At 35.1% G+C, this 121,896-nt stretch overlaps 2 protein-coding genes across 4 annotated transcripts; one reads left to right on the plus strand and one right to left on the minus strand.

Moving 5' to 3' along the window:
* Positions 1-4,786: 4,786 nt before the first annotated feature.
* Positions 4,787-13,226, plus strand: LOC132556632 (sodium-dependent neutral amino acid transporter B(0)AT3-like). Its single transcript, XM_060221067.1, has 10 exons — positions 4,787-5,207; positions 6,965-7,272; positions 7,943-8,104; positions 8,437-8,547; positions 8,873-9,074; positions 10,684-10,892; positions 11,139-11,340; positions 11,876-12,035; positions 12,481-12,643; positions 12,987-13,226. The coding sequence occupies exons 1-10, from the start codon at positions 4,787-4,789 to the stop codon at positions 13,224-13,226; spliced, it is 2,178 nt and encodes a 725-aa protein (XP_060077050.1).
* Positions 13,227-17,501: 4,275 nt separating this feature from the next.
* LOC132556579 (TOX high mobility group box family member 4-like) lies at positions 17,502-119,906 on the minus strand. Of its 3 annotated transcripts, none has more exons than XM_060220994.1 (11): positions 119,866-119,906; positions 102,659-102,700; positions 53,464-53,547; positions 38,723-39,202; positions 38,196-38,353; positions 31,221-31,356; positions 27,531-27,611; positions 22,545-22,628; positions 21,961-22,197; positions 21,242-21,372; positions 17,502-20,518 (listed from the first exon to the last, which is right to left on the minus strand). In XM_060220994.1, exons 3-11 carry the CDS (start codon positions 53,506-53,508, stop codon positions 20,458-20,460), a joined length of 1,413 nt encoding a protein of 470 aa, XP_060076977.1. In that variant the 5' UTR covers positions 53,509-53,547; positions 102,659-102,700; positions 119,866-119,906; the 3' UTR covers positions 17,502-20,457. The 3 variants fall into 3 exon arrangements, with proteins under 3 accessions (XP_060076977.1, XP_060076978.1, XP_060076979.1); XM_060220995.1 differs by having other exon boundaries at positions 102,659-102,695; positions 119,866-119,888; XM_060220996.1 differs by lacking the exon at positions 22,545-22,628.
* Between the last annotated feature and the right edge of the window lie 1,990 nt (positions 119,907-121,896).

Below are 121,896 nucleotides of genomic sequence, written 5' to 3' on the forward strand. Positions count from 1 at the left end.
AAGGGGTGATATGGGGTGATATGATAGGTGTGTAAGTGTTGATATGATGGGTGTATAAGGAATGATATGATAGGTGTATAATTGGTGATATGATGGGTGTATGAGGAGTGATATGACAAGTGTATAATTGGTGATATTATAGGTGTATAATTGGTGATATGATACGTGTATAATTGGTGATATGATAGGTGTATAAGGGGTGATATGATGGGTGTATAAGGGGTGTATAGGGGTGATATGTGTGTATAAGGGGTGATATGATAAGTGTATAAGGGTTGATATGATTGGTGTATAAGGGGTGATATGATAGGTGTATAAGGGGTGATATGACAGGTGTATAAGGGGTGATATGATTGGTGTATACAGGGTGATATGATAGGTGTATAAGGGGTGATATGATAGGTGTATAAGGGGTGATATGATAAGTGTATAAGGGGTGATATGATAGGTGTATAAGTGTTGATATGATGGGTGTGATATGACAGGTGTATAAGGGGTGATATGATAGGTGTATAAGGGGTGATATGATACGTGTATAATTGGTGATATGATAGGTGTATAAGGGGTGATATGATACGTGTGTAAGGTGTGATAAGATTGGTGTATAATGGTTGATATGATAAGTGAGTAAGGGGTGATATGATACGTGTATAAGGGGTGATATGATAGTTGTATAAGGGGTGATATGATTGGTGTATAAGGGGTGATATGATAGGTGTATAAGAGTTGATATGATGGGTGTATAAGAGGTGATATGATAGGTGTATAAGGGTTGGTATGATGGGTGTATAAGGGGTGATATGATAGGTGTATAAGGGTTGGTATGATGGGTGTATAAGGGGTGATATGATAGGTGTATAAGAGGTGATATGGGGTGATATGATGGGTGTATAAGGGGTGATATGATAGGTGTATAAGGGTTGGTATGATGGGTGTATAAGGGGTGATATGATTGGTGTATAAGGGGTGATATGGTAGGTGTATAAGGGGTGATATGGGGTGATATAATGGGTGTATAAGAGGTGATATGATGGGTGTATAAGGGGTGATATGACAGGTGTATAATTGTTGATATGATAGGTGTATAAGGGGTGATATGATAGGTGTATAAGGGTTGATATGGGGTGATATGATAGGTGTATAAGGGGTGATATGATGGGTGTATAAGGGGTGATATGATAGGTGTATAAGGGGTGATATGATGGGTGTATAAGGGGTGATATGATGGGTGTATAAGGGGTGATATGATAGGTGTGTAAGGGTTGATATGATACGTGTATAAGGGGGATATGATACGTGTATAAGGGGTGATATGATACGTGTGTAAGGGGTGATATGATTGGTGTATAAGGGTTGATATGACAGGTGTATAATTGTTGATATGATGGGTGTATAAGGGGTGATATGATAGGTGTATAAGAGTTGATATGATGGGTGTATAAGAGTTGATATGATAGGTGTATAAGGGTTGGTATGATGGGTGTATAAGGGGTGATATGATAGGTGTATAAGGGGTGATATGATAGGTGTATAAGGGGTGATATGATGGGTGTATAAGGGGTGATATGATAGGTGTATAAGGGGTGATATGATAGGTGTATAAGGGGTGATATGATAGGTGTATAAGGGGTGATATGATAGGTGTATAAGGGTTGATATGATAAGTGTATAAGGGGTGATATGATACGTGTATAAGGGGTGATATGACAGGTGTATAAGGGGTGATATGATGGGTGTATAAGGGGTGATATGATAGGTGTATAAGGGGTGATATGATAGGTGTATAAGGGGTGATATGGGGTGATATGATGGGTGTATAAGGGGTGATATGATAGGTGTATAAGGGGTGATATGATGGGTGTATAAGGGGTGGTATGATAAGTGTATAAGGGGTGATATGACAGGTGTATAAGGGGTGATATGATGGGTGTATAAAGGGTGATATGATAAGTGTATAAGGGGTGATATGACAGGTGTATAAGGGGTGATATGATGGTTGTATAAGGGGTGATATGATAAGTGTATAAGGGATGATATGATGGGTGTATAAGGGGTGATATGATAGGTGTATAAGGGGTGATATGATAAGTGTATAAGGGGTGATATGATGGGTGTATAAGGGGTGATATGATAGGTGTGTAATGGATGGTATGACTGATGTATAATGGTGATATGATGTGATAAGTGAATGATGTCTAAAATGTACAATAGAAAGACTGGCGGGGACTGTTTAGTTTTCTTCTCGTGTCTTGTGATTGGTCAGAGCTGTAGTTATATAGAATGAAAGCTGGATGATCTCCAGAATGTTCCAAATGACTCTGGTAGTCAGAAACTTCAGCAAATTGTTAAGAAATATCTACATATACTAGTCTGATATTGTTTTAATTTATCTAGTACGGAGTGACGGGCCTCCCGGTGTATGTGTGGTTGTGCTTGGTTATGTAAGCTTCCTTGTGATGGTACGGAACTAATTCGTCTTTACGGTGTTATCACTCTGAAGTATACCGCCCAAATGCACCAAGTAAACACCCACCCCGGTCACAGTTGATTGACTACAGGCATATCAGTCAATGTACGTGCACAGCACACGCACTAGTGCGGAATGGGAGCGAGGAGTGGTAACGTCACGGTCAAAGGAACGAGCTGAAAGAGTTGCTCACAGGGGTGAACCTTGAAGTAAATGTGGTGTCGAAAGAAACATCATATGAGAATTAGTTGTTTAGACGACAAATGAAAAAAAAATTAAAAGATCCTAAATTTAGTTCCCGTTTCTGCATAAGTAATGATGGCAGTAGGTACAGTTATCCGCCCTAGCTGCAGGGCGTCGTGAATGTTTAACCTACGAATGCACAGGAGCTTTATCATTCTGGGTTTTGATATTAAGTTATTACATGACATCAATATAAGTCTACAGAAGTCTCGTTCTTAAATTCCACATATTGTGTGTCATATGGATTGCTATACCCTAACTCCTTTATGTCGTACTTCGCCGTGTTAATTAGTATGAACAGGGACCTGGTATGAATCATGTCACATTTGCGCGTAATTAAAGTAATTAAATTTCGGGAATTACAGCTCTTAATCACTCACGTCTCCCATTAAGTGTTGTTTTTACTATTTTCCTAAAAAAACTCAAACAAAATTGTTTGCAACTGACATAAAAATCTACAGATGATTTTCATGTTAACTTTATTATGGTCTTAAACATGTTATTTAATGAGGACTTGTCAAAACCATCTCAGGTAAGTACATTAAAGCTAGTCATTCAGTTTTAAATGTACATGTATCACCTCATGTTTGTTTTCCTACGCATAGTAATTACGGAAAAAATAATAAAACACGTGAGTGTAATGTAGGCATGCGTCATGATTGAAGTAGACCCAGGGTACCCGAGGTCGTCTTGTGACCAAATACAGTAAAAGGTGAGTATTGCCGTGGTAAATATAGATTACCTGGGATAGCTTCAGGTGAATCACCTTGGCATAATGAGACGTAGCCATGCGTAAGAAAACGTCACAACCCAGACGATTTGAATGGGGAGCTTTAACCGTGAACAGCTGATCGACTACAGCTAGAACACCTGGAACTTACTGGAAACCAAAATTGTGAGTATAATTGTTCTTAATTTCTCATTTTGTGATCGAGTTAACAACAAATAATACGCATATCTGTAAGAGACACGAGGAAAACAATTCGACATATTGATTAATTAACAGAGACCGTAGTCGGTGATGTGGGCTGTGTGACTTCAGTCTGTGTGATGAATATTCGTTTCTTGGTATATAATATTTCCATTTTGGTTTCATTTAGTTTACAATTTCCTTGTATCATGTTTATATCATCTGTTGTCGTACTTTTACATAAACTACTACACAGTTGTTTTTTTCGCTATAAATACAGAATGTATCGAAGCCCCACAGAGAGAGTGTACATCCGGGTATCTGTGGAACAATGATTTTCATTGACCGGTTACTGTAATGCTTTTTACATAGAGCGAGTGATGTCTGTCACCTTGTCTTACCTGTATTCACTATAACATGACACCTGCTTTTTTGACATTGGGATTTACCAAGGACATTATATCCGAGTCCTCAGTTTGTCTTCAAGGAGAGTGATAGATAGGAGAACATAGCAAATAACGTGAGGGTGTATGGCCAGGAAATAATTAATGAAATTAATTAAATATTTTGAAACTTATTCCAGAAAGTAAAATGAAGACACGGCGAAGACATTATAGCTTGGAAACGTCTACCATGTTTTTATAAGTTAGGATTTAATCATACATATATATATATACGACAAACTAAATTCAGAACTTGCTTGTCACACAATGTTTGTTACCTACTGTTACTGTTATCTGAAATTTAAACAAAACTTGTGGTTATACTGGAATTTAGTTTAGGATGTTAAATGATTATACACCCAATTCATGATCTGTACATTAAGTATGTCACCTTCATTACGATCAGCAGCAAAAGAAAATATAGTAAGACAAAACAGTTCCTTAAAAATGTCTGTAAATGGTAAAATAAACGGCAACCTTCCACAGGATACTACGACTTTTACATCCAGTATTCATGACCTCTGGACTGTAAATGTTGAAATTCCAAATTTAGTCACCATACAATTGTAAATAAGATATGGGATAACTGTTTCCCTACTGGTAAGGTTAACAACGTTATCACAAACGATATATACAGAAATATGCCTTTAAGTTTGAACCGTGTCTTACTCGATATACGCTTATAAACAATAATTTGCTTTCATTGCAGTAAGACCAGTAAGGATGGGGTCCCGAACCAAAGGGGATAAATATGTTCCGTCCAAGGAAGGGAAACATGCCTACGTCAATAAAGGAATGGATACACCCAGCGTGTACACGATCGAGAGTTCCCAACAGTACGGGGGATCACGTGATACAATTCCTACCCCTGGACGAAGGGGCTCCTTCTCATCCGCCATGGAATCTAGTTGGGATGGGTCAAAACTGTCACTCCCTTCCCTTCCTCAGTCTTCGGGTAAACCAAGTGTGGCGGCCTCCACAGCTGAATTATTAGATGGAAGTGGGAACTCCTCCCAGGGAGAGAACTCGGGGGAGAGGGAGACGTGGGACAATAAAGCACAGTATATCCTTGCGGTTGTAGGATACGCCGTAGGACTTGGGAATGTGTGGAGATTCCCCTACCTGGCCCAGAAAAATGGCGGAGGTAAGGTCAAACTTTTGACTGAGTTAATGGAGGGTGTATGGGGGATTATAACGAAGTCACTGTAGTTATCTTATATACCACGGAATCACCGTGATTCACCTGTACACCTGCCTATTACCGTAGTCACCGTGATTCACCTGTACACCTGCCTATTACCGTAGTCACAGTGATTCACCTGTACACCTTCCTATTACTGTAGTCACCGTGATTCACCTGTACACCTTCCTATTACCGTAGTCACCGTAATTCACCTGTACGCCTGCCTATTACCGTAGTCACCGTGAATCACCTGTACACCTTCCTATTACTGTAGTCACCGTGATTCACCTGTACACCTGCCTGTTACTGTAGTCACAACGATTCACCTGTACACCTGCCTATTACTGTAGTCACAGCGATTCACCTGTACACCTGCCTGTTACCGTAGTAACCGTGATTCACCTGTACACCCGCCTATTACTGTAGTCACAGCGATTCACCTGTACACCTGCCTGTTACTGTAGTAACGGTGATTCACCTGTACACCCGCCTATTACTGTAGTCACAGCGATTCACCTGTACACCTGCCTATTACTGTAGTCACAGCGATTCACCTGTACATCTGCCTAATACTGTAGTCTTCGCGATTCACCTGTACACCTGCCTATTACTGTAGTCACCGTGATTCACCTGTACACCTGCCTGTTAGACCTGCCTATTACTGTAGTCACCGTGATTCACCTGTACACCTGCCTTTACTATAGTCTGTTTGATAGCATGTTGCAGTCTTGCTACATATGAATAATTGATATTTATATTTCACAACTGGATGGCTTAAAAAAGCAATGTAGCGTGCATTCGAACACAGATAGGTCATACGCTATGAGTAGGACGATTAAGGACATAACCCCGGGGTTTTCCACAATTCGTCACTGTATCCTGGTTTCTGTCATAAAACCACATAATTTCCTTTTAAGTCTGTATGTATCGTAATTCAAATGTCCTCCCGATATGTATACATACTTTAAATGACAGTTGTGAAGTAACTAAAAAAACTCGGTTGGCACCATACATACCTAGGACCATTTCAGAGAAATGTTAAGGAGGCGTATCATTTCAACACACCAGTCCCTAATATTGACCGAACTTGAGTTACTGCTATGTAACCAAATTGAAAATTAATTCTTATTATCACCAAAGTTAATTTTGTAAATGTTATAAGATCTTGGCAAGTCATTCGATTACAGTTTTAGATATTGGTGATGTCCTTAGATCACAAGAAATCGATTGACCACGTCCATCGTATATACCTATCGGAGATAGAAAGGACACGACACTGCTTCTCAGCCTCTGGTATTTAAATGTCCCAGTTGATTTGATATCCGAGGTCTTGCAGTTCTTACTATCACGATATCCGTACAAGATATCAGAAGCCCGACAGATAACTCGAAAAAGAGGATATCGAAATATGGGAAACATGTTATTTCCTTGTGTCATATGAAGTTGGATGTGCATGATGCTCAATAGTTTGTTTGTTGGTTCCGTTGTTGTATACATTGTTCTCTTTTGGGAACGTGGCATTACTTGGCGAGTGTCGTCGATGAAGTAGAAAAAAGCTTGGCCCTGTTTATAGTGCCTTCATGCATGTTTGGTGGATGTTTTTTTTTGCATTGTATTTCCCTATTTATTGACTGATTAAATGAAATCTTCATATTATTCCATTTTTTAATGTTTCAATCATGATGAGTGTTTTATACACCAGTGTGTTTATCTTACAGGTGCCTTTCTGATTCCATATACTATCATGTTAGCGATAGAGGGAATCCCAATTTTCTACCTCGAGCTGGTGGTAGGTCAACGCCTGCGCAAAGGTGCGATTGGCGCATGGAACCAAGTGTGTCCATACCTAGGAGGCATTGGGATTGCCAGCTGTTTTGTGTCGTTCTGGGTAGCTCTGTACTATAATACTATCATCGCATGGTGCATTTACTATCTGGTACAAAGCTTCCGGGACCCGTTACCATGGGCACATTGTCCAGAAGTTCAAGACGCAGTCCTTGGGAGTAAAGCTGTAACGGAGTGTGCGGTAAGCGACAAGAAAACAGAACAAGGACTGCATTTAAAAATTTACATTATATAATTTATTACAGAAGCTCGAACTATGAAAGGTTTATTGCGTGCTATGATTATAAAATGAAACAAAAATATTAAAAACGAACAGTTGTTTAAGTGATGGATTTATCTTATTTAGGATTTTAAAAAGAATGTATGTTTTCTAGTATTAGTTTAGATGAATTAAAAAATACATTTATTTAGTATTATTTTGATAAATAAAAGAATATATTTATATTATTTTAGATAAATAAAAGAATATATTTAAAATAAATAAAAGAAAATATTTATTTAGTATTATTTTAGATAAATAAAAAGAAAATATTTATTTAGTATTATTTTAGATAAATAAAAGAATATATTTATTTAGTATTATTTTAGATAAAAAAAATATATTTATTTAGTATTATTTTAGATAAATAAAAGAATATATTTATTTAGTATTATTTTAGAAAATATTTATTTTAAATAAAAGAATCTATTTATTTAGTATTATTTTAGATAAATAAAAAGAAAATATTTATTTAGTATTATTTTAGGTAAATTAAAAGAAAATATTTATTTTGTATTATTTTTTAAAACTGTATTTTAACAAATTACTACGGACATGTGTTGATATTGTGTCACTTGATCTTCTGCTATAGAATAGCGATCCTCGGTCGTATTTTTGGTATCGCGGAGCCCTGAATATTTCGCCTTCAGTGGAGGAGGGTGGCGATCTCAACTGGTGGATACTGGTCAGTTTGATGGTGTCGTGGCTCATTGTATTTCTCTGCATGGTCAAGGGCATTGCATCTTCGGGAAAGGTGAGCAACTTTGTCATTGAGAACCTTAACAGAACCTTGACCGTGGGAAATTACCGGGTATTATATTAGAATCTCTGACGTTCCTTCAATACAATAACGGTGAGACTACAGAATTAACACACTATCCGCCTTTTATACAATATGCAAATGAGTAAATAATACCCTGTGTAGAATGAATTAACTGTGAGTGAATTGCAAGATTGCTTTCAATCGACAACACGTCTAGGTGTAAATCACAGGTGTTTTAATCTGAGAAGGATTAGACTTCTAGCCATTACGTAAATAATCCAGTTTATATTCTTTACCTCTGTGTGACCTTCATCTGTTTTCAGGTTGTGTATGTGACCGCCACCTTCCCGTACCTGGTATTGGTCATATTCTTTTTCCGTGGGGTAACGTTAGAGGGCTTCTACCATGGTCTCGAACATTTCTTCGTCCCTGACGTAAGTTTCAGATATCACCAATAGTTGTTACTAAATAAATGGATTAATGGAGATTACATCCTTGTTTCTAACTCGACCGATATTAACTACAAACTTGAATATATCTCTTTCTGCTATAAGTAAGCAGGCGCGTCACTGACTTGAACTTAAATGCTAAATAAAGGGGCACCAGTAATGAAGCAACCTACCTTTGCCGATAATCTAGCGAGAAAGTTTATCCTTTTACAAATATATAATGCCATATTTAAGATATTATAATATATATATTTGAGGATCATGATATTGAAAAACATGTGTCAGACATATGCTTTAAAATCTTCAACAGTTCAGTCGCCTTGGGGATCCACAAGTCTGGTTGGAGGCTGCCACTCAGATTTTCTTCTCGCTCGGACTCGCGTTTGGAGGTTTGATCGCCTTTTCATCTTACATGCCCGTTCGGAACAACTGTTATCGGGACGCACTTCTCGTATCCATTGTCAACTGTGGGACCTCAGTGTTCGCCGGAATCGTCATCTTCTCGATCCTGGGTAAGGTCCGAACTGTGTACAAAACATGAGCATGGTATCATTATGGTGGTGTCAGTGTCACTCTAGTTAGATCACCAACTGTAAACAGGGTCACAATGTCACTCTAGTTAGATCACCAACTATATACAGGGTCACAATGTCACTCTAGTTAGATCACCAACTGTATACAGGGTCACAATGTCACTCTAGTTAGATCACCAACTGTAAACAGAGTCACAATGTCACTATAGTTAGATCACCAACTGTAAACAGGGTCACAATGTCCCTATAGTTAGATCACCAACTGTATACAGAGTCACAATGTCACTATAGTTAGATCACCAACTGTAAACAGGGTCACAATGTCACTCTAGTTAGATCACCAACTGTAAACAGAGTCACAATGTCACTATAGTTAGATCACCAACTGTATACAGGGTCACAATGTCACTATAGTTAGATCACCAACTGTAAACAGGGTCACAATGTCACTATAGTTAGACCACCAACTGTAAACAGGGTCACACTGTCACTGTAGTTAGATCACCAACTGTAAACAGGGTCACAATGTCACTATAGTTAGATCACCAACTGTATACAGAGTCACAATGTCACTGTAGTTAGATCACCAACTGTAAACAGGGTCACAATGTCACTGTAGTTAGATCACCAACTGTAAACAGGGTCACAATGTCACTATAGTTAGATCACCAACTGTAAACAGGGTCACAATGTCACTATAGTTAGATCACCAACTGTAAACAGGGTCACAATGTCTCTCAAGTTAGACCACCAACTATACACAAAGTCACAATGTCACTCAGTGACCAGAACTTGGTGAGGGGTTATGATGGTGTCATTATCATTCTGGTGTTAGATCAACTATGAACGGGGATAATGTGTTGGACATTATCAATGAACCAATGTCTAATTGAAAGGTTCGTTGAGGATACGTAAATAAATCGGTTACTTTCTGCAACATAAGCGTCACCGTTGATGTTTCATTGAATGAATATATCTTAGTTAAAGTATAACATAACTCTGTCAGTGATACAATAACATTTTAAAGATCAGGGCCCAGTTTCATGAATCTTCCTTAAGTTAACGAGAACTCTCATAGAAAAGAATTATTCAGCTTTCTGAAGTTTTTCCATTAACTTCCGCAATGTTTTATTCTAAGGAGGTCATAGTTTCCTTAACTTAAGGAAGATTCGTGTAACTGGCGCCAGTCCATGTAACACAAAAAAGAAGGAATAGCTAACAAGTGTAATATATAACAGAAATGTCATTATTTCTGGCACCAATACCGGCTGGCGCTATCTGTTACGGATCAAAAGATCGGGGACATATTGTTTTTGTGTTGTCTGTTTGCACCGTGCGAGGTATGGCTTTCATATTTGGCACGCGTGGGCCTTGTGACACGACCTTTCTGGTGGTACAAAAACAGTTTGACCATGTGACCTTGACCGTGATCTTTGACCTATATTTGAAAGTAAAAAAAAATATTTACTAAAAGGAAGACAGGTGTTTCACAGAGTGTGCCTTATACAGTGAAATTTCAATGTCCCATTTCAGAACTTTGTTACAAGCGGTGACATAGTGTTTCATAAACACATCTTGTTGGTTTTAGGTTTTAAAGCGACTAAAGCATACGACAGTTGTGTGGACACCAGAAACACGGAACTGTTGCAGCTATTCAACACCACATCCATCCACCCTCCACCAGCCGGAACTACCATCAATGTGACCAAATTTGATCCCGTGCTCAAGCTGTGGGGCACTGTGCAGACCAGCATGCCAGACATTACTTCCTGTGATTTCAAATCTGAAATAGAAAAGGTAAGACAGCTGTGCTGTATTGTTATATCATGTAGTCTGTAGAATTATTAAAAAATAGTTTGGGAGTGTTGGCAGAAACGAAAAAACATTGAAGGAAAAGGTAAGTACACAATTAGAGGAGAATTCTAGTAATATTGTTTTTCATTCTTCAAGTAAAATCAAGATTGATCCGACCATGATAACATGGAATGCTTTAGAAATAACGTCCATGATGTTCCATCACAAATCCCTGTTCTTCTCTTTCAGTCGGGATCAGGAACAGGGCTTGCTTTTATTGCATTCACGGAGGCCGTGACGCAGTTTCCGGCTGCGCAGTTTTGGGCCGTTCTGTTTTTCCTGATGTTGCTCACACTTGGATTAGACAGCATGTTCGGTACATTAGAGGGAGTCATCACCTCGATCGTTGACATGAATCTGATCACAAATCTACGAAAAGACTTCTTGGCCGGTATGTAATAGACTCGTTACTGTTTATAACCACGACAACCACACAAAGCTGACGTCACTCGTCATACAAGATACGTCACTAAAGTTTCGTAAACGGAAGTGTATACTTACCATAAAAGGAACTGTGTACTTACCATAAACGGAAGTGTAAACTTACCATAAACGGAAGTGTATACTTACCATAAACGGAAGTGTAAATTTACCATAAATGGAATTTTATACTTACCACAAACGGAAGTGTATACTTACCACAAACGGAAGTGTAAACTTGCCATAAACGGAAGTTTATGCTTGCTATAAACTGAAAGGTATTTTAATTATGAACTGAAGTGTAAACTTACTATGATCTTAGATCTTGAAGTGTATACTTACTAAGTGTATACTTCTATATGAATATTTGACCGCGACTATTGTACCCATTAAAGATAAGGCTTGCATCAATACAACGTTACACATGACATCTGTTAATGGTGCCGATTGGTATATATTGATATCCACGACATCTAATTACATGCCTCTGTGCTCTTCTGTTTCAGCCTTGATATGTCTGGTGTCCTTTATAATGTCCTTCTGCTTCGCTAACCAGTCAGGACCATATATATTTACCCTGTTTGACGAGTACAGTGGGAACATTCCTCTTCTGGTCATCGCTCTATCTGAGGTCATCGCTATCGCTTATATCTATGGACTCAAAAGGTGACTGAATTATAATTCGTTTTCTTAAAACTTTAAATTTATTTGTGACTTATTCAGTAATAAATAAAAAAAACCGAACAAAAACAAACAAAACAGAATCTTGATTATCTTCTCTGTTGAGAAAGCTTTGTCAACCCTTGTCACTACTACCAGTTTCTGATGTGTTCGCTTTAGGAAGATTTAATTGGTCTGGAACAGTTGCAATATGTTTGTATGCAAATCAGATATCTTCGAAACACAATAATTTCCAGACTGTTCACTTATTTTCTAGTCTCTTTATAGTCAATTTTCATTATTTTCGAAACTTTTCTATCAGAATGCAGCAAAGCCTTGAAGTGATAATGACTGCACTTACCAGTCACTAAATGGATAGATATATATTTCAGCATTAATCTACATTTGAGAGTTATTTCTGACTTATTTATGCATTTTTTTCAATCCAAAGATTTGGAGACGACATACAGCTGATGACGGGCCAAAGACCTAACTGGTACTGGTTGGTGATGTGGAAATACGTGTCGCCCGCCGCCATGTGTATAATACTGATCGCCAGCGTCGTCAAGATGGCCGTCTCTGGTACTTCGTATGACGCCTGGTCGGCTGTCGAGGTAAGTCCGCCTTTATCATTTTGAAAAGACAAAATACAATTTGATGGGGCGTTGTGGGAAAACATCTGTCTGACATCAATAGTTATTTTAGGCCACATCATCCACAAGTTCGAGAAAGTGTTTTTTTTTTTCATTTTACCCCTCCCCCCATTTGATTAATAAAACATTTTAGAAATATTAAATTGCGTATAATACATTGAGCTTAATTTGGTGAATACCAATGTTTCAATATAGCATGAAATGACAAAAAGTAATTTTTTCTCTTTGAAGTTAAACTTTCTATCGATTACATCATATTTCCATGATTTCAGTATGATGACAATACTGACCTCTAACCTTTCAGGCGGACACCGTAAAACAACAGTGGCCAGGCTGGTGCAAATTCCTTGCCGCGTTTCTGATATTAACCTCCTTACTTTGGATACCGATAGTCGGTATTTTGAAATATTTCAATATAGTCAAATGGAAGCCAGAAGAACCTGCAGATTTTCCAGAGGACGAATTAATCCAAGAGAGAAATATAAAACCGTATATACCTACAGCAAGGGAACGGAAACTGTTTTACTGGAGGGAGACATTATGATGTTAGCTTTACATAGCACTTACAATACTCAGGACACCCTGGTTTAAAACAGTAGCGTCGACATTAGTACTGTACTATACTCAAGAAATCCCGGTCTCAAAACAATAGCGTCGACTTTAGCACTTATGATAATCTAGAAATCCCGGTCTCTAAACTGTAGTACTTACAATATTGCAGAAATCCCGGTCTCAAAACAATAGCGTCGACTTTAGTATGGTGCAATACTGCTGAAATCCCGGTCTCAATACAATGGCGTCGACTGTTGTACTTTCAATACTCAAGATATCCCGGTCTTAAAACAATAGTGTTGATTTTAGTATGGTACAATACTCAAGAAATCCCAGTCTCTATACAATGACGTCAACCGTAGTTCTTATGATAATCTAGAAATCCCGGTCTCTTAACTGTAGCGTCAACTGTAGTATTTGCTATACTGCAGAAATCCCGGTGTCTTAACTGTAGCGTCAACTGTAGTATTTACTATACTGCAGAAATCCCGGTCTCAAAACAATAGCGTCAACTGTAGTACTTACTATACTGCAGAAATCCCGGTCTCTTAACTTTTGCGTCATCTGTAGTACTTACTATACTGCAGAAATCCCGGTCTCTAAACTGTAGCGTCAACTGTAGTATTTACTATACTGCAAAAATTCCGGTCTCTAAACATTAACGTCAACTGTAGTACTTACTATACTGCAGAAATCCCGGTCTCTTTAACTGTAGCGTCAACTGTAGTACTTACTATACTGCAGAAATCCCGGTCTCAAAACAATAGCGTCAACTGTAGTACTTACTATACTGCAGAAATCCCGGTCTCTTAACTTTTGCGTCATCTGTAGTCTTAACTGTAGCGTCAACTGTAGTATTTACTATACTGCAAAAATTCCGGTCTCTAAACATTAACGTCAACTGTAGTACTTACTATACTGCAGAAATCCCGGTCTCTTTAACTGTAGCGTCAACTGTAGTACTTACTATACTGCAGAAATCCCGGTCTCAAAACAATAGCGTCAACTGTAGTACTTATGATAATCTAGAAATTCCGGTCTCTAAACTGTAGCGCCAACTATTATTCTTACCATGCTGCAGAATATTTCTCCAGAAACTCTTGTAGCGTCAATTGTTAAATGAACCTACATTATCTAGCGTCTACTATAGTACTTACAATACCCCAGAAATACCAATCTCAGAATTATTATTGAGTTTTAAGTTTTCTTTTGGGTTCAGTTTATGAAATCTGTCGATAAGGAATGGGTTTGGTTGTAAAGCTGGGTCGAAGATGTAGGGAAAATAGGTGCAATTAAGTCAATGAGAACCCAATTAACAACGAACCGTTAGTATCATATTCAACATACACCTTTGTTAGTGTTGAAGTCTTACACATTTGTATTATTTTATCCTGTTTATACATTTTTATAATACTTTAAAAATGACCAAATCACTCTCTCTACTGATGGAAATAGTACCAAGTAACTTACTGATTCAGCATGAGAATGAAAGATATTATATTTTAAAATCATGTTCTTATAAATAATTTCTAAGATGTTACAAGAGATTTTAAAAAGAAATAAAGATTTTGTAATAAAGAATTTGTTCATATTTATTACCTTGGCTACAAACTGGGATCATCTCTTGGGATGCTGTTTATAGAAATACTGTAAGGCCACAATAATCGTATTCTGACAAAGGCACTGTTATAGACTTCTGAAACAGTATAGGAACTCCGCGGCCAAGATGGCCAACATGGGCCTAAAATGGCAAGAACTATAATGTGTTGACACAAATGAAGATTTTAGAAGTAGGAGAAAAAAACAAAACAAAAAACTAAAAGAAAAGAAAAAAAACCAACAAAAAACAACAACAAAAAGTTGTAATACTTCGCTTAAAGAAAGCTTCTGGTGCACGCGCATATTTCAGTACTGTTCAACTATTGAAGTTCATAGAATACTAATGATTCTACTTGATTTTGACATCTGTGATTATAGACTCCAGCATTTCAAATGCGCGCACAGATATGTCTTTCCGTTTCCAACGCAATGCTTTCAAGGATTCAAACTCGTAGACTACTGGATCACATGGGTGGAGTAAACTGTGGTACGTAAGGATTCCAACAATTTAAAAAAGAAATGGCAATTTGAAATCCCAATTGAATTCCGAATATCTTTTTATGTTTTTCTCTCCGCTATCTGAAGAGAAAAATATGTCTTCATGGAGACGTAAAAAAATTGTGGCCAACCAACTAAGCTACTTGTACTTCATAATACAATAGACAACGAACGTCCAACAACATCTATGACAGTCTTCTCTGATTTACGGAATGTCCCCTGCACCTCAAAGCAATTATACAATCCACATCATGAACATGGACGTAACTTGGAATTTGGTGTTTTTGAAGAATTAACCTTTAGCATTAAAGTTCATGTTCCATATCTGGATTACAACGTACGACAGCCGAAGCAAAATAGAACAATCAAATAGATTATGTATGTCACACTTTCAGCAGATGATGCTGTCTTCATTGATCTCTAAGGACGGAATATAAATATAATTGCTTCGATTTCTTGTTAAAACTTCAACAATAGTGGCAGTTTTAATTGTGGTCGGGTAACGGTTAACGGGAGGTAACTCGTTAAATGACATTTCCCTCAGCAGTCAAAGACAAAAAACAACAAAAACGTGTATAAATTGTCTTTTGTTTCCTTTTTTTGTGAACAGCACATTAAGTTTATACGTAAATATGGGTAAGTTATCAGTCAGAAGATTAAATACGTTGGCAACATGTGTTGTTCTTACTATTAATACGAGACCCCATTGGTCCATGTCTCTCACCTCTCACTTTCTATAAATCTTACAGGAAGGCAGGTGTTATCACAGCAGCAATACAAAGTACGAGATTCAGGGTTGTTGGGTTAAGGTCACTATAACTATTTTTTATAAAATATATGAATTATGAGAATGTAATAGCTTGTGGGAGGATGGAAGGGTACATGTATTGCTTCAGCAATACTCAGTATACTGTTTTGTTGTATTTTTACATGTCTGATCCGTTTGACCATTGTTAAGGTGAGCTATTTATAAACTATCAAAAAGTATCTTGACAATTCTATGAATAATGTACTTAAATCACTCCTGATTTACATGAAGCTTGCCTTCATGTGAGGGACTAAGCACACAGTATTCTTGAGACTACCTCATGGATTAACTTCAAACTAAAGAAGACTGTTATTAAACATGAAAGCATTTCCATGATGATAATCATCAGACTCTCCATGAAGGAGTTATAGCCCTTGAAACATAAGGCTGAGCAAATTTTATTATTAAAGTAAATTAGACAAGTTTGATAGCAATTATCACCCGACTCTTTATTAACAGTTATGGCCCTTTCTGTATTGACAGTAGAGTGGCGCTTTATAATTACTTATGAACATATATATATATCAAACTTGTTGGAGAGGTTCATTACCTTGAAACTTTAACAAGTTCTATACTCACAATGATCTTGCCATATTTGTATTGTAATTTTAGGCGCTGTTGCCCTTTATAGATTCTGGTAAATTGTCTAACTGTACCCAATAATTTAAGTAACATTGACTTATCACCCAAAACACATACAAGCTGAATATCCATTAGAATACCACCATTGTATCTAAAATTGTGTCCCATGATCAGTAATTAGTAATCACTAATTAGGATGTGATGACAGTTAATGCATGTCTGAATAATCATTTACTGATCATCCTCAAATTTGGTGATGTCTAGATTAAATGTAATTACACCCTTACACCTTTTGATATGCCAACCATTAATGGAGTTATTCCCCATGGTTCCATTAGAGCAATATCATCATTGTACGATATACCATACAACCATGGACTTAAATATATAATATACAAGTCCGTGATACAACTATTCATTCATGGAAGTGTCGGAAATTTCTCCTTTTAATGAAAATTCTCTCTCGAAAACAATTGTTTCAAATATTTAATGTACTATGAATTGCTTTTTTACAAACAACGGACCACACACAGTCGGGGACTTCTAGCAAAGATGACTGATGATTCTACGCGAAAATCAAAGGTCAGTGTAAATGATATCCAAAAATTTCATTTCAATAATATAGATCCACACAGTCACTTCATTAACATTTAGGGGTCAGCAATCAAAGTCAATCACTGAAACTCGATTGTCAATAGAAGCCTTTCCTGGAGGTTCTTCTAGGTGTTCACTTCAACAAAGTGTGAATCTTACAGCATCAACTCAACAACAAATGTCTTGTAGCATTTTTTTTTTATTTCGATAGATTGAAATTGGGTGAATTATCAACAAAATATCAAACCCTAGTATTGTTTTCATTGGGTACAGAACATTGAAACAAAGGCACAATGTATCAACACAAGGAACACAAAAAGCAGTTGCTATAGCAACCTGGTTGTTGTTGATCTGTCTCCGTGCCTACAAGACAGCTCACAACAATAACAGTTACTGAAAGTTTGCCAGCTTCAAAAACAATAACTATAATGATGTTAACAAAAAGTGTTTCCATTTCAAACTTTGTATAATACTATCCTCCAGTACAGAATGTATGTCTTACACCAATACAACTACAGGAAATAAAATGTCGGAGCAAATCTTCATCCTTACTCTAATGTCTCGTCTAGGTGATATAATGATCACTGTGAAGTGTAAAATCTGGACTAGACAATCAGATTAAAACATTTCATTAGTGATTCAACAGTAAACATACTCCAATACAGAAAGTCTTCCATTGTCTACCTGTACAACATCTTAATACCAGGGGTCCTAAAAACCTAACATTCTGGTGATTCTCAATGAAGTAGTTACAGAAAAGACAAAATTTTGATCGTCATCATACAAATTGCTGTACCAGAGGGATCAATATTTATAGAATTATCATCAAATTGTGACAGAGCCATCCAACATGACAATGTACAGGTGTGATCAGGGACGTATAATACAGATAGATTAGAAATTGCCTATAACTATTTGTTATGCTGTAGCAAAGAAATTTATGTTAACTAGCATTGCTGTTTTTATGAACCTTTTGTCTCCAAAAGTTTACAACTAATCTTTCCAAATTAAACATTACTAAAAAAAGCTTAATAATTTTCAAATTGATTGTGCAAACTTTTGTGATAAATGATTTCTGTTGACTTTCGATATTCAAAAAAAAATTGCTTTAAGCTATTTACAACTGAAATACCATCCTATATTGTATACCACTTTCTGTCTGAAATATGGAGACAATCATCTTTAAATCGATGGCAATTAAAAACAAAGTAATTTTCTGAATAACTCATGTAACTTGTGATAAGTAACTTTATCTATTAGTATATTTTTGTTATGAAACTGAGATTCGCTTCTCATTGGTCATCAACAAAATGGTTCTGGTCTACTGGTCATCCCATAATTAGTGCCACACTAATTACATCATAGTGGCACAGGTAAAAAACATTAGATACAGTGTAATACCAGTAAGAAGAGTGAACTTCAAAGCGTTACAGCTCAGTGAACACAAAAGCTAATGCTAGAGAAGTCCCCACTAGACTTTTTGTTCCTCTGTATTATATGTCCCTGTGGAGTGATCAATAGTCGTGTTTTTTATCATTGTGTAATTAAATATTAATAATAACAATCATCTACCCTACACATGGAAAATAAAGTATCAGTTTACTTCCTTGTCATCAAATATCACCGAGAAACACATCTGTACAGAAATTAAACAAAGAAATGTCAATATGCTCATGTTTGTTCTTTTTACAGAAATGTGAAACAAATTATTTTGTTTTAATTGTATTCACATTCATCAACGTCGTTTTACTAAAACTTCATTTTCAAAGAAAATATTCCTGAAAATATCTAAAAATATGTTCTGATTTAAATAGACACTAGAATACATAACGGATATTCTTCAGGTCTCCGTCAATTAAGATCGTAATTAAATGATGTAAATGAACAGTTCAATTAAATAGCTTCATACATGGTCATTATCATTTAATAGCTGTTAAATATCACAAATCCTCTCTAATTGGGAAAAAAAACAGGAATGTGAATTTATAACATACATCACTGAATACAAATGCCGACACATACATGTATTAAGAGCATTGAAATATATCAGACAGTTATATATTGAGCAAATAGATAAAATAAAGACTCCGCATCGACTATACTAACACATTTTGTAGGAATTATTCCCCTTTTATTAGTACATTAAATATGAACACATGGAAGTTTGATGTATCCGCTTATAATTACAAGGAAAATGAAGAAAAGCTGTGAATTCAATGATATAAAAATACTGGAACTTAACACTTCGAGGCAGGGGAAAAACCTGACAAAATTTGGTGAAAATATGATGCATAACTATGACAAACAAAAGGTTAATTGAATGGCGCAAACAAAATTGAAATGGCAGAAAAAGAAATCCATCAATTTGTACTGACTGTCATGATTCATACCTAACCCTAGAGGTCCCCTCACAAAATCAATAAAGTAATACCACACCATTGTAGCCCATCAATGTGACGGCTCCGTTGGGCTGCAGGGAATACTTCTGCCCCAATAACACTAATCAGTTTCAAATAAAAAATCTAAATAGCATATTCATATGTCCATCACATAATACACACAAGTTTTTCTTCCAGTCCTTACACCATCAGTGTTCCGTCAAATATTTGACAACAATTTTACTGGAGTCTACATATATCACACGTTGTATCAAATCAATGATATTTTAGTGTCATTTTGTCATTTTCTGTATGTATCTGACTCCAAATGACTATAATTTTCACTTGACATTAAATTTCATACATACACACATACATATATATAAATACAATGTTTACAATGTTTACATTGAATTCTTCTTCCACATTAAAATCATTAATCCATATCTTCATCAATTAAGTCAGAAATGTCTCAAAATGATTCCAGTCTTGTTTACTTTACCACAAGTCTTTAACAAACAACACCTGTAACAAGAATACACACATTATGTCTTGGAAATGGGTTCAGATTCTCCCATATCATGTTGGACAAATCATGACCATTGCTTGGTGTCCATCCGTCCGAACACAGTATTCTGCGTATCCCTCCTCAAAACTGACAGGATAATGTACCTTCTGACTCTAGAAATCATCACAAAAATAACTTAATGGCAGCTACAGGCTCCATGTTATCAGGAAACTTTGTGCTGTGGTCTGTCAAATACCTATTTGATCGGCAAAGAATTTGATCCTTGTCTAGACGCAGCCCAAGCAGTGAACACATCCCTAAAAATATCAACAGAAATTCATTGTTATTTACCCAACATTTACAATAACAAATTAATTAAACAGTGCAAAATTACTTTTTACACTTCTCATATGCTAAAAACAAATGGTTGAGAAAGTGTGTTACTTCAGAAAACTTTAATGTTGCCATATTTGAAAAGGGTGTAACTACAAGCAAATCATTGAAACAAATTAATATATGAAAGATTCACATTAAAAAAACACTCTCATGTAATGACATGTCTGATCAAATTAGTGATGAGAAAAAGCAGAATTAATAAGAAAACTAGAAAATGTCTGTAAGACATGAATGCCCCCCCCCCCCCCCCCCCCCCCCATGTGAAATAATAGTGAAAGGTCCGAATGAAGTTGTTAGGTGGTATATACTAATTTGGGACGGGACGGGACGGGACGGACGGACGGACGGACATGGGCAACGCTATAAAAAAGAGAGATATAACTTATAGATGAAAGGAAGAATATACAGGTAAGAAGTGATGATTTACAGGTAAGAAAGGGATATCCAGATGAAAGAAAGTGATGTAAAAGTGAAAGTAGAGGATACTGATAGTATGAAGGAATATACAGATGAAATGAGAAGACATATAAGAGAAAATAGACAGATGATAGGACAGTTTATACAGGTGAGAGGATGTGATATATAGGTTAGGGGAAGGGATATACAGGTGAGAGGAGGGGACAATCTGATATGATCATATGTACCTGCAATGACTGACCACACACTCATTACTGCAGTACTCATTGTCCCAGCCAGGGTTGTCCAATGTGGTGTTAGTACAGCCGTTCCTGATGCACCACTTCGATGAGTAGGGCATAGCTGGGTTACATCCATCCTGTCACAACAAATTTACAATCATAAACTTCAAGAAATGTCACACCACACCCACATCTTTAACAACAGAATAGAAGTTCTTATAACACAACTAGTAGATTTAAGTGTGATTTTTAATGTCTACACAATCATCTTCATCAGACATATCACCAGTGTGAAACGTGCTAGCACTGATGTATGTCTATGACCAAGTCAAATACAAAGTGTAGCAGAATTAACAACAGTAAAATGTTATCATCTTGTGTACTGTTTTCTATAAACATCTCTTCACACTATTTTCTACCTAGGTGTACATATGATTACAGTACAACCGATAAAGGAATGATTCCTAACTATCTTGTACACTTTGTATGACAGTGCTAGTACCCTTCACAATGATCATTTGTCTGATGAAGGTGATTCATGATTCTGTGACCTTACAACCAGAAGAAAGTGTTCCAAAATACATTCTAAAAATCATCAAGCAATAGTGAGGTTGTTCAACTCTAAACTTTGTTTTAAACTTTTCAAAAAGTATAACGGGACTTTGATCTCCAACTTGAAAGAGTAAATTAAAGCTCTACAGTAGGAGGACTAAGGAACCACTAACCATCAAGTCCATGCTTGGTGGTCCAGGTGCTATATCCTGGATGCTGCGGTACTGGGGTGGGCTGGTGTATCCAGTCTGGTATGGTGGACTGGTGGTCATGTGACCCATCACTTCCTGTGGGGGTGACATGCTGTTTTGTGGCGAGGTGGCTATGGACTGGGGGTGTTGTAAGTGTGAGCGTGCTCCACGAGTAGGCAGGGCCACCACACTGAGGCCAGTTCCTTCATCAGTACCACTCTGTAAGTGATAAAAACATCAGCATGATAAATACTGTACACAATATCTATGCCATCTGTACACCTCTAGTAAAATATCTGTGCTCAAGTCCACATACATTATCTCATTCATACACATTTTCTTATGTAAATATTTCCTATCATACTCCTCTACAGTCCCCGCTCTATGTAATACACACTTATTGTCATCCAACCACAAACTGTTGCCTCCACAAGTATACACCACCTATACTGATTTCATTCCATCCTAACATCCTGATAAGGTACTCAAACTTTAATTTGTAATTGGTCAGAATTCAAATCGTGCACCAATCAGACTACTCTCGATACGTTCGTGCCTTATGGTACCTGGATGTTGGAGCGTAGCTGTTGGCGACCACTCCGTGTTGTTATTGGTTTTACAGACAACTTACTCCCCTCATCCAGGGCAGCCTACAAGTAAACATATCACACTGTACTTTGTACAGTTATCACAAAAATTAACTCACCATTTAGTTTCAACACAGAAACCATACAGGATAACTGACATTGACTTTCTGTATAGAAACCATCTCTAAGGATGACTGACCAATAATTTCTGCATAGAAACCAAATGTAAGGATGACTGACCTTTAGTTTCTGTATAGAAGTTTATGTTAGAATGACTGACCATATCGAAGAATATCTGACAGTTTCTGTACAGAAACCATATGTAAGGATGACTGACCAATAATTTCTGCATAGAAACCAAATGTAAGGATGACTGACCTTTGGTTTCTGTATAGAAGTTTATGTTAGAATGACTGACATTTCCGTAGAGAAATCACAGTTTCTGTACAGAAACCATATGTAAGGATGACTGACCAATAATTTCTGCATAGAAACCAAATGTAAGGATGACTGACCTTTGGTTTCTGTATAGAAACCATGTTCAGATGACTGACATTTTGTTTCCGTAAAGAAATCATATGTTAGAATGACTGAACAATAATGTGAGGATGACCAACATTTAATTTCTTGTATAGAAACAATACTTAAAGATGAATGACCATTAATTTCTGTATGGAAACCATATGTAAGGATGGCTGCCCTTTGGTTCCTTACAGAAATCTTAAACCCAAGGACAACTAATTGGATTCTGTTGAATAAACATACAACAATGACAGCTGGCCATTAGTTTCTGAACAGTAATACAGATTTCCAACCTTGAGAGGACATCCAGATTAGATCATTTTTCTTTTAAAGGTAACCAGGTATTTTCGATATAATTACACTCAAATGTTCCAATATAAACTATGAAAATAATCAATGCTTTTCAAAAGAAAAGAATAATTATCAAATTAAACTTCTTATTGTTTTCATATACAGGTGTAAATATTCAGGGACAAAAAAGCATAATATGTGTTCTGTTTGTCTCTATATTAACAGGACAAATATGTGTACTGTTTGTCTCTATATTAACAGGACAAATATGTGTTCTGTTTGTCTCTATATTAACAGGACAAATATGTGTACTGTTTGTCTCTATATTAACAGGACAAATATGTGTTCTGTTTGTCTCTATATTAACAGGACAAATGTGTGTTCTGTTTGTCTCTATATTAACAGGACAAATATGTGTTCTGTTTGTCTCTATATTAACAGGACAAATATGTGTACTGTTTGTCTCTATATTAACAGGACAAATATGTGTTCTGTTTGTCTCTATATTAACAGGACAAATATGTGTTCTGTTTGTCTCTATATTAACAGGACAAATATGTGTTCTGTTTGTCTCTATATTAACAGGACAAATATGTGTTCTGTTTGTCTCTATATTAACAGGACAAATATGTGTACCGTTTGTCTCTATATTAACAGGACAAATATGTGTACCGTTTGTCTCTATATTAACAGGACAAATATGTGTTCTGTTTGTCTCTATATTAACAGGACAAATATGTGTACTGTTTGTCTTTATATCAACAGGACAAATATGTGTACTGTTTGTCTCTATATTAACAGGACAAATATGTGTTCTGTTTGTCTCTATATTAACAGGACAAAATGTGTATGTTTGTCTCTATATTCTCTGTTTGTCTCTATATTAACAGGACAAATATGTGTTCTGTTTGTCTCTATATTATGTGTAACAGGACCTGTTTGTCTCTATATTAACAGGACAAATATGTGTTCTGTTTGTCTCTATATTAACAGGACAAATAAGTGTTCTGTTTGTCTCTATATTAACAGGACAAATATGTGTACTGTTTGTCTCTATATTAACAGGACAAATATGTGTTCTGTTTGTCTCTATATTAACAGGACAAATATGTGTTCTGTTTGTCTCTATATTTGTCTCTATGTCAATAGAACAAATATATGTGATATTAACAGGACAATTATGTGTGATGTCTGTCTCTATGTCAATAGAACAAATATATGTGATATTAACAGGACAATTATGTGTGATGTCTGTCTCTATGTCAATAGAACAAATATATGTGATATTAACAGGACAATTATGTGTGATGTCTGTCTCTATGTCAATAGAACAAATATATGTGATATTAACAGGACAATTATGTGTGATGTCTGTCTCTATGTCAATAGAACAAATATATGTGATATTAACAGGACAATTATGTGTGATGTCTGTCTCTATGTCAATAGAACAAATATGTGTGATGTCTGTCTCTATGTCAACAGGACAAATGTGTGTGATATTGACAGAACAAATATGTGTGATGTTTGTCTCTATGTCAATAGAACAAATATGTGTGATGTCTCTAACCTAGCAAGCCTTTTGTCAGTAGCAGCACCCTAGTTCATTAATGTAAATGAGTTTGTTGGTATGTTAAAAGAATTATATATTAGCACAGTATTAGAGTTACATGTAGTATTAAACAAATATCAAACATGTAACAAACTAGTAACAGAAGCCCTTCCATTTCATAACATGCTAGTCGTAAATTTTGTCCTGCACCTGCCCGAGTTGTACAATACCGTATGCAGATGTCCATTTATTACCGACATAAATATTCAATTTCAGCAGTTATCTAATAGCTCTCAAACAAAAACAGGACTTAATTTGGAAGTATAGAACAATAGACCAAGCAACTAAACACAAATAAATAAAAGTAGACAGGTAAAACCAGAGACCAAGTAGGAGATACCTAGTTTTTACTGAATTTTTTTTGCAATTGGACCAATGGGAATGCATGTATTTATACTTTAGTCTTCCTTAGCAACAGACTGGAGGTTGTATATCCTCCGCACACAATAAAGAAATATCAGCCATGTTTTTTTCCAGTAATCCTTATTTGGTGGATGCTACAGGTATAAAGTCAGGGACATCATTAAATTACGCCTTACAAACTACAATAATGAAATCCAGACCCTGATAAAGTATAGGGTTGGTCTACATTGTCAATAATCAGACAGTTAGCACTACACACAAGACAAAGGGTGAGTGTGACCTGGCTGGCCAGCACCTGTCCCCCACATGACCGTAAATCACACAGTACCAACACTAATAGCCCATCATCTCTTTAACAAAGAACTGTCAGACAACTTGATACCTTTCATACCATTCAGCTCTAATAAATGCTCCCCTTAGCAATGTCTTAGAATATTTTAACTGATCATTATTTCCATAACTAGGTAAAGATTTCCTAATTTACATTCTAACGAAATATTAAACAGAAAGTGTAAAGCGTGTTGTGTTCTATATTAAAAACTGTCATCAGGGCAAACAGAAAACGAATAGTCTTCTCCATAACAGACCATTTTTTAAAATCTAAATTTAACAGTAAAATTTTGAAGCAGTAAATTCACAAAGATATCCTTGTCATATATACAATGCCTCGAAAACAAAATTGAAGCATTATTTTGACTTGTTGGAATATAAAAAGTTCTTAAATTAGTAATTCAAAACTGCTGAGATTTAATCAAAACAACTGATACTGTAATTATAAATATTTCTAAAATTTGTTCACTTCCTTGAAGTACAAGTTAAAGTTAGGATCTATTTTCAACAAGATTTCTCGAAGGGATCTAGGCACCCACAACTGTATCTACTTTATTTTTGACCTGTATTTGCTCTGAATAACTAGGATATTTTTTTCCTATTTCTCTTCTTTCCTTCTGTTTTTACTATGAAATTTGAGAAAACCTTTCAAGAAATAGTGATAATAATCTTTCACTGACAAATAAAAGATGCCACAAAATGGACAACACAGAATAAGGCTTTGTATCAAGTGGAACCTACTGACAGAATGGTGACCTTCAAACAAACCAGTGAAAGATCCATCCAGTACTTCTCAGTTTGAATAGCCCACAATCTGATGATGATGGAGGGCTAAAAATGTTTAACAAATAATGCCAAAGGGATCTTGACACCCACCATTAAATGATCTTCACTGGTTCTATGCAAAAAGGATCTTTTCTCTACTTCCCTCTTAATCATTTGATAACAAGGGGACCCTACATATGAAATCTAAGAAAGATCTAACAAGAACTTTCTGTGAAATAGTGATAACTAACTTCAACCGTCAAAATCCAAGAATCTACTTATCAAGGTTGAGAAAATAATTTTCCAGTTCTTCTCAAGAAAAATTGATAACAATCACCATTCATCAAGATTCAAGATGGTGGCCTAATCACCATTTTTTTCCCCTAATAATATTATATAGGGACAACTTGCAGGCAAGGGAACCTATGCATTAAGTTTTAGAAATATTTTTCATGTACTTATATTGAATATTGATAAAAAATTCAAATGTCAAAATCCAAGATGGTCACCTGTTGACCATTTTGTTTCACTGATCAGTCCTTAATGTAAATGGACACATCTAGAGACCATAGAGAACATAAACATAAAGTTGGACAAATATCCCTTGGGTGTTTTTCAAAAAATAGCAATTACAAACTTCAGTTGCCAAAATCCAAGATGTCTGCCTCTCAGCAAACCTTTGTTTTGATTGGTCAGAATCAAAATTGTATGGGCACAACTATTAACTGAGTTTACATATAAAGTTTGAGTATTATCCCACTAGTACTTCTCCAAGAAATAGCCATAACTATTATTGTTTATGGATGGACAGCAAACCAGAGATGACGGATAATTTGAATAGTCTAAAAGAAGATTGTGGGTCAAAATTCAAGAAAAATGATCTTTTAGAAATTTGTGCCATGAAATTCAACAGATAAGAATGATTCTTTGTGAGAAATGTATTTTGAAGCGACAAAATTCTTCAATCTATTAAGCTTACAGACATTGTCTTGATTATACCAAAGTACAAATAGTACATGTATATCACAATGGGTAGATGTTGGTATATACAACGTGATTAACAGAGTGAGGTAGTTACTCACCTGACAAACAAGACTTGCTCTGTAGGCTGCCAGTTGCTTCAGATATTCTTTCTTTGCATTCTCTGTTTTCTTCTTGTAGTTCTAAAAAACAAATTTTAAACAAGATCTTAAGAAAAATTATTTAAAAGGACAATCACCTAAGCCCAAAAGATATTAACATCACAACAGTTTTGGTTTAAGATAAACAAATATGTGCACTGCTCAGACTGATTTTGGGTGCCATTACAGCTGGCATTATATCAGAACCAGTGATTACCTTGTTTAAACTCCATTATTTTCTCTACTTTTGAGGTTGTTATTTTCTATTTTGTGCTATTTTTGAAGATGGAATAAAATTAACATTAAAATTAAAAGAAATAGATAAATAAAATAAAAAATAGTAATGAAAACAGTCTGTTTCATGTAATCTGTGAAAAATCTTTTTTGCTTAAAAAGTGAAAATTTGAAGCATATAAGACATCAGGGTTTATTGTTATTTATATAAATATAAAACATCAAATGCAGCATCATTACATATGGAGTCGATCACGTGTGTTTACCCACATAAAATGAAGTGCTTTACAAGATGTTTGGTATACAACTTCTACTCCATGTAATAATTTCTTTTTTAAATCAACGCAATCTTGATGGTTTTATATAAAATGTTGATATCAACAAAACAACAAGAAAGATGTTGTTTTATAAGAATCATATGAATGTATTATATATTCCATTTTCAAACGACTGACAATAGGCATGGATAATAACAAACATATCAAATCATGTACTTCTTGTATGATTTTTCAATCACTATTTCAAAGACAATCAAGATAAAATCATTATTTATAAACACAATCTAATGACAAAGTTGAGACAGGTTTGGAGATGACGAGTCTGATGTTGTTTGTGGCCCCTACACTGCCACCCCATCAATCATCCTGATGGATCATGGGAAGTCAACTGACAGTTTGAATTCAATTCTCACAGCTACTTCTGTTTCCAGGAGGCAGAATAAAAGACACTTAAGTATTTTCATGGGAGTTTTTCATTATTTTAAAAGCACATTACCATTCCCTATGTAAATCATCCAACTATTCATCATTTTAGTAATCTATCAAAAAACACTGATCATTCCATATCATACACATTTACAAATATATAATGATTAAAACCTGTGCTCAATAAGTGGACAAAGAGTACTTGGAGATTGAAATCTACAAAACAATACACAAATCACATCAACATGAATATCTCTTCAAATGGCACTGCACTCAAATCAAAGTCAATAAACAAGATTTAAACTGAATGGAAGGAATGTCATTGCTATGGTAACTGTTCCTAACATCCAAGATCTTAATTTGAAATCTAGGGCCAATATTTCTAATACAAACATGACTCAGAGAGTCTGAATATGATTGAGTACATCTTTTGTATCCCTGGCCACCTGCTGCAGCTGATGCTGAGGATAAAAGACAAGTATAATGATTTCATTGTCTCCTTATCTATAGTGTTTGTACCTTCCATTGTCCTTTCAGTTTCTTTATTTGTAATCAGCCTGTTCTACACCCAGATGTTGTAGAGGTTTATCTACATCATGCTGACAATGACCTGTTAAAACCATAACCATTGTCTGGAAATCTGATAGCCACAGCCATGACAATATAGGACTTGTTAAAAAAAACCTGATAGCTGTACAGAAGATTATCACTTGAACCTGGTTGATAACCTAACTGTACAGTAGGCCATAACTAGGACCCATTTGAAGACATGTTTGAAAGCTTGATAGCCATACAGTAGGACATTGTTAGGACTTGTTTGAAGACCTGAGAGCTGTACAGTAGGACATGACTAGGACTTGTTTGAAGACCTGTTTTGAAGAACTGTTTGAATTTTGTGTATGTATGTTGTTGTTGAGTATCTAATTTCCCATTATCTTTAATGACTCTGAATACACCAATATCAAATATTACCAACTGTACAATTTTAGGATGTGAGTTTTCTACTGCAACGTGACTTGTTTTCTGGTTAAAAATAAATATTTGACCTATATATCTATGACCTTGAATCAAGATCTTAAATTTGTTCACATGTAACTAGGCGTAACTTTAGGAAACCTCTAAAAATCAACTAAACATGATTTCAATCATTTTGAAAGTCACTAAAACAAAGATTTCAATCTCATCAATTTGAAAGAGTCTTTAATAAGACAATGATTTCACTCTTATTAATTAGAAACAGTCATTAGGACTGACCAGTACAACTGAGGACAAACAGAACATGTGACCAAAGCTGCCATTATCCCAGAACCATAAACACTGGTCAGCACATTAATAATGATAGGCTGTCAATGTACTTGATAAATACACGTCAAATTGGTGGTGGCCAGAGTAACTGACCAAAATACCAACCATTAATACTTTATGTAGCATATGGGTATTTATTGAAACTGAATACCTGGTACAGTGACCAGTGGCCTGAGAGGTCATTGCAATTAACTCACCAGTGGTTTGGATTAAACCGTCATTAGTACAGTGCTGCCAAGCTAGATATCCCTTCTCTATACTAATTACTGCCATTTCTCATCCAATTATTCCTGGGACATTGAGTTGGGTGTGTGGAGATGATTAATTATATTTCTGATTAATATTACATTTTGCTTGTGTAGGTTTGACTAATTATACCCACAGTCTAAATGTAGCCAGCTAATCGTCCATTGCTCCGGTGATTATGGGTGGTAATGCACAGATCCCATTGCTACATAACAAAAACCCATTTGGAGGACAAAACTGGTATTTATCATCCAAAGATAGGCTAATAGTAATAAATATCCTGTACTTTACAACCATTTAAACATTGTACGTTTCTGAATGTTGTATGTACTTTTTAAACAATATAATGTGATTGTAGCAAGATGACGAAACCTCCAACAACATAAACTCTGTACTGACTGTAAAAAGGAAACAAGTCTGAAAAGCATATTAATTTGTAACACAGATGTAGTTGTATATCAGTGTATGTAGTTGTATATCAGTGTATGTAGTTGTATATCAGTGTATGTAGTTGTATATCAGTGTATGTAGTTGTATATCAGTGTATGTAGTTGTATATCAGTGTATGTAGTTGTATGTCAGTGTATGTAGTTGTATATCAGTGTATGTAGTTGTATATCAGTGTATGTAGTTGTGGGAGGTTTGATTCTTACAACTGATGTGAAAAGAATCAGCACACAGCCTTCCAATCAAAGTGGTGTAGATCAATCTGATTACTCTCATCAGTCTTTGACCACTATGATAAAATATCTGGCTTTATCTATAATTACAGCTACTATTGGCAGATGTGGTCAAGAGTTCAAAAGAATCCACCCATACAGAGGTTACTGGTTAGTCTTATTAAGCAATTATCCAATGCTCTCCATTCCTTAACCCAATCTCACAAATATTATTATTTCTCAGCCACAAGAAATACCATTTGTACAAGGCTCAGGGTTTGTCATCAGTTTGAAGGAGTTTTGCAGGCACTACACAAATCAAATCTGCCTTTAAAACGTGAAGGGTTTCTTAATTAATTTTTAAAATTAATCCAGACTACCAAATTACTAAAGTGGTATCTATACCCATTTGATTGTATAAAGGACTAGGTCAGGCTCTATCGATGAGAACCTATGAAATCTCTATCTCTGATGTAAAAAAGTAGAAAATCTTGTTAACTTACACTCTTGTGTTCCGGGTCAAGGCCATCCCACATGGAGGCTACGATCTTGGAGACTTCTCCAAAGCTTGCGTTAGGGTTCTGTCCCTTTATGGCTGCTTGAGTGTCACGGAAAAACAACGCATAGGCAGACACAGGTCTGGAAGTAGATGGACAGATGGTCATAGGTGTGGACAGATAAACATGGTTAATTGGACATAACAGAGAAAATAAAGAGGCTGGTTTGCCTATTTTACTATCATGATAATATGTGGTATAGAAACCATGAGAAATCAAACTGTTTATACACTTGTATAGTGTAACACGCTTCTGTGCGATACATATTTTGGCTATTGACGCAATAATAAAACTTTTCAAAGCTTTGATAGATTGGTACATCCTGTACGTAACAGACTGACAATAGACTGTATCTGTAATTGTTATTAGAAAAACTTTCAAGTGTAAAGAGTACTAAAATATAATTGCTACTTAAACAAATATGTTCATAGTGTATATTTATACAGAAAATTATTGTAAGATTCCACTCAAGCAAAAAACTGGAATATGGTAAAAGGAATGTGAAAGCCAAGAGAATTAGGCCATTGTCATAATTGACTAAAACTAATATCCTGTAAAATCTCTTTAGTGCATGAATGCGCAGCTGTTTTCCTAAGAATGTGGTTTTCTTACTGCTGGAAAAAAATTGATTTGATAACAGTCATTAGACAAGAAATAGGCAGCCTGTTTTTGCTCTCTTAAGAGATGTGTCTTCGTGCTTTCAAAAAATCAATGTCACTGCCATGGGCTGACATGCTTTTATACTGATCAGGCAATTGGACAGATAAACATCAGAAATCTGTTTCAGGTTTATTCATAATTCTGTGTTTAATGTATTGGAATCTTGTAGAAACCTGTATCAGGTTTAATATATAAGAATCTTCTACAAATGTGTCCCTGTTTTAATGTGTTAGAATCTGGCAGATATCTGTCTCTGTTTTAATGATAAGAATCTTGTAGAAATGTATCTGTTTTAATGTTTAGAATCTCTTAGAAATCTGTCTCAGGACTAATGTATTAGAATTTTGTAGAAATGTATCTGTTTTAATGTTTAGAATCTCTTAGCAATCTGTCTCAGGTCTAATGTATCTGAATCTCGTAGAAATCTGTCTCAGGTCTAATGTATCTGAATCTCGTAGAAATCTGTCTCAGGTCTAATGTATCTGAATCTCGTAGAAATCTGTCTCAGGTCTAATGTATCGTAGAAATCTGTCTCAGGTCTAATGTATCTGAATCTCGTAGAAATCTGTCTCAGGTCTAATGTATCTGAATCTCGTAGAAATCTGTCTCAGGTTAAATGTATCTGAATCTCGTAGAAATCTGTCTCAGGTCTAATGTATCTGAATCTCGTAGAAATCTGTCTCAGGTTAAATGTATTATGATTTTGTAGAAATCTGTCTCAGGTCTAATATATTAAAATCCTGTAGAAATCTGTCTCAGGTCTAATATATTAAAATCCTGTAGAAATCTGTCCCAGGTCTAATATATTAAAATCCTGTAGAAATCTGTCCCAGGTCTAATATATTAAAATCCTGTAGAAATCTGTCCCAGGTCTAATATATTAAAATCCTGTAGAAATCTGTCCCAGGTCTAATATATTAAAATCCTGTAGAAATCTGTCTCAGGTCTAATATATTAAAATCCTGTAGAAATCTGTCCCAGGTCTAATATATTAAAATCCTGTAGAAATCTGTCGCAGGTCTAATATATTAAAATCCTGTAGAAATCTGTCTCAGGTCTAATATATTAAAATCCTGTAGAAATCTGTCTCAGGTCTAATATATAAAAATCCTGTAGAAATCTGTCTCAGGTCTAATATATTAAAATCCTGTAGAAATCTGTCTCAGGTCTAATATATTAAAATCCTGTAGAAATCTGTCTCAGGTCTAATATATTAAAATCCTGTAGAAATCTGTCTCAGGTCTAATACATTAAAATCCTGTAGAAATCTGTCTCAGGTCTAATATATTAAAATCCTGTAGAAATCTGTCTCAGGTCTAATATATTAAAATCCTGTAGAAATCTGTCTCAGGTCTAATATATTAAAATCCTGTAGAAATCTGTCTCAGGTCTAATATATTAAAATCCTGTAGAAATCTGTCTCAGGCTTATTTATGATTCTATGTTTAATGAATTTAAATCTGAATAATTCCAAATTTCATTACAAGAAAATCCCAGGGTAACCTTTGGTGTAATATATTTAGTACCAATTCCTAATCTTGGTTTGCCAAGACAAACCAATTTTGTATATAATACTTCTAATATTACATTAGGAAACAAGCTTTCTTCGGGCCAGGATTAATTTAAATTAAACACAAATTAATGTAAAAAGGAAAATGTAAATTTTCATTTAAATACTACTGTTATATCAATACAGTATGAAATCAGCAAAATAAATGAATCTTTCAATGTCCTCCATATTGTCTTTTTCTTTTAAAATTGTTATGTTGACATTTAATGTAAGTTGGTTGATTTCTGTGTGATATCATTTATATTAGAAACTTCAATAATAAAGACATCTGGTGTTTTTATAGTAATATCTGTATAGTGTAGATCATGAGGTGGTGAGGTAGTTGTATTACAGATTACATTACAAGGAAGTGACAAGTTCAGTGCCTCAGCTAAAATTTCAGATATGAACCCGGATAACAAAATGACACAAATTGTGACCTTGAGATCAAATATCATTTCAAAAAAATTAAATTGGTTAAACCAAGAGTAACAGGTGGCAATGCCAGGTAAACAAATTAGTGGCGAGACTTTTAAGTGGCGACTAGAGTAGCAGGACAGTACAATGACAGTCTCGCGTACCATTGTTAACAATATCGTTACTTCTGGTCAAAATTCTGATTTAGTTTTTAATTTTCTCTCAATTTCCTTGCTATGTCAGTGAAGCGTACAGGTAATTGAGAGGCTCATTCTGTAGAGGTGATGTAAGTTACAGCTACCTGGATCGGTCACAGGTAAGTGAGCCCAGCCACAACAGGTGGAGGACAACAGGTGGGTAATGAGAACTTCCGCTTATATCTCTTACTGTGGGAACACAAACTTTACATGATATAATTTGAGTTGCACTTTCAACACTGTTAGGAGATTTTTTACTACCTCTAGTTTGTGTAATTTATCAGATTAAACGTTTTTGAATAATGTACAGAAAACAGCAATCAGTTTTCTTTATCAGTGCAATCTGATTGACAACAGGACATAAAATGTTAATTTTCAAATCATTCAAAATGGAAAATAAAGTAGAAAACTGGCAGGTTTATTACCACACCTGGTCAATTGGTAAAATTTGTCTCTCTTAGAAATCATCTTAAGTATCGTATTTTCCAGATTATAAGCTGCACCAGTATATAAACTACAGGCCAATTTTTGAATATTAGGGAAGGCCCTTGCATGCCGACTAAATTCTTACAGTCGAATATTATTTCTTCTTGTAAGTTATACGAAGCCATTCATATTGTAAACAAGCATGGCGGTCATTCTAGAATTTGACGTATAAACTGATGACCTATCGATTCCAGGCTGCAAAAGGCTATTGTGGACTTCCACTATGGCTTCAAATTAACCGCAAAAGTTCAGAAGATATTATTGTGATTCATATTAAAAGGTATTATTAAATAAAATCCACCAAATCATCCTATATGTGATTGCAGAAGACAGTTCTAGACGACGTGTTTCTGTTACAAACACGTGATGGGCAGGTACTTGTTAAAAAAAAATTCAGTACCATCTCATACTGGTATGCTTCACATTTTTTCCCCCTTTCCTATCCTGCCAATTTTTGTTTCATCCCCATATAAGCTGCATTGGTATATAAGCTACATACCTGACTTGCAAGGAACAAAGGTTCAGCTTATAATCCAGAAAATGTTGTACACGTTTTGACTGGTACATGATTGATTATACAAGAGGCCAAAAGGACCTGTATTGCTCACCATGTAAAATTTATCTCTTCAGCTATTACTTATACTACATTGTGCCCATCTACATTGAGGGAGGTTCTTTCACCCAAGAATGCTCTAGACAATATTTGGTCCAACATTAAAGGTTTACTACTAATTCTGTTTCCCTATTGGCTTATAGAGGGCAAGACTTTCTGTTTACACAAAAAATCACTCATCACATAAGAATGCTTTAAACGAAATTTGGTTGAAATCCTTTCATTCGAACAAAAGATGGACATTAAAATGTCTGATACCTATCTTTATCTTCTCAATTGGACTCCCAGTGCCTTCTGTTCCCGGAATTAAGCCAAAAGTCCTATATTTGAGACTGTTTCTACTATTTGGCACCGACCTTTTGCCCCAAAAGAGGCTAGACCCTCTGTTTCTATATACCTTTTAAATTAAGAATTCTTCAGATATTAATGCTAGATATGCCAAGATCCTACAGCAAATTAACAGTTTTTAATATTAGAAATTTTGGGATATAGTAAATTAACTGTTATTTAATGTTAGATATACTAAGATCCTACAGTCAATTAACAGTTTTTAATGTCAGAAATTTTAGGATGCTACAGTCAATTAACAGTTTTTAATGTCAGAAATTTTAGGATGCTACAGTCAATTAACAGTTTTTTAATGTCAGAAATTTTAGGATGCTACAGTCAATTAACAGTTTTTAATGTCAGAAATTTTAGGATGCTACAGTCAATTAACAGTTTTTTAATGTCAGAAATTTTAGGATGCTACAGTCAATTAACAGTTTTTAATGTCAGAAATTTTAGGATCATACAGTCAATTAACAGATTTTAATGTCACAAATTTTAGGATGCTACAGTCAATTAACAGTCTTTTAATGTCAGAAATTTTAGGATCATACAGTCAATTAACAGTTTTTTAATGTCAGAAATTTTAGGATCATACAGTCAATTAACAGTTTTTAATGTCAGAAATTTTAGGATGCTACAGTCAATTAACAGTTTTTAATGTCAGAAATTTTAGGATGCTACAGTCAATTAACAGTTTTTTAATGTCAGAAATTTTAGGATGCTACAGTCAATTAACAGTTTTTAATGTCAGAAATTTTAGGATGCTACAGTCAATTAACAGTTTTTTAATGTCAGAAATTTTAGGATGCTACAGTCAATTAGTTTTTACAGAAATTTTAGGATCATTCAATTAACAGATTTTAATGTCACAAATTTTATGCTACAGTCAATTAACAGTCTTTTAATGTCAGAAATTTTAGGATCATACAGTCAATTAACAGTTTTTTAATGTCAGAAATTTTAGGATCATACAGTCAATTAACAGTTTTTAATGTCAGAAATTTTAGGATGCTACAGTCAATTAACAGTTTTTTAATGTCAGAAATTTTAGGATGCTACAGTCAATTAACAGTTTTTTAATGTCAGAAATTTTAGGATCATACAGTCAATTAACAGTTTTTAATGTCAGAAATTTTAGGATGCTACAGTCAATTAACAGTCTTTTAATGTCAGAAATTTTAGGATCATACAGTCAATTAACAGTCTTTTAATGTCATAAATTTTAGGATCATACAGTCAATTAACAGTTTTTAATGTCAGAAATTTTAGGATCATACAGTCAATTAACAGTTTTTAATGTCAGAAATTTTAGGATCATACAGTCAATTAACAATTTTTTAATGTCAGAAATTTTAGGATGCTACAGTCAATTAACAGTTTTTTAATGTCAGAAATTTTTTAATGTCAGAAATTTTAGGATCAGAAATTTTAGGATGCTACAGTCAATTAACAGTTTTTTAATGTCAGAAATTTTAGGATGCTACAGTCAATTAACAGTTTTTAATGTCAGAAATTTTAGGATCATACAGTCAATTAACAGATTTTAATGTCACAAATTTTTTTAATAACAGTCAGAAATTTTAGGATCATACAGTCAATTAACAGTTTTTTAATGTCAGTACAGTCAATTAACAGTTTTTAATGTCAGAAATTTTAGGATGCTACAGTCAATTAACAGTTTTTAATGTCAGAAATTTTAGGATGCTACAGTCAATTAACAGTTTTTTAATGTCAGAAATTTTAGGATGCTACAGTCAATTAACAGAAATTTTTTTCAATTAACAGTTTTTTAATGTCAGAAATTTTAGGATGCTACAGTCAATTAACAGTTTTTAATGTCAGAAATTTTAGGATCATACAGTCAATTAACAGTTTTTTAATGTCAGAAATTTTAGGATCATACAGTCAATTAACAGTTTTTAATGTCAGAAATTTTAGGATGCTACAGTCAATTAACAGTCTTTTAATGTCAGAAATTTTAGGATCATACAGTCAATTAACAGTTTTTAATGTCAGAAATTTTAGGATCATACAGTCAATTAACAGTTTTTAATGTCAGAAATTTTAGGATCATACAGTCAATTAACAGTTTTTAATGTCAGAAATTTTAGGATCATACAGTCAATTAACAGTTTTTAATGTCAGAAATTTTAGGATCATACAGTCAATTAACAGTTTTTAATGTCAGAAATTTTAGGATGCTACAGTCAATTAACAGTCTTTTAATGTCAGAAATTTTAGGATCATACAGTCAATTAACAGTCTTTTAATGTCAGAAATTTTAGGATCATACAGTCAATTAACAGTTTTTAATGTCAGAAATTTTAGGATCATACAGTCAATTAACAGTTTTTAATGTCAGAAATTTTAGGATCATACAGTCAATTAACAGTTTTTAATGTCAGAAATTTTAGGATGCTACAGTCAATTAACAGTTTTTAATGTCAGAAATTTTAGGATCATACAGTCAATTAACAGTTTTTAATGTCAGAAATTTTAGGATCATACAGTCAATTAACAGTTTTTAATGTCAGAAATTTTAGGATCATACAGTCAATTAACAGTTTTTAATGTAAGAAATGATGGTAGTCTACAATTAATTAATAGTTTTTGATGTTTGAAAAGTTGGGATCCTACAGTCAATTAACAGAATGTCTTTTACTGCTTACTTCTGTGGTTCATTTGGATCCTTCTTCTTCTTCTTTTTAGGAGTTTTCTGTTTCTTCGTCGCAGGTGGGTCTTCTGGTGAAGCTGCCGCTGATCCAGTGGCAGCTGCCGCGGCAGCAGCAGCAGCCGCAGCCGCAGCCTGACGTTTCATGACAGCCAACTGTTAACACAGGTGTGAATAGGTAAATTAATTACATCTACGCACAGTTAATCATTAGAAATGTTTCCAAAGATGTGTCCACCTTAATGATAATACTTTTGTTGGATTAAAACACTGTCGCTGTTAATAACCTGTCCTGTGAGAACAAATGTGTCAGATAGCACTGACTTCAGTCCTAACACATCATCAGTTGATGGTCAAAGGGAGAAAATTAATTTTCACAAGATATCAAATATCAATAATCTAAAATGAGAAAAAAGGAGAAATATCTAATAAACTTCTAACTCTACATCATGATATTTCTTGTCAATAAGGAAAGCAGCACTGAAGCTGTGTAAAGAGTTTATTTGGTGTTTATGTAACACTGACCTGTGCTAGGGGAAGGCTGTCATCACTATCACTGCTGCTGCTCTCCCGATTTGGTGACAATGAAGTAAGACTGGCCGTGGGTGGTGACCCTTTATTAGTCACACTGTGGAACCCCAGCTGTTTCTGTACGTCCGCATGACTTATGGTGCGTAGGGGCTCGCTTGTTACTAAGTTAGTGTCCAAACTTACGGAACTATATGTGCCCATGGATGTGGCAGGGGAGTTCAGACTGTTAGTTATTGAAATGTCTGGCACATCAAAATTCTGTGGTGGAAATTTAGGCACAATTTGGTCTCCCATAGAATTTCGTGACATCTCAGAGAGATCCATGTTACCCGTTGGAGGATGAGATAAAACAGTCTGTGATGTGTAACTCGGCTGGAGATTTTCAGAACGAGATACAGAATCAGAAACTTGTGAAGGTAATGCTAATGTGTTGATATCAAAATCTTCATCACCAAAACTAGGAGTATGGAATGTCTGAAAAAATAAAATAAAAAAAGGTTTAAGGACAGTACACCTGATTATGAGCATTTTCCATCGTGGATAAAACAATAACCTGTCAATGGCCACAAGTCATGTGCAAATATAAGGTTGCAGTTCAACTAATGTGTACAAAAGTTAATGCTGACCTTGACCTTAAAGATTAATCTGGACCAATACAAAATGAAGGACTTGAAATAAGAACAGAAAGGACAAGTAATGTTAACCTGGAAATTTTGTTTCGTCAGCGTCACAGTAGAATCAATTTCTAACCTCTTTCCTGTAACTTCATACACTTTGTACACAAATATTTTTCACTCTAGTTACAAGAAATTCTACATCAAAAGTGAATAAATAACGGATCATACTGATATGCCATTTACACTTGTACTTTTTGAATTCACCTTCGGATTAAGCTCGCATCCCTGATGTACTCAATTACTGTATCATTCTGATTTACAGATATGTTCTGTGTGAATATCTTATAAATAACAGGTCCTTCAGCCTATCTATCTTTCTATCCAAGTGTGACATGAATATGAAAATAATGATTTATTAACAGGATACAGAGGCCCACAATACATAAATGCGATAAACATTCGAGTTGGCAAAGATTAATCACGCAATTATTAATGAAATAGGCTTTTACTAGCTTCTTTTTTCAAATTCCTGATCAGCCTTGGCTATTTATGGTGTAGTGAACAACGGTTCTTAGATACTTGTTAAATGAAATAAATTAAAGGACATAAGCATAACATTGTGTGATAAGGGATACAAAACCAGAGACATATGTTATATATATATACGTATATGTGTTATTTGTCTCTAATAAACATTATTGGGAAGAATTCTATCTTCTACTTGATTTTATTTCCCATTAGACAAACATATGACAACTACTAACAAGATGAAGCTGCTCTCCAGTGTGATACACAATATGTGCAGGTACAGTTGGCGATTCAGGAAAGTTTACAAATATAAACATGAAACTTGGTACAAGAATGAATTATAATCACATCAACGATAAAACATTTTCTTTTAGGCAACTGTGTCTGAATTTGTTTCATGACAACCATGGTATTTGTATAAAATGTACACACGTACGCCAAGCTATCAACCTAGCAATTGTCATAACTCAACCAATTTTCATATATAAAACATATAACCACATTAAGGACATATCTGTTGATGTCAATAACTTCAGTTTTTTCAGAAGAAATCTTGTTGAAGACACTGCCCTGAAGTGTTATACACAATGAACACATGGGGTGCTGGAGAAAGAGGAAATCTTAACTCTCCACAACTCATCCAATTTTATAAATATGAACATAAAACTTGGCACAAAAGTGTATTATATCATATCTATGATGTAGCATACGATATTGATTGTTTTAAAAGATATTTTCTGAGGATTCTTTACGACTCTTATTGTCGCTGATTGTTACTTGATGGCAGTTTTTAGATAAAGAACACCGGATAGATGTCAGTAATCCCATAATCCTGTGTGTTCTGCTACATTGTCCCATCTTGGAGAATTACCTTTAAACTAGACTAATACTTAATTGAGATTGATGCAGATCTCAAGCTGTATAGTGTCAGAAACACCCAGCCTATCCATCTTGATAAGTTTATAGTATAATACTTGCTTATCTCATAAAACTTGTATGCATGCATAACACTGTTTTGATAAATGGTCAATTTAAATACAATTATCTATTGTATATGACTGCAGCTAGATAACAAAATGATACAATGTTACCAGTAGAAAACAAAATGATACAATGTTACCAGTAGAATACAAAATGATACAATGTTACCAGTAGAAAACAAAATGATACAATGTTACCAGTAGAAATACAAAATGATACAATGTTACCAGTAGAAATACAAAATGATACAATGTTACCAGTAGGAATACAAGATGATACAATGTTACCAGTAGAAATACAAAATGATACAATGTTACCAGCAGAAATACAAAATGATACAATGTTACCAGTAGAAAACAAAATGATACAATGTTACCAGTAGGAATACAAGATGATACAATGTTACCAGTAGAAAACAAAATGATACAATGTTACCAGTAGAAATACAAAATGATACAATGTTACCAGTAGAAATACAAAATGATACAATGTTACCAGTAGAAATACAAAATGATACAATGTTACCAGTAGAAAACAAAATGATACAATGTTACCAGTAGATAACAAAATGATACAATGTTACCAGTAGAAATACAAAATGATACAATGTTACCAGTAGGAATACAAAATGATACAATGTTACCAGTAGAAATATAAAATGATACAATGTTACCAGTAGAAATATAAAATGATACAATGTTACCAGTAGAAATATAAAAAGATAAAATGTTACCAAAAAAAGAAAAAGAAAAACCGATTTTAAGAGTAGGAATACAAAATGATACAAATATGATACAAGTTGAAATAAGATATTACACACTGTTATAAACAGAAATACTAAATGAACCAACGTTACAAGCTGAAATACAAAAGGATACAATGTCATATGTAGAAATAACGATATATTGCTATGTTATAAAACAATCGTGTGGAGAAGAGAGATATATCTACATTCTACTTACCTTTAGTAACACCATCTCATACCCAACAACACAATCCACAACCAGGACTAATCACTACATAATGCACACACACAAAAACAGGATTTGCCAGACGAATGTTATTTATCACAATCAATGTCTACAGATTGAAAACATTAAGTCATATTTTCTCTGTAAAAGCAATCCACCATTTTTGTCCCGTTTGCAAATGACCCTATCCTGTGGAAGGAGAGCGAGAAGGTGGCACAAAACCACGGGATCCATCAGCTACATCAACAGCAGATCAATACAACACAATAGTCCTGTCCCTTAAACAGCTGGCAAATGGAAGAGAGCACCTCTAAATCTATAATAAACAGCATCACCTCTAATCTAATCAACACCTTTTACAAGTTTTGTTTGAAGCAGCAACAAAAATGTACTTATAAGATGCAGCTTTTATTCTACATCCACAGAAGTACCATATCATTTTTTATGGATTTTTTATCAAGAAAGCATCTGTTTGATCAGTCTTTTTTTTCATCAGTGATTTCTGTGATATGATGAAAGGCTTTTCCAAAAATTTAAATATCAGAATAAAAGCTTTTTGTAATTTGCTATTTACAAAAAAAAAATGTATATTTCCCAGTAAGTAATATTAGGGTAATTTACCAGGTGTGAACAATGCCTTCTCAAAGCATTACTGTTACATTATCATATCATAACTGTAGTTATCCTGTAATAAGTCTACAGTTCCAGCAATTGCAGGATGGACTTAATACAGATTAATAAAATAGTATTGGTTTATTGTTTAACCACAAATAGACATGAGGTTAGATAGATATCACAGAAGGTACAATATCTACAAGAAACACAATGTTGTTTATTGTTTAACCACAAATAGACATGAGGTTTGATAGATATCACAAAAGGTACAATATCTACAAGAAACACAATGTTGTTTATTGATGTTACCTCAGATAAAAACCTTGTTCAGATTAAAATTCCACTGTTTAAACTGCTCATTTAAAATCTATCAATTCAACTGTTATTATTCCAGGTATTTAGGCCAGTGGTACGATAAATTGGCTTCCCAATCATCCATTACCACAAATACATCACAATCTCCACTGTACATCATTCGGAGATGTCACAAACCTCTTATACAGAACCTATGAAGTAATGAATATTCATACAGAAATATTTGCATAATAGGTAATATGCCACGGATCTCATTTATATTAAGTAAATTATGCATATATTTTTTGACATCAGAATCACACCAGTACTAGAGGAGGAAAGGAAGTAGTTCAGATTAATCAACAATTCAAATCAAGATAACAGTTAAACCAGAATATTGGACAAACTCAGCTGTTTTCCTAAATTTTACATATTTGTAATGATGAGCTATTTCCCCTGACACAAAGATGATATCTTCCCATTCAAAGTCATGAAGTGTTGGTAACAATGAGTTCTCTCTCGATATTTTTAGTTTTGTGACAAGCTTTCTCTTTTGATACATGAAGGTTTGTGACAGTTAACACTCTGCCCTGAACCACTTAAGGTTTTTGTAAGGATTCTGACAACCAGTTATTGCCACTAACACATTAAAGTTTGCTACAACAAATCATCTCCCTTGAGTTCTCTCCCTTGATGCATAACAGTAGATGGCAATGAATTATCTCCCTTGATACATTACGATTCACAACAATGACTTATCTACCCAGATACATTAAGGTTTATGACAACGACAACAAGATCTCTCCTGATACATATTAAAGTTTATGACAGTGAATTCCTCACTGATACATTAATACTTAGGACAACAAGTCCTATGGTTGAGGACAATGACAATTACTTCTCTCTCCAGAGTTCTCTTAAGGTTTTAATCTGCTTTATGTTATAGTTTTGCTCTTTGACACAAACTAATTCATGACGATGGGCTCATTCTAAGATATTGGTTTTATTGTTATATACCAAAGCGGTTTATTTGTGGACGAAAGTCTTTGGCAGTAAAATAAAGACTGTCTTAACATCCAGACCATTATGTATTTCGGAACATCCATTTTGTCGAGGCGTATCACATGCAATATTGACCTGTGTAACCTCACACCCTGATAATTTTGGTTGCTGTAACATGTCATGCTTCCAGAAAGAATAGAAAATAAAGATTTAAACCAATGATCCAGTACACTAGCGACGTCGATACCAAGTTTCTTACCTGTCCATCACATGTTTCTGACTGAAACAGATCATCTAGAATCGTCATTTGTAACCGTATACAGAATGATTTAAAAATTTAATTAATCATACCTTTTAATATGAATCACAATAATATCATCTGAACTTTCATGATTGCTTTTGAAGCCATAGTGGAAGTAGCCATTGCATCCTGGGATTGATAAGTCATTGGGTCAAATTCTAGAACGCCATGCTTGTTTATGATAAGAATGACTTCGTGAAACTTAAAAGAAATAATATGGGACTACAAGAATTCTGTCAGCTTGCAAGTGCTTTCACTAATATTTAACAGAACAGGAACCCATAGATATTGTTAAGTAAATTGTACGTAACGTCAGGCCATATATCTGTGTACACAATCTTTCAAGGCTCCAAAGCCAAACAAATTCAATAATTGCTATTTAACGTTTTTGAAACACATCAAGAAAATAGAGGATTAATTAATGTATCATTCATTTGCAAACTTGTATCAAATGTTTTACTGATGATCTTGATAAATTGCCTTCCATTGTCTGTTATATCAATGAACTTTGGTCAACATTACGGTTACCACATCATAAGAAAGGGTGTGACTTATATCTTGATGTGTCTTATATTTTTATCAAAATGAAAAAAATTACTAAAAATTGGCCCTGCAGCTTATACTTGGGTGTGGTTTATAGCCAAGAAAATATATACTGTTTGGTGGTTAAGAAATAAACACTCTCCTATAGTAAAAGATTTACCAGATCAATCTATCACCCTGTAATCAGGGTACATCATGTTGTTTCTCTCACTGCTACCACAAATCAAAGCCTTCTATTCTCTTAATCCTGATACCAATCAGTATGCACTACCCATGTTCAATATGTAATACTCTGATATCTAACAATGTTCCCATCATTTTTACATCATAGTCTAAAAATCAATCCTACTCTGTAGTGAATTAAAGGTCCCATACATCGGCTGTGATTGTGTTTGACATCTAAACATAAGCCCAGTCATTCTGAAACGTTCAGGCACATTTTGTTTATGAGATGAATAATTCAAAGCTCAGTACTAAAAGTCGTGTTCATTAACTACTCTTTATTTTTCCATTAAAACCTGATGACATAGGATTTTTCATTTGTCAAATATGTTTGGGACTGCATCTCTCACTGAAAGGCTGAGCAAAGCCGGAGAGGTATTATCCTTCCCTCAGTGACTTTCTATGGCAGTTGTAATGGGTACTACAATGGGGTCCCATTTGATGTGGATAAAAGATTACAAGTTCCCAATAAAAGAGGGTAAAATTTTGTGCGTGTCACCTGTCGTAGGCCCCGAGGCCAGGGCTTATTCTTAACCAAGGTAGAGTTACTTCACATCATTTTATGACTTCTTTATAACCAAATCTTAGTCAAGTTAGTGGTCAGGTACCCCAGGAGGAAATTTACTTCAAAGTGAAATGGTGAATTTACACAATTTTATTTCATACCTTGAAAGAAAAGTAAAACATAAAATATTTAATCAAATGAAAATAAAACACCAAAGTAAAATAAATCACGTGTAATGTGCAACTTTAAACTTGTAAAGTCTCAGAAAAAAAATCTACAAACAGTGTTTTATGTGTTTGTGTGTAATGTGTATGTCTTTATAAGAGCTATGTAGAGTCCAGATAAAGGCCGTACTGGACTGTAATTACTGTTGTTCCTGGTGGCCTGACCCTAAAGGTCAGGTTATAGGGGATATTAAAATCTACAGACAAAGTAAATAGACAGAATTAGGTCAGTCACATCAAAACCTGCATACATTAAAAAACAATTTCTATTTTTATGAGATTTTTTAATGAGAATTATCAGTTACTTGATGTATGAAATTAAGAATGTTTCTTCAAATTTTCTTTTACTTCTTACATCGTATAAATGATTAACATTGTTATATTTTTTCAAATGTCTTCTTATTAATGAATTCCATATCTTTGAAAAGAATAATATAGATATACGTAAAGTGGAGAAACATTGAAATTAAAACAGACTAATGACCAACTTGAACTTGCAGATCTCAACTTTTCACAAGGTGCTACATGTTTATTTTTGCAAAGGCAATTTAATGACATCATAGCAGGAGTGACCTCATCAAACACATGATACAGGAAAACAAATGACCTATTTTATCGTGACCCGTTGAGACTTGGTATAGGAACTGATATTTTCTTTCTTTTCTTACTAAACTGTATCAGATGAATATTACAGATACATTTTTTCTATTCAGATTTTTAAAGTCACATTTCATTTGAACATTTTTACAATTTTAACTGAAGGCTATTGTAGTAGGTTGTAACACAGAATTAGAATATAGTATAAGGACCCATATGAGAAGCATATACATGTACATTAATTTTTTCCAGCAATGGACAACACACACATACAGAAAGCCATATTTCCTTTGTTTATTTTGATTAGAGTAAGAAAGACCTATTTGTTTTAATTCTCCATTACATATTATCCTTCAGTAAAATTCCTTTTTCTACTGCTTACATTCTGTTTTTTGGATGAGTATGAACGATGACTGTTATATTTCTATAAATATAAATTAAGTGTTTCTTTATCAATAAATTCTGTAGCATAAAGAATTCAGAAAACCAGCTTTCAGTTTTTTGGTTTTTTTAAAAAGAAATCTGTCATATTAGTGGTATTGTAGGAGATCTTAGTCAGGTTTACGTCAGAGCAGTACCTGTTGTATTGTAGGAGTTCTTAGTCAGGTTTACGTCAGAGCAGTACCTGTTGTATTGTAGGAGATCTTAGTCAGGTTTACGTCAGAGCAGTACCTGTTGTATTGTAGGAGTTCTTAGTCAGGTTTACGTCAGAGCAGTACCTGTTGTATTGTAGGAGATCTTAGTCAGGTTTACGTCAGAGCAGTACCTGTTGTATTGTAGGAGTTCTTAGTCAGGTTTACGTCAGAGCAGTACCTGTTGTATTGTAGGAGATCTTAGTCAGGTTTACGTCAGAGCAGTACCTGTTGTATTGTAGGAGTTCTTAGTCAGGTTTACGTCAGAGCAGTACCTGTTGTATTGTAGGAGATCTTAGTCAGGTTTACGTCAGAGCAGTACCTGTTGTATTGTAGGAGATCTTAGTCAGGTTTACATGAGAGCAGTACCTGTTGTATAAGTTGTAGTTGTACAAGATTTAAGTCAGGTTTACATGAGAGCAGTACCTGTTGTATTGTAAGATTTAAGTCAGGTTTACGTGAGAGCAGTACCTGTTGTATTGTATTGTACAAGATTTAAGTCAGGTTTACATGAGAGCAGTACCTGTTGTATAAGTTGTAATTTGTAAGTCAGGTTTACATGAGAGCAGTATCTGTTGTATTGTAGGAGTTTAAGTCAGGTTTACATGAGAGCAGTACCTGTTGTATAAGTTGTAATTGTACAAGATTTAAGTCAGGTTTACATGAGAGCAGTACCTGTTGTATAAGTTGTAATTGTACAAGATTTAAGTCAGGTTTACATGAGAGCAGTACCTGTTGTATAAGTTGTAATTGTACAAGATTTAAGTCAGGTTTACATGAGAGCAGTACCTGTTGTATAAGTTGTAATTGTACGAGATTTAAGTCAGGTTTACATGAGAGCAGTACCTGTTGTATAAGTTGTAATTGTACAAGATTTAAGTCAGGTTTACATGAGAGCAGTACCTGTTGTATAAGTTGTACTTGTACGACATTTAAGTCAGGTTTACATGAGAGCAGTACCTGTTGTATAAGTTGTACCTGTATAATTGTACAAGATTTAAGTCAGGTTTACATGAGAGCAGTACCTGTTGTATAAGTTGTAGTTGTACTGTTGAGATTTAAGTCAGGTTTACATGAGAGCAGTACCTGTTGTATAAGTTGTAATTGTACAAGATTTAAGTCAGGTTTACATGAGAGCAGTACCTGTTGTATAAGTTGTATTGTACGAGATTTAAGTCAGGTCAGTAGGTTTACAGTCAGGTTTACAGAGAGCAGTACCTGTTGTATAAGTTGTAGTTGTACGACATTTAAGTCAGGTTTACATGAGAGCAGTACCTGTTGTATTGTAGGAGATCTTTGTCAGGTTTACATGAGAGCAGTACCTGTTGTATAAGTTGTAGTTGTACAAGATTTAAGTCAGGTTTACATGAGAGCAGTACCTGTTGTATAAGTTGTAATTGTACGAGATTTAAGTCAGGTTTACATGAGAGCAGTACCTGTTGTATAAGTTGTACCTGTTGTATAAGTTGTAGTTGTACGAGATTTAAGTCAGGTTTACATGAGAGCAGTACCTGTTGTATAAGTTGTAGTTGTACGAGATTTAAGTCAGGTTTACATGAGAGCAGTACCTGTTGTATAAGTTGTAGTTGTACGAGATTTAAGTCAGGTTTACATGAGAGCAGTACCTGTTGTATAAGTTGTAGTTGTACGAGATTTAAGTCAGGTTTACATGAGAGCAGTACCTGTTGTATAAGTTGTAATTGTACAAGATTTAAGTCAGGTTTACATGAGAGCAGTACCTGTTGTATAAGTTGTAGTTGTACGAGATTTAAGTCAGGTTTACATGAGAGCAGTACCTGTTGTATAAGTTGTAAGTCAGGTTTTGTACTGTTGATTTAAGTCAGGTTTACATGAGAGCAGTACCTGTTGTATAAGTTGTTGTAGTCAGGTTTTGTACGAGATTTAAGTCAGGTTTACATGAGAGCAGTACCTGTTGTATAAGTTGTAGTTGTACGAGATTTAAGTCAGGTTTACATGAGAGCAGTACCTGTTGTATTGTAGGAGATCTTAGTCAGGTTTACATGAGAGCAGTATCTGTTGTATTGTAGGAGTTCTTAGTCAGGTTTACATGAGAGCAGTACCTGTTGTATAAGTTGTAGTTGTACGAGATTTAAGTCAGGTTTACATGAGAGCAGTACCTGTTGTATAAGTTGTAGTTGTACAAGATTTAAGTCAGGTTTACATGAGAGCAGTACCTGTTGTATAAGTTGTAGTTGTACGACATTTAAGTCAGGTTTACATGAGAGCAGTACCTGTTGTATAAGTTGTAGTTGTACAACATTTAAGTCAGGTTTACATGAGAGCAGTACCTGTTGTATAAGTTGTAGTTGTCAGGTTTACATGAGAGCAAGATTTAAGTCAGGTTTACATGAGAGCAGTACCTGTTGTATAAGTTGTAGTTGTACGAGATTTAAGTCAGGTTTACATGAGAGCAGTACCTGTTGTATAAGTTGTAGTTGTACGAGATTTAAGTCAGGTTTACATGAGAGCAGTACCTGTTGTATAAGTTGTAGTTGTACGAGATTTAAGTCAGGTTTACATGAGAGCAGTACCTGTTGTATAAGTTGTAGTTGTACGAGATTTAAGTCAGGTTTACATGAGAGCAGTACCTGTTGTATAAGTTGTAGTTGTACGAGATTTAAGTCAGGTTTACATGAGAGCAGTACCTGTTGTATAAGTTGTAGTTGTACGAGATTTAAGTCAGGTTTACATGAGAGCAGTATCTGTTGTACTGTAGGAGATTTAAGTCAGGTTTACATGAGAGCAGTACCTGTTGTATAAGTTGTAGTTGTAGGAGATAAGTCAGGTTTACATGAGAGCAAGATTTAGTCAGGTTTACATGAGAGCAGTCTGTTGTATAAGAGATTTAAGTCAGGTTTACATGAGAGCAGTACCTGTTGTATAGTTGTAGTCAGGAGATCTTTGTCAGGTTTACATGAGAGCAGTACCTGTTGTATAAGTTGTAGTTGTACGAGATTTAAGTCAGGTTTACATGAGAGCAGTACCTGTTGTATTGTAGGAGATCAGGTTTTAGTACCTGTTGTACTGTAGGAGATCTTAGTCAGGTTTACATGAGAGCAGTACCTGTTGTATTGTAGGAGATCTTTGTCAGGTTTACATGAGAGCAGTACCTGTTGTATAAGTTGTAGTTGTACGAGATTTAAGTCAGGTTTACATGAGAGCAGTACCTGTTGTATTGTAGGAGATCTTAGTCAGGTTTACGTCAGAGCAGTACCTGTTGTATTGTAGGAGATCTTTGTCAGGTTTACATGAGAGCAGTATCTGTTGTACTGTAGGAGATCTAAGTCAGGTTTACATGAGAGCAGTACCTGTTGTATTGTAGGAGATCTAAGTCAGGTTTACATGAGAGCAGTACCTGTTGTATTGTAGGAGATCTTTGTCAGGTTTACATGAGAGCAGTACCTGTTGTATTGTAGGAGATCTTTGTCAGGTTTACATGAGAGCAGTACCTGTTGTATTGTAGGAGATCTAAGTCAGGTTTACATGAGAGCAGTACCTGTTGTATTGTAGGAGATCTTTGTCAGGTTTACATGAGAGCAGTATCTGTTGTACTGTAGGAGATCTAAGTCAGGTTTACATGAGAGCAGTACCTGTTGTACTGTAGGAGATCTTTGTCAGGTTTACATGAGAGCAGTACCTGTTGTACTGTAGGAGATCTAAGTCAGGTTTACATGAGAGCAGTACCTGTTGTATTGTAGGAGATCTAAGTCAGGTTTACATGAGAGCAGTGTCTGTATTAAACAATTAATCACTTTTCTAAATTGTGTTTTATCATTTTACAAGTGGTCAACCAAACAACCTTGAATTCAGTATGTTGTAGGAGATGTAGATAAAGAGAAGTTATGATAAAGAAAAAGTAATAGATACCATTCTGATAAGTATAAAGAATTATAGAGAGATTTACTAAATATATAAACTTTGATGTGTGGGCAGTGATAAAACATAACAATTACAAATGTGCTATAAATCTACAATGTCACATGTTAAATCATTGACCACTTACATTATTGCTTTTTGTTATTATTATGTATCAGCATTACCCTGGAGACACATACACTCAGATAAGGCTGTCAGTAGAGTCACTTTTGCTCTGGTTCAAAAAGTCAAATTCGTTGATATATCTTATCACAGATCTGACAATACTTCTGAAGAAACAATGTCTAATTTACTGGTAATGAAATTGCTTCTTCTTCATGCAATTGATGAAACTTTACCTTTCAATAGTTAATGAAAAAACGTCCATCGTTATTTTAAGACTTTATGAAATAGCGTAATCTTAATACGGTAATGAAATAACTTACTCTTTACATATGCGATGAAATAGCTTAATTTTTATACAGTTAATGGAACAACTTAATTTTTATACAGTTAATGGAATAACTTAACATTTTTATACAGTTAATGAAAAGAAAAAGCTTATTTTTTATACAGTAAATGAAATTGCTTAATCTTCATACAGTTAATGAAATAACTTATTTTTTTTATATATTTAATGGAATAGCTTAATTTTTATACAGTTAGTACTGTTAATGAAAGAGCTTCATCCTGATAAAATAAAAGAAACAATTTCTTCTTTTTCATTTTAATATAAGTATCACTTAATGTACAGTATGGCTGTTCCTAATCACAGAAAACTTACTTAAAGGTAATCAGATTAAACAGGTAGGGATGTAAGGATCTTTCTTCACTACTCTAACACCTAATTGATATCCCAAGCCTGATATCAAGCTCTATGTTACTGTCAACAGCACCAGGCTCCTTGTACTTTAGTCCTGGTAAGTGTGTTTTATTAAAAGCAGCACTCAGATCAGGTACTATTCTAAACAAAAAATATAAACTTATACCTGATCTCAGGGGTGATTAACTCATGTTACTGATAATCGGAAGTAAAGGTTTACTGTACGTAGAACTACATTATACGTTGGAAATTCACAACAGCATTGCTATTTACACACAGACATTTTTTTCTCTGGTACCATAACATCAGTCTTAAAGGACACTGATGTGGTACCAATCGTTGGTATATTCGTCTTGGAATTTCCATGGGGAAATTGTTTGCATCAAAAGCTCAACGTCTCAGATAAAAAAGAACTTTCAGACCTCAGTTGATAAACTGTTTTACCATTATTTAGCTGTTCTTTCTGGTGGCCTGACTGGTTTTATAAACAATTTAAAAGATCTACTTATAATTCACATCTAAAACTGTGGTTAAATTAGAGTTTCCCTCCTTTATGTGTAGAATTGCCGGGAACATTGGGAAACATTTTAACCTATCCCAACAAGTACTTAGAAGTTATGACTGGATGCTACAATGTTTCAGCAGCTGTATCACCTGACATGGTGTACTTCTTCAGATTCAATTATTTACTGATCTGTTTATAGAGACAGAGACTATGTCACTTAGAAGTGAGTATCATAGCTTTTAAACATTAATGTTGAAAGAGGGGATGATCAAGTGACAAAGTTCCTTAACTCAGGGCAGTGTAAAGCTACCATGAAGGATTTTGAGGCTTTTTTCTGTATTTGAGAAATGGAAGTTAGAAAATAAGAAAGAAATACTAAAAATAAATAAAAGAAAAAAATCCACCAGTATCATAGGTAACTGTCCTGTATCACAGCTAGGTAACTGTCCTGTATCACAGCTAGGTAACTGTTCTGTATCACAGCTAGGTAACTGTTCTGTATCACAGCGAGGTAACTGTCCTGTATCACAGCTAGGTAACTGTTCTGTATCACAGCTAGGTAACTGTCCTGTATCACAGCTAGGTAACTGTTCTGTATCACAGCGAGGTAACTGTCCTGTATCACAGCTAGGTAACTGTTCTGTATCACAACTAGGTAACTTCTGTATCACAGCTAGGTAACTGTCCTGTATCACAGCTAGGTAAATGTCCTGTATCACAGCTAGGTAACTTCTGTATCACAGCTAGGTAACTTCTGTATCACAGCTAGGTAACTTCTGTATCACAGCTAGGTAACTTCTGTATCACAGCTAGGTAACTGTCCTGTATCACAGCTAGGTAAATGTCCTGTATCACAGCTAGGTAACTTCTGTATCACAGCTAGGTAACTTCTGTATCACAGCTAGGTAACTGTCCTGTATCACAGCTAGGTAACTGTCCTGTATCACAGCTAGGTAACTGTCCTGTATCACAGCTAGGTAACTGTCCTGTATCACAGCTAGGTAACTGTCTGTATCATAGCTAGGTAACTGTCCTGTATCACAGCTAGGTAACTTCTGTATCACAGCTAGGTAACTTCTGTATCACAGCTAGGTAACTGTCCTGTATCACAGCTAGGTAACTTCTGTATCACAGCTAGGTAACTTCTGTATCACAGCTAGGTAACTGTCCTGTATCACAGCTAGGTAACTTCTGTATCACAGCTAGGTAACTGTCCTGTATCACAGCTAGGTAACTGTCCTGTATCACAGCTAGGTAACTGTTCTGTATCACATGTAACTGCCCTGTGCTACAGGTTATGTTCTTTGATCTCACAAAAACACATAAACACAATGAGGTACATGAAAACAGGGAAAAAAGGTAGGAAAAAAAACTGATAGGAAACACCTTTCTATACAAGTAAGAAAGTCCTGTTCATACACTACAGAGAGACAAACAGAGCACGAGAGCTATCAAAATCAAAGAGAGATCAAGAAAGAGAGGGAAAGTGGAACACTCACCTCACTGGATAGGAAGTTGCTGTCCTGTGATCGGCTCTCTGCCATACCTGGTGAGAGGGTGGTGAATCCTGCAATCGCCGAGTTCTGAAACAAAATGGCACGATTGTAATACATGTATATAAAATCAATAAGTTTGAGGAACATACAGAAATACATAGAGTACGTTACATTGGAGGGGCTTCAGTATGGCCGGAACCTGTCCCCCGTTCTCTGATCCCCTGTCAGCTACATGTATTGGTGTCAGAGGAAACATTCTACAAAACTCCTATATATATGTAAATCTCTGATATATAAACCAGCACTTTAACACGTCAAACTCCCTTGGAGATTAAGATTTCATACCAAAATTCAAAACAATGAATAGGCAAATAGCTGCTGCTTTAAAAAGCAAATTAAACCGTTTGGCTATGGGATTTGATTTGCAATTTTCATCACAATATATGAAAATGTTTCTAGTTAAAATGAAATTGTGTACAAATGTATTTTTTTTGTTTTTTTCGTTGTTGTTTTCCTTATTTCTTTCTGTTGATTTGTTTTTCCCCAAGCTGTCTGTTTATTTGAGGAAAACTTTTTAAAGAAACACAGGAAAAATAGTGATAATTATTATGCATTTATGTAATCGAGCAGATTAACTTATAATACTTTGTCCTGACAAAATGAACATGCATTATTTTCAATACACTATTAAGTAAATTATTGATGACTTTCATCAGAAACCAATCTTAAACAGTAATTTTACATTGTGGTGTAGAGCATGTGATCTCAAACTATCATCAGCATTATGTATCGTCATAGGTGACATTATAATACCTGATCCTGTTTTGCCAATGGTTAAAATATCACTTATTTAATTCATATAAACAAAAACTGTATGACAATATCAAGATACAAAATAGAGGTGTAAAAATGACATCTTTAGTATTTATCTCTATATATCAAGAGACCAGGGTTTTGATTATCTCCTATTTTGTTCAATACAGAATAACTGTACCCAGACTGTCCTACTCATAAAATACCGAGATTGTTCAATTAATAAAAAGCTGCATCAAGAATGTCCAATTCATAAAACATTGTACCAACATTTTTCAGTTATTAAAGCACCATACAGACAGTTCAATTTTAAAACAATGTGCCCACATTGTTCAACTAACGAAACCCAGACTAATCTTTTGGTAAAACACTGTACCACGACTGTTCATTTTATAAAACACATACTTGGACTGTTCAAGTCTGAAAATGTTTCAATTAACAATACAACAGCAGACTGTTCACACTCTGATCCTATCCCTAAACACTGAAATGAGACTGTCACACAACAGGAAGTGATTTTCATTACATTATCAGAACCTGATAACGGGAATGACCTCTTACTTAATCAGGGTTAATGTTGAAGAAAAAGCTAAAGAGAATCGGATACTTTATATAATGACACTCCCAGGCAGATGGGTTAGCTCATCAGAATAGTCTGTTTTCCATCTAATAACATCACCAAATGGAAATCAATATCATGTAGTGGTAACCAAAATCTAGATACTAGTTAGGTCTGTTGTTGTTTGATTTGCTTGCTATTGTCCTATATATATAGTTGTCCCAATAAATCTCCATTAGCTTCTGTGTGCATTTTCATTCCTGTCTCCTGCCAAACATCCCTTTCTCAAGCAAATACTTCCATACCATACTCAAAATAATATTTACACAATCCTCCAAATTGGTTAAATATCATTTCAAGCAATTAAAGTCAATCAATAAACATGCTAACATTAATTCTGCGATAAGATCAATACACATTATTGATTTGAAGAGAAATCTGAACGATATCTCTTATAGGTGAATCTTTATGTATGACATATCTGTGTTATATCTGTGGCTGTGACTCAATAAATGGTTGTCGGCATGGAATCTGTGAAACAGCAGCATAAAGTGACAGTCAGTGGGGTATCTGTGATACAGTAGTGTTACAGTGGTTGTCAGTGGGGTATCTGGGATACAGTAGTGTTACAGTGGTTGTCAGTGAGGTATCTGTGATACAGTAGTGTTACAGTGGTTGTCTGTGAGGTATCAGTGATACAGTAGTGTTACAGTGGTTGTCAGTGGGGTATCTGTGATAGTGTTACAGTGGTTGTAAGTGAGGTATCTGTGATAGTGTTACAGTGGTTGTCAGTGGGGTATCTATGATACAGTAGTGTTACAGTGGTTGTCTGTGAGGTATTTGTGATACAGTAGTGTTACAGTGGTTGTCTGTGAGGTATTCCTGATACAGTAGTGTTACAGTGGTTGTCAGTGGGGTATCAGTGATACAGTAGTGTTACATTGGTTGTCAGTGAGGTATCTGTGATACAGTAGTGTTACAGTGGTTGTCAGTGAGGTATCTGTGATACAGTAGTGTTACAGTGGTTGTCAGTGAGGTATCTGTGATACAGTAGTGTTACAGTGGTTGTCAGTGAGGTATCTGATACAGTAGTGTTACAGTGGTTGTAAGTGAGGTATCTGATACAGTAGTGTTCTGGTTGTAAGTGAGGTATCTGTTACAGTGGTTGTAAGTGAGGTATCTGTGATACAGCAGTTATACAGTGACAGTGTTACAGTGAGTGGTTGTAGCAGTGGTGAGGTATCTGTGATACAGCAGTTATACAGTGACAGTTTGGGTTAGTGTTACAGTGACTGTCAGGGGGTTGGGGAAGCGGGTGAATGTAGCAGTGGTTGTAAGTGAGGTATCTGTGATACAGCAGTTATACAGTGACAGTTTAGGTTAGCGTTACAGTGACTGTCAGGGGGTTGGGGAAGCGGGTGAATGTAGCAGTGGTTGTAAGTGAGGTATCTGTGATACAGCAGTTATACAGTGACAGTTTGGGTTAGCGTTACAGTGACTGTCAAGGGGTTGGGGAAGCGGGTGAATGTAGCAGTGGTTGTAAGTGAGGTATCTGTGATACAGCAGTTATACAGTGGTTGTAAGTGAGGTATCTGTGATACAGCAGTTATACAGTGACAGTTTGGGTTAGCGTTACAGTGACTGTCAGGGGGTTGGGGAAGCGGGTGAATGTAGCAGTGGTTGTAAGTGAGGTATCTGTGATACAGCAGTTATACAGTGACAGTTTGGGTTAGCGTTACAGTGACTGTCAGGGGGTTGGGGAAGCGGGTGAATGTAGCAGTGGTTGTAAGTGAGGTATCTATGATACAGCAATGTTACAGTGGTTGTAAGTGAGGTATCTGTGATACAGCAGTTATACAGTGACAGTTTGGGTTAGCGTTACAGTGACTGTCAGGGGGTTGGGGAAGCGGGTGAATGTAGCAGTGGTTGTAAGTGAGGTATCTGTGATACAGCAGTTATACAGTGACAGTTTGGGTTAGCGTTACAGTGACTGTCAGGGGGTTGGGGAAGCGGGTGAATGTAGCAGTGGTTGTAAGTGAGGTATCTATGATACAGCAGTGTTACAGTGGTTGTAAGTGAGGTATCTGTGATACAGCAGTTATACAGTGACAGTTTGGGTTAGCGTTACAGTGACTGTCAGGGGGTTGGGGAAGCGGGTGAATGTAGCAGTGGTTGTAAGATAAAACAATTAACCATTAAATCCTAATTATAAACAAACAAACTATAAGGTAGAGACAAACATGGAATGATTTTGCGAGTCCTGTTTAGGAAATGATTCAAAATGGTGACTAATACCATCAATGAATTGGTTAATGTTTTATAAATAGTTATGGTGACCTTGACCTTAGGCTAGCAACACAACTTCATTTGGCTATGTGGTATTGTTGTAGGTGGCTTTAGTACAGAGCTTAATCAAAATACTAACTAAAATGATGTTATTAAGGTGCTAGCATTGATTCAGAACTAAATCTAACAGAACATGGACTCTATATAGTTAATACATAAAATCTTACAGTATATACATGATAAGTAATCTGTGGTCTATTTATAGTATACACATGGTAAGTAATCTGGGATCTATTTATAGTATACACATGGTAAGTAATCTGGGATCTATTTATAGTATCCTGTCTTCATGCAGTACATATGATAAGTAATCTGTGGTCTATTTATAGTATACACATGGTAAGTAATCTGGGATCTATTTATATACCCTGTCTCCTTATAGTATATAAGTAATTTGTGATCTATTTATAAACTCTGTATTTATCCTTACAACATATAATATAAGTATACACAATTTGTGATCTATTTATATACCCTGTCTCCTTACAGTATATAAGTAATTTGTGATCTATTTATATACCCTGTCTCCTTACAGTATATAAGATAAATAATATAACCTGCATACTTACAGTATATAATATAAGTAATTTGTGATCTATTTTCTTACCCTGTATACTTTCAAAATGTAATACATGATAAGAAATTTGAAATCTATTTATATACAAATCATACTACGTCTCTGTGTCAGTAAGGTTTCCTAGATATCTATGTCCACATGTATCCTTTAAACACAAATAAAACTTATATCCATGTGTCTATTTTAAACTTTTGCATAGTTACCTGTTCGGAGAAACTTGATGATTCAGGCAGGGTTTTCACCTGCATTGTGTCCAGTTGATGGTGTTAATGACTGTAGGTGATAACAATTTCTACATGTGATTTCTCACTCATCACTAGAACCAATTAACATAAAAAAGCAGCTGTTTAAGGTCAACACCAGCTGTAAAGCTACTCCTTGTAGTTAAAGGATCAGGTATTAATATTTCAAGTAGTTCTTGAAAAACAACAGAGAAATCACATTCCAAATCCTAAAATAAATCCTGATCTCAAACATAAGATAAGCATGTGGTAACAACCAAAGTGAAACAGGAGAATCAGTGAAAAGGTGTGTAAAGCACTAGTAGTGGCCACCCCACAATGAGCCACAGGTAAGATAGGTATTACCAGTGATCAGTACGACTCTGCCTCAGGCCTACACCTTGTCACCACAACAGCTGACGGCTATTGTACAGGCCTCCATCACCTGTTCTACAGGCCCCAAATAGGCACCTGTCAGCAAGTCATGTGACCAGAAACTTTATGATCATGTGATTGACTTTTTCGAAACTGATTGGTGACAGGAGGAATTTCATATGTCATAAAACTTGTCACAGCTATCATTACAGTATGTAATGGTGCAGAAAGATTAACCCCTTTCATTAACAAAAACATATCTTCATTCTGATGATTTTCTCAAGACTGACTATCGTTTTTAATGTTACAGAAATAACAGATTCCTTGACCAAATACCTACCAACTGGAACTAAAATGTAAATTTCTCCATACCTCAATACTGTTTTCACACATGCATACATTTCATATTAAAAAATAACAAAAAAAATACACAGCCATTGAGCTCCTTTGTTAAATGATCCTTGTCATGGATGGACACAAAACAAATTAATTACCCTTCCTTTGGGCACTGCTATCAAATTCAAATCTGTTTGTCAGCGTATTTGGGACATTGCACTTTTTCAGAGGGAAATATCTCTGAGTGATCAATAAGGACTCGCCATCTGGGATATCCAACGATATTGTGATCATTAATACAAACAGATTCTCGATTTATTAGATTATGTTGCCAATGACTATCTTGGTGATTAGTGAGTATGGCCTCAAAGTCATAGACCAGGCAAACATCTAACGACCCACAAACGTCCCAGACCAGGCAACAAACTAACGACCTACAAACGTCCCAGACCAGGCAACAAACTAACGACCTACAAACGTCCCAGACCAGGCAACAAACTAACGACCTACAAACGTCCCAGACCAGGCAACAAACTAACGACCTACAAACGTCCCTGACCAGTCGACAAACTAATGACCCACAAACGTCCCAGACCAGGCAATGATCTAACGACCTAAAAACGTCCCACACTATCTATGATCTAATGACTCACAAATGTCCCAGACCAGGTAACAATCTAACAACTCATAGTCCCAGACCAGCAAAACATCTCACACCCACAAATGTCCAAGTCCAGGCAACGATTTAATGACTCAAAGTCACAGACCAGAAAACGATGTAATAATTCACATTCCATGACCAGTCAATGATCTAATGACTCCAAAACGTCCCACACCAGTGCACCATATAGTATCTCACAGTCCCAGACCTGTCAACATCTGGTGGCTCATTTCCCAGATCAGGCAGTGATTTCACCCTGTGGACCTTCATCTTTTTTTTTTTTTTTTTCATAAATTTTCAACACAATTTGAATTTTGGAATTCAACAAGCATTATACTACTGTTTTAAAGAAGTTAACACACGCTGTAAAAAAAAAAAAAAAAAAAACAATACATTTTTTCTAAAATTAAATGGATGGTTGATAAAATGACTTATCACAAGAAAATTGGAAATTTGGAAATATTTGCAGGGATTTTATTTGGCAGTATTCACCTCCTTAAAAGAAATTTTAGAATTAACTGTAAATCAAAACTATGGAAAAAAATTCCCAAAGCAAATATGTATTAAAGTCCCAAACAAATAAATTAAATTCATTTTCTTGATGTTCAATAGGAATTTTTGCCCCAGATTTTTCTTAAGATTGCATTTTAATTATAAAATATGCCACACTTTTGGTCCAGTTGGTAACAATATTGCCACAAATTGAATATTGCCACATAGTCAAAATATTGGTGAAGATGCCGTCCATAGCACGAGTCAATCGTTGTTTGCAGAAATCAGCTACTAAATATGAATGAATACATTTCATATAACTTTGTGTATTAAGGTCTGTTATTGTTTCACTGAGACAACAAAGAAGATAATCTGCTTGATAGTTGTTCGCTGGGAGTCCCTTACAGGGCCATTAACAAGAACATTTATGAAAACACATGCTATCATAATAAAAATAAACCATTTCAATTTTTCATCACCTCCAATAAATTCTTATTATATTTCTAGCTTTCAAATACTTTTTCAGTTTTATGGATCAAGATAAAATCATCAGCGAAAAGAAGAAAAAAACAACCCAAAAAATGATCATGTGTTGTGAAAATTATGATCCTGACAATCCGTTTCTTTAGATTTTTTTATATTTTCCTTCAATCCCTTATGTAATCTTAAACAGAGTTAAAGCCCGGGGGTTGATTGATTACCTGTCAAAGTTATTACATCAAGAGTGGTGGAAAAATTTCTTCTTATGAACTTGTGAAATGGAACATGCTTTATAACTATGACAGCCACATTCAGCTTAGCTGGCTGTCAGTGTTATTAAATAAAGTGTTCTTGATGCTGAGAGTTCACTTATAGTGATAGTGAGCTCAGACTGATGTGATTAGGAGCCTTAAGCGATGATGATAGTAAGGTCAGCAACAGGGAGTCAGTTCAGCATCACTGATTATGACCTTAGTGTCTCTGATGATGAGCTCAATGACTGTGAGAGTAAGCTCAGTGTCAGTGATTGTGAGCTCAATGACTGTGATTGTGAGTTCAGTGACAGTAATAGTGAGCTCAATGTCAGTGATAGTAAGCTCAATGACTGTTAGAGTAAGCTCAGTGTCAGTACTAATGGGCTCAGCAACAGTGATTGTGAGTTCAGTGACAGTAATAGTGAGCTCAGTGTTCGTGATAATGAACTCAGTGACAGTTATAGTAAGCTCCTAATCAGTTATAATGAGATCAGTGACAGTGATGGTAAGCTCAGCATCAGCGATACTGACCTTTGAGCATCAGCGATAGTGATATCAACATTTGTGACCTAAGTGTTGGTGGTAGTGAGCTCAGTGTTAGTAACAGTAAAATCTGAGTGAATTATAGTGACTTCAATGACAGTGAGCACTGACCATCAATGACACTGAGCTTAATGTTGGTAATAGTGACATCAATGTCAGCAATTTTGTTGGCGAGAGTGAGCTAGCTCATTGTCTTAAATCACAAGTAAGCCCAGTGTAGGTAAGAGTAGATATGGAGTTATTACTGTGAGCTTTTGAAAGTCCAATACAATATTAATACACTTTCCTGGGGCATCTTAAATCCTATATACATGAAAATATAAAAAATATCATGTTTTCCCCAAAACTGTAAAATGTAACTCCTTCAACACATAAAATTAACCAATATATAGTTCTAGACTCTTCATTAATGATGCGACAAAGTAAATGTCGACAGTGTTCCTGACACAAGACTCTTCATTAATGATGTGACAAAGTAAATGTCGACAGTGTTCCAGACACAAGACTCTTCATTAATGATGTGACAAAGTAAATGTTGACAGTGTTCCAGAAACAAAACTCTTCATTAATGATGTGACAAAGTAAATGTCGACAGTGTTCTAAACACAAGACTCTTCATTAATGATGTGACAAAGTAAATGTCGACAGTGTTCTAGACACAAGACTCTTCATTAATGATGTGACAAAGTAAATGTCGACAGTGTTCCTGACACAAGATTCTTCATTAATGATGTGACAAAGTAAATGTTGATAGTGTTCCAGACACAAGATTCTTCATTAATGATGTGACAAAGTAAATGTCGACAGTGTTCCTGACACTGACAAAGTAAATGTCGACAGTGTTCTAGACACAAGACTCTTCATTAATGATGTGACAAAGTAAATGTTGATAGTGTTCCAGACACAAGACTCTTCATTAATGATGTGACAAAGTAAATGTCGACAGTGTTCTAGACACAAGACTCTTCATTAATGATGTGACAAAGTAAAAGTTGATAGTGTTCCAGACACAAGACTCTTCATTAATGATGTGACAAAGTAAATGTTGACAGTGTTCTAGACACAAGATTCTTCATTAATGATGTGACAAAGTAAATGTCAACAGTGTTCCAGACACAAGATTCTTCATTAATGATGGGACCAGGAAAATGTTGACAGTGTTCCAGACACAAGATCCTTCATTAATGTTTTCACAAAAGAAATGTTAATTCCGTAACTTTTACCATTTCAAAGACAATCTTTTAAAGTTTTTAATATTTGTTACTATACAATATGTGATTGTGAAGGAAAAGAATTTAGAATAATGATCTTGTAAAGAAAATGTTGATTTAGATCTAAAGCATATCAATAATTTACTTGTAAGCTAATGCTATTATTACTTAATGTTTGTCTACACGCAGACCATATTTCATCATGTCAAAGTCAGTTCTGAAGTAATTCAAAATATCATTAACTGCCTCCCGGTTATAATCAATAAACATTTATACAAATAAAAATTTTCATTTTGTTGTATCTGGGAAATAAGAAACATGATTAAAATTAAACTATATAAATCATTTTACAGTAGAAGTGACAGCGGATGTTTCTTGCTATTTATAGTGTCATTTCGGAGGATCTTAATTTCAACCTGTATTAAAAAAGAAGTATTAAAATTTGAGAAAGGCCTTACATTTACATATTTATAGAGAAAATGAACACCTCATTTAACTTGTATGTCAATTTATCATCTTACCATCGTCAGGACACCTTGTAAATCATGTGAACAGTTATATTTAGATTTCTGCAATGTCTTCATTTACTTTTTATGAATACCATAGTTAACGCACAATATATCAACTTTTCTGTATCATCACAGTCTTAGGTATTGTTATCTGAAGTTAAACTTGTTTCATTGTAGTGTTTAGAATCTTTATTGAAAATACTAAAATATATCTATTTTCATCAGTTTCGTCACAGTTTTCAGTATTTTCATCTGAAGTTAGTACGATATATTTTCTTTCTTCAGGTCCAACATAGTCTTTAGTATATTTTTATCCTACAAAATAACTGACATTTAGTATATAATACCACTAATGATGATAATTATATTTTATTAGAGAAAAAGCTAAACGTCAATAACAGGCCATTATTTATTGGGGTGAGCACAAGGTAAAAGGTCATGACTACAATCAATGTACAAATCATTTGTAATAGAAATGATTTCTGTTACCACTTCTGGACATGTTCAGATCAGGGTATAATGAAGGACATGACAGCTTTACACCAATATGATATAGAAACATCTCTCTTGTCTGTGACCACATGTACAACAGTTAACATATTAGTCACAGTGACAGCTGACCTATGACCTAACCTTGTGACCTTCAAGTTGTCATATCCACCACAATAAAATAACCATAAGTGTCCAATCAGATGAATAGCCTGTCACTAGGATTTATCAACAGACTGTCCAAGATGAAAGGCTTAGACAGACACTTGTGTAAGCATGAATGGACAGAAGCTGACCCCTGGGATCAAGGTGTGATTTCATCAATGACTACTAATCACCAAGGTCGTGTGTATAAGGACACCAAATTAAGATGATTTCTCCTAATATGATTACATACGCTGTCTTTCTTTTCTATTAAATTACAACCAATAACAGGAATACCAGGTATTACAGGTAAACAGGTTTGATAGAAAAATGGTCTTTATATTCAGGGGATGTCCTCGTAAATAAGGATAAAATGTTTACACTACTCAGGAAAGGAAAACATGGCAAGGTTCCCTGATAAGATATGAAAGAGTCACCTGTCCGAACATGTGGGTCTTTCCCTATAATTACTTTTTTCGATTAAAAAATATGTACATAATCTTATAACATGAAATAGGTCAATATTTATTTCATGTCTATGCTAGGATTCAAACCAGGGACCCCTGACTTACTAGTCTTAAGCTCAACTTACCATGCTAAAGACTAGTTCTCTCTATAGCCAAGCAGTATATTGGAAAAAAGGGAAAATAGTCTTTACTACAGGGCCCTCAATAATCCAGACACCTTCGTTCCCTGCCAAAATTGTCAGGATTATAAATTTCCCTAGTCAACCAGCCAATATAGCTGCAGTTATCTCCCTTGATTACATGACCATAATGTCATCAGTATTTTTCTGTTGATTGCTTACAGAATGTCTATATAGTATTTACTGTGAATATAGTTATCTACAAATGTCTGTAATTGTCGAGGTAATTATCATTTTCATATGTTGTTGTGTATCAATTAAAATTTCGAAAGTGAAAATTGTTATTCGTTGTACAATATTGTGCTGTACCATGAATGTCTGCTCAGTATCAACAGTGATGTTTTTCTCAAAATATTTGATAACCAATGATTTTGTAATATTTTGTGCCCTGCACATAGTGTATTTACATTTGGTTTGACACAATTTGGATTCTAATTAATTTTCTGGTGAATATGACGATTTGTTGTAGTTCAGAACTGTTCTATTTTTAATTAAGTAAATCGGTTAACCTGACTGCATGATGAACACCTATACATGTGTGCGGGAGACTCATTGATTTGAGAGTAATAAAATACTGTAATTTGAAAACTGAAAATATATGTATTCTTCTGTCAATTTCCATTGATAAGCAGCAATCGACTGACAACACAAAATCCTTGCCATGTTTTTCTATGTTAAATATACAAAAATAAAAGATGGCCCATCGTTAGTTGCGTTTCTATGATTCATATCAAGTGTAAATTACAATTTTTTCTTTAATTTCTTTCCTAAACATTCTATGTTTGAATAATGTTATATCATTGTTACTATCAATAAAATCATACAACATTATTTCAAGTGATGTTGAATGGAGTTATTTCATTACTGATGTGTCTTCACACTAATGTGAAAGAAAGGGATCATGTCAGTCTTTACCCAAGGAAACACAAGGAAATCTCCTTGGAATCTTTCTCTCCTAAAGGTGAGATGTGGAGATCTCAACCAAAGGAGAAACACTATTAAGTTGGAAAACATAAAACTTGTTGAGTGTTAACAATCTAATAATCTTTTCCACAGAGTCAAGATCTTGGACATATCTCACCAATTTGCCCACCGTTTTCCGCATCATCAATCCCCGAGTCCCTTTAAGGTTCTCTGGTGGCTCCGCGGGCGACCACTCAATCTGACGGGTCTCTGCCTGAAGGCACTATTGTGTCTTCAGCCATGGCCACTGTCTGGTCTCGGGTTTTGGAGAAGAATTCTTCTACCCGTGCTCCAGGGTTTGCGGGGTTGCAACTCAGTGTCAGTGATTTGTCTGAGTCTAAAGCCAACAACTATGCTACGAACGATGGGCAGCTAGCTTCTCCATCAGCTAGGCTGGAGTCGGGAGAGCTGGACGCCTGGCCCAGCAAGTCTGTGGACCAGGTGGTGTTCAGCTCGAAGGAATGTTGCATCTTCCTATCCAAACTATATAGGGTATCTGACTTGCCCGAGGGTTGGATATCTGAGACAGAACAGGCCGACATCCAGGAGTCACCTCTGCCCTGAACGTGGCATTGAGGGCATCGGTTGAGTGGCATGTCTCTTTGATTGCCAATGTCGTGTTGACTAGGCATTTTTCAGTTTTGAAAAACTGCCCAGATGAGGAATCCTACCTCTCCCGTTTATTGACTGCTCCCTTCTCGGGCTCTACCCTGTTTGGGGGAGCTGTTCCTTTTGTTCAGAAGGTTATGAAGGAAGACTCAGTCGCCCCTGATCTGCCGCTCACCGCCCAGCCAATTTTCTTTCCTCCTCAGTGGGATCCAGAAAAGTCTTGGGTGCTCCAGGAGGAAGTAGGGACCATGCTTGCCAAGTGCGGTCGAGGAGATTCCTATGTTGGAATGCACTCCCTGCTTCTACTCCAGAATTTTTCTGGTTCGTAAGAAGTCCGCTGCGTGGTATCCGATCATAGATCCTCCTCACTTCAAGATGGAGACTACATTGGGCATCATGGCTTCCGTGAGGGACAGAATGTGGGCAACTTCAGTAGATCTGAAGGATGCCTACTTCCACATCCCCATCAAGAATTTGGCACCTGAAGTTCCTCCGTTTTACCTGCAACAGCAAGGTCTTCCAATTCCAGGCAGTCTTAAGTGATTTGTATGGCTACTGACAACTCTACAGTTGTCGCATATCTGGAGAGACAAGGGGGCACCAGGTCTTACGTCCTGTGTGTTCTTGCCATTCGCATTCTCTGCCAGGAGATGCAGTTGACCAACATGGTCAAGCATATTTTGGGCAGGCTGAACGTGCTGGCAGACACTCTCCCCAGGTGCAACCTGCTAATGGAAAGGCAGCTGTGTCCCTTGATTTTCAAGGGAATTTTTCAGGTGTGGGACAGACTTCTCATAGATTTGTTTGCCACTTCCCTGAACAATCGGCTGCCAACCTTCGTTTCTCTTATCCCAGATCTGAAGTCTTGGGTCATTGACGACCTATCTCTGGGATGGAATGTATGCATATGCATTCTCTCCCTTCAACCCGGTGGGCAGGGTGCTACAGAGGTTCTGGGAGCAAAACTGCTCCTTACTTCAGATAGCCCCTCTGTGGCCGAGTCAACTTTGATTTCCGGAGCTCTTGTCATTTCTGGCGCAGGAGCCTCTGGCTGGTCATTGCATGGAGGCTATCTCAGAAAGTCTTGCTAAGGCAAGTTTTCCTCTAGTGGTGTCAGATCGCACAATCTATCAGAGCTTCCTTTTCTGCTGTCTACCAGCGGACTTCCCACTCTCTTTGTTTAGGGACTGCAATCTGACCACTGGTACTATAGCTGGTTATCATACCGCTATTGCCAGTATCTTTGCATTTAACGGCAGGAAGGAGATAGGTTCTGCCTCCTCTCTTTCTGCCCTAATCACAGGCATCGTTCTGGATAGACCTAGAGTTCGGCAGCTAGCCCCTCAGTGGAATCTGGCCCTGGTGCTATTTGGAGTCAGCTTCGTTAAAGTTCATTACTTTCAAGGCAGTCTTCCTTCTAGTTCTAGCCTCTGGTTGCAGAAGGAATGAAGTCCACGCTTTGTGTCACTTCCTTCTTGCCTACGATGGTCCAGAGGCTACCCTACGACGATCCCGTCTGTTTTTGCCCATCAAACAGGGACGACAAGACATCTCCTCCCTTTCGGTTTTAAGGTGGGTTTGCCAGGTCATTAAGTATGCTTACTAGTATTCTGATGATCAGGCTCGGGCGAGAGTGAAGGTGCAGGCTTATGTGGTTAGGGTACCATATGGTTAGAAACATCATACCCTTACAAAGTAGACTACCATAAGGCTAGAAACATCACACCCTTACATAGTAGACTACTATAAGGCTAGAAACATCACACCCTTACATAGTAGACTACCATACAGCTAGAAACATCACACCCTTACGCAGTAGACTACCATACGGCTAGAAACATCTCACCCGTACATAGTAGACTACCATAAGGCTAGAAACATCACACCCTTACATAGTAGACTACAATATGGCTAGAATCATCACACCCTTACATAGTAGACTACCATATGGTTAGAAACATCACACCCTTACATAGTAGACTACCATAAGGCTAGAAACATCACACCCTTACATAGTAGACTACAATATGGCTAGAAGCATCACACCCTTACATAGTAGACTACCATATGGTTAGAAACATCACACCCTTACATAGCAGACTACCATATGGCTAGAAACATCACACCCTTATATAGTAGACCACCATATGGCTAGAAACATCACATCCCTACATAGCAGACTACCATACAGCTAGAAACATCACTCCCTTAAATAGTAGACTACCGTACCGCTAGAAACATCACTCCCTTAAATAGTAGACTACCGTACCACTAGAAACATCACACCCTTACAAAGATGACTACCATATGGCTAGAAACATCACACCCTTACATAGTAAACTACCAGGACCAGCAGCTATAGTGACACCGCTATAGTGACACCACTATAGTGTAGTAACATGAGGTAGAAGTGCAATATCATGTGAGAGTTTTGAGTGGTATTTAATTCTAGAGAAAAGTAATCTTCATTAGATAAATGTGATCTGGAATCCGACAGCTTGCCATGCTTTACTATATATCTCATGCTAAACACTACATGTTCCATTACACAATCATGGCATGGGCTGTATAGAATTTCATTATCCAATGATCAGCCTTTATTTAAATATTTCTACAGAAAATGCAATTACTGAAATTCTAGCTGATACCAAATCATGGTAAATAAATGAAATTCCTGACTGTTTTGTAAAGCAGACTTTCTGTTATCTATAGAACACTTCCTAGATACCAATGCCATCACCACAAATTATAGATCAGCTGAAGAGTTATTTTTCCATCACATCCTTCTCTCTTTCTATACAACTTTATTGGTATGTACAAGATTGTTTTTAAATTTCTCATCCATGGAATTGTCCTAAATGCCTTCGATATTGTTATTTAAGTTACAATTATCTTTGTGATAAAATTGTTGTTGCCTTTTGTGTAAAGACAAAATGATACCATCATACCTCGACCCACAATGTAATCCCCTGCGGATAAAATCTTATTGTAAAACTGCCATAACAAAAGTAACATTATGATAACTTAATTAACCATGAGAAAACCCCGATTTTATATTCCATTTCCAGGAGAGGTAAATTCTTTGAAATATTAGTCTTGAATCGACTGCAAAATTCCCATGAGTATCAATAAAAAAGCCAGATCTACGCATGGTAATGGTTTATAATATTTTTTTTGTTTATCTGTTTTTATTTCAATCTGAAATAGATCTTTCATGATATATCAATATTTTGTATTTTGTATCATTTCCAATAGAAACATTAGTCGTATACAAATAAAACAGACACAAAAAGGAAATGTGATCTGCGTCGTTAATGTCACAATGATAATGGACGGTGGTAGTGTTGGAAGGCCATCCATCTCATCATCTTCTGTGTAAATACACTACACATCACAAATGACAGCCAGCAACAGTAGACTTTGATTTATTGTATATTTAACCAAATCAGCAGCAGAACAACCTTTGGGTAAACCTTCTCCAAATCTCTAGGTCTATCTTGTCCTGTTCCAGGTCAAATCATATTGCTGTTTGAAGAAGTTGCAATAAAGACAACTTCTTGCCTGATTTAATCAATTTCCTCCGATGGGTTGCCATCCTTTAAACCATGCAGTAAGATTTGGCTTCTCAGACTTGTGCTCTGTGTAAATAACTTTTCTCAGTCCTGTTCTTCAGTGTCAACTAAATTTGAAAAGAGACCACCTGTCTTCAGAGAACATTCAAAATATCATCTGCCAGAGAGAAAGTCTTTCTTAAAGAGATCATCTTACTAAAGAGAAATTGTTAACTGAGAGATCACCTGAACAAAGAAGAAGTCTTAAGAGCTCATATGACAAAGAGGAAATACTTCTTGAGAGAGTACTTGACCAAACAGAAGGTCTTTTTTTAGAGGCCACTAGTCTGTCTTGTGAGATCACCTGATCTAGATAGCCTTTAGAGATCATCTCACCAAAGTGATAACTAATCTTGAGAGACAACCTGACCTTAGATATAGCTTGCCTTGAGAGACCACCTGACCTAAGAAATTGCTTGCCTTGAGAGATCACCTGAACTTAGATATCGCTTGCCTTGAGAGACCACCTGACCTTAGATATAGCTTGCCTTGAGAGACCACCTGACCTTAGATATAGCTTGCCTTGAGAGACCACCTGACCTTAGATATAGCTTGCCTGACCAAAGATATAGCTTGCCTTGAGAGACCAACTGACCTTAGATATAGCTTGCCTTGAGAGACCACATGACCTAAGAAATTGCTTGCCTTGAGATCACCTGACCTAAGAAATTGCTTGCCTTGAGAGACCAACTGACCTAAGAAATTGCTTGCCTTGAGAGACCACCTGACCTTAGATATAGCTTGCCTTGAGATCACCTGACCTATGAAATTGCTTGCCTTGAGAGACCACCTGACCTAAGAAAAAGCTTGCCTTGAGAGACCACCTGACCTTAGATATAGCTTGCCTTGAGATCACCTGACCTAAGAAATTGCTTGCCTTGAGAGACCACCTGGCCTAAGAAATAGCTTGCCTTGAGAGACCACCTGACCTTAGATATAGCTTGCCTTGAGAGACCACCTGACCTTAGATATAGCTTGCCTTGAGAGTCCACCTGACCAAAGATATAGCTTGCCTTGAGAGACCAACTGACCTTAGATATAGCTTGCCTTGAGAGACCACATGACCTAAGAAATTGCTTGCCTTGAGATCACCTGACCTAAGAAATTGCTTCCCTTGAGAGTCCACCCTTTCATAGATTTTGAGCTTGCCTTGAGAGATCACCTGACCTTGAAATGCTAGCCTTGAGAGACCACCTGACCTTGAGAGACCACCTGACCTTAGATATAGCTTGCCTTGAGATCACCTGACCTATGAAATTGCTTGCCTTGGGAGACCACCTGACCTAAGAAAATGCTTGCCTTGAGAGACCACCTGACCTAAGAAATAGCTTGCCTTGAGAGACCACCTGAACAAAGAGGTAACCAGACATGACCTCATGAAGTACAACATGGACAATCACTGATTCACACAATCTCTTAATGGGACATCTCCAATATTGTCTATTAATGGAGATTTCTGCACTAGCCTTTTCAATCTCTTATACTCTAAAATCAAGCATGAAAATTCTGCAAAATAACAAAGAAATAATGGTCTGACACAAAATACACTTCGAATCAATCTGTTGCACCCTGTCTATATAACAATCACTAATTTTATCTCCATATCAAACACCTTCTCCTTGGACAATGAGGTCTCAAATCTAGTGGGGCCTTCTCCAATTTTTAAGTTGGAAGAATTAGATAATTCTATTATGAAATGAACAAAAATCAGATTGAAAAAATATAAAGGACACATTTAAAACTTAATCCCTCTTTTGTGCATTTCCTTTCCTTTTTTTCCCTATTTAGTATGAAACAGGTGTTTGAAGTGGGGATCATATTTCAATGCTAGCACTCAAACCTCATAGATGTCATTAATGCTGCCTAAATATTAAAACTTGCATTGTAAAGAGGAACCTGTATGAGCTGACACGCCTTACCTGGCTAGGATTGCATGTACAGGTAAAACTACAGCAGCTGTGTACAGCCCCTCCACCTGCCCTCTCAAAACCACTCCTACTTGTTTGTGTTGTGCATCGTAAGTCCTTTTATAAAGACTGAGTAAATATTGTAATTGGTAGTAACAGCTTTTTACAGCAAATACTGTACTTCCTTTTTTATTTCTTTTCTCAGGGATTTAAACACTTAATACACTGTATATACACATCATCAACATTTTTTATGTCTATTTTTATAAGTTCTAAATATAAAAGTGATCATGAGCAGGGACTGCTGGATTAACACCCCACCCCTTCCCCTAAATTAAAAATTAAATATATCAAGAGGTGTTTCCTTGATAAAAGTGTTCTGCTACCTATGCACCCATAGACAGATGCATGCACAGACATGGTAATGTCTTAACTCCAACCACCTCCTCCCTACAAATAAATACACCTTTGCATTGAGACCGGTCTAAAGACCAGCAAAATAAGAATATTGGTCAAAATGTTAAAAGTGTCCTGGGATTGCAGTCTTGTACTTGCAGGAATTCATATCAAACACTGGAATTCTTGAATCTTGGACATTACTTAAACTTGTTTTATGCTGTGACTCTCACCCTAAGATGTGAAGGTTTTGCCACGGGCAGGAATGAAAAAGATATACTGTATAATGCAATTTGCAAGTTAAGCATGGTATTCGCTAAGCAATCTCATGACAAAAAGAGTAAAAATTCAGACACAGGAGAAAAAATCCCCATTATACCATTTAAGCATCAGTTAATTTAGAATCTGGGGAATGCAGTCAAACTCAGATGTTTCAAAGTTCAAGAACTAGCAAAAAAAGAAAAGAAAAAAAATACACTGACTTTGAATCATTAGCAGTGGTTTATACTGACATTTTCATGTTCATGGCTACATTTGATGATAAAATACTTTTATCTAACAAACACAATAAATACTAAAATATAAGTTTAAATAAACAGAGGCATTTTTATATTACAACAAATCATTGTCATTAATAAAAAAAAAAAAACGAAATCAACGAGATATTGGTAAAGCTGCACACATTTTCATTTGTGCCTTCATGTCACACTGTATATATATAGAACAGATCGATTTTAAATGAAACAACACACAGCATTAAAGTGGTATTCAAGTGTTACAATAATTATTTTAAGACTGATACGTAAATGTTACAGGCACTAATGAATTTAAAGGAAAGCAAATTAATATCATAATGTATTCTGTCCAGCAACAACAGCACTACCACACATCTTAGATCATAAAAATTACAAGGTTGTTTGCCGATGTTCTGACGATGGCTAGTCTGAAACAACAGGAGAACACATGACTGACATAAACATCAACATGTTTTTTTTTTTTTACTTAATGCTTAAAACTGGAAAGTGTTCAGGATTTTCTCTGATTGTTCTCATGATTACATAAATTAGACCTTACTGTATGCTTTTACTGCACTGGCAGCAGTAAACATCGCACAAAGTCCCATTACCTTTAAATAAATGTCATGGCTTATAAGTAAGCAATTAAACTTTAATCTTTGTCAAGTCATTAATTAACCTTGTACCAAAGAGCCAATAAAAGTGCGCTATTGTAATCCCATTGTCAGGCAGTACTCTTTGTTGAAAGTGTGCAGTTTTGCTGTGGGGCGAAAACACCTTTGACTGTACAGTACAAGTAAATATCTTGTTCGAGTCATGAGGTGTCGATGACTGTGTTACCATTGCTTACGGTCCGTGGAAAGACTTTGATACATCGAAAAGTTCAATTCATAAAACTTCGATTCATAAAGGGTTAAGTTAGTAGTAATATATAGGAATAAAATTTGGGACTGAACAAAAAATTTCATACATCAAGAAATCTGAATCATCGCAGTTTGATTCATAGAAGTTTGACTGCACCACTCTAATGATGATTTTGTGGTTAGATTGATATTTCGTTTTATGATCATATGATTTGAAAAAGTAAAATTTATTAATTGGCTCTGTTTTGGTGAAAATTTTGCCTCTTTGGGGACATTTTTCCATGTTTTCCTTATATTTTTTGGATATGGAATTTGTTCATATTCAGAAGGGAAAACATATCATTTGTGAAATACTACCCTTTTCCAGAAACAGAATTTGTTTAGGTTAAGCCCTAATAAGAGGAAAGTAGCAAAAAACATATACTCTCTAGCATGGGTGGAAAAATGTAGAGGGAAAACATTTCTGTAGGATAACATTATCCATGGATACAAAAATACTTCTCTAAAAGTATGTTTAGGTATTATATAGTTAAAATTTATCCAGGATTTATTTTCACTACGTTCACTTTCAAAAAAGACTGAGAAGTTAAATACCCAGTGAACATTTCTACAGTGACTGAAAATCTCAGAAAATATGTTATGCTTTTATCTATATGGACATGGTATAGATATGTGTGACCTTTAATACTCTTGAATTAGCGCAAAACAAGGACAAATGTGAAATTTTAGCCTCGCAAAATTACACAACCATACACTAACAGGTACAAAAGTATTGATCCCCACATGATGTCACTATCATCACACACGCTTATATCTATATCAATATTTTTCAAATGTTGTGTCAAACAGTACACAAGTTCGATAGAAATGATAAATGTGATACTAACTGGCTTTAATTATAATGTAGGAGATGACACTTTGACATGACTATTTATGAAATTACGACAAATGGAGGGACATGCTTGACTTGAGATGCCAACAGATCAAGAGGACTGTAAGGTATTAAAGTCAGCCTATCACTGGCCATCGCTTTAAATGTATCTACAACTAATTACACAGAAGAATTTTAGATTTATGCTACAGATGAATTGAAAATTTCTATTACATTGTTATATATTCATGTGAAACTCATTCAAAATCCTAACCTGCATACAAATTGATATAATAATGTTGATCCTTTCCAGGGAGGATGTAGGGTCACTTTTCACCTGTGTACAGGGCATCATTATGTGCTCGGATTTATGATTTTCTATCAAATTATGAAATGTCCTATACATGTAAAGTATGAAATATGCAAATGTAACATTTATTGTGTGTCTTATTAATATACAGTCCATATTTTGAAACAATATATTTTCTTTAAGAAACCAATCTGCAGAGTGTAAACTGTTAAAATACATCACCATTATATAAAGTAACTTTTGTAGGGTTTGTAGATTTTCCAAAAATTTCTTCATCCCTTTGTCTCAATCGACATATCACTCCTTTACAGTTCAATTAACAAAAACCAAATCACTACCTATACTATTCTGAAAATGTCTTCTTCATCCATTATTCTTTTTCCATCCTCCAATCTGCTACTGTCCTTACACAAAAGCCATGCCATATTTGAAGTCCCACATCATTTATGAAATGGAACAGAGGTATAACAGTAACTTTATCTTGCTCTGATCAATAAAAAAGACAAGTGGAATCATTACCAATTTAAATTAAACTGATGGATTTTTTTCTCCATTATCAAAAAATGTCTATTAGGGATTGGAAGCTGAAGAATGAGTCATACTCGGTTAACAGTTCCATGTGAAGCATAAACGTCATCTATAAAATATTCAAAAAGCATCGATAGAGATAGAAAGCAAGCTTTCATATAGCATCACGTTACCAACATTAAACGTTCAAAGATGGTAGCTGATCACTTAAGTAAATTAAGTAGCTCCATATTTCTGATTTGTACCATTTAAATACCATCCAATCCCAGGACAGGTCACTAAATAGTTAGTGACTTATAAATATTTTAGAATTTCAGAGAGCAAGATAGAAAATGATAAATCTAGGAATGACCGACTTATCTGCATACATAATAGCTTGTGACACTCTAGACCAGAACACCATGTATATTTGATGAAGAACACTTAACTTTTACTGACTGCACTCCACAGCTATGGGTTGAATGAAACTAATTTAAAATATTCAGAGGCCATTCAGTGTAATGAGCCAAATATTTTCCTGTGAACTGAGGATATCTATATTTCATTTAAAGAAGAATAATCAATTTTTGTGGGTTTTTATTTTTGTTGATGAATATCGTCCACAAAACAATAAACAGATTTTAAAATTATATGGATTTTTAAAATTACCTGGATTTTAGGGACTTCTTAAACAAGATTTATCCACAAAATGAAGTATTAAAGAAAAGGTATATTTTTGAAAACCATGAAATTTGAGTCAAAGGAAAATGTATGCTTTCATAGTATTCCTTTTAAGCAATATACAACATAGACAATGATCCCGATCTCCACTTCAGCATGGCATCTCTGTCACTGGGTATAGTGTATATTATTTGTTCATTGTTTGGCTGGGTTTATTGCTGGTCAAGGAAGGAAATTCAACAAATTACACTAAAAAATCTTCCTATATAAACTGTAGTCAACTTTACTCTCACGACAAGAGGTAAAGCGACACCCTGGGTTAATGAAAAAAGCATCTGTATGATCCTCCTATTTCTGGATCTTATGGAAAAGATTATTTAAAATCTTAGTTAATATGACTGTTTGTAGACATGCTATTCAGGAAATAGGTCACTAGAGACTTTGTCTAAGGTGGCCTGAAAATACATGGTAACAGACAACTTTAATTGACCCAGGGTCCTTTTAATTCTGATTTTCCTACTCAGAAATTTAAAAATAAACTGGCTGCTGGCAGCAACACAATCACATGTACAGCATATTTCCATGTCAACATGATCCCAATAGTTTTATTAAACTCATTACATCAATCTAGTCTTAGCTATTTTATTGGCATTTCATTTGCCAATGTAACAGTTACTGCAATATAATTACCCTTATCACCTAGTAACCGTTACCATGGAGAACAAAATTAAAACTTCTAATACAGGACAAATTATTTATACAATCTAGAATCTAGCATCCATCTTATTATATAGAATGACACAACAGCTATTTCTATCAGTGGAAAATTCAATAATTGTATTTTTACATTACAGCTGCTCGTGTGTCGACAACCACAATATATCCATTTGTCTATAGGATAGGTAGATCTAGGGTATTGGGAATTCAGCTGAAACATTTTTAACTATAGCATTCTATAGGTGTTACTGATACCTTAGGTCTTCATTAAAAATTATTTTACAAAAAGAACACACAAGAGAATATCGCTTTTCAAAATAATCTTAGAATTATTTACAGTATAGAGCAAAATGATAATGTAAAACTGCATCACCTTCTGTCCATCTTGCACTTGTCAATGAATGACGCTATAAACTGTTGAAACCTGTCTCAGGTAAAAACCGAAATTGGTCAAAATCAGATGGAAAGGAACACTTACCACAAAAAATTTAACAAATTTTGTCATTTTCAATATTGAATTATTTCAAATGACATAAAGTACATGTGTACTTTCTGGTAGAACAGAAAATAGAACAAAATATTGATTCATTTTGATTTAGAATTATTCCATTGTTTTTTTTCTAAAGTCCTATAATGTCTAAAGGAGAAAACAATGATGGTTGAAAAAGTATCCTAAGATATTGTCGCTGATAAATGGATTTAATTATAACATAAAACATCATGTTACTCCATATCTGCCTTAATCATTAGTATATACAGGTGGTGCCAATGGTAGTAATCTTCATCTTGATCTCCACGTTGTCAACATAAGACTAGAGTTATCCTATACCTAAATCTTGAACTGAGATAGACACGCAACACCTCTATATTACTGCCTTATATGGAAACCAGGAAATACGAATACCAAACTTGTTAGGAACAAAACCTGTATCCAAGCAATGGACAAGTCTCAAGACTTGTTAAGTGAGACTGGAAAATGGGGACAAAAAATACAAAATAGAGTATTGTTGAAGGATGTACTAATCAAACAATAGTGATGGTGAAGGACATATTACGAAGGCCATGGATTAATATTTATAGAATGACCGTAGCTAAAGGCCTAAAAATCACAATTAGCCACCTAAATTGGCCATCAGTGGTTAGCACAACAATATAACTGACCTTGATGTCCAACTTTGGAAGCCAGTGGTGTGTTGCCATGGTGACCAGATCATTTGATTATTGGTAATTTCTGGATTGTATAGAAGATAACAGTACTGTACAAATGTACATGTAGTAGTATAGTGTTCCTGGTAATTAGCACCACATGTATCAGTCACATATCGTAAATCATCAATATCTTTTTGGACGGGCTTTAATTTATTTATCATTATATCATAGAGCATGTGATACTACAGTTAGTATCATTCCCTTCATAGAATGACCGCAATTAGTGAGAATAGCTATTCATATGATCAATATCATTAACTCAAGCAGTGATCAATTAAAATAAAATTTTAGATTGTCTCCCTTGGATCATAAATCAATGTCTTACACTGTTGTCTACAATGTCCATATTAGATATTTTAATTACTTTGATTTGTCATCTTCAGATGTTTATAATGCACAACACAGGCTTCATGTTTCCTGTTTGTTCAATGTCACATATTTATCTTTTTTTCTTTATCAGATAAGTCATTGATAAAATATTTAATTTGTCTATTTAAATTTTCTCAAAGACTCATTCATTGAAATTGTTGTTTGCATATGATATAATACGAGGATTGGATGATAGGAAAAGCAGAATTAATCTGAACATATTTTACATATAATACCTATCATGTGACCATCTCTTAAAAGAACTGCTTAAGAGATGCAGCATCCTGTTCACCAACAACAAATATTATTATCAAGCTGAAGCACAACTTCATCCTGTCAACCAACATCTAATGTTATTATCAAGCTGAAGCACAACTTCATCCTGTCTACAAACATCTCGTTTTATTATAAAGCTGAAGCACAACTTCATCCTGTCTACAAACATCTCGTTTTATTATCAAGCTGAAACACAACTTCATCCTGTCTACAAACATCTTGTTTTATTATAAAGCTGAAGCACAACTTCATCCTGTCTACAAACATCTTGTTTTATTATCAAGCTTGAGCACAACTTCATCCTGTCTACAAACATCTTGTTTTATTATCAAGCTTAAGCACATCTATATTCTGTCAACCAACAACAAATATTATTATCAAGCTGAAAATTTGAAGTTAGTTTAAACTGTGATTTATTCAATATATGGCAGTGAAAAATATACATTGATTAAAAAAGAGGATTCCAAAACAATTACATAACTACTTTTATCACTCTGTCTTTTTAAATTTTTTTTTAAACAGAATCACATGATTTTAATTGATTTTATTCATATCACCTGTCATTAATTTGTTACAGGAACACTGTATACAATGATTTGTTTACTACTACTACTGTAACACTCCATGATTAATGATACACATCCACAGTTGAACACATGAAATGATTTTTTAACCATAGTTAAATACTTTTTGTTCGACAACCAATAACAATAACAGAGAAGGTGAGAAAACAACTTCATATGATATACAACTGTAAACCCATATAGAGATAAAAAAAATTAACAAACATGTACCTGGGCTGGTCGGTTGGGCATTCGATTTCTAGGAAATGTTCCTTGTAGATTATCCATATTGTTTCTGAAGTGATAAACGGTATCCATGGTCATTGTCGCAGGTTGGCAGTACAGGTATGTCAGCTTCAGGTGTGATACACGTTGTATGTTACTTAGTGTACATCCAGTGTCCTATAGCAAGCGGTATTACTGGGTACACCCATCAACAGTACAACACAGTTCATTATAGGTAGTAACCATATATCTAAAACATTTGTCTCCAGTGAAGGAATCATCAATGAGGAGTAATTGGATGAATGTGATGAACCAAGTAAAACCTTTTTTTATAAAATCACATTAAATCTCAAATTGATATGATACAATTTTACAGTTGAATGGGCTTCACCGGTAAAACTAGCTGTTAAGCCAAACATCAATGTTTTAGCAGCATTTTTACATTCCATCATTGGTAAACATATCGATGAAATATTCCTTTTTTTAATCCACTGTGAATAAATATTCTCATTCGTCAAATCTTTTCACAAAAAAACCAGGATAAAATAATTGAAGAAAACTTGGGACAGTTGAACACTTATCCTTGTCAGCGAGAGAAAACACGATGTCCTTCCAGCCTCCAAAGCTTAACACAACCTTTCTCTCAACATTTCACAAAAAATATCACTGCAAGCTTCTAACAACCAACAACAACTTCGACGGGTATATATGTCAGATCTTCTTATTCACTAGTATTAAGTACTCAAGATGTCAACGACTCAACGGGTCAAAAGTCAGGTTTTCTTTTCTTAAATTTGTAAGATTTAGTTAGCTTCCACTCCACAAACAAATTTTAAGTTCAAATAAAGTATTGAAGCTAATAGGGAGCTGTTGTATTTTAATGAGGCAATGATAAAAGAGTTCTGCTTGATTCTTTGTGATAGGGCACGTGTAGGAGACAGTCCGACCCTCCTACTTTATTGTTCACGACTTGTTCAAAGAGGCTGTTCCCTTTAAACAACTGCCTCCCTGCACAGGCAGATGTACAGGGCTTTACCACCTGCCCAGAGCCACTGTAATCTCCCTAAATGACTGCAATATGGTCAAACAGTGGGAGATTCATCAAAAAAGAAATGCATTTTAAACAAACATATTGTGATAGTTCATTTAAAGGGTCAGTATACAGTAAAGGGGTAGTAAAGTGTGACGTCCAAGCTTCTCCACAACACTGATTACAAAGCGACAAGCTGACCATGACAATTTGCTGTCATTTTCTTATGGATTTAAGGGTTTTTGCTTCACTGCTCAACAGGAAATCAGTTGATTTTTTACTTAGAGCCATTTCATTAGTATATTGATGAGGTTGGTGGCTATGATAATTTGTTAAGTAGGACCACAGTGGGTTTAGATGGGTGTTATACTGAAGCAAATCAATAACATTAATCCTCTACCAAATTAACTAAACTTTCAAAATTAAATCATTATTTTACAATCAAATTTATTACTTTCTGCCAGGCATGTAAATGAAAATAATTGTTCGCCTTCAATTAATTTAAAAGATTCTAAATTTCTGTGTGTCAATCCAAAACAGTAATAGGATATCAGACTTCTGAAGTCTTCACTTATGTGTTGCTTCAAATTCCAAACATCATCTATTTAAATCTTATTAAAGTTGCGTGACATTTGTTTAAATTACAGTGAAGAAGCAGTTCAAGACCTAAACATGATCATAGAATCATTCACCATCAAAACAAACAATTGTCGATTTCAACAATACAAATAAAAACAACATATCATTAACATCACTATAATTGATTTACTTTTGTTTTTATAATGCAATTTAAAAATGAAAACATTTTGAGAATTTTTAGCATTTATTTTAATGTAAATTTTTTTTTTCTATTTTGAAATAATCATTTCCAGTCACTGCACGTGAAGAAGTCCTCTCACAGCTGCCTAGTGCAGTATCACCATTATAAACTGTTTTATTTTTTAAATTATACAATATATTCACTTGAGTGTGTCTTCAGTACATTCCTTCCCATGAGGTCTATGTCCCAATGAAATTCATATTCAATTCTAAAATATATACATGAGACCTGTGGGCCTTAACAGTCATCTGACAATAAAGACCTACATTTGTGTATGAGAAAGAGGCCCAATAGGCCAATATTGTTTAACCACTACACAGCTTATAAAGAAGACATTGTTGATTTATTAATATATTAATTGCAAACTTGACACCCTGTTCCTTATAACTGCTACTACACAAATACAATGACTCCAAACTTATATTTCAATGTATTTGAACCTAAAATCCTTAAATGCAGGTCAAAGTTAATCATAATCAAAGCCCTTTATCCAATTATGTTAAAGAACCATCACCAACAGCTTGGACCTTTCGGTTATTAGGAAGTCAATTAAGCTTTTAACACATTTGACCCCTTTGACCTTGAAAGTAAGTCAAGGTCAATCATATTGTTAGGACTGGTAAATGACAATGAAATAGTGTTTGACGTCAGTTTCACTGAACAAGCAGATAAGGTTGGGCTTATTGTCTGACATAGGTTTATTGTTGTACGTTTCTGCTATTTTCACCAATAGCAAGCTCAGTCGGTTAGTGTTGACCTATGTAACTTTTAAGGTGTTTGGCGTGACCTTCCGTTCCTATGACAGTGGTTTCTTTTAGGAATCTGAGAAATGGACTGGCCTGTGCTAACACGGTTGTGTTTCTGGATAAGACACTTTAAGCTAATTGCTCTGGATGGCATGTAATGGGCCTCTGTATGTTGTTCAGCGAGGTAGCAACCATCTATTACATGAAGACCCTGTCTTGAAATGACCCTTGCTGTTCATGAATGATAAACCAAACAAAAAATACCCCAAAGTGTCAATAAAACTACAGTACTGACCATGCCACCTACTTCATCAATCAATAGATGATACAGGTAGAGCAGCAGATATTACACATTAAGATAGCTAAATTGGATTTGTTGATCAGATCTAATTTAAGGTATTGTGTCACCTGCTTAATCAACCATGCAGTTTTCTCCAGGTACTACAGTTTAATCCCACAGACTAATCACAAAACTTTTATCTCAGCCAACAAGATTGAGTTCATAAAATTAAATGTTTTATGATACTTCATCATGATTAAGTCTTTTTATTTCCTCGGGCCAAAGGGTTGTCAGACGAATACCACTATTATTGTGTACAAACACGTTTCAGGTTTGAATTACTTACTAAAATGATCTGACAATGTGAAAACAGATAACCTAAGTGTACTCTTCTGGAGAAACTGAAAAGAAGCATAGAAGTATTTTATCATATTGTTTGTCTGCCAAACTATGAAGAATAGTATGACCTGTTGAGCCACTGGCCTTAAAAAGTACAGTGACCTTGACCTTTGATCTGAAGAACGGTGAAGCCCAAGTGACCACTTTAAATAAAGAAGGTGTTTATGAAATATCTGAAGTTGATGTGTTAATATGTTATAAAGTTATTGCTGTAAAGCTTTCTTTCATATAGTAGATACAAAGCTCTCGATATAAAGTGATCCCAAAAATATAGCTTTTTCAAATGACACAAATATTGAAGGCAAACCTGAATACAAAAATCAAATTGTTCACAAATAAACAAATATTTTGTTTACAATAAGTATAAGTTTAACCAATAGTCCAATGATTTTGATACTGACCAGACATCACAAATAATGTGAATTTCAGATGACATGATTACTGTCGTAAAACTCTGCTACTTTAACCAAATGTCAATCATTAGAATCACAGCACCACCAATAAAAAGCTGGGTCAGAACGTTTGCACTGAGTATGAGATTTATTCTCGGCTATTCCTTGGTGGGAAGATAGAGCTATATAATACTGTATGTAATAACATATTTAAATTTCACTGTTCTAATGCTTCACAAATGCTACTTTCTTACATTCATTCTTACATATCACAAACATAAAAATAACGATTTATTACCATCGTTTTTAATGTGAAAATTGAGGATTTTTTTGTTTCAATTTAACCACTTAATTGTGACATTTATCAAAAAGAAAAAAAAAATATGTGCAGATAAAGTTTGAAGCTGATACCAACACCCAACACTGGTTTCTTATTTAATTAAAAAATAATGTGGGCTACAAATACCAAACACTTGATTCTTATTTAAAAATTGGCAGAATGAGAAAAAAAATGAAGCGTATTGTCTGGACATCGGTTCCAGACCGTTATGTATTTCGGAACATCCATTTTGTCGAGGCGTATCACATGCACTATTGACCTGCATGACCTCACACCCTGATAATTTTGGTTGCTGTACCATGTCACGCTTCCAGAAAGAATAAAAAATAGTGATTTAAAACCAAGGATACCAGTCCACCACTTCAATCACCATTTATCACATCATATTATTTGAAACCCAGCATATAATTTACTTGAACAAGTTGATTGATACATTTAATTAACTGCTGTTAAACCAATTTATGAAATAGTAAATCCATTCTAATCCTACACTAATCCCCTATAAGTGATCTACAGTCACTGATATACATGTATATATATTTACAATAAGTGTCATTCTGATATTGTTAAGAATATAAGGATGTGACAGAAATGTTTGTAAGTCAGAGCAGCTAGTCTATCATGACCCAGTACAAGTCAGGTGTCTACAGGTCAGGCAACTCACCAATATAGATATATATACAAGTGTTTATAGTGTATTGGACAACATTGTAGCCTTTTCACCATGAAATTAATAAGAGGACCATTAGGCCTGTATCGCTCGCATGGCTTTGTTTGGCGGAAACAGCTGAAGGATTTTAGAAGGCTTTTAAAAGAATTTTCTCTATTTCCCATATTTGGTCTCATTCCTCCAGCCATACAGAAGAAGGATTTTAAACTAATTCTTCTATTTTCCATATAAGGCCTTGGCCTTCTGGCCCCCAGGGAACCTGAGGTCTACCATTTAAACAAAACTGATTCCCCTTTAAGCAAGTGTGCTTCTGACCAAATTGAGACAGAATCCAGGTATTCCTTCAAAGGAACAATTCTGAAGATTTTGCGCTATTTCCCCTATTGGACCCCATCCCTACTGCCCCTGAATATTGAGACCCATCATTCTTCCAAGGATGCTTGAGATTTAATTGGGACAAAATCCTAGCAATCCTACAGAAGAAGGATTTTAATGACAATCCTCTGTTTCCCAATTGGGCCTTACCTTTCTATCCCAAGGAGGGCAGACCCATTGTTTATATAAAAAAAAACTGAGTCCTTTGGGCCAAGTGGGCTTATAGAAAATAAAATTGACATATTCAATAAACTTTCCAGGCAACTTGGACACATGTTTGAAGACATTAAAATTGTGTGAAGTAAGAAGTAATAAAATACTTCAAATTTGACCTTGACTCTTAACCTTAACCTCTGGCCAGTGAACTTTTCATATGATTTCAGACAACTATGCTTCATTATAAGATACTTGAATATTTGCCACTAATATTTGGGTATAATAAATTTTCTGCTGAATGTTTCCATTTCATTTCTACATATAGAAAAGGTGACATCAGAAATGGTGATAGCAGTCTTTGAACTCTGACCATGAAAAGCAACAGTAAATGTCTGAGTGTAACCATCCAAAGAGAACTGCAAATATTTTGTAGAAACATATTTTTTATAATAGTAACAGCGACATTGACCTTTGACCTCAGGACCTAAAAATCACTCCCACTCTGACATTTCATTAAAAGAAGAATTGGGTGAAGCCTGAGGGCAATTGGCTCACAAGAACTTGATATTGTGAAAATATTGTGCTGGAACCAAAAAATGGATAGACAGACAACTTATCCATCTTTGTTGCTGGACCCTAATTACAGGTAGTTATTGTGGATTAAATACAGGTAACTGTTGTGGATATTATATTAATATTTATATTAAAACCAGACACCTATTGCTTATTTAATTTACAGGTATCTATTGTATACACAGTGAGTATTACAGTTGACAGCAGTTACACAATACAATCAATTGTAAGATGTTACATTTAGTTAGTATCAACCTCAGGTGTATATATCAATTGTGATATGACCTTATGATAATATGATAAGCAGAGTGACCACTGTGTGGCCATCAGCTGTCCATTAGTGACCATTCCTTGACAATCAACCCAGACACTAATGGCACAGTTGACCTGTGGAGTTTATTACCTTGTATGTCATGAAAAGTACACAGAAATCTGAGCCAGGAGACCACTGCATTTCTCTCACACAATAATTGGACAAAGGTCAATCCAGGTCAGGTGTTGACCAAACATTCCAAGAATTTCTCAAACAGGAAGTGCAACCACAGGTCAATGAATGTGAATGAATGTATTTGTATCAATATGGGTTAATAATTGTACTTTTATTTTTTGTAACTTTCAAAGTCTGATTATATGATTTCAAGAAAAAATGGATTTCTATACCTATCATGAATGAAAAGTTGCAGTGACATGTAATGTCACATAATGAAAAAGGTCTCCATAGTAAAACATTTGCAATAGTTCAGTTGGCTAGAGTGTTGTCAAACCTAACCTTAAGACTCTCATATGTTGTTCAATGTCATAACTGCAAGCTACAACAAGGAGACCTCAACTCAAAATGTCTCTGGATTTTCATGGGACGAATCCTACCCAGCAAACAATGCCGAGAATAATTCTGTGTATACATACACAAGGAATTTGAAATGTACTATTTCAAATTTAAAATACAGCAGTATTGTAAATATCTAATTATACTTATGCAGATAGTGTTAGCTGAATGTAACTTTGTGACTTAATAACACAGCATGCATTGCTATGATTAAACTTCACAAGTTACGACCTCGCCATGAAAACAATGAATTTCAATAACATTCAGGGAAGAAGTAAACCTAATTCAAATATACACAAATGAACTCAAAACACAATACACAAATTGTCTGAGTAATTACAGCTGATGTTAGAATTCCATATATGTCATGGTTTCGTTATTTCAATATGATGAAAAATGATGATGGTATTTGTAATTCCTAGACATACAATACATTGGCCCATTCCTATCCACCATTTATATCACATATTATATGTGCGTCACTTCTTTCAAATCAGGTCTATTCCACATAGCATGAATAATAATTCTTTCAACTGTAAATTTGGTAATTTCATTTTTATTTCAATCCAAACTTCAATATTTCAGCCTGTTCTGATCTGTCAGAAGATAATTGTATTGTCAATACCCATTTTCTTTACATCTCTGACAGCCTTTAAGCTGGCAGCATCCCGTCCACCACAATCACTGTGGAACAGTGCTGCCGTCTAAACAGAAGTGTCAGACCAGGAATTAAACGTAAACTAGTTAACAGATAATCTAAAAAATCTAAATAGAAGAACAAAGATTACAATCTAAACTAAAAGTAAAATTGATTTTGGTCTAAATATTTTATTTAATTTTTTTTTTCATCAGAATTGGAAAGTTTATATCAGAAATAGCAATTATGCACAGAAATATGTGTAGTAAATAAACCGTATAACACAAGTACTTTACACCAGTACAAAAGTATAACAAATATATTACATACCAGTACCAAAGTATAACATATTATATACCAATAACAAATTATAACACACAGTACATGTATTATACATGTAACATCAGGCTCTATGTCTGTGTGTAGACAATCTTTGAAGGCCCCAAGCGAAACAAGTTTGATATTTGCTCTTTTATGTATTTTGGGTAACCAGAATAATTAAAAAAAATACATTAACAAAAAAAAATTATAAATGCATAATTCATTTGCAAACCTTATTAAATGTTCACTGATAATCTTGATAAATTGCCTTCCGTTGTCTGTTATATAAACAAACTTTGGTCAACAAAATGGGTACCAGATTGTAAGAAATGGTGGAACTTTTTTTCCAGTATTATTTGAATCAATCTGGAAAAAATGATTAAAAAATTGACTCTGCTGTCTATATACCAACATATAACACATGAAATACAAACCAGTCCTGCTGTATAACACATGTAATACACACCAGTCCTGCTGTATAACACATGAAATACAAACCAGTCCTGCTGTATAACACATGTAATACACACCAGTCCTGCTGTATAACACATGTAATACATACCATTCCTGCTGTATAACACATGTAATACACACCAGTCCTGCTGTATAACACATGTAATACACACCATTCCTGTTGTATAATACATGTAATGCACACCATTCCTGCTGTATAACACATGTAATGCACACCATTCCTGCTGTATAACACATGTAATGCACACCATTCCTGCTGTATAACACATGTAATACACACCAGTCCTGCTGTATAACACATGTAATACACACCATTCCTGCTGTATAACACATGTAATGCACACCATTCCTGCTGTATAACACATGTAATACACACCATTCCTGCTGTATAACACATGAAATACACACCAGTCCTGCTGTATAACACATGTAATACACACCAGTCCTGCTGTATAACACATGTAATACACACCATTCCTGCTGTATAACACATGTAACACACACCATTCCTGCTGTATAACACATGAAATACATACCATTCCTGCTGTATAACACATGTAATACATACCATTCCTGCTGTATAACACATGTAATACACACCATTCCTGCTGTATAACACATGTAAACACATGTAATACATACCATTCCTGCTGTATAACACATGTAATACACACCATTCCTGCTGTATAACACATGTAATACACACCATTCCTGCTGTATAACACATGTAATGCACACCATTCCTGCTGTATAGCACATGTAATACACACCATTCCTGCTATATAACACATGTAATACACACCAGTCCTGCAGTATAACACATGTAATACACACCATTCCTGCTGTATAACACATGTAATACACACCATTCCTGCTGTATAACACATGTAATACACACCAGTCCTGCTGTATAACACATGTAATACACACCATTCCTGCTGTATCCTGCTGTATAATACATGTAATACACACCATTCCTGCTGTATAACACATGTAATACACATAAGCACACCCCTGCAATGTATAATACATGTAATACACACCAGTCTGCTGTATAACAGATGTATACACACAGTCCTGCTGTATAACAAATGTAACACACCATTCCTGCTGTATAACACATGTAATACACACCATTCCTGCTATATAACACATGTAATACACACCATTCCTGCTGTATAACACATGTAATACACATCATTCCTGCTGTATAACACATGAAATACACACCAGTCCTGCTGTATAACAGATGTAATACACACCAGTCCTGCTGTATAACAAATGTAATGCACACCATTCCTGCTGTATAACACATGTAATACACACCATTCCTGCTGTATAGCACATGTAATACACACCATTCCTGCTGTATAACACATGTAATACACACCATTCCTGCTGTATAGCACATGTAATACACACCATTCCTGCTGTATAACACATGTAATACACACCAGTCCTGCTGTATAACACATGTAATACACACCATTCCTGCTGTATAACACATGTAATACACACCATTCCTGCTGTATAACACATGTAATACACACCAGTCCTGCAGTATAATACATGTAATACACACCATTCCTGCTGTATAACACATGTAATACACATAAGCCCTGCAATATAATACATGTAATACACACCAGTCCTGCAGTATAATACATGTAGTCTTACATTATTCCATAAGTATTATACACCAGTCCTACAAATTAATCCACCAGTCCTACACAATCATATGTTTATTACACACCAGTCCTTTAGCTTAACATACCACTCCTGTAGTTAAACACAAGTATAATACACAATGCTACAGTGTAAGAAAAAAGTATTATACAACAATCCTGCAGTAAAACACTATACTACACACCAGTCTTACAGTTTAACATGTATATGGTTGTGAACTATACTGAAGCACATTTTGTAAAATTTACATCCAAATCAAAGCAGAAACATATGGTTTTTACATTAGTTTTGGTTGACAATGTTTGGTGGTAAGATCTCCAAACAGACTTGGCATACCTATAACACAGGTATTACACACCAGTCTTACAGTGTAAGACACAAGTATTACATACCAGTCTTATACAGGCATTACAGTAATACAGTATTACACATGTATAACACACCAGTTCTATAGTATTACACATGTATTACACACCAGTTCTACAGTATCACACATATATTACAACCAGTTCTACAGTATTACACACCAGTTCTACAGTATAACACCTCAGTTCTTTAGTATAACACACCAGTTCTATAGTATTACACATGTATAACACACCAGTTCTATAGTATTACACATGTATTACACACCAGTTCTACAGTATCACACATATATTACAACCAGTTCTACAGTATAACACCTCAGTTCTTTAGTATAACACACCAGTTCTATAGTATCACACATGTATAACACACCAGTTCTATAGTATATCATACCAGTTCTACAGTATCACACATATATTACAACCAGTTCTATAGTATATCATACCAGTTCTACAGTATTATACATGTATAACACACCAGTTCTACGGTATTACACACCAGTTCTATAGTATATCATACCAGTTCTACAGTATTACACATGTATTACACACCAGTTCTATAGTATTACACATGTATTACACACCAGTTCTACAGTATCATACATGTATTACACACCAGTTCTATAGTATATCATACCAGTTCTACAGTATCACACACCAGTTCTACAGTATTATACATGTATAACACACCAGTTCTACGGTATTACACACCAGTTCTATAGTATATCATACCAGTTCTACAGTATTACACATGTATAACACACCAGTTCTACAGTATTAGACATGTATTACACACCAGTTCTATAGTATTACACATGTATTACACACCAGTTCTACAGTATCATACATGTATTACACACCAGTTCTATAGTATATCATACCAGTTCTACAGTATTACACATGTATAACACACCAGTTCTACAGTATTACACATGCATTACACACCAGTTTTATAGTATTACACTGTATAACATACCGGTTCTACAGTATTACACATGTATAACATACCAGTTCTATAGTATAACACACCAGTTCTACAGTATTACACACCAGTTCTACAGTATTACACACCAGTTCTACAGTATTACACACCAGTTCTACAGTATTACACACCAGTTCTATAGTATAACACACCAGTTCTATAGTATTACATGTGTATTACACACCAGTTCTATAGTATAACACACCTGTTCTACAGTATTACACACTGATTCTATAGTATATCACACCAGTTCTACAGTATAACAAACCAGTTCTATAGTATAACACACCAGTTCTATAGTATAACACACCTGTTCTACAATATTACACACCAGTTCTATAGTATAACACACCAGTGTTCTATAGTATAACACACCTGTTCTACAGTATATCATACCAGTTCTATAGTATAACACACCAGTTCTATAGTATATCATGCCAGTTCTATAGTATTACACACCAGTTCTATAGTATATCATACCAGTTCTACAGTATTACACATGTATTACACACCAGTTCTATAATATATCATACCAGTTCTATAATATTACACACCAGTTCTATAGTATAACACACCTGTTCTACAGTATTATACACCAATTCTATAGTATATCACACCAGTTCTACAGTATTACACACCAGTTCTACAGTATTACACACCAGTTCTACAGTGTTACACACCAGTTCTACAGTATAACACACCAGTTCTATAGTATTACACACCAGTTCTATAATATAACACACCAGTTCTATAGTATAACACACCAGTTCTACAGTATAACACACCAGTTCTACAGTATTACACACCAGTTCTATAGTATAACACACCAGTTCTATAGTATAACACACCAGTTCTATGGTATAACACACCAGTTCTACAGTATTACATACCAGTTCTATAATATAACACACCAGTTCTATAGTATAACACACCAGTTCTACAGTATAACACACCAGTTCTACAGTATTACACACCTGTTCTACAGTATAACACACCAGTTCTACAGTATTACACACCAGTTCTATAGTATAACACACCAATTCAATAGTATTTCACACCAGTTCTATAGTATAACACACCTGTTCTATAGTATTATACATGTATAACACACCAGTTCTACAGTATTACACACCAGTTCTATAGTATATCATACCAGTTCTGTAATATTATACATGTATAACACACCTGTTCTACAGTATTACACACCAGTTCTATAGTATTACACATGCATTACACACAAGTAATTCAAACATTGGTTCTTTCTTACATTATAAAGATATCCAGTATCTTTTAATCCATTAAATATATTTTACTGAACATCAAAAATCTGCATTTGTTTTTAGATGGGCTCAACAAGAGGGCAATGTTTGGAACATTAAGAATCTCTGAGCAGCAGCAAAAGAATCAGGGACATTAATTTAGAGTATGCATCACCAGAACACATCAAGCTCTTCCCTATAAAACAGGGTTGTTTATCACAAGCCTGCCAGATTTGGAATGAATTACAAAGCTAATTTAGTACAGGGTGGTAATAAACACTTTGATGTATGGCTTCAAACTGGTTATAATTTTCTTATTCTGCCTGTTTTGTTTTATCAATCATTTGTCATTATATAACACTACAAGAGCTCCCAATCAATACAGCCAGGCTACATACATGTTCTACAACCACATCCACTAGTATATAAGTCAGTTCAATATTTCCCCTAATGGAACTCGCACATCTTTTCATCCTTTTTTTTTCATTGAGAATGACTTCATGATAAAATGTATATCCATGTAAGACATAGGTTTTAAAATTGTATATGACATAAAGCTTTTGTATGACAAAAAAAGACATTAAATCTGGTTATTTGAGAACCATAAACATCAGTGGTTTTCCCAGAACCTATGTTGTGTTACAAGATACATATAATACAATACCAGATATTTGAAACTCATAAAGTTGTATTGGCAGATGGTACCTGACATTTGTGATAAGAGCCTGCCTTCACGTCTTTTTATTTACAACACTGGACCGGGATAAACTAAAACACTAATGCCCTTTTTACTGTTGATGTAAAGTACGGCCTTTGATGTAAACTGTGATAAAACAAAACAGTTATAATATCCTGAAAGTATTCCTGTATTTGGCAGCAATTGTGATCTTTCTATGGTGTTTTCATCAATTTATTTAGTTTTCTGTATGATATAACAACCTGAAAACAGTTTAACACCTGCTTGCAGATTAACTGAGTTGAAAAATGGATATCATGACTACACAAAACAAATGTACAGTAAGTTGTAGATACACACCTATCAAGTTTTTATTTCATTCCCTGGAAGTAATTCAGCGTGCTTGTTACAGTTTCCAAAAAGGTCCAAGTCAAATTCCTTACTTCCTCACATAAAGTCAACATAATGGGAAAAAGTTACGAAAATCGTATTAAGATATCAAAAATTGTATTCAAATTGTACATGAATTTTGCTGATATTTTCTGACAGATGTTGGCCATGCAGTCTACCTTCTACTTCTGCTTTTTTGAACTGAACTCTGTATTCTAAAGAAATCCATAACTACCATATTGTTTGAAAATTTAAAAGAACATTGTACCAATTTTTTTGGAAAAATTGCATTGTTTGACATGAAAAGGTCACATTTTTAGTCAATTCATGCCGATATCAGATTCTATTACACAAAATAAAAGCGAGGTTTTATTGATTTTGTGTCTTCAAATGTAGATTTTAATGTATCTGTCATTGTTGTAGGAATCACGGCAGTCCTCAAATTCCTAGTGGATATTGGTTTTACCAGCCATAATGCTAATTCAGCATCTGTCACAAAGGAGAACTAAAAAAGGTTAGCTTAATAAAAACCTTAGTATGGTAAACTCAATATATAAGTTAAATGGTTTGACAATTATCCAGGGAAAGATTATCAAGTCATAAACAAAAATAAGTCACTTTGTAAAGTAAGACTCTCCAGTGCTACTTGTCACTTTTAAAGACAGATTTTGATGATTTTCAGTATCACTTTATCAATATTTAAACAAGAACTCCACATAATTATTCCTTTGTTGTTCCCAATCTGACCATGGACAGTCAGTAAAATTCATTGTGTTGAACATTGTATGAGTTTTAGTCGCTATAAATTCCAACCCCACAGAGGCCCAGGTAGAGTTGGGGTCTTGGGGAAATAATATATCAGTAGATTTGAAATCCTTCTTGGTTAACATTGCCAGCTATAATATATAAGAGGCCAAAGGGCCTTTATGGTCATGTGAGTTACAATGCTTCTTGAAACATGTCATAGAAATTATTTTGTTTAAAAAACAAAGATAACATAAATATAAACTGTGCATTAGATTGCCTGGCTAAAGCTTCTGAGTTTGAATTAAAAGAAATTACACTCCAAAATTGAACTTTCCTATATAAACTCTTTTATCCTTGAAAAGTAAAACATCTTTGACATTTTTCAGTCAGTCTGACCCATTTTTGGCCCCACCAAACACATTTGGGGGACAGCCAAGGTCATTGTGGATCTCATTTGTTATCTTATACTAATAATTCTAACCAAGTTTGAACTATTTCCAAGAGAAAATAAACAATTCATGTTCAAAAAAGTAATTTTCCCATTAGTAAACTTTAACCCCTCCCCAGGAAGAAATGTGAGACCCTGGTGTCATGAAATTTACAATTTTGGTAAAATATCTGAAAGCATTTTCATCCATGAAGAGTATTTGATTTGATTCCACAATACCAAGGATTTGAAAAGATTTTGTAAGTTCCAATCAATGTGACCCCTAGGGTTGGGGACAATATAATTTACACTTTTGGTGTGCCTTTAGCCATGAAAGTTTTTGTAAAATTTCATTGAAATTGGTGCAGGAATTTCCAGAAGTCGAAAATGTTAAACGTTTACACATAACATATGACGCATGAAACCTGACAAAAGGGGATCATAATAGGTCACTCTAAGACTTTGTCTCAGGTGACCAGACGTAAAAATTGAAAACTTTCACTCTACAGATACAAATCAGTGCTTTGAGAAATGTGAATGAACTGGTATTGGGTTACTGAACCTTTCAATGACCTTGAATGAACTAATATTGTGTTACTGAACCTTTAAATGACCTTGAATGAACTAATATTGTGTTACTGAACCTTTCAATGACCTTGAAGGAACTAGTATTGTGTTACTGAACCTTTCAATGACCTTGAATGAAATGGTATTGTGTTACTGAATCTTTCAATAACCTTGAATGAACTGGTATTGTGTTACTGAACCTTTCAATGACCTTGAATGAACTAGTATTGTGTTACTGAATCTTTAAATTTGCTGAACTATATATTTATCTTGGTGAAATGAATTTGACAACAACTACCATTGCTGCTGGACAATACATGGAACAACAACATATATCCACAGATTATTGTGTACCACAGGTTGTACTTCAAAAGATGCAAACAGGAGATGATATTGTTATAAAAAGTTCTTAAAACACAACCAGTAGAGGATTTCTTTGTTGTGACGTGAAATCTACCTGCCTACATACTTAGACATATAGCAACACAGCATACAATGAACTAGTATTGTGTTACTGAACCTTTCAATGACCTTGAATGAAATGGTATTGGGTTACCGATCCTTTAAATGACCTTGAATGAACTGGTATTGTGTTACTGAATCTTTCAATGACCTTGAATGAACTGGTATTGGGTTACCAAACCTTTCAATGACCTTGAATGAAATGGTATTGGGTTACTGAACCTTTCAATGACCTTGAATGAACTGGTATTGTGTTACTGAATCTTTCAATGACCTTTAATGAAATGGTATTAGGTTACCGAACCTTTCAATGACCTTGAATGAACTAGCATTGTGTTACCGGATCTTTCAATAACCTTGAATTAAATGGTATTGTGTTACTGAACCTTTCAATGACCTTGAATGAACTAGTATTGTGTTACTGAATCTTTAAATGACCTTGAATGAACTGGTATTGGGTTACCAAACCTTTCAATGACCTTGAATGAAATGGTATTGGGTTACTGAACCTTTCAATGACCTTGAATGAACTGGTATTGTGTTACTGAATCTTTCAATGACCTTTAATGAAATGGTATTAGGTTACCGAACCTTTCAATGACCTTGAATGAACTAGCATTGTGTTACCGGATCTTTCAATAACCTTGAATTAAATGGTATTGTGTTACTGAACCTTTCAATGACCTTGAATGAACTAGTATTGTGTTACTGAATCTTTAAATGACCTTTAATGAACTGGTATTGTGTTACTGAATCTTTCAATGACCTTGAATGAACTAGTATTGTGTTACTGAACCTTTCAATGACCTTGAATGAACTAGCATTGTGTTACTGAACCTTTCAATGACCTTGAATGAACTAGCATTGTGTTACTGAACCTTTCAATGACCTTGAACGAACTGATATTGAGTTTCTTCACCTTTCAATAACCTTGAATGAACTGGTATTGTGTTACTGAATCTTTCAATTTGCTGAACCATATATTTATCTTGGTAAAATGAATTGGACAACAACTACCATTGCTGCTGGACAATACATGGAACAACAACATGTATCCACAGATTATTGTGTACCACAGGTTGTACTTCAAAAGATGCAAACAGGAGATGATTTTGTTATAAAAAGTTCTTAAAACAAAACCAGTAGAGGATTTCTTTGTTGTGACGTGAAATCTACCTGCCTATATACTTAGACATATAGCAACACAGCATACAAGGGGTGGTCATGTGACACAGTGGTAATACATTTAGCAGTCACCAAGCCATCAGGGATTTGATTCAGGGAATGGACGTGAAAAAGTATGGGTCATCTGCCTGACCAAGTGGCTTTTTCTCAGGTGCTCTCAAATTAAGACCCCCATCCCTCCGCGAGCTTCCGTTTGGCTGATTAATATAAGCTGATGACTTGTTTTGCAATTGTTGTAAAATAAATGAAGTTAATATATTTTTAACACAGCATACAGGGGTGGTACCATAAACAATCAGACAGCTTGTTGTTATAACTCATGTCAAATGATCTAATACTCTTCTGAATCGTCTATAATATCATAAATAACAGTATGGGAAGCAAAAATTTCACTGTGTTTAATTACATTTGTGATTTTCATAAAGTGATAAATCTGCCACAGAAAAATGATTAGGTGATAAAACACGGGCAATCTATGATCTAATTAAACTGGAAGTCTTCAAAACCACATTGGATTGCCAAGGATTGTGTGACTTTTTCTCCACAGATGACATGTAAATGATTGCAGTCAAATATTTGCTACTTATTGTACATAAATTATCCTTAATGAAGCAATGTTTTATCACATTCCTCAAAGGAAACCTGCATCAGCTGGGCAACATTGTTAGAGACAATCAGTGAGTTGTCCAGTGAGGCAAAAGGCAACTAAAGAGGCAGTGCTGACTCTAGGAACACTGAACTGCTGAGTGAAGATATTCACCTTACTAAGAGCGTTTTCTGAATTTTCAGTTTAAAATTTATTTACTTATAATTTAATTTTTACAAGATATCAGACCCATTTGGTGTGAATATATCTGTACAGATCAGTAGCATATGTTGGCATGATTTTTTAGTACAAACAGTTAAGCCAGTTGTTTGTCTGTTAAGTTCTCTGACAGTAAATGTACAGATAAAGTTGAGTTCTCTGACAGTAAATGAAAAGATAACATTTAGTTCTCTAACAGTTAATGTACAGATAAAGTTTATTCCTCTGACAGTAAATGTACAGATAAAGTTCAGTTCTCTGACAGTAAATGTACAGATAAAGTTTAGTTCTCTGACAGTAAATGTACAGATAAAGTTTATTCCTCTGACAGTAAATGTACAGATAAAGTTTAGTTCTCTGACAGTAAATGTACAGATAAAGTTAAGTCCTCTGACAGTAAATGTACAGATAAAGTTAAGTCCTCTGATAGTAAATGTACAGATAAAGTTAAGTCCTCTGACAGTAAATGTACAGATGAAGTTTATTTCTCTGACAGTAAATGTACAGATAAAGTTTAGTCCTCTGACAGTAAATGTACAGATAAAGTTTAGTTCTCTGACAGTAAATGTACAGATAAAGTTTAGTTCTCTGACAGTAAATGTACAGATAAAGTTTATTCCTCTGACAGTAAATGTACAGATAAAGTTTACCTCTGACAGTAAATGTACAGATAAAGTTAAGTCCTCTGACAGTAAATGTACAGATAAAGTTAAGTCCTCTGACAGTAAATGTACAGATAAAGTTAAGTCCTCTGACAGTAAATGTACAGATGAAGTTTATTTCTCTGACAGTAAATGTACAGATGAAGTTTAGTTCTCTGACAGTAAATGTACAGATAAAGTTAAGTGTTCTGACAGTAAATGTACAGAAAAAGTTTAGTTCTCTGACAGTAAATGTACAGATAAAGTTGAGTTCTCTGACAGTAAATGTACAGATAAAGTTAAGTCCTCTGACAGTAAATGTACAGATAAAGTTTAGTTTTCTGACAGTAAATGTTCAGATAAAGTTGAGTTCTCTGACAGTAAATGTACAGATAAAGTTGAGTTCTCTGACAGTAAATGTACAGATAAAGTTTAAATTTCTGACAGTAAATGTACAGATAAAGTTTAGTTTCTGACAGTTAATGTACAGATAAAGTTTAGTCCTCTGACAGTAAATGTACAGATAAAGTTTACTTCTCGGACAGTAAATGTACAGATTAATTTAGTCCTCTGACAGTAAATGTACAGATAAAGTTTAGTTCCATTGGAGTTAATGTATGGATAAAGTTAAGTTCTTTGACAGTAAATGAATATAGGAAACTTATTCCTTTGACAGTAAATGTACAAAAAATCTTAGTCCTCTGACAGTAAATTTAAATGTGCACATAAAATTTAGTCCTCACACAGTAAATGTACACATAACATTTAGTCCTCACACAGTAAATGTACACATAACATTTAGTCCTCTGTTTGTTGATGTACTGATGGTTCAAATAAAGAGGTCACCTCCTCATCAGTTATATATAACTGATCATATTGATGATCCACATAAAAAGGTCATCCGTCCCTTTGTGGTATATATAACTGATTATGCAGAGTGCCCTTGTTTCTTTCTCTCCAATCCCTGATCTAAACCCCCAGCCTATTGGTGTGAGAAAGTTTTCTAGCCTCATATCATTATTAATGTATTTCTTTCTCACACCAAATCATCTGATGATATATACAGATTTATGATAGGCATTACAATCTTGTTGATTTCGGAGTCTCACTACAAAATTTCCCCAGAGGCATTTTCACAGTTATCAGTGACATATCAAAGACACCATCAGCACAGATAAACTATTAAACTTTCAAAGGATACAACTTCATTGCTTTTAAATTAATTTCCCCGGCACTTAATATAAAACCAAACAGATATGAAAAGTTATCAGCTTTGTCACTACTACAGAAGACAATAGCATTAAAACCATAAACATGAAACAAAAAAACCTCACCAGTAATACAGTCGTGGCCAATATCTATACCTCCCGACATCATCGGCACCAATATATCATAAAAAATTCATGATGTTTACAATAAGCTATGAGCTTGATTATGATAGGACAGAACGAATTGGCTTTGATGAGAATGATCAGGTGGCCTAACAACTTACATGAAATGTAATTATTTATAAATATTGTTTCATGAATTAATAACACAAATGTGTTCATTAGTACATCAAAACTTGTTTTCTACAGGGTAACTTTTGGTAAATCAGTAACAACTTCAAAGTACTGAATATATATTTGTAAATTGAAATGTGAGATATAATCCCTCACATGCAAAACAATAAAACTCTTTTATAGAAGATCACTATCAACAGCTAAATTTGAAATTTGAAATACATTTTCCATTAAATCCGCAAAATCCAACAAATCTTAAAATTATTAACATTGAAACACTTTACAAGGATGTGCATTCCACAATATAGTCCCACCTCAAAGAGTCCTCTGCAAACCACAGCAAAGCTAGTTTGTAGTTTAGACAAATCTCAATTAGAATATTTTTATGAACACCTACATTAGTCTGTCAATTTTGATAAGTTTTCAGTACAATACTCGATTGTCTCCTAGCAAGAATATGCATGGTTTAGAAAGATAGCTGCATTTTGTATAGCATATAACTGTCGCTAGGTGTCACTGATGGAATATTTCCACTAGTCGAAAAGGTAGGATTGTTAGTAACAGCTAGTTCCAAAAGCTGTGGCATTAGGCTGAAACCATATAACTGTGTTATGTTTAGCCTATAAAATAATTCTCTACAATGTTATCGTGGTTAAATCAGTAACATTTATCGAAACTCTTCCTCTACTCTTGTTCTACAGGGTAATTGTATGGAAGCCAGTAACATCAAAACTCATTGTCTACAGTGTAATCGTGGGTAAACGATAGACATCAAAATCTTTCTCTAAGCTTTATCGTGAGTAAACCAGTAACTTCAAAACTCCTCCTCTACAGGATTATCATAGGTAAACCAATATTATCTAAAGTACAGTGTAATTGTAGGTAAATCAGTGACATCTAAACTTGACATCTACAGTAAAATTGTAGGTAAACCAGTGACATCTAAACTTGACATCTACAGTGTAATTGTAGGTAAACCAGTGACATCTACAGTATAATTGTAGGTAAACCAGTGACATCTAAACTTGACATCTACAGTGTAATTGTAGGTAAACCAGTGACATCTAAACTTGACATCTACAGTGTAATTGTAGGTAAACCAGTGACATCTAAACTTGACATCTACAGTGTAATTGTAGGTAAATCAGTGACATCTAAACTTGACATCTACAGTGTAATTGTAGGTAAACCAGTGACATCTAAACTTGACATCTACAGTATAATTGTAGGTAAATCAGTGACATCTAAACTTGACATCTACAGTGTAATTGTAGGTAAACCAGTGACATCTAAACTTGACATCTACAGTAAAATTGTAGGTAAACCAGTGACATCTAAACTTGACATCTACAGTGTAATTGTAGGTAAACCAGTGACATCTACAATATAATTGTAGGTAAACCAGTGACATCTAAACTTGACATCTACAGTGTAATTGTAGGTAAACCAGTGACATCTAAACTTGACATCTACAGTAAAATTGTAGGTAAATCAGTGACATCTAAACTTGACATCTACAGTGTAATTGTAGGTAAACCAGTGACATCTACAATATAATTGTAGGTAAACCAGTGACATCTAAACTTGACATCTACAGTGTAATTGTAGGTAAACCAGTGACATCTACAATATAATTGTAGGTAAACCAGTGACATCTAAACTTGACATCTACAGTGTAATTGTAGGTAAACCAGTGACATCTAAACTTGACATCTACAGTGTAATTGTAGGTAAACCAGTGACATCTAAACTTGACATCTACAGTGTAATTGTAGGTAAACCAGTGACATCTAAACTTCACCTCTACAGTGTAATTGTAGGTAAACCAGTGACATCTACAGTATAATTGTAGGTAAACCAGTGACATCTACAGTATAATTGTAGGTAAATCAGTGACATCTAAACTTGACATCTACAGTGTAACTGTAGGAAAACCAGTGACATCTAAACTTCACCTCTACAGTGTAATTGTAGGTAAACCAGTGACATCTACAGTATAATTGTAGGTAAACCAGTGACATCTAAACTTGACATCTACAGTGTAATTGTAGGTAAACCAGTGACATCTAAACTTGACATCTACAGTATAATTGTAGGTAAACCAGTGACATCTACAGTATAATTGTAGGTAAACCAGTGACATCTAAACTTGACATCTACAGTGTAATTGTAGGTAAACCAGTGACATCTACAATATAATTGTAGGTAAACCAGTGACATCTACAATATAATTGTAGGTAAACCAGTGACATCTAAACTTGACATCTACAATATAATTGTAGGTAAACCAGTGACATCTAAACTTGACATCTACAGTGTAATTGTAGGTAAACCAGTGACATCTACAGTATAATTGTAGGTAAACCAGTGACATCTAAACTTGACATCTACAGTGTAATTGTAGGTAAACCAGTGACATCTAAACTTGACATCTACAGTGTAATTGTAGGTAAACCAGTGACATCTAAACTTGACATCTACAGTGTAATTGTAGGTAAACCAGTGACATCTAAACTTGACATCTACAGTGTAATTGTAGGTAAATCAGTGACATCTAAACTTGACATCTACAGTGTAATTGTAGGTAAACCAGTGACATCTACAATATAATTGTAGGTAAACCAGTGACATCTAAACTTGACATCTACAGTGTAATTGTAGGTAAATCAGTGACATCTAAACTTGACATCTACAGTGTAATTGTAGGTAAACCAGTGACATCTACAATATAATTGTAGGTAAACCAGTGACATCTAAACTTGACATCTACAGTATAATTGTAGGTAAATCAGTGACATCTAAACTTGACATCTACAGTGTAATTGTAGGTAAACCAGTGACATTAAAACTTGACATCTACAGTATAATTGTAGGTAAACCAGTGACATCTAAACTTGACATCTACAGTATAATTGTAGGTAAACCAGTGACATCTACAGTATAATTGTAGGTAAACCAGTAACATTTAAACTTCACATCTACAGTATAATTGTAGGTAAACCAGTGACATCTACAGTATAATTGTAGGTAAACCAGTAACATTTAAACTTGACATCTACAGTGTAATTGTAGGTAAACCAGAAACATTTAAACTTCACATCTACAGTATAATTGTAGGTAAACCAGTGACATCTACAGTATAATTGTAGGTAAACCAGTAACATTTAAACTTCACATCTACAGTATAATTGTAGGTAAACCAGTGACATCTACAGTATAATTGTAGGTAAACCAGAAACATTTAAACTTGACATCTACAGTGTAATTGTAGGTAAACCAGAAACATTTAAACTTGACATCTACAGTGTAATTGTAGGTAAACCAGTAACATTAAATTTATTTATTTTGATCTGATGTTTTGTTAACATTTTCTTCTGAATTCACCACCATGGTTCAACAGAGAAAATTCCCCATTCAACTTTTCCTAGGTAGCCAATGGGAAAACCATCTATTTCTCACCTTCATTATCACTACCAGGATCAACAATCATGTTCAAACCCCACTACCACATCCCAAGAGACAAGAAATTGTTTTATTTTGTATGTGATCCTGTCCTTATTTGAACTCACCAAGGTGCCTGGTACGAGCTTCTAAAAGAATAGCATATAATTTTGATCCACATCCCCTATCTTTATACTGATAATACTGCCCTGAGGTCAAAGATCAGATTCTTGTGGCTTGTACTTGACAATTTATGATGTTTAACAATTCATACTGTCACTATCTCATATCTGACTTTTAAACAAGCTAATGATGATATTTGTATGGAAGAAAAAGTAAATTAAGTTATAGTCTTGCATTAATTAGATTATGCCTTTTATCTCTCATATGCATGGCTTGAACATCTTCGATGGTGTTCCTCAAACTTTAAAACCGTTCTCTACTTTTAACAAAAATCAAGTGTCAAAATAAACAGGAAACAATGGGGCTTTAAAATGATTATAGGTAATATTGTAGAGCTGACATGGAGCAGAAAAAACAAGATGTTCAAAACTAAAATCATCTGCGACCCCCTATCAGGTGTACACAGGGAACGTCTCCGATCAACCAACAACCATAAAACTGGGGATAAAAGCTCTCTATTGACAGCAACACCATCTCTATTTACAGAGGCAGGTCACTCTCCAAAACCATTATTATCACACCCCTCAATGTCTCAGCACGTTCAATTCATATATTTTCATTATCATTTAAATTGTTTGTTATATAATACTCACGATCCATAATCATCTATTCAGTTCTGCCCAAAGACATCTGTTCTGAAAAATAATAGTCATAAAATAAGTACAATGTAAAAAACAAGGATTACAAACACACTTATTTTTTAATGTATCGCTATATAATATGGTCAACAGAATGAATAAAACTCTCAAGCAAAAAATATAGAAAAACATGACAAAACTTTCAATTAAATCAGAATTTGATAATGAGTAAAATATTGAGGATAGTGACAGATAGATTGGAGACAAATACAAGTTAATTACATTTTCAAGCCATAGAGCTTTGTTATGTAAATGGCATTTGGAAAAAGCCATCTGTATGCCAGAGCCATCTGCGCTTGGCCAGTGAATTTTTCGTTGACAGACAACATTACGAGGGGGACATCATTGCCATATTCTATACCCATCATTAACATATGAAAGACGTAGTGTAACCTTACACGGTGTTAGATACTAAAAGTGTTAATTACCAAACTGACTCACTTATTAAATCTTAGAATAATCCTTTAACTTCAATCAGCCAAAACCAAATTTCAGCCTTCAACAGGAATAGTCTTTCTCAAGCTTTCACATAGATCACAGAAAACACTACCTGATCTACAAATCTCTGAAGTCATTTACATCAAATTTCACTTTTATCTGAACAATTCTTTCAACACCATACCTTATTCTCATTATTTCCTTGACTAAAAGATGTGAATTATACTGATACATTTCTATATTTCACTTGAATATTTCCTGATTTTAATGAATATATATATTCATCATATTTATCCTGCCATAAGCCCTAAACTCTTGACTCAATGTAGTAGGTGGGCATATTACAGGGAACCTATATACCTATCTATCTATATAAGACACAGTGGTGGAGGAGGGATGGGGGTGTTGATATTTAATGTTAAAGAATGATTTTAAAACTATCTTTTTAGCTCTTAAATCTGATTAGAAATTTTCATTCTAATAGTGATTTGCTGATGGTTCAGTCTCCAATTAAGATAATGATGCCATTAAGGAAAATATAATTTTTTGAAAATTCAAAATAATGACACCATGAAAAAAGTTAAATTTTTCATAAATTTTAGTTTTATTGAGTGGAACTACTACACTTTAGAATAGTCAAACAAAAGAGATAATGATGGTCAATGACCACGGGGAAAAGATGATTATCAATATATATATAAGATAAAGTTATAATGATATCTCCCCAGAACCTGTTAGTGAATGTAGAGTGGAATCGTCTTTTAGTAACCGAGGTGACACGTAACATTCCAAAGCTAAGATGTCTACATCAATCATAACATGACAGAAAGTTACATACAACATTTTACCTCATCGTCAGGACAACTCTAAACATATTGTAATATTACTTATATTTATTGCCTTGGCCTCCACAGATTCTAATTAAAAATGGCAAAGTTGGATACATCTAAGAGTGGTATCTGAGGATTATATCAATTTGAATGCAAAGTCATTTTATCAATTGAATGTGACCAATTTTATGTGACTGTTTACATGTCAAGGTCAGATGAACAATGCACACTTTTAGAAGCTCACAAATATACATATGGAAAATAATCTAAATTTATATTCGCCTGTTTCTTTCCAAACCAGGGCCTGCTTGTTCAAATACTGATAATTTTATTTCTTAAAAAATCAAACCAACAATTATGTTTACAGGTATTGTAGCATAATCATAAATTTCAAATATCATCTAGTTATGTTTCAAGATTTGAACAGGTAGTGATGAAAAGGCAAAACTCAAAAAACTACTGGATAACTTTTCTATTAAAAATCTTTCATTGACCTCAAATGACTTTTCAATGACATCCCTGATTCCTTCTCTCCATTGACTTCCCAATAACATCCCTGATTCCTTCCCTCCATTGACTTCCCAACAACATCCCTGATTCCTTCCCTCCATTGACTTCCCAACAACATCCCTGATTCCTTCCCTCCATTGACTTCCCAACAACATCCCTGATTCCTTCCCTCCATTGACTTACCAACAACATCCCTGATTCCTTCCCTCCATTGACTTCCCAACAACATCCCTGATTCCTTCCCTCCATTGACTTCCCAACAACATCCCTGATTCCTTCCCTCCATTGACTTCCCAACAACATCCCTGATTCCTTCCTTCCATTGACTTCCTAACAACATCCCTGATTCCTTCCCTCCATTGACTTCCAACAACATCCCTGATTCCTTCCCTCCATTGACTTCCCAACAACATCCCTGATTCCTTCCTTCCATTGACTTCCAACAACATCCCGGATTCCTTCCCTCCATTGACTTACCAACAACATCCCTGATTCCTTCCCTCCATTGACTTACCAACAACATTCCTGATTCCTTCCCTCCATTGACTTCCCAACAACATCCCTGATTCCTTCCCTCCATTGACTTCTCTTCACAGATTTCCCAACAACATCCCTGATTCCTTCCCTCCATTGACTTCCCAACAACATCCCTGATTCCTTCCCTCCATTGACTTCCCAACAACATCCCTGATTCCTTCCCTCCATTGACTTACCAACAACATCCCTGATTCCTTCCCTCCATTGACTTACCAACAACATCCCTGATTCCTTCTCTTCACAGATTTCCCAACAACGTCCCTGATTCCTTCCCTCCATTGACTTCCCAACAACATCCCTGATTCCTTCCCTCCATTGACTTACCAACAACATCCCTGATTCCTTCCCTCCATTGACTTCCAAACAACATCCCTGATTCCTTCCCTCCATTGACTTCCAACAATATCCCTGATTCCTTCCTTCCATTGACTTCCAACAACATCCCTGATTCCTTCCCTCCATTGACTTCCAACAACATCCCTGATTCCTTCCCTCCATTGACTTCCTAACAACATCCCTGATTCCTTCCCTTCACAGATTTCCCAACAACATCCCTGATTCCTTCCCTCCATTGACTTCCTAACAACATCCCTGATTCCTTCCCTTCACAGATTTCCCAACAACATCCCTGATTCCTTCCCTCCATTGACTTTCAAACAACATCCCTGATTCCTTCCCTCCATTGACTTCCCAACAACATCCCTGATTCCTTCCCTTCACAGATTTCCCAACAACATCCCTGATTCCTTCCATTCACAGATTTCCCAACAACATCCCTGATTCCTTCCCTCCATTAACTTCACAACAACATCCCTGATTCCTTCTCTTCACAGATTTCCCAACAATGTCCCTGATTCTTTCTCTTCACAGATTTCCTAACAACATTCCTCATTCCTTCCCTCCATTGACTTGCCAACAACATCCCTGATTCCTTCCCTCCATTGACTTGCCAACAACATCCCTGATTCCTTCCCTCCATTGACTTGCCAACAACATCCCTGATTCCTTCCCTCCATTGACTTGCCAACAACATCCCTGATTCCTTCCCTCCATTGACTTCCAAACAACATCTCTGATTCCTTCCCTCCATTGACTTTCAAACAACATCCCTGATTCCTTCTCTTCACAGATTTCCCAACAATGTCCCTGATTTCTTCCTTCCATTGACTTGCCAACAACATCCCTGATTCCTTCCCTCCATTGACTTCCAAACAACATCCCTGATTCCTTCCCTCCATTAACTTCCAACAATATCCCTGATTCCTTCCCTCTATTGACTTCCAAACAACATCCCTGATTCCTTCCCTCCATTGACTTCCCAACATCATCCCTGATTCCTTCCCTCCATTGACTTCCTAACAACATCCCTGATTCCTTCCCTTCACAGATTTCCCAACAACATCCCTGATTCCTTCCATTCACAGATTTCCCAACAACATCCCTGATTCCTTCTCTTCACAGATTTCCCAACAACGTCCCTGATTCCTTCTCTTCACAGATTTCCCAACAACATCCCTGATTCCTTCCCTCCATTGACTTCCTAACAACATCCCTGATTCCTTCCCTTCACAGATTTCCCAACAACATCCCTGATTCCTTCCATTCACAGATTTCCTAACAACATCCCTGATTCCTTCCCTCCATTGACTTCCCAACATCATCCCTGATTCCTTCCCTTCACAGATTTCCCAACAACATCCCTGATTCCTTCCATTCACAGATTTCCCAACAACATCCCTGATTCCTTCCCTCCATTAACTTCACAACAACATCCCTGATTCCTTCTCTTCACAGATTTCCCAACAATGTCCCTGATTCTTTCTCTTCACAGATTTCCTAACAACATTCCTGATTCCTTCCCTCCATTGACTTGCCAACAACATCCCTGATTCCTTCCCTCCATTGACTTCCAAACAACATCTCTGATTCCTTCCCTCCATTGACTTGCCAACAACATCCCTGATTCCTTCCCTCCATTGACTTGCCAACAACATCCCATTGACTTGCCAACAACATCCCTGATTCTTTCCCTCTTTGACTTGCCAACAACATCCCTGATTCCTTCCTTCCATTGACTTGCCAACAACATCCCTGATTCCTTCCCTCCATTGACTTCCCAACAACATCCCTGATTCCTTCCCTCCATTGACTTCCAACAATATCCCTGATTCCTTCCCTCCATTGACTTCCAACAACATCCCTGATTCCTTCCCTCCATTGACTTCCCAACATCATCCCTGATTCCTTCCCTCCATTGACTTCCTAACAACATCCCTGATTCCTTCCCTTCACAGATTTCCCAACAACATCCCTGATTCCTTCCATTCACAGATTTCCCAACAACATCCCTGATTCCTTCTCTTCACAGATTTCCCAACAACGTCCCTGATTCCTTCCCTCCATTGACTTCCAACAATATCCCTGATTTCTTCCCTCCATTGACTTCCCAACAACATCCCTGATTCCTTCCCTCCATTGACTTCCCAACAACATCCCTGATTCCTTCCCTCCATTGACTTCCTATCAACATCCCTGATTCCTTCCCTCCATTGACTTCCCAACAACATCCCTGATTCCTTCCCTCCATTGACTTCCTAACAACATCCCTGATTCCTTCCCTCCATTGACTTTCCAACAAGATCCCTGATTCCTTCATCCTGTTTATGCAAAATTACTTTTCTTTTGCTCAGATGCTTCAAGAGTAGCCAAAATCTTCAAGTAAATCAAGGCTTATCGTGTATTTCAGAAAAAAGTACACTGATGACTAATGATGAACCATTGTATAAGCTCAATTGTCCATTGGGCCAGATGAACTAAAAACTCCTATGGACTTACCCTTCATTTTGTTTTTTGATCATTCCCTAACAGCATTTCTCTTTATTTTTCTCCCATTTTCTCTTTCTTGCTAATGGTTTAAAAATAAATCATATTACTGACTTATATCATACAATCAGATAAAGTAATCTTGACACTTCTAATAAATCAATCCAACCTCCATTATTTGATTATATATTACCATTCTGTATTGAGGGTATATTTGTGCCATAGCTTTCCATGAAAATCTTTCAGTACAACCACAGAATAAAATCAATTTCTGTCTTTGTTTTGTTTGTATGAAAATTATTTCACAGATTGAAATCTGTTTTATGATTTAAATCCTTCTGAATTAAAAGCCAATTGTACAAGATTTTTCAGCTTTGATCAGAGATAAAAAATAAGTCTGTTGACTAGACAATTATAGCCATCCATGAGTTTGAGTTGATCACCTATATCAGTGAAGATCTCTGTGGTACTAAAACAAGAATGGTGTGGTTAGCTGGTTGTATGCAGGCAGCCATGTTGTGGTAGTTTTATGTGTTGTGAGGAAGACACCGTTGAGGTAATACCACTATCTGATTATGAACTAACTTAGAATGTACTGTTTATGGACTATTAATTCACTACTCAATGAGAACCATATATCAGTGTTCTACATTCTACATCTGTCACTTCTGATCTGTTACAGAAATACAATCAATGGACCAAATGATCTGACACACAGGAAAAGAAGGCCATCAAGTTTGTTCTACAGAATTAAATGATCATTTTCTTTTGTCATTTTATCATAAATCTCCAATAACAAAAAAGCAATGAAATTTTATGGACAAGAATATTATGTAATCCCATGAATATACATTGTATGTAAATCAGCACTTCCATTATCAGATTTTATTCACAAGAGATTTGTTGTTAATTTGAAACTTGTAAAAATCAATAAAGCTTGACTTACAAGACGTTCCGTATAGCACACTTTCATTTTATTTTTACATTAGGAAATATAACTCAATCAGATGAAGGTAGTATATATCCACCAGAATACAGAAGATAAATGTCACACTTTGTTATCCTCATAGAAGCTATCTCTAGCCATATAGGCAATGTTATACATGGAAAATCAAATAAAAAATTCTATTCTAATACTAATTCTGAATGGAGATATGCTCTGTACATATAATGTATTTTCCAGGTTATAAACCATGGATTTTCCCCCGGCAGTCAGGCTTATATGTGGACGAAAAAAAATAGGCAGAATAAAAAAATAAATGAAGAGTATCGTCTTGACATCGGTTCCAGACCGTTATGTATTTGGGAAATACCTTTCCACTAAGTATCCTGCTTTTCTGACTTTTAACCTTAATCTTTCATAGGTTTTGAGAATTTCATCCCTGTAGGTCAAGGTAATTTCTTTACGCAAACTTTCTCAGCATACATCCTAGGAACCTATCAGCCAAATACCATGCTTCTTTCTGTACCTTTCATTAGATTTGTTAAAATTTTGAATTCACATCGTATCACATGAAACGAATCAATTCACAGTATCAACCACAAAGTGGCTCACACATAAACACACCACACACATTTAGTATTGACATATACACATAGATACTCATACAGATACATGCATACAAATTCAATATATTCAATTATGCAAAAACATATACTTCATTTACATACTTGAATATCACAGAATCTAATATTTAGAGAAATAAAAGTGAAGACAAAAGATGTCCCTTTACTATATGCTATACACTTCTGTAAGTAATCTTTGAAATTGTTGACTAAAGCATTGACATTTAAAGACTTATTAAGGCATCTGTTTCTATAGAAATATATTGATTAATGATTATATCATCAGCATTAAAAATTAAGACTTCTCTCATTAATAAACTTGAAGAAGAAGGATTGTTTTTGATTGATAAAGGTATATAAAGAACATCTAGGCGTGTTTCTAGACTTTTCAGATTTTGTACTTCCTGGCATTCCCACATTAAAAGATTTATAGTTTCCCTTTCTGAATTGCAAAATGAACACTATACCTACTTTAAATAGTTTAGAATTTGTGGAAAGAATATGTTGTGGTTTTCGAAATTGAAGCCATTGAAATTAAGTATTTTTTGTGACTTTATTCTGAATTGTATAAATTTCATTCTGTTCTCTTTCATCAAACAAAATCTGTTCTTGCCATTTTACTATACCCATAGCTATGATATCTTTATATTTGGAGGTAAGAAAGGATGAATAACTCGTTTCAAATTTATTGGTAAAGGGTCTGGCAGACATTTGCAAATCACAGATATTAATCCCTAAACTTGAAAAAAATTGTATGAAGATGATATTTTTCTGGAAATTCTTCAAAGTTATAGAGGAAAAGCTATCTGTATTCTTGATAAGATCTGAAATAATCTGTATTCCTGATTTATATCATCATGATAGAAGACTGATTTATCTCTGATAGTAATATTTCTGTTACACCAAATATATTGGGTTAAAAGCGATCTTTCCTCAAGTTCCCCAATTTCTTTTGAATTATTCAATTTGTACCAAGCTTTAAACACAACTTTCCAAAGGTTGTCTCTATATATATATTACTTCATTTAGATATATATTCTCCACCAATATTCAACAACATATCCATATTAATTTTGTCTTTCAAGATTAATTTCCATTTTCCTTCCCTGCTGTATAAGTCTCCTAACCCACCCCAATTAAAGATTTTCAATAAAAGCATTCAAATTATCCATCTTCAATCCGCCATCACTATATTTTTAAACAACATTTCTTTTGATTTTATCAGTTTTACTATTCCATGAAAATTTTAAAAGTATGGTATTGATTTCTTTAATCACCTTTTCACTGAGGTTTGGATGGGATGTAAACAATTGGTTGAACTGGGATATCAATAATGATTTAATAATATGAATCGTAACAATAGCAGTTAATTTCCTTTTTGTCCAGGTATTGATTAGTGGACTTTTTAATTTTATGATTCTTAAGTTAAGATTAAGATTGGGAATGTTGTTTAAGTTTACATCAAATTCTATACCATGTAGAGTAAATTTAATTTCCCCCGCTGCTGATGAAACTCGGGAAGCATTTTATCTCTACTGTATGTCTTGCTACCAAATTCAAATTATTTCACTTTAATCAACATTTATTTTAAAGCTGTATACATTTGCAAATTTGTTAAATTCAATGAGAGTTTCATGAAGTGACTTCTCTGATCCATCTAATACAAGAAATGTATCATTTGCATATTGAGATATTAGTGTTTCAGAATTATTTGCCATAATTCTTTAACATGACTGTTTTTCCTCAAAGGTAAAGCTAAAATTTCCACACACATAAGCTTATTAAAGTTCCCTCCTTGGTTAATTGTAGATGAAATATTGTTACATAATGTATTAAGCCATCTTGAAATATCATTACCAAAACAAAACAAAAATTTGAAACTTTTCTGATGTAATTCCAAGATGCAAAGTTGAATACCTTTTCAAAATCTATCATCAAAATCATACCAGGTATATCACTTCCTTTAGTAAATTTCATAATATATAATAAACCAAGATGATGTGTGTAGGTTTTAACAAAGTTTCATTCTAGGAACCTATCAGCCAAATATGCTTCTGCACCTTTTGGTCAGTGAGAAGAAGTTGGTTAAAGGTTTTAGCAAATGTGACCCCTTGGACCTTGATTAAGGGTCAAAATTATTATTTTTTTTTTTGCAAACTTTTCTTTTTATTTCTGAGACCATATTAAAGCTTCATTCACAAATGAGCAGGAGAACTTTATTTTCCAATGTTACTATACAAGAAATTCTCAGTCTCTGCCATATGGCATTTTCCCAAAATGGCCAGAAAAAAACTGGGTACACTTGTACATCCTGCCTACAGATAACAGAATCAGCAGATTTCCTGATCTTCATGTACGTGAGCTCAGTCTTTCAATAACAATTAATAGTTGAATACTTTCATCCCAATGAACAAGCCCCATGCCTGAATCCCTGTCTGTTAGCTGAGATAGGAATGTTGACAAACACAAGAGCTGACATGGTATCAGCAGTGAAAACCTAGATTTAACCTAAAACTTAATTAATCAATGAGAAAACTTAATGCTGATAAGAACAAAGAAATAATTTCAGGCATTATAATTTTTTTGTGAAAAGATCTCTCATCATGAATACATACAAGCATAATCTACCTGGATAAGTACTCTTTGGTATGTCTGTATAATAAATGGGTTTCTGTGACTATCAATTTGAATGGATGAGTCTAATAAACCTGACCAGTACCATGCATGTGCCAGTCTCCCTCCCACCAATCTTCAACATAACCAGTAGAGAAAATAACATTCAATTCGCAGTGGCTGCACAGCCTATTAACATACCCCTTACAGGCCAGTGCACAGCAATCACATTCACTTAGATCAGTGTGGGACCAGAGGATGGCAGTCATTATGACCAGACGCTCCACTCTTCAGAGGGACGACAATTATTACAACTAGATGCTCCACTCATCGGGCAGAGCAATCCTTTAATCATAATTCATGTTCACTTCACAAATTATTGATCTGGTAACGGGGCATTAATTTGATGACAAACACAATAGAGAGAATTAATGTTTTACTCTAATTTGATGACAAAATACAATAACAGCAAATTAATGGCTGCCTTGTCCCAATTATACCCAGGTGTCTAATCATCTCAATGGGGGACAAAAGATTAACAACCTGTCCCATTAATTAGGCATTTTGACAGAAAGATTTCATTATCATTCTTAATTACAAAACTTGTGGAGACAATATTAACTTTCTAACTTACACATCATTTACCTTTCTTTCTAAAAAAAATATTTGTCAAATTGATCATGCTTTATTTCTTCAACTGTAAAAGTGTGGTGGATTTCACACAAAAATACCTGCTGATTTTGAAGGTTAGTAAAAAAAATGTATATTTTTAACAGACCATAATGATCACATTGTCTTAATACCTAATAGATATGTTCATATGTATTATATCTATCATGAGCAAAAAATCAGGCATAAAACAGAGCAAGTGCTGTACAGATGTTGGCAACCGTTTGCTAGTCTGCTGGGTTGTGCTGGTAAACAACCCTGGTCATTTCGGAATCTATCTCTTTGTTGTAGCTGTTGCTACCTCACTGAACAATATATTGGACACCCAACTAGCCACATGCTTTTCAAAGCAATTGAGGCAATGTGTCTTACAGCTCACAGACATAGTCATGAAGTCACAGGAAAAAGTTCTCTTATTACAGCTTCTGCGAAACATATACTGTCATGAATAGAGATCATCTAAACACACACCTAAGGTTACTAAGCCCAATTTTCAATCTTCACTATTAAAAGAAAAGTGACTTGCCATGCTTGTAATTATGTGAAAACTGGATCATGTTCCAAGCAGCAATCACTTAATCACTGTTTCATACTGATACAAATTCTGCCAATAAAATTTTGAAATGCAACAAGAAGTTTTTACTTTATTACTTAGAAACATTATCTGTGAAATGTTGGTCAGTGACAAACTTTATTACATCATATCTACAACCTAAGGGGAAGTAACTCAACTCAGAATATTTCATTTTCTTTCTTTATAAATTTGTACATAGATCAGGATAAGTTGACTGTCATTTGTGTTGAAAATTTAAGAACCCAGATTGAAGCAATAAAATGCAGACAGTGGAAATTTGACCTTTTACCTCTGTCAAAGAGAAAATACTGTACTATATACTACATAAGGGGAAAGATCATACACACCATTTCATAGAATCTGAAATACTGTACTATATACTACACTAGCTGAAAGATCATACACACCATTTCATAGAATCACAAATACTGTACTATATACTACACTAGCTGAAAGATCATACACACCATTTCAGAGAATCACAAATACTGTACTATATACTACACTAGCTGAAAGTTCATACACACCATTTCATAGAATCACAAATACTGTACTATATACTACACTAGCTGAAAGATCATACACACCATTTCATAGAATCACAAATACTGTACTAAATGTGGGTGCTACACTAATTAACATTTTAACTCAATGAAGAGTTCATCAGAAAGAAAACTGAAAACTAAATACCTTACAGTACCAAGCATGCCAAGCAAGATTTCATATCAATTTTTTTCTTCCTTTTACTTTATAGTTTTCATACATATTCTCATATTTGTCCTCTTTTCCATCATAATCATCATCAAAATTGCTTGACTGACATCATCACAGCATATATATTGTACATGTACTCACATATGCTTTCTTTTACATTTATATTTTCACAATTTGTCTATCTGTCATCGCTGACTTCTGTATTAAGCATGATCAATAATGCCACAATAACAACCATTAAAATCTCAACAACAGTGCCACATATAACATCAACCATTAAAATCTCAACAACAGTGCCACATATAACATCAACCATTAAAACCTCATCAATCATGCCACATACAACAACAACCGTTAAAACCTCATCAATAATGTCACATACAACAACAACCATTGAAACTCATCAATAGTGCCACATACAACAACCATTAAAACCTCATCAATAGTGCCACATACAACAGCAACCATTAAAACCTCATCAATAATGCCACATACAACATCAACCATTAAAACCTCATCAATAATGCCACATACAACAACCATTAAAAACTCATCAATAATGCCACATACAACATCAACCATTAAAACCTCATCAATAATGCCACATACAACAACAACCATTAAAAACTCATCAATAATGCCACATACAACAACAACCATTGAAACTCATCAATAGTGCCACATACAACAACGATTAAAAACTCATCAATAATGCCACATACAACAACCATTTAAAACTCATCAATAATGCCACATACAACAACCATTAAAAACTCATCAATAATGCCACATACAACATCAACCATTAAAACCTCATCAATAATGCCACATACAACAGCAACCATTAAAACCTCATCAATAATGCCACATACAACAACCATTAAAAACTCATCAATAATGCCACATACAACAACAACCATTAAAAACTCATCAATAATGCCACATACAACAACAACCATTAAAACATCATCAATAGTGCCACATACAACAACAACCATTAAAACCTCATCAATAGTGCCACATACAACAACCATTTAAAACTCATCAATAATGCCACATACAACAGCAACTATTAAAACATCATCAATAGTGCCACATACAACAACAACCATTAAAATTTCATCAATAATGCCACATACATTAAAAAATCAATAATGTCACATAGGCAACCTAAAACCTCATCAATACAACAGCAACCATTAAAACCTCATCAATAGTGCCACATACAACATCAGTCCATTAAATATTATCAATTATGCCACAACAACATCATTTAAAATCTTATCACAGTGCCACAACAGCAGTCCTTGAACATTATCAGTAGTGCCACAACACTAGCTAAAAAATCATTATTAATAGTACCATGACAGGCAGTCATTAAAACTTCATAAAAAATGCCACCATGTAAGCAACTGTAACCTTATGAAACATGACCAAGTAGTAACACACAGCAAACCAATACTCATATTGGCTTTGCTACAAGTATAACAGAGTTACCTCTCTTCAATTGCAATACAATTCCATGTGGATGAAATATAGCTAGTGAAGACACAATATCAAAGACACAATTTACTACTAGTAATCAAATGATGACTAATTCCTAAAGCTTACTTTGGGTTGCATATTTAAATACCTTTTAATTACTTTTCAATGAAAATGCTGGTGAAATCTAAGTGATGGTATCATATAGCCAAAAATGATTACAAAATTTGAAACATAACTATTTCAAGCTACCTGATTAGTTATTTCTCTGTAAAAAGTTTCAATGTTTTGTCAATATATTTATATCAAAGATGGGCCAAATCACTCAAGCAGGAAGTTTCAAACTGGCAAAACAACAGTGATTTGGGGACAACATGAATGATTTTGGATTATGAATATTTCATTGAACAATTCATGTAAAGTATTATGTCATAATTAATTTTTAATACTAAATTTTTGAGACAGTGACACCAGTTTTTCATATACCTATAGTCAGAAGTACTTCAGCTGGCTCCATACCAGAATGAGACATCTGTCACTTGTCAGTAATCATGTCTAACAGCTTGTGCAGGAGTCAGAGGAAATATTGGGCTATGTTATCAACATGACATCCAACAGAGGTGTCAGAGTATATCAACATGTCTTCAACTTCAACGACACCTTTATGATTCAAACATGAACATCTTTCTAAACAAGACTCACAATAATGAAAATACTTGAGTTAAGCACATAAACTGACTGTTTATTGATCAAGGTCACCAAGGATATAAGAAGATTACAGTTAAATCACATCATACTTAACTTGTCTTTGTATGAGACAATACATCACTTTTATTTTAAGAAAGGCATTTTTTTTTGTGTTCTCAGATGACACCGATATACACAAGTATTTGTCTATGTCATGTTTATTTTCTGCATCACATACATCTGTATGTTGTCATCCTCTATAACATTTTCATTATCCACGTTATGTACAGCTGTTATTAGTTGATATTAGCAGTTCCATGCAAAGTTACAGTGCCAGCCTTGATTGGTGAACACTGGAAACAATTTTCACAATACTTGGATAATTAAGCGAGACTTCTATATATACACATCAGCACATTTTGTAACACCTGTCATATATTTGAGACAACATTACATGATAAATGTTATGGTGATTCTTTTTGTTTCTTTCAAATATATAGTTTTCCTTTAGCTGAGCAGTAGAGAGTCTGTCTAGGGGCAAAAGTAGCTTAACTCTAATTATAACACTAGCGGGGACAGGATGTTTTTCATTCCTTACTTATCGTATTTATTCCAATAAACGCCCCGGGGTGTGAAATTTTTCAGACAGGGGGCGATTAATAGAACACAAAATTTCATAATTTGTTGGTCGTGACATGCCATGGCTGCCACTTAAAAACATTGTTTAACAAACTAACGAATTACTCAGCAAAGAATGCATTTGAAAACTGCAGTAATCCCAACTTGTTGTATTTTTAAACATTGTTGTCAATTGCATTCTGATAACCTGAATTCTTGTATGAAATGACACGAAGTCAATCGTGTCAGCTTCAGTCAAAAAAGTACAATGTTCATCATCGCTTGTAGGCCTAGTTTGCATAACAAAATAAAAAACACAGCAATATATAAGCCAGTCTGTTTCTTAATAAATCCCACATACCTGATAACAATGTCTGGGACAAAACGAAATTACGACACTGCTTTCAAGCTTAAAGTAATCGCCTTCGCAGAGGAGAAGGGTAAACATGCCAATGCGAAAGTGTTTCGTGTTGACAGAAAACGAGTGCGGGACTGGTGTCAAAACAAAGAAAAATTAAAAAATCTTTCTAAAACATCTAAACGCTGTAAAGGAGGTGGGAGGCATGTCAGATATTAAGATATTGACAAAAATCTGATGAGACGGCTACAGGACAGACAGGAGGCCGGAATACGAGTGACTGGGAAAGCATTGCGGTTTGAGGCCCTGCGTATGCATAAGACAAATGGTAGTCAATCGTTCAAAGCCTCATATGGATGGTTTTCTAAATTCAAAAAGAGACATAACGTTTCGTTCAGGAGATCTACGCATGTGGCACAACATGAAGTTTCATTAATTGATGATCGTATTGACAGTTTTTTTAATTTCGTGTTAAAAATGTGTCGGCTACATGAATACCCCGGTAGCCATATCACTAACATGGACGAAACCCCGGTGTGGTTTGACATGCCAGGAAAATCGACATTGGCAATAAAGGGGACACGGTGACACTGGCAGCATATGCTGATGGGACTAAAATCACCCTCCCCCCTTGTGCACATGCCAGGCATTCGTCCCCTTCCGAAAGATGACATACCAAGTGGTATTGTGGTATACATGTGCGGGGCCGGACAAAAATCCTGGGCAAACAAGGAAAGTATAAAATTTTGGTTAAAAAAAACTCTGGGGTGTGAATAATACAGCTAGGCGGTTATTAGTATGGGACGCTTTCCGTGGTCATCTTACTGAAGATGTAAAAAAACTGGTTCGTCAAAAATATAATTCAGACATCTGTGTTATACCCAGAGGATGTACATGTAAGCTACAGCCAGCCCATGTGTCGTGGAATAAACCCTTCAAACAAAAACTTGCAGAGTTGTATGACGAATGGTGTTTCAGTGGCCCCATTGAGAAAACCAAAGCAGGGAATCATAAAGCCCCATCTTAAGCTGTAATGTTGTCTTGGGTCAAGACAGCATGGGATAGCATTAGCCCGGACACAATCAGAAGATCGTTAAAAAAATGCGGTATCACAAATTCGCTTGATGGTAGCGAAGATCATATGTTCCAGTATGATTCTGACGATGAGGAATTCCAGGGGTTTAGTGAAAAGGATGTCCAAGCTGCAGATGACGTTTTGCAAAATTTAATGGGTGATGTGAACGCGCCTTCTATTCCACAAATAGAACTGAGTGAAAGCGAGACTGGCGAAAGTGAAAGTGAAGACAGTAGTTTGTACGGCAGTCCTGGCCGTTAGGCCTGCAGTATATTGAAATGAACCGTGGATTAAATTGATATTACTTGTGTACATGTCGTGACAGTGTAATTTTCTTGTGCCAAAATTCATTTGTTCATGTATACCAGGAATTTAAAATTTATTAAAAGGTAAGCTTTGTAACCCGACTCCTGAGTTGTTGAAATTTACTCTGAGAAAACAGGTGGGGGGGGGGGGGCCGTTTATTAGAGACGGGGCGTTTATTGGAATAAATAGGTATATAAAATTTGGTTGTTTTCGGGGGCGACGACTTGTTGAGGAGGTGCCAGTTAATGAAGATGTTGAAAGCACGGATCACATTTCCACAAGTAGTGGTAGAATTTCTAGCTTGACCAGGAAAGGTCACTAGTTCAAACCCCAGCAAGGCACATTTACTGTATGTTTTTCATTACTTTCTCTTACAGCAGCTCTAAACCACACATAAAAATTCAATGTTGCTACAACAAGATCACTACATTGCATTACAGCTAGTTGATTATAAACCCTGCAAAATAAATGATGTCTATTCAGTCTTAAAGTTCTCTTTTTATCATGAATGACACATGTTTTTGTGAGAGGGAATGTACATATTTCCATTGAATGCCTTGACCGGGAATCCAACCCAAATCTTCAGAGTGATCATTCACAGCTTCAACCATCTAACCCAAAGAAAGCATAATCTATCAGGTGAGTAACAGAAGCTATGTATACACTGTCTCCTTCCTTTTACACTACTTCCTCATTTTTCTTGAGATTTCCTGAATCTCAGCCTTAGACACAGAATACCACATGTGGTATTTTGTTGGGCTCCAGTGTTAAAGAACAGGAATAGAACCTGGGTTTCCTGCATGTAACAGTGTCCTTATTTAATACTATATGTGCATGTTTTTGTTACAACTTACATATGCATGTGCAAGTACTGTGAAAGTGTGGTCTATTTTTAAAAGTGACGACAAAAATGATATCTAGGTGGAAGGCTGTTTTGACAGTTCGTATCGTGATTTCTTTTCTTCTCACTTCTTATGGTTTTCTGACGCTCGTTGCCTGATATTGCTGAGGGGAAACATTTCGAAATTCCATTTGCTACACCGATTTTTTAATCACGAGTCCTAAAGTTATTTTACATGCCATATCTCGGCCAACTTATCAAATGGCTCCACGGAATTATTTGTTTACCAATGGTCATAGCAAGCATTTATGTAAAGGATATTGTCCAATTGTTGAGCGTTGCAACTCAAATCTAAAACGTTCAGAGCCAACCAAATAAAGAAGCGGTAAATAGTGCCATGAAACGAAGTTATAAACAAAACTTTTGAATGACATTCATTATGGTTATCCATATAAGATGTATAGTTATGATATGCATCGAGTATAACATATTTTCAATAAAATCATGAACACTGGGTATACCTGTTAAATGTTCCTGGAGGAAATGAGCGGTATCTTTGCCACAACACATGCACCGGAAGTAAAGAAGAAATTACAATTTTAAAGTCAAATTCCGGAAAACTGGCATTCGGGGTTGTTTTAGTATGGTATAGAAGTGTTTCCGGTACGGTGTGTGTTCCTCTTCACCAGACTCAAAATTATATCATTATGGTCAAAGTTCATTTTGCGGTTAGTTTACAGTAGCTCTATAAATAAATACAATATCTTGAATTTTCCAAAACTTATCAAGTTTGTTTTTAATAATCTTCTGTGTGTACTCTGTCAAAAGCTTTCTGATAATCCATATGTATGCAATCGATTCCATAACCTTTATTCATAGCCTCTGTCCATTTATCCAGTACATCTAACAACTGAATTGAAGTTGAACGGCCCGAAATAAATCCATATTGCCTTGAAGGAAAAGATTGTGTGATCTCATTTGTTTCCATTACTTTACATACAACAGATGTAAGGCTGACTGGCCTGTAATTCCCTGCTGCTCTCTTGTCTCCATTTTTAAATATTGCACACACTCTTGCATGCTTCCAATCAACAGGAATGGATCCCTCTCGAAGAGTTTGGTTGAATATCAGTGCTAGTGGTATTGCTATGGTGGAGGCAGTCTTCTTCAGGAATTCTGGATTCATGTTATCTAAGCCTGGTGATTTATTTGGATTTAAGTTATTGAGTACCTTGGTAACCATTTCATTGGTTATCACAAGTGTTTTCATATTGCTGCTTGTTTTAATGTGTGTTAGTTCAGGTATTTTTCCTTTTTCTTCTCTAACAAATACGCTTTGAAAGAAGTTTGCAAGAATGTCAACTCTATTTATCTGAGGCCACTATTTGAGATTTGTTGTCCAGTGGGTTTTTCGTTGAGTTCTGTTATTTCATCTTTGGATTTAGTTTTTGAGTTAATACATTTCCAGATCAGCTTAGGGTTACATTTGGCCTGTACAGCAATGGATTGTTCAAATTCCTCACATAGTTTTCTTGTCTTTGACTTAACTTGGTTCCTTCCTCTGCTATATTCTCTCTGGATCAGATCTTTCTGCTACTTTTTTGGAGAGTGCATACTTCTTCCTTATTTTTGCTAGTGTGTCCTCATCAATTGGAAATTGATGTTTGTTGTTTTTTCTGGTTTTTATCATTCTGGATGGTACATAGATATCAATTAAGTCCTGAATATTGCTTTTAAAAATTCACCAGGTTTCATGGATGTCCCTATCTTCATTTAATAAATCTTTCCAGTTGGTCTCTATGATTTGTTTGCTTTTTTGTAACATTTCTTAGATATGTTTCTATAAGTTACCCTGGTATTACAGACTATGCTCAGAAGAATAACACTGTGGTCACTCTTCCCCAGTGGACGCTGGTACTCTATTGATGTAACGGTGCTTTCCTTGAAAGTTATTACAAGACCTAAAACGGGGTGTGTCATTTCCTCTCCATCATGTAGGTTTCTTGATTTAGGTTTTGAAGATCGTCTGTATTTATTTTTAAACATTAATGATCATTTCATCCCCAACATCAGTTCTTTTGGTGAATTAACGTAATCATCGGAAGAACAACATTGAAGAAGCACTTTTATAGGTTAAAATGTATATGTTTTGAACAAGCGAGCAAAACCCTTTGTTAAGCATGCAGTACCAAAGGAAAACAATAACATGCAGTACCAAGGGGAAAATACATGAGAAATATGAAAATGTCCCTCTATTAGTTCTCAAGGAATAGCAATAATAAATTTTTTGGTGGTCAAGGGATTTCTTCTATTGACATCTGAGAATGTTCCATCCATTTATTCTCCAGAATCAGCTAAATAAACTTTAGCATCAAATTAGAACATGCGCAGATAAGAACCAAAAGTAGCCTTGTGAGAAGAGCCAAAAGTGTAATGAACACATGATAAAATCCTTCATTATTATCAATGAGTGTTAGAATACCCCTCTGGTCTAGAGTTTAGAGGTCCCTGAACAGTGTTTGAATACCAGTCTGGACCTGTGTTGAGGTCCC

The sequence above is a fragment of the Ylistrum balloti genome, unplaced genomic scaffold, assembly GCF_031769215.1.
Source record: "Ylistrum balloti isolate Yb309-2 unplaced genomic scaffold, AGI_CSIRO_Ybal_v1 Utg370580, whole genome shotgun sequence".
In the NCBI taxonomy this organism is placed as follows: domain Eukaryota; kingdom Metazoa; phylum Mollusca; class Bivalvia; order Pectinida; family Pectinidae; genus Ylistrum; species Ylistrum balloti.

What these genes read in the sequence shown, in the direction of transcription:
- LOC132556632 (XM_060221067.1), top strand. Translation starts at nt 4,787, where the DNA reads ATGGGGTCCCGAACCAAAGGGGATAAATATGTTCCGTCCAAGGAAGGG. An exon ending in TCAAATCTGAAATAGAAAAG is followed by an intron (nt 10,893 to 11,138) that starts GTAAGACAGCTG and finishes CTTCTCTTTCAG; the next exon opens with TCGGGATCAGGAACAGGGCT. An exon ending in ACGAAAAGACTTCTTGGCCG is followed by an intron (nt 11,341 to 11,875) that starts GTATGTAATAGA and finishes CTTCTGTTTCAG; the next exon opens with CCTTGATATGTCTGGTGTCC.
- LOC132556579 (XM_060220994.1), bottom strand. Translation starts at nt 53,508, where the DNA reads ATGGCAGAGAGCCGATCACAGGACAGCAACTTCCTATCCAGTGAG. An exon ending in TTGACCCGGAACACAAGAGT is followed by an intron (nt 27,612 to 31,220) that starts GTAAGTTAACAA and finishes TTTGTTTTTTAG; the next exon opens with AACTACAAGAAGAAAACAGA. An exon ending in CACCAAGCATGGACTTGATG is followed by an intron (nt 21,373 to 21,960) that starts GTTAGTGGTTCC and finishes TTGTTGTGACAG; the next exon opens with GATGGATGTAACCCAGCTAT.